Genomic DNA, 121896 nt, shown 5'->3' with positions numbered 1-121896 from the left:
AAATTTCTCACCTAGTGGAATTTTATTTTAGCCACAGCTTCAAAGTTTGAGCAGTGTCTCAAGCGGCAGTATTTTCACTAACTTATGATATTTATATATAGCATCTATTATATAAAGCTAGACACTTTACAAATATTATTTCCTAACCACCTAGAAGGTATATACTATTACTACCCCCATTTTATAGATGAGGAAAATAAGATTGACTCAACTCCAGTATTCTATCCAGTGTACCACCTTACCACAACAATATATAATTCATTTTTTTGCAAACTTAATATAAATGGTAGCTATTATTAATATGCATCATTCATTTAGCCTAGTAATTTGTCTTTGCTTTACTTACTTAGGTGATATATATCTGCTTGTTTTCTTAAGATTTGTTAATAAATAAGTTAAACAGAAACCAATAATCCTTTTGGTTTGTCATAAGGGGCCCACTCAATACTTAAGTAGTTCATTTTCTTTTAAGACTTGTTCGTAGTCAGTTTTATTAGTTAAGTTATGTCTTTTAATAGATACATCTCAGGTAAAGAAAGAAAAACCTCATACATATTAATAAAAATACATGTGTGTATATACATGCTACATACATAAACACATAAAATATCATTGCTCTTTTCAAACTAGAGTTTGGAAATATAAACCTAAAATCTAACACTAAATAAAGGAACTATATAATATGTAATGTATAAGAATGTATAAGAAAACCATGTGGTTCTTGCCTCTTTTACAAATGAAGCATTGAATTCCTTTCTTTACAAAAAATAAAAAGGGAATTTATCTGAACTAAATTATGTTATAAATATATATTATATAATCATATATATAAAATATAATTATGTAATAATTATATAAATATATTATATTATAAATAACACAAAAACATTATTTTTCCAAATATATTTATTTATTTTATTCTTCATGTGAGTATTTTTACATTCTTCATATTTCGAAGTTTAAAAAAGGCATCTTGTCTGTTTACAAAGTCAATTCTAGTACAGTAAATACTAAACAAATTATAGTACCAGTGAACAGACAAAAGGAAGATTCAGGGGAAAAAACAGGCACTCAAAAAAAAAAAAATCAGATGAAAAAAGATCAGAACTCCAATAATATGTAAAAATAACCAGTTCCGAAGTATACCATCAGTCTTCATTGGAAAATATCATGGGTAATGTGCAATGAGTGAAAGGCCCAGACAAGAAGAGCAAGATCCTCACTGGGGGACAACCAGCTTGTTCCTTGGCACAATGGCTCAATTTCAATTCCACACTGTACCTACTGCTAAATTATCAGCATTGGTGAATGGCAATGTTCCCATGTTACAAATTTATTTAAAACAAGACAGAATAACAATGAAAACACATCCCTACCACTTAAGATCGATGCACAACAGCTGCTTCTCTGAGCCTGAAGGGCAGCTCAAGTGGGAATGGAAAAACACTGAAACTGACCCTAAGTTCTACTAAAAGCACAAAAGCAAATATTCACTCAGTGAAAAAAGGAAAACCCAGAAATGAGAGGTGCTTCTGAAAAAAAGGAAGTGCAGGCTTCTCATTCTGGCTTCGGCAGCCGATTCTGAATCATGTGAATGAACCACAGTTTAACTTAGAAACTAGGAAAAGAACAAAGGTACAAACACCATGAAAAACAGGCTGCTTTTAAGGCCTTACAGTTCCCGGAATTAACTTTCTATTCCCACCAAAAATGCTGCTTCTCTGTCTGCTTCACAAAGTTGAGACAAGATAACTAATAAACATATACTGAAAATGATGCCCCAAGTTAACACCAGATACCAAGCATAATCCTGCTGCCTAATATTCCTGTGATAAGCATTTTGGTGATCTCAGATTCATCCAAAAACTTGCCAGTACCAACTGTATTCACAGCATTCAATCTGCCCCACAAATGTTTCAATAGCTCATAATTTATATCCTGGATACCACAACTTAGTGGCTATACTGCTAACTCTCCTATCATACTGTGGGAAGTATGAAATAACACAGAAAGATAATACTGCTTTGTCTCAAATATCCAAAAATATTAAAATTGTATCTGAATATCAATCATTTAAGAATATAGGAAGTATGTTACAGAAGAGGAAACTGGTTATGAAATATAATTTTGTCAACAGTGTAAACTGTTAGCAACAATACAACAGAGAAATCTGAGTTGCTTTAATTACCATGGCATTCAAATATGCACTTTAGTTTCCAAATACCCTAAAAACCATTAGATAACAAACAGTAAGTTCCTAGAGAGCAGGAACAGTTTTTTATTTGGTCTTTTTCTCTCATTAGGTCAACACAGTGCCCATCACAAAGTACTCAATAAATACTTTATTGATTGGTTAAAGTCTTATTTTGGGTCTTGAAGAGATTTCACTGATTGAGTAATAGAGAGCTTCCAGACTAGCAACTGTTTTCCAACTTAGATTTGCCTACCTACTATCTTCTTACTAATGCTAAGAATGTCTTTAAAGTAATTTCTGGAGAGAAAAGCATATGCTATCTAAACAATACTGCTGAAAATAATTACTAGAATAAATTCTGTTGCAAGGAAAATTATTTGATCCTGAAAAACCCACACCAATACAATTTATCGTTCTGAAATTTTCCAAGAATACCCATTTTTTCAACATAGAAGAAAAAGCATTAAAAAAAAATCTAACGAGGATTTTTATGTCTCAATGTCCATTTAACTTGCTTTCGTTATTTTCCAGAGGTCAATTTTAAATCTCCCATTAAACAAAATTATCAAGCATGGGCCTTAGTTATTGAATAAACATATGAAATTAAATGGATTTCTCAATGTTTTCTTAGTTTACTCATTTTCCTGCCAGAAAGTTCTCAGCAGCTATATCACTAGCAAATTCAAGTCATATATGACAGTAGAAAATTGGCTTCATATTTACTCTCAAGGAAAAGTTTAAATGATTTTGTGATTCTGATTGAAACCATACTGAAATAAAAGCTTTTGTTAACTAATGCCAACTACATAGGAACATAGGAAGAAAACCTTTTCAACTACAGGATTCTGTGAGTAATCTGAAAGGGCTTCAAATATTATTTTCAAATAAATATTACTTTAAAGTTAAAATGAAATGAAAGTGATTAAAAAAAAGGGACCCTGCAACTCAGCAACATCTATATAATCTAGTCTTTGCATCTCTATGAGATTAGAATTAGACCCCTATTCTCCTGACCTCTCAACTTGTTCATATGATCAAGACAACTATAGAGAGACCATCAACCAAGAGAGACATAAGATTCTGCTGATCCTTTGAGGTGCTCTCTAGAAGACAGAAATCAAAAGACTGAGCCAAAACTATTCCTCCCTGTAGTCTCATATCAATTCAAATTCTCATGTTAAGACCATTTAAAATCTCAAAATTAGAGGGAAGAAAAAGGTAAACTACTAAATAGAAATGCATATACTTTCAGCTGCTCAGCTAAAGCTCTGGGTCAATTAGTTAACAAAAGGAAAATTCTTGTCCAAGAATTCTTAATAAAAAGGGAAATAAATATTCCACTCTGTATGATGGGGTAAAATACCACCTTTAAAGCTCTAATTGAAGGTACTATAGAGATAAATACCAAATGCTTTTCCCCTTCAGTAATTACCTTACAAGCCTACAGGACACAGTCCTTTGAATATTTTCAAAGGTAGCAATAAAGGCAGGCAATCAAGTTGAGTAATGTGTTTTGGAGTAAAAATTAGACACAAAGTAATGAGACTGATTTCCCATGAGACTTGAAAAGTAGCTCCAAAGGCAATTTCCAAAAGAGGAATTCAAAATACCTTTAGAGCAATGACCATATCGCCTCTATAAGTACATTAGTTTGCTAAGGTCATGATGGCAAAAAATCATTCATCGTCCTCGGCTTTGTTGAAAATACAGTGTTAATCCTTGGGTTATGGAGGCAGTGCTACACGGTGAACTTGTTATCAAAAAGATCTGAGTTTTAAGCTACATGAACTTAGGAGATTCCTTTAGAAGTTTCCTTCAGTTTGGCTAAGAGAATTTCCAAATTCTTCACATGTCTATAATCTACAAACCTGAGTCAGGAGGAACTTGATGATTGAATTCTAATCTTTCACATTTCATCAAATAGTAAAATCTATACTTTCTCTCTAGTAGAGTATTAAAACATTATGGAAGAAACAAAATATACTTTACAGAATCAAAGAGAATAGAAACATTTCCTTGAAAACAGTCACAGTTTCAAATGTACGTAGAAGCACAATACTACTGAAAAAGAGTCATCACTGAATTATGCAGGAGCCAACTTCTAGGTTAATCTCCTACCTTATTACTGAGGAAAGTGACCAAATTTATTATACATTTACAGAATTTAGTCTACATCAAATTTTAAAATGATTCATTTTCCTTTGAGAACAATAGTTATATAGAGGATAATTCTAAATAAAGTCAAACCAACCTGAATTTTCAAAAATAGATGGTAAATTGCTCTCTGAAAAATTTAGGCCCTTACTATTGTGTAATGAGCTCCATAATAAATAACAATACTTGTTTGTTCCCCCAAAAAGAAACAGCTTAAGAGGATTATAAGAAAAACAACAACCCTCCATCATCCCTTGGCCTGATCAGGAATAGATGAACCTATGTAGGATTTCTAATAGAAAGGAATACTTCTATTTCACATAAATCTCATGGCCTACGTTAGAGAACACAGAAATAACATGAAATGATAACTTTAGTTCAGAATATTTTTTGACTCAGCTGAATGGATTCTTACATATATATTGGAATAAAAACAATACAAAAAAGTACAAGAATTATTTTTGTAAAAATCAATGACATTTGTCCTTTATATATATTATTCCATATTAACAGTTATTCCCTTTTTCAAAAACATTTTTAATCAATACACGTAACAGTGTGCATAGACATAAGTTGCAAGCAATAGATATTCAAAGCATTAATTCTTTAAATGTGTTTTGGCTATTTCATTAACTAAGAAAACATATACAATGTTTAATAAATGAGTACAGAAAGATAAATAATGGATGGATGTGCCTGCTCAGCTTTGGTAGGCTGGCTCAGCCAAAAATCTGTGTGTACCTTAGAGATTACTCTGAAAGAAAAAAACTTCCTCCTTAACAGGATTTCCAATGGACTTGACTCACTGTCTTGGCTTCAGAAGACTGGCACAGAACTGGCTTCCTGACCATAGAAACTGGTCACTATAAATGGATGGGGTCACTCATAGCAATTTGATTTTTCTTGACGCAGCATATCTTTCTTTAAAAAAAAAAAAAAGTAGCTACTTTTCCAAAATCAGGTGGCACACACATTCAATCAGGAGAGAAAATCGAAGTCCAAGTTTTTAAAACACATAATGACAAGTCCAGGAGCGTGGTCTTACATAGTCTAGAAACGTTGGCTGCAAAAAATAGAATGGGAAGGTTAGTGTGCAAGTGAGGCATCTTATAAAACACATTTTGAAAATTCCCCCCAAAATTTTTTGTGTTTTTTTAGGCCAAAAAAAAAAAAAGAATAATTGATTTAATTAAATTTTAAAAAAAATCAAATAAATTATATATAATTCAAATGATGCATAGTAGCCTCATTCAATACATAAGTTATACTTTGCTAGGCATTTTGTATTTTGAAGAATGGTCCATCTGAATATGTATGTTACTGGAGGAATGAAGAAATGAAAATAATACAAAGGGATAGATCCACTAAGCATACTAAGTACCCTCCTTTCTTACTGAACTCCAATCAAGACTGACACTAAAAAGATACATTCATTATAAAGCTAGTTTCTAACAGTTCAGCTCAACTTCTGGCAGGGTGAGATTCAATTTGAGGCTGGTCAAGAGAGAATGGAAGAGGAAGAAATTAAAGGCACTGCAAAGCATTAGATAAAGGTATGAGAAGGCCAAAGACACTTACAAGGCAGATAAATGTCTAAAATTTATTTTCTGAAATTTCAGATCTGATCTCGTCCTGAATCATTGTTTTAATCTTAAATAAGTTCACTCTTATAACTACCTTCTTAACACTGACCATCTATTCCATTTAATACTACAGAATGGTTATATGACCATTTATTTATTTAGGTTATTTATTTATTTCTTCATTTAAAAGAAAATTAAGTTTAATAATTGTCAATAGATAAATATAGAAAATAAGGGGCAAAGTTTTATGTAAAATTTAACTTTAACAAGGTGGAAGTAAACAAGTTTTTTTTTAAAGCCTTTTTGATTTTTGTATCTCCACCCAGAAAATTGGAAGTTCCACCATGTTTAGTTCTGATTCCTTCCTTGTAATTGATCTACCTGCAGTCACAGCTTCATGTTTTGGTTCTGCTGATTTCACTTCATAAGATTCTTATTGGAATAGGGAGAGGGAGGGACTGCATTTGTGATTTCCTTTGTAGAGGGTATTCCCAACTGAGGAAATTCTGGCTACCAATATTAAGTTAGCACTTTCTCTGAAGAGTTACCTGGAACCCCAAAAGATTTAAATAGTCTGTCCAGGGTTACATGGCTGGTTCCTATCAGAGGAAGAAAATGAACCCAGGTTCTCCTGTCCCCAAGACCATGTGCTACAGCTCATGTAACATCTCCTGTCCTAAATAAGGCAGAATGTAAAGGCTGCTGACTTAAAATTCTCAAGGATGAAAGACACAAAAATACTTGTAATGAAAACAGGGACCTCTTTAAAAAGGACTAAAGGAGATTATGCAGAAAACATCAACAACCAACTAAAATTTTTTAAAGATGTAAGAAAGATGTTATTGCAAAGGCAGCCAAAAAATGATAAGAGAAGAGTAGCAAAGTCCAAGAGTGTTTAGGAGAACAAAAATTCAGAATGAACTGAGACAGTGAAGATGAAAAAGAAAAACAAAAAAAGTTGAGGGTTTTAAAAGGCTCCAATGGGGTAAAAGACGATCAAAGAGATAACCACTGTTTGAAGTAGACAAGATAAATGGTAATGGATTACAGAGAATAACTTAACCCTTAATTTTCTGGTTTACTCTGTCAAGGAGTATGAGAACAGAACAAAAAGGTAGATAATATAAGTTAATGGCCGCCATATGTAGGGGAACAGTAAGAATGCTTAAGTGCCTTCAGCTCATCTACCAGAAGAAGTGTCCTAATAAACTTAAAGAGCTGGCAGAGATGAGTGCTGAGTCACTGAAAGGGAGAAAACAGGGCTTGCAGGCGGTGACTGTGACTTCGACCCATGGCAGTTTCATGGCTGCATTATTAAAGGAATGACACGTAGACACTTGCAAAGAGAAGCAGACTGCCAGAGATTCGCTGACAGCAGGGCCTGCTGTGGCAACCTTGTTTCTCTCTCTTTCAAAACTCAAGAACAGATTGGTGGGCTGGGGCAATGCTGTCGACACTGCGTACCAAGATTTTAGACAAGCCCTGGGAAAAAAAAGTCTCCTATGCAATTCTTATTAAAAAAAAAGAGAAGGAAAATGTGGTTGATTTGCAAAGAGGTGAATAGCTGGATCCACAAAGTAGTTATTAACAATCTGTTACCATCGTAGGGGAAGCTGTTATGGAATGCCTCTAGATCTGTGCTGGGCTTTAAGCTAACATACATTTTTTGGATAAAAGAACACTTAAAAATAATACACATAAAATAATAATAAGAATAGTTAAAATTACACAGTAGCTTAAAGTTTGCAGAGTGCTTTACAGATGTAATTTCATTTGATAAAATAGCATGTTTATGATACCTTGAAGATGATCCAAAATTTGGGAGGGATAGGGAGATATATCTAACTCAGTCAAAATGAAAATCTCAACAGGCTAAGACTTTGAACTGAATCTAATAAGGGCAAAATTAATAGCTGAATCTTGCATCTGGAATCATAAAAAAACAACTTCACAAGTATAAGATAAACTAGATACAGCTGGGCAGCCTCAAACTCAATGTGAATCAGGAAACCAAGGAAATGTCATGGAAAGAAAAATTTAGGTTTGGTGCAAAGGAAAAAAAATCTAACACCAGAACTCTCCAAAAATGAAATAATCTGCCTCGTGAGTTAAAGTTCTTCTCACCAAAAATCTTCAAAGCAAAGACTAATTGCCATTCAATCAGGATTCTTCTTGAGACAGGAGTTGAATTACATAGTTCAAGTTTCCTTCCAACTCTGAAATTCTAAAATTCTATTATAGGTGTTTTCATATTTCCTTATATACTGTATATTTGTTGTTTTCATGGCTTGCTATTACTTTAAATATACTGCAACTTGTCAAATCTTACTCATATAGATTACTCCAAATATTTCTGATATCAATTCTGATAGATTACTGAATACTTCTACACAAATGCGTCCTTTTTTATTTTGGGGGGGGGAGATAAATCAATTTATTTGAATAGCAACTAGTAGGCCCTTTTACCGAATTGAATTCCTACAGAAGAATGACAAGACTAGAAAGGTAGATGAGTCACTTTATATAGAGCTTAAATGGCAAGCTAAAGCTTTTGCTTGGAGACAACAGGTCTCTGAGCCTATTTCAGAGTAAGGATTAACTAAGATTTGTATTTATAAAATGCTATTTTGCAAGTTGATTGTAGGGGAGAAAGTGGAATCAGGGAGTTCAATGAAGATATTATTGCAGTAGTATAAGCAAAAACTTCTGAAGGCCTGAATTAGTTTAGAGGTCAGAGAAGGGCAAGAATGGGGGAGATATTTTGAAGGTAAAACTGACAAAATTAGGCAACTACTGGATATGAGAGGTGAGAAAAACGGATGAGTCAAAGATGACTCAGAGATTGTAAACCTGACTTGACAGGAAAAGTAGTAGTACCTTAACTTCAATAAAAACAGGCAAGTCTGCAGGAATCATGGGTTATATGGAAAATAAGTTCTGTTTTAAATATGCTGAGTTTGTTATATCTCAGGGTAAGAAATAAAGTAAGCAGAACTAAGAAAAACATATATAAAATTACTACAATGTAAATGAAGAGACTCATCCCCACCAAACAATGAAGTTGAATCTGTTAAAATTACAAGGAACAAGTTTGATGATGAAGATGTGAGATACAGGAAGGCATTCTTTTACTCTTACTCCTTTGAAAAGGTTGGGAGGATTGTACAAGTATGGAACAATATCAGTTTGTTTGTTTTTTTATTGTGATGATTTTATTGAATTTCCTTCTGGCTCTTTAAAAAATTTATTTTTAAATAATTTATTTTTTCTGGCTCTTAATGAAGGGGGAACGATAGATACATGAAGGAAATGCAAATCATAAAAACAAAAGATAACAAACATATTTTTTTAAAAATTAGCAAGTTTGAACATCTTTTCATGTGGTATAAAGAGTTTGTACATACTTAAATGTGATTACTTACAACAAATTTTTTTTCCCAAATTTTACTTCAATACTGCTTTCTCTTATATAAAACCTTTTCACTGTATAATCAAGGCCATTAATTTGGATCTCCTATACTTTCCTCTATTTGACTGATAAAAAATATCTTGCTCCATAATTCAGACAAATTTTCCATTTTTTTGATCTCTAGTATTTAGTGACCTAATAAACACATATAGTGGCAAATGTCATGGATTTGGATCCAAATCTGTTTTTTGTTATTCAATTCTATTTCTGGCTTCTCTACTCCATTTTGTTCTGTTTCTCTATTTCTCTGTCCATTTTCTAGTGATAGTTTTCACACATTTTAAGATCTGGTAGTTAAATGTCTTTTACTCAGATTACTTACGTTTTTCAAAGGACACTGCTGACGTGCATACCACTCATGAGAGTATAAGCACAGTAAGATTCCATGTCCCAAGAAGAGAGATGTCCACATCAAGACATTCCAAATAGGCCTTTTCCGACTGTCATTGGCAACGAAATTGAAAATCACTGGAAGTCAGAAGTAAGCAAGACAACAAAAATACAGTTACCAAGGTTATCTTTTCCAAGTCCTACAGAGTATCAACTGGGTACTTAGACTATACTTCTATCATTTTGGTCAAGAGTCCAAGGAATAAAAATGAAGCATTACAATGAATCCATTTATTTAGAAATAAAAACAGATCAGGAATGGTCTTAACAGTATCAACTATTAATAAAGGGATTACTAATAATATTTATGGTTCATAGAAGAGCAGAAGTCCTAAGACCACCTAGTAGTCACCTAATGAAACATCACGTTCTGGTTCTAGTATTGCCAATAATCTCTTTTAGCACACACTCGTAGCTCTAATTTTGTAGAAAAACTTACTTCCAAAGAACATGAAGAGTACGAAGAGGACTGGGTAGAAAAAGCTCAAGCACAAGGCCAGGGCATACTCATGCACTACAGCAGACACTGCAAAGACAGATACCATGGCGACTGTTTTGAACCTCCTGCTGAAAAACTTGGGGAAATAAACAAAGTTTAAAAAATTAAATCAGACATGGATCACAAATAGACTTAGAGATTCTTGGTCTTATCCATATAAAACTTATAGGGTCTTTCTGTTAAAAGACCCAGGCACATCTTTCTACCACAGTCAAAAGCTCCCTGCAGATAAAGGAATATTCTCTAAGAAACAAGTATGATCCCATATACAAGAGTCTGTGGAAAGAGAAAAAGGAAAAAGGGAAGAAAGAAGAGTGTCAGACAAACATGATTAAGGGTATACAGATTAAGATTCACAAATTAAACAAGCTACTCTCTTTGCCATTAACAGATATACATAATTGTGCCTTAATATGAAGGATATCTACTGGCAAAATAGGGCTGGCTAAACATACCAGGGGATGATTATTCAGTTGTTCAGGACTGTTCAGAAATAACACCCTAGGTCAATGCAAAGAGGCTAGAGACATAGAAACTTCTAGTTTTTTTTTTAAATAAGACCTGAGAAATAAGAAAACAAAGCATTATCTGAAACTATAATATTAGTCAAATGCAAAAAAGATTTCCATTTACAAAAATTTAATTGTAATTCATACTTTTCCAGAAGCATATGTGTTATAATTAAATTGAATATATTTCTAGAACTACTGATTAGGAAATACTTTTTTGTTTAAGCAATTATTCCATGATAGAACTAAGTTAGATAGGAACTAAGGAATCAACTAAGGAATACTAAAGTTTTAGAGATATTGCCAGGAGCCCATATCATTAGGGAGAGCACCCAAAGTCACACGGGCCCTTTGGACTGTTTCTATTAATCAGTTATATACTGAGTAATACAAACTTCATACATACCATATGCAGCCCTGTGCTAGGTACTGTGGGAGATAAAAGAAAGATTAAAGCCAGTTCCTGCCCTCAAGGAACATACATAATTCTAATACAAAATGTAGCGAGGGATCAGGGAGGCTAACTGATAAAGGGGGTAGGGGGAGCACAGGAGGGAAAGAGATACAGAGAGACAGGGAAAGACATAGAGAAAAACAGACCAGTCCCTTTCTTAATGAGGTAAGCTAACTACTTCTACTTTGCTGCCCTTATACCTTCTCTGAGAAGGTCCCAAATTCTCAAGAAGATAGCATGAAACTAAAGTTTATAACTCACCCAGAGGAAGTCTTTGTAAGCATAGTAATAGAGCCAGTCATGGACCACCACATTCCAGGTTCTATAATAGTTGGCATATGATGTTGAGTTCCACCAGTCCTTTAAAAAAAAAAAATATATATATATATATATATATTTTAAAAAAAAAAAAACCCAAAAAGGTGAGGACATACAGTTAAGGGCAAAAAAAAAAAAAAAAAAAAAAAATATGTCATGAACTAGACAGACTAGGATTCTTGTTGTTTTTATCCCAACATGATCATCAATTATTAGTTAATTCATATCATGCTAATTTCCCAAGAACTCAAAAGCATTAATTCACAAAAGGAAAATCATTCCTAGTACTGTTTATAATAAAAATCACTATTTTGTTGTATAGTCGGAAAAGTAAAAAGACCACAAGTGTACTTCCAACAAGTTCCAAAACTATAGAACTATTATTAAGTCCCTTGTTTTCTCAAATAAAGGACAAAGATGCCATTTTCCCAAGAATGTAGTAAAAATAATTCTAAGGACTTATGAAACTAATATTATAAAGCTATAAATAAGGATTTGGGACTGAAGGATAAGAAAATTGAGAATTAAGAAAACTGCCTTCTCCATACTTCTCTTTTTTAATTATTAAGGTCTACTGAGTACATGAAATACTCATTAACAAAGTCTCTTGATGCCATATGAAGCAAGTTTATTCTGTTTTAATTAGCAGTCCAGTTTCACAAGATGCACTAAAAAACAATGCAATAAAATAATTTAAATCAGGATTTATAGTAGAGCTTAAGTTATATCATAAGTTCAATTCATCTGCTGACAAGATTGTGTAAAGGAGATAATTCTCAATTTTTATATGACATAAAATAACAGATATTAACGAAATATGGAATTAGAAACGAGGCTATAAGTAAAACACAAATAAAAAATGGAAAACAAAAAATTATCTGCTTTTGTAAAGTCTCTTACCTTATAGAACATCCTGTCCCCAAAACGTAACATCTCCGCAAAGGCATTAAGCCAACAATGCAAAACGGCAAAAAAGGAAAGAAACAGCATCAGCACACCTGAAAAGATCAGATAAAGTATCAGATTCCTTCTTAAGAGTTAACACAATACAGTGAAATAAAATAATATCATTTGCTTAGCAGGAATTTTATGCTTCAAACAAACAAGCAAACAAAAAAACCTGACTCCCTCTGTAACCCGTTTGTCTTCAGGGTAATATTTGCTGAAAAGCCATTATATTTATTTTCTATAAACTAGCTTTTTGAGAAGCTGTAGAGCTACCCAAGTACTATGTTATTTGTGTAAACCTCTAGTTCTAACTACTCCCAAGTATAAACCAAATAGGTACCTAAGAACATATTAAGATATTATACAGAACACATAAGATCACTAGTATTTCCTTGTATGCAATCAAATGAAGTATATTTAGGCTTCCATTTTATTTAGAGTTTTCCATTTCTCATAATGAAATGTCTGACTTTGTCATCTGGTTGCTTGAAAATCATATTCTGATTTGTGATTCTTATGAAGAAGACAAGGAAGATACAATAAAGAAACTTAGAAGTTTACCCAGAGTGCTTGGGTTCAGATTGGAAATCAATATCCAAAAAGATGGAGGGAAGACCTAAACAAGGATAAGGCACAAAACTGTAATACAATTAGGAGAGGTAATAGGCTGAGATCAATCAAAAATGCTAACTAAGGACAACAAAAAGGATACTGAAAGTTATATATTCAGAGCAAGAAGAAAAGGATGACAGTGAGAAAAATATGGAAGATGACAGAAAGAAGGCAGAACAATTCAATTGGTATTTTGCTTTTCACCAGCTAGGAAAAGATCCTTATAACATGAAAGATTTCAAGATAGGTGAAGCATTTAAGAGAGAAAACCAAGACATCTGGAATGAAGTCAAGTTTCTTATCCCAGAAAAATGATATCCAAGATAATGAAGAACATTTAAAGACTTGGTTGCTAAACCACTGTTATTAGTCTTTGAGAATTTATGAAAAATGGGAAACATGCTAGAAAACAGAACAGATAAATGTTTCAATTTAAAAAAAAAAAAGGTAAATTCTAGAAATTATAGAGAGATGAGCTTCAAGTCAATTCTCTAAAGAGTGACAGGATCTTTAGATATCTCATTTTCCTTTTTGAAAGGGTAGATACATCATTGCCTAAGAGAAAGCATACATTGGATTCTGACAGTCACTTATCCTTGTGAACAAAATTTAGAGAAATGTGGGCTGGGTATCAGCTGCACACAAAAAATGGTTTGATGACAACATTGAAAGCAAATCTCTAGAAGTGAGTTGCAGGGTCTTGACCTTGAATAGTACAATTAAAAAAATCAGTTTTGATAAAATTATAGACTACTAAAAGGAAGAGTTTATATAATGAATTATGGACAAGACAGAGATTCAAAAAAGATCTTATATTTGTTACCCTCATTTACCTATGAATTTTTTCTGTTCAGTCGATTCAGTCATGTCTGACACTGTATGACCCTATTTTGGGTTGTCTTGGCCAAGAAATTTGAAAGTAGTTCCTATTAAATATTTCTTCTCCAGCTAATTTTATAGGTGAGGAGACCGTGGCAAACAGGGTTAAGTGACTTGCCCAGGAAGCGTCTGAGGCCAGATTTGAACTCAGGAAGATGAGTATTTCCAGCACACTATCCACTAAGCCATACACTAAATAGTCTTTTATGAACACAAGTTTATTCATTTTCAGAAAATTATCTGAAAGTCACCATTTAAGGCTACAATTACCTTGCAGTGGTATAATTGAGCATTCACTTACATCTTTGTCGGTTAACTAAAGACTATGCTACACCCAAAAGACACAGGCAGGGATTTCACAACACAGCATTTGTCACAAACAAGAACATGAAAAGTATCCCTCAGGTTTTCTTCTGGATATGTTACTCCAAACCAGCTAAAGGCCTTCCAAATGGGCTCATCTTACCTGGTAAAATGGAGTTAAAGATGCACAGGACCAAAACCCGAACACTGAAGGGTTCTTGTTTGATATTTCGAAATAAAGGAGCACAAAGTCTTTCAAAGATGTAATATGCATAAAACATGCAACCAAAAACCTAGAACAACAACAACAAAATCACTGGGCTTTTTTACTTCTTCCTTTATCCTCCCCACCCCCTGGAGGAATGGAGGCAACTGAATCTAGTCATTATGATACATGATTTCATAGGAAAGGAAAACTCCCCCTACCAAAGCAGTTCAGTGCCTTCTTTGAAAATTACAATTTGATACATTAAATGATGTTAAGCAATTGGCCCAGGGTCACAACAGCCAATACATGACCTAGACTGGACTTGAATCCAGATCTTCTGTGCTTTTTTCAGTCCACTATGCTACACATCCTCTGAAAAGTTGCAGTTGATGCCAGTGAAGTATGATGGTCTCTAATGTTCAATTAAAACACAAAGCGAGCAGATCTTTTTTTTTTAAATTTTAACCAAATGTAAACAACATCCTTTAATATTTACATTATTTTATCTCGTTTATCACTTGGCCATTTTTACCACAATTCTTTTTCAACTTTTCCCAACATCATTTTAAAAGATAAATAATATTAAATAATATTAACACCTCTTTTGTGCACTCAACAAAATATATGGATATAGAACAATATTCACCTTCATTCAACTAATGTTAATAAACACCAATTGTAAGCAAGAGACTGTGTTAGGAACTAGGAATATAAAGATGGTAATTTACAAACTGTGATGTATGTGTAAAACACAAAACATACACAAATAAGGAAGCTAACAAGGTAAAAAGAACAAAAGTATAAAAAGCACATTTAGAGACAGAGAAATCACTTTCAGGTACACTGGGGGAGAAAGAAATGAAAGGAAAATTATGGAAGTTAGCACCCACAGCGGATTTTGAAGACTCAAGAAGGCTCTCAACAATACAGAAATGAAGGAAGAATGTTCCAAGTCCCACCAGCGGCTTGTATAAGACATAGCAGTAGGAGAAGGCTGGACCACATCAGGGAAAGAGTTAGTCATCCAATGTGGCTGGAATGTAGAGTGTAGAAAGCAATAAAAGATAAAATAAATCTGAAAAGGTGGTTTAGAGCCAGAAACTCACAAGTCTTAAATGCAACTCTAATGAATATCGACTTAATCTTCTTAGTAATAGAGAAGTATTGAAGGTTTTTTGAACAGAAAAGCAACATAATCAGACTTTGCACTGGCAAGATGAATTCAGCAGGTACATAAATAGACTGGAGAACACAAGAAAATGGATTCAAAAAACCAGCCAAAAGGCACAACAGTTCACATAAGAGATGATGATGAAAGCTTGAAATATATGAATTCTTACCAATTATCTATCGTTCTGGATAGTTTTAGTTTTTCCAGAAACAAGTATTATATATTTGATTTTCTTATTTACTTCTACCCATCACCAATCCAACATCGTATTAGCTGATTGCCTCTTTACTCACCTGTGCAAATTGAGTTGCTACATAACTCCATCTGATAGTGGGATTCCTGAAGAGAGAGAAAAGTTAGTCTATTTTTATATCTTCAATTCTAAAAGTTGTTAGTTCTTCCAACCTAGTACTTCAATAATAAATAACATGTATCATATTTTTATACAATGTTTATAAAGCATCTCTCAAGACAGTAAGCTCTGGCTTTCCCACTTAATTTTGATGTCATTCAGTCATTTAAAAATGTTTATTTTTTTGATCCCATTTGGGTTGATTTTTGTTTTTTGTGGGGTTTTTTTTTTGGGGGGGGAGGGATGAAGAGGTAAAGATCCTGCAATGATTTTCCATTTCCTTCTCCAGTTTATTTAACATATGAGGAAACTGAAGCAAACAGATTCAGTAACTTGCCCTGTAAATGTGTATGGCCAAATTTAAACTTGGGCCTTCCCAACTCTAGGCCGGCACTCTACACATCACCTAGCTGTCCACATAATAGCATGTTGTAAATGCAGTTTTGGATCTTAGCTCCTGCTCTGCCTGGTGAATTGTGTCACATTATGCATTTTAACAAGCTCCCCAGGATCTTTGAGCAGAAAAGGAAAAAATGATGACAGGTCAAAAATTTAAAATCCCGAATATGTTCTAAGAGTAAAACCCCAACTAACTGGGATGAAGAAATAGTCAAATGAATTGGACTTTTGTCTTTTATACAACTTTATAGATATTTAGGATTTTCATCTTTTTTTGTTGTTGTTGCTGAGGCAATTGGGGTTGTGACTTGAAGTGTTACGTGTTTTAGTCCAGATTTAAACTCAGTTCCTCCTGAGTTCAGGGCTGGTGCTCTATCCATTGCACCACCTAGCTGCCCCAGGATTTCCATCTTTTAAAAAAGAAACTTGGATCACAGATTTAGAACTGGAAGAGATCTATCTAAAACCCTCACTTTGTAGATGAGAAACCCAAACCAAATTAAGAGACTTGCCAAGGTCGTCAATGTTACAGCCAGGATTTGAATCTAGGTCCTCTGCCTATGTAAAATCTTTCGAGAATAAGATACAAATAGGCATAAATAACCTGAGGTCTGAATTCCAATTCATGAAACCGTAACTTCTAAAAACTTTCAAGGGTGGTTAGTCAAGCAGAGGGAGTCCCCAGCAGAGAACATTAAAAGTCATTTAAGTAACACTTATTATGAGACAGACACTGAACCACATGTGACCCATACAAAGAGATCCAAAAGATTCTCATTGCTCTCAGTAAGCTCACAGCCTATGAAGCCCACTATTACAAATAAACTCTAGACAAGATAAACTGAGGGTCATCTCAGAGGGAAGGCACTGAGATCAAAGAGGACAAGGAAAGACTTCTGGAACCTAACAGAAGAGTGCCACGTGTAAAGTAGCTATGTGGAAGGTCTGTTTGTAATGTACTTACAATAATGTCACATTATTATGTCATATCCTCATCTTCTATATCATGCAAAAACAAAAGTCCAGAACACTGGAGTAATAAAGTATTCTAATTCAAAGGAAAATTCACTTATAAGTATTACAATTTAGAGAAAATAATCATATTATTATGATTTCACATTTCACAAAGATTTTCAAAAGAGATAAGACAAAAGGTTTTCTGGTAAAGTCATAATAGAGCATATGATCTCAGTTAACCAGGATATACTCAATCTCAGATACTTTGGTTAATTAATTAAAATAAAAGGTTTTTATTCAGCCAACTGCAAGAACTCAGAGCCTTCCTGAACAATATCCTGCTTCCAAAGCTCTTATCTTGGTACAAAGAACTGCTGATAAATAATCAATATTTGTTTCAGGATATGTAGGACCTTCATTCACACTTCATGCCACTGTTACCTGGGATAGCTGTCTCTATAGATGAGAGTAGGAGCAAACAAAAAGTACAAATACTGGTTGACTTGGGGTATCGGAACAGTTCCTGAAAAGGGAAAAAAAAAGTGTTTAATGTTGAAGCCTTTAGATTCTGTCTGTCAAAAACCAGTAGGAAAACAAACAATAGTATGAGAGGAGGGGAGGGAGGCTGGTTGGTGAGACTCTTTTCTCTGCCCAACCTTCCCTTCCTTCCACTCTCATTCCCTCTCTGCTTCTCTGAATTGCATAAAAATTGGATCTCTCCATGGAGTCTTTCTTCCTGAGCCCTGGAGCTGCTGCTGCTAACTTAGGACTTGTCACAGATGTGCCAGCTAGCCCCACAACTACTTTCTACCTCCTGCCCCACTTTACCATAATAAGTACGACACCCCTACATTGTGGTGACTGAAAACAATTCCAATAGACTCAGGACAGAAAATGATATCTGCAACCAGAGAGAGAACTACGGAGACTGAATGAGGATTAAAGCACAGAATTCTCACCTTTTTTTGGGGGGGGCGAGAGTAGGGTATCGCTTTTTTTCTTTATCATGTTTTTTTTGGTCTGAATTTTTTGTACAAAATGAAAAATATGAAAATTTGCTTAAAGAATAGCAAAAAGCAAGGAAATAGGGAAAAAGGAAGAAAAATCTAGAACACGAAGTTTTACAAAATTGAATGTTGAAAACTATCTTTACGTGGTTTGGGAAAATAAAATACTACTGAAAAGAAAAATTCTAAAAAAAAGAAATGTTTTTTAAAAGCTTTTTCTTCTCCTTTTTTTATTATAGTTTTTTATTTACAAGATATATGCATGGGTAAATTTTCAGCATTGACAGTTACAAAACCTTTTGTTCCAATTTTTCCCCTCCTTTCCCCCGCCCCCTCCCCCAGATGGCAGGTAGACCAATATATGTTAAATATGTTAAAGTATATGTTAAATAAAATATATGTATACATATCCATACAGTTATTTTGCTGCACAAGAAGAATAGGACTCTGAAACAAGGTAAAATTAACCTGAGAAAGGAAATCAAAAATGCAAACAGATTAAAAATAGAGGGATCAGAAATGCTATGTAATGGTTCACACTCATTTCCCAGAGTTCTTTTGCTGGCTATAGCTGATTCTATTCATTATTAAACAAATGGAACTGATTTGGTTCATCTGATTATTGAAGAGGGCCATCAGAATTGATCATCATACAGTATTCGTTGTTGAAGTATATAATGACCTCCTGGTCCTGCTCATTTCACTCAGCATCAGTTCACGTAAGTCTCTCCAAGCCTCTCTGAAATCATCCTGCTGGTTGTTTCTTAAAGAACAATAATATTCCATAACATTCATATACCACAATTTACCTAACCATTTTCCAATTGATGGGCATCCACTCAGTTTCAGTTTTGCACATGTGGGTCCCTGTCCCTTCCCCTTCTTTAAGATGTCTTTGGAATATAAGCCCAATAGTAACACTGCTGGATCAAAGAGTTTGTATAGTTTGATAACTTTTTGAGCATAGTTCAAAATCACTCTCCAGAATGGCTGGATGGATTCACAATTCCACCAAGAATGTATCAGTTTCCCTGTTTTCCCACATCCTCTCCAACATTCAAAAGCCTTTTATTTTCAAAACATATGCATATAGTTTTCAACATTCATCCCTTGCAAAATCTTGTGCTCCAAAAATAAATAAAAAGATAAATTATTTAAAAATAATAGCTATTGCAATTGCCCAGGTATCTATGGATAAGTACAAGAAGAAATATTATGATGGTAGAAATGACCAGATTTGATAACTGAGTGATATACATGAGATAAGAGTAAAGAGGATGCTGAGATTATGAACCTGGGAGAATGGTGACACTCTAAGGTACCAGAGAAGTTCAGAAGACAGGACATTTTTTGAGGGAAAACTATTAAGCTCTGCTATGGACAGGTTAAGTAGGAGACCCTCTTTGGGGTCATATTGAAATGTTTAGTAGGAAGCTAAAGAGATGATACTGGAGCATAAAAAGAGACTAAGGCTGGAAAGATATACAAATATGTTATCTTAAGTGTTTTAAGAGAACTGAACCCATGAAATTGATAAGATCACCCAGGAAAGCAGTGTAAGGGACTTCCACAATTGGGGGACATGAAAAGGCTGCAGCTCCTGCAAAGAAGATTGAGAGGCAATGTTTGCAAAGGTGAGAGAAGAAGCAAGAATACAGTGTCATTAAAACTAAGAGAGGAGAGGATAATATCCAGGAGGGAAAGGGAACAACCCTGCCAAATGCTATAACGATGTCAAGAAAGATGATAACTGACAAGACTGCAAGATTGGCTCATTAAGAGGTCACTGGGAACAGAAAGGCAGTTATAATTAAGCTAAGATCAGAAACCAGAGTTGAGTAAAGAGTGGGGAAAAAAGCAAATAAAAGCATCAAATATAGGGGCTTGTAAAGGAAATTAGCTATACAAGAAAGGAGAGATGCAAGATGACAGTTAGTGGGAACTGAATGATGAAGGGAGGGCTTTTCTGGGAAGGGAGAGTCGCAGCCAGAATTTCTGCCAACAGGCAAGGCACTGAGCATTTTATTAAGTGATTGCCATGGGCTAAGCAAACAGGGACAGACCAATGATTAGACAAACAGTAGAGACAGATGTCCAAGCAGTTGGCTGGAGAAGATAAGGAAGGATATGTCCATCAAGATTCTATCTACAGAGACTGGCCATAGTCAAGAGACCTCTTCGTAAACTGATAGGAAGGATAACACAGCAATGGGACAATGTCAAGAGAACTTGAGTTTGGATGGTTTCCATTTTTTCTATGGAGTATAAGGCCAGGTCTTCAAGGAAGAAGGTGGGGGGCAATCTAAAGAGAAGAGAGGCGCTGTTTGGAAGAATTGATCTGTTAGATCCGGAGTTGGTCAGAGAAGGTAGAACTGCCTTGTGTCAGGGAGGACGCAGCTGAACTTAGTTAACAAATTTATAGTGCACTCAATTAACATGTTTTCTACCATTCTTTAGCTCCCCTGAGCAGCAAAGGAATAAAGGAAGTGGGTGATAAGAGCAATAGAGGTTTGCAATCTGGCATGGGGTTGATAGGACTCATCAAAAGACTGAGACTGGAAGGGAAGAAGGCCTGAGAGGACAAAAATTAGGGATGAAGACGAAATGTGAAATAATCAATATGAGAAGTTAGGAACTAGAAGGAGAATCTTTGCAGCATATGGCAAGATCAAGACATAATTAGAACATAGATCGTATTCTACCCATTTTAGTTAAAAGAATTCATAAAGGCACCAAAATTAAGAAATCTGCAAAGGCAATCCTTTCAAGTCAAAATCTAAGAGTAAGAATAAACTGTTATTAAATTTATTATATTTACTAGTAGAGTAACAAAAGGTTCCATTTTCAAATCTGTTGGTAGAATGATTACTTACGTGATTTTTCTTTAGTAGCATCTAATACCCGAGGAACATTCTCCCGAATAAATGAATGAGCTTTCATAATGAAACGAACCTACAAAGGAAAAATGATTCAACTGTCTTCCATTTTCTCATAACTCCCAATATCATTATGACAATGTGACATACTAACATCAGTCAATATTGCCTCTGATTCATTCTATACATAACTGTCATAAATTCATTCTAAAGATAACCAAATATAATTTTTAAAATGCCATCTCTGAAGATGAGTACTAATAACCCAAGGCATTTTTCATTCAACCCATTAGGCATTAGTCATGGTCAATTTCAAATGAGAAAGACAATTCAGTTTTTAAACTCATATATTAGAAGTTTCCATTAACTAAGTCAACAAATAAATGAAAACAAAAGTAGCAAAAGATTTTTAACTTGAGATAACTTGAATATTCAGTTGTTATGTATCTTACTGTTCAACTAATCTTTATTTTATAATTTACATTATTTTATAATTAAAACTTTTAATTAGATAAAACAGGAATTAAAACTTATGTCTGAGGGTTTTGTTGCTTTAAAATTTATTCTTAACTTATTAAAAAGCACAATAAAGAAATAGCAATAAAACTGGTCAACTTTCAGGCTTGGTACTTTTGAGGAACTTGTGCCAATAGTCAGAAATGTTTCTATAAAAAGAAGGGTATCAGCATGCCACAGGTTTAATGTCTGAGAAGTCTTGACAGAATACCTTCCTAATTTTCAAACCAAAGAGAGCCTACTAATTCTTTATTTTGTTAGAAACTGCAAATGTAATCTATTTAGAAAATTCTAGGATACTTACCTGTTCAAGTATAACTATGAATCGGGAAGCTGGTGGCAACATATAGGTCAATACAATATAAGTTGATCCACATCCCAAACCTACAATCTGGAAAAGCATGAAAAGCATCCCATAGAACAAAGAATAGACAATTGGACGGGAACTCTTTGCATATCCTTTGGCCCAGCGTTCAAAAAGTAAATAAGGAATGATCAATGTACCAAGGAACATGATCCACCAAGTGCAAATTACAACAGGAAATTTGCCAAAAGCATAAGTAAAGAGGCTGAATTCTAGGACCAGTCTGGAAGAGAAGAAAAAAAAAAAAATAAAACACAGGACTTAAACATACTATATACAAATCTTTGATCATCATTAAAAACCTACTGTTCTACCCGAGGTCTGTTGATGATTTAAAGATTCCATAATAAGAAATTCTACCACAATTAATTTCAAAATGCTTCTGCTTAGACAAAGACCACCTCTGATTCAGAGTCTAACAGTCTCTGCAAAAAATAAAAAATATTCCTGGAATCACAAGGGGCAAATGATTATAGAAAAACTGTTTTCATATTTGCAATCTTATATTTATGTCTCTAACTCTATAAACACTAAAAATTTGATTTTTAGCTTGCACTGTTGAAGGGCTCTAAATAGAAACTTTGAAACCTGTGCTTCTGAAAATTCTATATTTAGCTAGCTCTATATTCTTTTTTATATATAGCTTTTTATTTACAAGATACATGCATGAGTAATTTTTCAGCAATGATCCTTGAAAAACCTTCTGTTCCAACTTTTTCCCTCCTTCCCTCCACTCCCCTCCTCCAGATGACAGGTAGACCAAAACATGTTAAAGTATATATTAAATATAATATATATATACATATCCATACAGTTATTTTGCTGCACAAGAAGAATCAAACTTTGAAATAAGATAAAATTAACCTGAGAAAGGAAATCAAAAATGCATAAAAACAGAAGGATCAGAAATGCTATGTAGTAGTTCACACTCATTTCCCAGAATTCTTTTGCTGGCTATAGCTGGTTCTATTCATTATTGAACAAATGGAACTGATTTGGTTCACTCATTGTTGAAGAGGGCCACATCCATCAGAATTGATCATCATATAGTATTGTTGTTGAAGTATATAATGATCTCCTGGTCCTGCTCATTTCACTCAGCATCAGTTCATGTAAGTCTCTCCAGGCCTTTCTGAAATCATCCTGCTGGTCATTTCTTACAGAACAATAATATTCCATAACATTCATATACCACAGTTTATTCAGCCATTCTCCAATTGATGGGTATCCACCATTCAATTTCCAGTTTCTAGCTACTACAAAGAGGGCTAGCCTTATATTCTTAAAATAATAAAAATTTTAAAACACTAGCATAAATTTCTTTTAAAAGTACTTCTACATCTAAGAAAAGATGTAATTTTCCACTTCAAAAATTAGCATTTAAAAAAATTTCACAGGTTACTTGTACCTTCTACTCTATAAGATATATAGTTGATCCTTATTTTGAGGTCACAGATAGTGATCACATGCATTTTTCTGCCTATAGGATACAGACATTCCATTGTCAAATGCTCTTATTACTCAAATTTAAATTAGAGAAATAAAAACTTAACACATCTTCCTTGTCAAAGTTAACAACTTTTTTCATATTATTTTACCTTCCTTCATCAATGTAGTCCACTACAAGTGTGCTGAGAATGAAGAGGATGAGAAGGGCAATAAACATATGATATATTGTTCGAATGTGGTTTACTTCCAATAGCTCACTGTAAATGAAATTGAAAATGAAATGTCATTAAAATATCAATTACTAAGGGCAGCTAGATAGGGCAATGGATAGAACACCAGCCCTGGAGTCAGTTCAAATCCAACCTCAGATACCCAACACTAACTGTGTGATCTTGGGCAACTCAACCCCAACTGCCACCCCCTCACACACAAAATCAATTACTACCACCTTGCATTAATAAAATGTCCTTTGTAAGAAATTCAATACATTTTGTTTATTTTAATTTTTCTATGATTAGAAGATTAGAAAACGAAGATATATAGAGTATTAAGTCAAATTTATCAGATTAAGAGCATATTAAACCAATTCTGAGGTACTATCTCTCCGTCTACGTCTCTCTCTCTCTCTCTCTCTCTCTCTCTCTCTCTCTCACACACACACACACACACACACACACACACACACACACACACATCCCCTTTAGCCAGATTGGCTAAGATGACAAAAAAAGCACAATGACAAATTCTGGAAAAGCAGTGGAAAAATAGGTATATTAATACACAGTTGGTGGAGCAATGAATTGGTCTAGCCATTCTGGAAGCTATACCCCCAAAGCAAACTATTATCCTTTGGGCATATCTTTTGACTCAGGTAAACCACTATTAATTTTATGCTCTAAAAAGAACAAGATAATGAAAAAGAACCCATATGTACAAAAATATTTACTCCTCTTGAGGTAGCAAAGAATTGAAATTAAGGAGATATGCCCATTAATTGACAAACGGTTGAACAAGTTTGCATATATGAATGTGACAGCATATTTACTATTCTTTTTTTTAAAAAATTATTTTTGGGTAATATGGCTAACATGGAAATTTGTTTTATATTACTATATATCTGAAATGGGTTTTTATTTTTCTTCTCTTCTTAAAGAAGAAGAGGAAAAAAGGAAACAAGAAAATTTGAAAAGGGAAAGAAAAAAATTGAAAAATAGAAAATTAGGAAACTTAGGTAAAGAGAGATTTAGTTACCTACAACCACAGTTAATTAATGTGATTCTACTCATTCTTCCATCTGCCCATCAACAAACAGGCCACCCCATCCCACTGAGGATAATTCTACCTTGAGGCCAGCTAGATCAGGGGTTGGCAAAACTTTTTCTACAAAGGGACAGACAGTAAGTATCTTAAGCTTTTCAGGTCAAGAGGCAAAATCAAACATATAGGTTTTGTACAATTTGAGACATATGTGTACCATTAGCATTATCTATTGTGACAGACAAATGCAAGATACACTCACTCCAACATAGATCTTCTTACAACAAAAAGCTTTCCTTGTTCTGGACGATTTCTCAAATCCCTGTCAAAGAATAAGAAATTTTAAGTGCTTGAAAGGCTATTAGAAATTTGGTTTCATACAAGGCAAATGTTTTAAAGTGAAGAAAAAGCAGCATTTTTACCTAGCTCTGTGGTTATTCTTTCCTCCATTGAGGATGGCAAAGGACTTTGCAGAACCAGAAATATCCAGTGAGGTTGATTTATCAATAAGATTAGTCACAAATTCATCAAACTGATTACCTACTTCCTTCATAAAAAATGGCTTCAACTGCTATAAAAATAAAAGAAAACATTAGTTGCTTCAAAGATGCTGAATTTTGTCAGTATAGATACACTTTCACCAATACAGATAAAAAAATTTTAATGCTTTTGTAGATGATCTAAAAGCATTATCACTTCGTGCCAAAAAAAAAATTACTTGTGACATTTCTTTGAACATTTATGTAAGGAAGAGATTCCATATCTGGCATACCAGGAGATTGAGTGTCCAAAGAAATAATTACTGCACCAAAAAAAAAAAAACAAACCAACCACTCAGTGACCCTCAAAGTAAAGCAGGCTTTCAAGGAAGCTGGGGGGAATCGGAAGCTCATTGTTCAAGTCACAGAATGGAGTGCATGAAGAGCCCCACCATGGTTTGATGTCAGGACAATCTCCCCAGAGCAAAACCATCTCAGGGGCTCTCTTATCACACCTTGACTCCCAAGAGCCCAGGCTGGTGTGGCTGAGGTTGGGGGGAGGGAGGAGAAGGTTAAGTGTCTCAGGTCTGTAAATGTCTTTAAAAACTAGGTAGGAGATAATTGACCAAGATAAAAGACCAAGGTCTTTCCAATTTAGGAGGACCTGCCAGGAGGGGAGCTTTGCTAACTTATTATTACATCTTCATGTCATGATGAAACACAGACTTTGAGAACCACAACGTGTTTCTGGTTCAATGACCACTCTTGAGGGTTCTTCAATTGAAGATAGACCAAGGTAGGATTAGACTTGCAAACAAAAGTCCAGCAGAATTCATGCAAATGGAAAGCCCCCACCTGGGGGTAATTGCTGCCCACTTCTCAGAAGAGGACCAAATGCAGAGTGAGGGCTTGACTTCTACATGAATTGGATTCAAGGAAAGCCTCCCTCTCTCCTCTGGAATCATCCAGAGCAAGTGGCAAGATAAAGGTCGAGAACACCATGATGGCCCAGGGTGACCATCATGGCCTGGGATGACCGCCTTTCTACATTTAAAGCTTTTCCCAGGTTTTGCTTTTTAACCTGAAAGCACTATAAAAATGTATCATCATTAACGGTTTGTAAAGCCTTCTACTGCTTGGGAATAGTGCTAATATCTGAAATAGCTTCCCTGGCCCTAGTCTCTCCCCATTTCTAAGCCATCATTCAGGATGCCAAAGAAATCTCAAAAACCCTCCAGAGATCCTTATCACCCCCTCCCCCAATAAAATAAAATCCTGAGCCAGCCCAGCTTTCCATCATATTGCTTTTTACAAACTTTATATTCTGGGCAAACTGGACTACTTCCCAGTTCACCAACCTCATTCTGCTCACTCATATCTATTTACATTCTTCAAGACTCTGTGCTCAGGAAACTCTGAAAATAATATTCTTAATATGAAACACAATTATTTGCATATATATTCCACACCTCCTCGTAGACTTCTAGATCCCCAAAGCTGGACAAAATCACTTATGTAGACTACTCTTTCCTCTCCCCCCACAAATTTTCATCTAGCTCTCAATTTGCACTGTTGGAAAAGTGGAACATCGAATGTAAATAAATGTAAATGTAAATAGATGTGTGGAACTTTTTTTGTGTCTATTTCAACTAAAAAAATCCCTACTTACCTCACAAACTTCTTATAAGAATCAAATAACAATCAAATTTTTAAAAATGTACATGAAAGCATAATGAAAATCTCAGATATGGGGCCAAGGAGAGAATATCATGACGGACTAACTTGTTTTTACCAAAGGACAAGATGAGGAAGCAAAGAAAGTGTATGTAGCCAATGCAGGAAGGTAAGAATAGAGAGAGGAAAGGGAAATAAGTTGGGCTCAACTAATCATGCAAAAAGGAAAGCCTGTTTATTGTAATACAAATGATCAAATGAAAAGAGTTCAGATTAAACTCCTTTAAAAATGGATTCTCCTCTGGCTATTCTATGCTTTTAAACATTGACCCAGGACCAAGGGGAGATTACACAAATACAAAGAACTCTAAGAATTAGAGCACAAGAGAGGTAAGAATGAAGAACTAACATATGGCCAGTGGGGCCTTCAGCAGAAAGAGAGGAGAGTATATTCCAGATGCAAGAACAGAAAGATCAATGGATGGTCAAATTCTGAACATGAGATAAACCTGACAAGTAGACTGGATCCAAAGTGAGAGGGCCCTGAATGCAGGTGAAGGAGCTTGCAGCTAATTCAGTAAGCAATAGGGAATTACTAGTAATGAGAGTAAAATTGATCTGAGTCAGCCCTGTAAAATTACCAAGAAAATGTCTCCTTTGATCCACAAACCCAAATGGTCTTGCATCCTTTGGAGCAAGGTAAGCCTTCTTCAAGAAGTCACGACTCCAGGTAAGACTCCTCTTAGACTCATGCATAAAATGGGTCTTCAGAAAATGACCCTTTGCAAGATCACTTCTCTCTTGAGAATGATATGCCCACCAAGAGAGTCCCTCTTGGTGTTTTCTTTAACAATAAAGCTTTTGGGAGAACAGCTGAATAAATTGTGGTATATAAATATTATGGAATATTATTGTACTATAAGAAATGGCCAACAGAGCCCTTTTTGTAGTGGCTAGAAACTGGAAACTGAATGGATGTCCATCAGTTGGAGAATGGCTGAATAAATTGTGGTATATGAATATTATGGAATATTACTGTTCTGTAAGAAATGACCAACAGGATGATTTCAGAAAGGCCTGGAGAGACTTACACAAACTGATGCTGAGTGAAACGAGCAGGGCCAAGAGATCATTATATACTTCAACAACAATACTAGATGATGACCAGTTCTGATGGATCAGGCCATCCTCAGCAACGAGATCAACCAAATCATTTCTAATGGAGCAGTAATGAACTGAACTAGCTATACCCAGAGAAAGAACTCTGGGAGATGACTAAAAACCATTACATTGAATTCCCAATCTATATTTTTGCCCACCTGCATTTTTGATTTCCTTCACAAGCTAATTGTACAATATTTCAGAGTCCGATTCTTTTTGTGAAGCAAAATAATGGTTTGGTCATGTATACTTATTGTGTATCTAATTTATACTTTAATGTATTTAACATGTATTGGTCATCCTGCCATCTAGGGGAGGGGGTGGGGGGGAAGGAGGGGAAAAATTGGAACAAAAGGTTTGGCAATTGTAAATGCTGTAAAATTACCCATGCATATAACTTCTAAATAAAAAGTTATAAAAAAATTTTAAAAAAGAATACATGGCAAATGCAAACTGAAAAACAAATAAACAAAAAAAGCTTTTTACCATAGCCTTTGGGTTTAGTGAAATTCCTTCCCTGCAAACTCACGCCTTGGACAGCTGACCCTCACCCATTCCTACCTAACCTCTTCTTCGGTACCCTCAGCCCTCATTAATACCAATGTGGCTATGAATAAAAAGCTGTCTCTACTGCAGGCAAGATACTGTAGAAGGTACTGGAGAGAATGGCCATTCCTTGGCCCCAAGGGGAAGAAGAAACATAGCATAAGATCCTGAAGTGTTAGAATGAACATTTCCCTTTAGTTCAGGTTCTCAGCATCCCACCGCTGGAATACCAACCACAATACTCTCCTAGGGTCTCTGGCCTCCAGTCTCTCCCTCACTACAATGTGTCCTCCACAAAGGCAGAGGAATGATTTTCACTGAAAGGTCTAATCATGTCACCCTTCCCTCTCCAATGCTGGCTAAATTCCACTGATTTGCTGTTACCTGGAGGATCAAACACAAACTGCTTTTCCAGTCTTATTATATATACACCCCTGCTCCTTTTTTTCATATTACAATCTGGCCTTGATCCACAACTTTTAAGTAAATTCTTTCCTGATGCCCTCCTTCACTTTTTTTGTATTCTAAAAATAAAAATATTTATAGACTTTGAGGAGAAATTATTTTCGTGCCCTCTCATCTAACACAGTGCTGCTTGATAGGCTGAAGGAACAGGAAGTTGATAGTGATAACACCTGAGATTTTGATTCTGTGTATCTAGAAGAATGTTGATTCCACAAACAGAAACAGGGAGGTTTAAGGTGAACTGAAGAGGAGGAACTATTCTACTTGCATCCCAGGGGGAGACCTCCATTTCCCAACTCTGGGAATTTTCACGGGCTGTCCCTATGCCTGGAATTTGTTCCTTATCTCCAGATTTCCTGACTTTAAGTCTTAACTAAAATTCTACCTTCTAGAGGGACCTTTCCTCATTTCTGTTAATGCTAGTGTCTTCCAATTTATCTTGCAAATAGCTAGTTTGCCTGTTTCCCCCCTTAGACTGTGAAGATCCATTAAGAGCAGGGGCTTTGTCTTTCTTTGTACCCCCAAGCCTTAGCAGAGGGGCAAATGGTAGGTGTTTAATAAATGCTAGCTGATAGACAATGGCAGCCCAGACATTGATTAACACTGTTGGTAACTCAAAGAGTTGCTAGCTCCTGCTCTAATATTTCTCTATAAAGATTAACTGATTAGCTAAAGAGGCTGAAGGTTTTTAAATCAGAAAATGAAATGGGACATTAAAAGCAGTGGTGCCAAACTCAAATAGGAATAGGAGACATTAAACTATACATAAGGAGAATCCCTACAGGCTGCACACAGACTTTAAAACCCACATATTAACATCATCTGTGTTTGTTGTGCTTTTATTGTTAAGTATTTTCCACTTTCATTTTAATCTGTTTCAGCAGCACTCAGAAGTGTTGAGGACCTTCTCTTTGATAACCTGTGATTAAGAGGATTAAAGTGTGTCTTGGAGCAGGCAGAGAACACAAAAGGGGAGGAGGCTATTTTGCAATCTTTCAGGTAAAAGTTAATTGAACTAGGACAAGAGGCAATGGGAACGGTGTAAAGTCTGGGTGGACAACTAAAAACAGGAATCTCCAGAAAGTTAAATGTTCATTTTAAGCCATAATAACACAATTTAATGCTTTGGGTTCAATATCTCAGATATTTTGAGTTTATCACCCTTCTATTTCTTTTTCTCTTTTTTTTGGCAAGGCAATTGGTGCCAAGTGACTTGCTCAGGAACACACAACTATTAAGTCTTAAGTGTGTGAAGCTGGATTTGAACTCAGGTTCTCCCAATTCCAAGACTGGTGCTCTATCCACTGCACCATCTAGCTGCCCTCCATACTTCTATTTCAATAGCATAATGCTAGAGGCCTGCAGGAAGCTCCCAGAAGACAGAAGGCTAGAATTCCGTCTCAGACATTCACTCTGTGACCCTGAACAGGTCACTTAGCTCAGATGCAGCCACAGTGAGCCCCCACTTCCCCACATTTTTCCAATGACATCTAGAAAACTCAGAACAAAAAGCGATGGGCAAAGGCAGACGCTGGGGACACGTCTGGCCAGGAGCATGCTGAACATGGAGAGAAAGGGCAAGAGGAGGTCCCAGGCACTTGCCCCCGGTGACCCTGGGGGAGCCAGGGAAGCACTTTCAGTTTTCTCATTGGTAAAATTGCTAATTCCCAGAATTTAGCAAGTAATAAGCACTTGACGAATCGCTGTTGATCTTACACTGAGTAACGTGGTGGTATGGACGGCCACAAACTTGTCACTGAGTCTATCTGGCTCCCTGTTCTTTATGCCACTTGTTAAACTTGCCCTCATCTGCCTCCGACCCGTGTCTGGCATTGAAAGCCCTTCAGTAGTTTTTCAGAAGCTCAGAGGATCGTGTGAAATATGGTTTGTTTAAGTATACTGGAGTGGTGGCGGACCACAACTTCAAGCAGAGCTCTAACAGCCGTGGCTGGGAGGTAGATGCTATTATTATCCACCTTTTATGCATGGACTGTAGGGACCCTGGTCATGGTTCCAGGACAGAGCACAGGCCAGGAGAGCAGTGACCAAACCCTCCTTCAATCACGTCACCCTGGAAGAACTGAGGGCTTGCAGACCCCCAGAACTAAGTTTCTTTTGTAGAAGGGTGGGTGAAGAAGCTAGTGATGTCTGTTGTGCTTCCCTGGAGACCACAGACAATTACAGCTTCTGGTCACATGTGGTCCCAACCTGGGGCACCTTAATTACATGAGGGTACTCTATCCTTAGGAACAAATTTTTTGTTACTTTTATAAGATATTCTGGGGTTTAGGGCTAGATTTTTCCCCCCAAATCTAGGACAATTTACTTTTTGTTCAGTAGTTTACATTCATGGTTTCTTGAACTATTGCTCTGAAAAACAGGTTTAAAGAAAAATAATGTTTTTAAAGAAGTCAAAAGATTCTTTGGACCCTTAAATGAATTTACTTTATTATTGAATAGCCAATAAATATTAGCTCTAACCTTAGCCCAAGCTTCGGTGGCTTGCAGTTAATAGATTTTAAGTATCAAGAGAATGTACAATGAGTATAAATAGTAGCTATTTTCTGTTCAGGCCAGAAAGTAGTAGAGTCTTCTCCTCACAGACTGATATTTTTGTGATGGTAAATTAGGCCATTTTTTATCTCAATTCCTAACTAATGCTTAACAGAATGGATGTAGCTTCAAACAAAGGCCTAGGAAAGACCTGAATAAAAAATACTGAGAATCGATTACAGGTCTATCTGAACCCTATGCCCCAAAGAAGAATGTAGGCATCTTGCATTAAGAAATCTTAAAAAGATTTTCTTTTACGAAAAACTACCCAAATCTCATAAAATCAGAAATCAATGTAGAAATAGAAATTATCCACCTACTGTCCACCTGAAACAAACTCCAGGAACACTAAGCCAAAATCCAAAGTTTTCAGGTCAAAGAAGAAACACTGCAAATATAAAGAATTTAAGTATCAAGGAGTCACAGTCAGGATCACACACAAATTAACAAACACCATTATAATGGAGAAGAGAGCTTGGAATATAATAGTCCAAAAGGCAAAGGATATGGGAGACAGCCAAAAATAAATTATCCAGCAGAGCTGAGCATAATCCTATAGGCGGAAACATAACCTTCCCTCCTTAAGAGTATTTTATTTTTTCAAATACAAGTAAAGATAGTTTTCATAATTCATTTTTATAACATTTGAGTTCCAGGGTTTTTTTTCACTCCTTTCCTTACCACTCCTTTCCCAAGACAAGCAATCTGATATAGACTATACATATCAAACATTTTAAACATATTTCCATATTAGTCATGTTGTGAAAGAAAAAGAAGAGCAAAAGTGAAAAAACAAAAAACACCCAAAAAAGGTGAAAATAGTATGCTTTGGTCAACATTCAGTCTCTACAGTTCTTTCTCTGGATGTGAATGCCATTTTCCATCCTAAGTCTCCAGTAGACAGTAATTTTCTTGAATTGCTGCGTTGCTGAGAAGGGCATACCAGTTGCATTATCATAGTTAGTCATCACATAATCTTGTGTTTGTGTACAATATTCTGGTTCTGTTCATTTCACTCAATATCACTTCATGTAAGTCTTTCCAGGCTTTTCTGAAATCATCATTTCTTATCATCTCATATTCCTTATAGAACAAATATATTCCATTACAAGTTTAATTTTTAAAAATAAATGAAAAAAGATTTTTAAAACTTTCCAAGTCTTCCCTAGACTTCTAACTAAAGAGTAGTGTCTGGTAATAGGAGCAGATTCTTTTTGTTGTTCCTATTGGTAGAGAATACATAACGGAGATACAAAAAAGTGACATGATTTCATGAAACTACACCTCTTCTCTCAAATTATTCCATTAATTTGTAAAAATCAGTATAGAATATTTAACACTTCACAAACTGAATATAATATTCCCAAGGAGGAGCCAGCTTGGCGAATGCCTGGAGACCAGTGTAGAGGCCACTCTGGTAATCTGCAGTGAGCAAGGGGGTGAGGCCGCTGGTGAGCCTCAAGAGGTCAGAGATGAAAGGTCAAGGATGACATGGCGAGGTCTGGCAACACACCTGAGAGACTTTGACTCAGATGTGAATTTGACTGAGTGAATTTGACTGCAGATATCATTTATTTGTAAAAAACAGTATAAAGGATTTTTGTCTGATTTTCAATTGAGATTGCCTAAATTTTTCCTCAAGGAAATTAATCTCATAAGTCAGTAAAGTAGTCCATTGGAAAGAAAAGCATGTTATCTTTTAATAGTTACTTGTGGCAAAGGACTTGTACTTTGCCAAATACAAATTGTACTTGCTTAATATTTGCACAAAATTAACATATTAAAATACTGTAATAATCTCTGTGGCAATATTCTCTTTATATAAATAAGTTACCATGATACTTCAATAAAAGCTGAATAATCATTCACTTAAGACTGGAATAAAACTGTATGTAAAATCAATTTGATTATCAACTTTTGGAGAATAAGGCCTGCATTCAATCAATACAGGAAAGGATTTTTCCATATTGGAACTATTTAAAGAAGGTCTGTTAAATTGAAGAACTTTAAAAAAAATAAATAAATAAATAAAATAAATTGAAGAACTTTTCAATTTGTTTGATTGAGAGGAACAAAAAACCTAAGTATAATATCATTATGTTCTCAGGAGCAGAATATAAAATATATCTAGAATCATTTTTTACTTATTTTAAGGCCCATGTACATACTCACTCCTACCCATAATTACTAAGTATTATGGGTACAATATGAACCAAGTTCTCCTGATTCCAAATCTAGCACTCTTCCAACTAAAAAAGGAACACGGTCAGTCTTACACATCAAAATACCACAAATTTGTCCCACAGCCAAGCCAAGTCAATAAACACTTACTACTGTGTTCAGTGCTTGGGTTATAAAGAAAAGCAAAATCAATCCCTGTCTGTGAGAAGCACAGTTAAATGTGGAAGACAACTAGAAACAGGAAAGTGACAGGATCAATTGGGGATGATTTCAGGGGATTAAGGAGGTCTGGGAAAGGCTCCTAGAAGGGCTTCTTGAGCTGAGAGAGTTGAAGGAAGCCAGAAGGCAGAGTGGATGGCCAGAGAAAATGCTCAGAGGGGGAGGCAGAGATGTCCTGCAAGAAAAAACAAAAAGATTATGTAGGAGAGTGGGGTAAGAATCAAGTTTTTCTATTTGACCCTGGAGCCACTGGAGTTTTTTCAATGGGGCTGTGACATGGTCAGATTCATGTTTTAAACAGATCAATGGGACAGCAGAGAGGAAGATGGATAGAGTATGGGGAAACTCCCATAGCCCCGAATGGAGGGTCTTTTATGCTTATATCCTGCCTGTTTCCAAAGACTAGTTCTTGGGCTTAGAAGTTTCTCAATTTCTTTACCTAGTTTCTCAAGCTTAGAAATTACTAGTTACAAGAACATCTTAATTTCATTAATGATAAAATAATAATAATCATCTGGTTCCTTTCTACTGAACAGTACTTTAGGTACTTTAAATGTCTTCATGTGTGTCAGTCTTTGAACAAGGTATTATTAAGCAGACTAATTAGATGCAAGCTACCTTCAACAGAAAAACGGGGAGAAAGCCAGTTAAGAATTAAAGTGGCTTTTCAAGCCAAGATTTTTGTCAATAAAATTTCCTTTGAAGTAGTACTGTAATAAAAATACTATCTGTGTTTCAAATCATATCAAAATCAACAAATATTTATTAGCACCTTTTCAAGAACTATAAGATAAAAGTACTAAGAGTGAAACAAAATCTATTTGCAATATATACATTCTAATGAGACAATCTAGGAATGAGGGAAAATCAGCACGTAAAAAATATAAGCAACATGGCTATAAAACTAAAACAAATACATTCAAAGTAATTACATACATGGCTGTCTGAGCAGGAGGACACTAACAGCTTAGGGGAGGGTTGTGGTTTCATGTACCTTAAATAAAGGGATGATGCTATTACGTAGAGGGAGGGCAGCTAGGTGGCACATTGGAAAATGCCAGGCCCGAGGTCAGGAAAACCTGAGTTCAAATCCAGCCTCAGACTAGTAAGCTGTGTGATACTGAGAAAGCCACTGAACCAGTTTGCCTCAGTTTTCCCATCTGTAAAACTACTCCAGTATCTTTACAAAACAAAACAAAAAAAACCTCCAAATGGGGTCAGAAAGAGTTGAACAAAACTTAGAAATGACTAAATAACAAAGGAGAGAAGGCATTCCAAGCCTGGGGAACAACCAATGCAAAGGCAAACAGATAGAAGATGAGGAGGTATGGGAGGAAAAAAGATAAAGTCAGATTTGACTGGGCTGTAGAAAGCAGATTGAGGAAGGCAGTAAAAACAGGTCAGGACCATATCATACAAGGTTTTAAACTAGAATAAGGAGTTTGTAAACTAGATAAAGGAGTTTCTACTTTATCCTTGGGGTGACAGGAAGCCACAGGGGCTTTTAAAGACAATCACTTGGCTTCTGCCAAGGCCCAAGGAGGAGCCAGTTTGGCGAATGCCTGGAGACCAGTGTAGAGGCCACTCTGGTAATCTGCAGTGAGCAAGGGGGTGAGGCCGCTGGTGAGCCTCAAGAGGTCAGAGATGAAAGGTCAAGGATGACATGGCGAGGTCTGGCAACACACCTGAGGTGCCAGACTCCAGCCTGGAAGGCCACAAAAATGAGGAGTCTGTGACAGAAATGGGGGTTTTGGCAAAGGGAGGATTTAAGGGGAACGACCAGCGTCCAGCTCTCTGAGTGTGAGACTTCTCTCAGACAGGGGCACCTTGGTCTCACAATCTGGCCTCAGACCCTACTGGGCTGGGGAACTCTGAGCAAGTCATTTAACTGAGATGGATGGAAGAAAGGAAGGAAGGGAAGGACAAAGGGGGGAAGAGAAGCAAAGGGAGGGAGGGAAGGAAGAAGGGAAAGATTTGTCTTAGACACCCAGTTTGAAAGGGAAAAAATGATGGCACCTAAAACCTAATACTGAGAAAAAAATTATTATGTGGGTTACAAAAATGATCTTTCCTACACAGTCTAAATGAACTCTGAACTGTGCTGATTGTTTTAAGGTATCCTGGCTTGTCAGCCAAACTTAACTAGATTACAACATTCTACGCTCACATTTTTTTAATCAATCTCAACAGTTAATAAAACCACCATCTTCGGGCTAGTTGGTATCATAGCTTCTCTGACCAAGTTAGTATTTTTTTTTATTATTTATCCTTCACCTAGCTTTTTTTCTTTTTTTGATTAAAGTTTTTTATTTACAAAACATATGCATGGGTAATTTTTCAACATTGACCCTTGCAAAACCTTCTGTTCCAAATTATCCTCTCCTTCCCCCACCCCCTCCCCTAGATGGCAGGTAGTCCAATACATAGTAAATATGTTAAAATGTATGTTAAATCCAATACATGCATATATATTTATACAGTTATCTTGCTGCACAAGAAAAATTGGTTCAAGAAGGGAAAAAAAACTGAGAAAGAAAACAAAATGCAAGCAAACAACAGAAAGTCTGAAAATGCTATGTTGTGAACCACACTCAGTTCCCAGAGGCCTCTCTCTGGGTGTAAATGACTCTCTTCATCCCTGAACATGTGGAACTGGTTTGAATCATCTCATTGTTGAAGAGAACCATCAGAACTGATCATTGTGTAGTCTTCTTGTCATGTATCTCCTGGTTCTGCTCATTTCACTCAGCATCACTTCATGTAAGTCTCTTCAAGCCTCTCTGTATTCATCCTGCCGGCCATTTCTTACAGAACAATAATATTCTATAACATTCATATACCACAATTTACCATTCTCCAACTGATGGGTATCCATTTAATTTCCAGTTTCTTGCCACTACCAAAAAGGCCTGCTACAAACACTTTTGCACATGCTTCACCTAGCTTTTTCAGTACTCCCATACGTTGCTAAAATGTTAAAAAATAATAATAATAATACACAAATCCTAAGATCCTATGTAATAACTCCAAAACTGATTGAAACCTTAAAGAAAGCTTGTATTTCTCCCCAAAAATCTTTCTTCAAATCCATTTAACAAGTGACATTTAATGTCATTTTTACCCTTTTATAACATGCCAGCGCAAAAATACAACATCTCTGTGAAAAGGATTATTATCCCCAACTTACACACACAAAGACACTCAAAACTGAAGAGGTTGTTGGCTACTTACTATGTAAAAGGAATAGGGAAAGAATATTAATGATTATAAGTCACTTTCCCAAGATCCTCCTGTTAGTTATAAAATAAGGGAAAAGGCAAAGCCACATTTTCATGGGACAAAGTAAAAGCTAAAGTAACATACAATTAACAAGAGTTTAGAGGAATATTATGAAAAAGTCAGTATTTCTGGATAGAAAATACCTGGTAATTAGACCTGCCTCTCTCAACTACATGAATTCTGTTAAGATCTAAATACCATCTGTTTTAATGAACAGGTTTGTTCTTTTATATTTATATATACTATTTTTACTCCAAATAAGTATCAAATTACATAAGCATACTTTTTCTAGACAATCTATTAGGGGAAAAAATCCCAAAAGACTCTTAGAATGTATTACTCAGAATGATGACACTAAAGAAGTTACTTTAACTTACAACTCCCCATGTCATCTGATTCTTTCTCATATAGCTGGGTCATTTCCTGAACTGTGTATCCTTTGCTACTCTTGATTTGAAATGCTGAGGGGAATAAGAGAGCCTTTGTTCCAATGAAACATTTTTAACGGAAGTCAGGAAACAAAAAATAGGGAATCAAAAGGTCATAATTATCACCTTACAAAAGGGAAAGGATGCCCAAAGTCACCTAAGTAAATGAGAGCTGTGGAGCTGGACCTATGGGCCAGCCTCTCAAGCCAGTACTCTTCCTGTACCAAATTGTCTCTCCTCCACTCCCAACCTGGGGGGATCAATTCACTGAACTAATGTAGAAAATCTTCGTATTCACAAAAGCAGATAGAGAATGTAAATATGTCCTAGACATAGGATTTGAGGGATCTGATTATCTCATACTGTTCTTTATTTCACATTTATTTATCTTATTTCAAAGAGTAAGCATTCTGAGAGCTGTTGCGTTTGCTGGTTTGCCTTTTAAATGTGCTTTTCAGCAAAGATTAAGAGGAATTCAGCTCCTGGGTGGTTTGCCACTATGCAACCTTTGCTCTCTCACGCTCTCTTATTTGAGTCTTTTCTTTAGGTTTTTGGGACACAAAGGTCTTCCTACTTAGGAGACCCCCACATCCACTCTGTTAATGTTGGGCATCCTCAGGCCTCTTCTTCCTTCAAAATTCTTTACTTGGTAATTTCACAGTTCCCATAGATTTAACCATTATTTCTATGCTCACGGTATTCAAACCCCTTTCCTAACTCCAGTCTCACAGCAGCAAATGTCTTTCAGAAATCTCAAACTGGATGTCCTGCAGACACCTTAAACACCACCAAAATAGAACTCACCTTTCTCTCCACCTTCTGCGCTTTCCCTGCTTCACTTCACCCCATCCAGCCCTCAGGTTCCTGGCCCAGGAGTCACCACGGAGTCCTGACTCTCTTACTCCAAAATATTGCCAAGAGCTGCAACATCTCCTATACCTTTGGTACAGGCCCATAGCCTCCCACCTAGACTGAAGACCTGCTTCAATACATTGCAGCACAGATATTCTTTCTATACATGATCCACTCTGGCTTCTTTCCCCATCTTTATTATCTTAATGACATTTCTACCTCTTTTGTAAGTCCAAATGTGATGGTTCCACTATCCTTGATGGAGAAAAGTTTGTTGAAATGATTTTTGCAAATCTTTTTTCATGTTTCTTCCATATGTAAGGGAAAGACTTACCCTGCTTCAATACATCCTCCATTCAGCCACATGAGCGATCTTCCTAAAGGGAAAGTCCAATCACGTCACCCTCCTACTCAGTAGATTCCCCTGGCACCTCATGACCCTTAGGATCTAACACAGGTTTAAAGCCTTTACAACAGTCTTCCTATACTTCGGAGCTGTGAGTCTGGCCCTCCAACCCACCAGTAAGACCTCCATCTCTCAATACCAGGCCAGCCTCATGCCTGTAATGATCTTCCATCTCCTTTCTGCCCACTGACTTCCCAGGACCCTCAGGTCCCAACTAAAGTCTTTTATTTTACAGGAATCCTTACTCAACCCATCTTCATTCTAGTGCCTTCCTTCTCTTCATTATTTCCTACCTTGTTTTGGATATGATTGATTGCATGGTGTGTCTCCCGTTAGATTGTAAGCTCTTTGAGAGCAGGACCTCTCTTTTGCCCTTTTTTGTATTCCTTAGCCAAGTGCCTGGCACATAATAAGTGCTTCATGTTTTATTGATCATTTTTTAAAATATGCCTACTAAGGTTTTTTTTTGAGCAAGATACACGGTTTTCTTTCTTTTTAAAAAAAATAATAACTTTTTATTTTCAAAATATACACAAAGATAATTTTCAGCATTCACCCTTGCAAAATCTTGTGTTCCAAATTTTTCTCCTTCCCTTCTTCCTAGCCCCTTCCCCTAGACAGCAAATAATCCAATATAGGTTAAACATAGGAAACTCATGTTTCACCAGGATCTATGACTTCATGGATTCAGCCTGGGGATGCCTGGATAAGGCCTATAGCTTTTGACAATCTTCCAACCCCTTGTGTATGCCTCATGTTATTTATTATTAGAGGGTTACCTTCTAACTCCCTGCCTTCAGGACCCCCACCTTCTACCCAGAGTGGGTGGGCATTCAGTAACTCCACACAGGCCCTCCACATAAGGAGGGCCCCCAAAGTAGGCCCCTCATCATTTCCCGCCACCTTGACTCTTCTGCCCTCTCCCCCCCCTACCCCCATCCCTGCTGCTGACCTTCACTGTATGTATGGACTTGTACCATTAGAGAGAAGGGCTTAGCACAAGGCCTGGCACACAGCAAGCACTTAATAAATATTTAGTGAGTGAACAGGGCTATTTCTGGTACAGGTGGAGGGCAGTCCTATAGGTCAGTAGTAACTGATTTTCCCCCCTCATCTGGCAGTTATCTTAGCTTCTAGCCCCTCAAAGCCTTCACAATCTCACTTTTTGCAGCACAGATATTCTTTCTATACATGATCCACTCTGGCTCCTTTCCCCATCTTTATTATCTTTAGTGACATTTCTACCTCCTTTGTAAGTCCAAATGTGATGGTTCTACTCTCCTTGATGGAGAAAAGTTTGTTAAAATGATTTTTGCAAATCTTTTTCCATGTTTCTTTCATATGTAATCTGCTTTTCAGTTTCACTTTTGAATGTCAATAGAGATGACTTTGGTTGGTTATTTATCTTCCCAAACTATGTCAAAACTAGTTTTACACTCCATAGCTTTTCTCTGCTTTCTGAGATGATACTGCTCATAAATTATATAGTTCCAAATTCTCAAGAAGATTTTTAGAAGGTTCAGAGGACTATCTTAAAAAGTGGATTATCTTTCTTATTAATTTTAAGTGTTGATGAGATCAGGACTTGATACAGTTTTAGTGAAAGACGGAAACAGAAAGCTCGTCCATCTGAAAAATCAGATGAAGACAGCTATCAACTTTTATAAAGCTGGTTTATACATCGGAAGAAAATTTGTTTAAAAACCACTTGGTAGGGAGAGGAGGTTAAGTCAAGCAAGGCAGAATGAATGAATTCTGATGAGGAAAGTCAAGAAAATGGGCAATTTTTTTTTTCATCCCAGAGCAGATTAGGAAGACAGAAAGGTCTGTGGATGCTGGCTAGGAACACAACATGGTGGTACTGACAGCAGCAAGACAGAAAGAGATCCCAGGGGACCCCTAAACTATCAATGAGGGGAGAAAATAGTGACATCTGTTAGCTCTGTCACCCATTACTTAGTTATAGGATATAGATCGAAAAGTGAGAGGCTTATTCACAGCACAGACCTTACCTAAGGAAAAAAGGCCAAAGTGATATAATAAAAACGACCATACTACTTAAATTAATTTACCTATTTGGTGCCATAGCAATCAAATTACCAAGAAATTACTTTATAGAGTTAGAAAAACCAATATCAAAATTCACCTGGAGGAATAAAAAGTCAAGAATATCAAAGGAATGAAGTGGGAAAGAAGGGGAAAACAATAGGACCACCCCTTTCTTCTCTAATCTATTAGTTGGATAGTCAACAATGGTATGTAACTTAGAGAAAAGAGTCTCAAATAGGAGAGAATGACATGGAAAATAACAGAATATGAGATTAAGACCGAAAGACTTGGTTTCAAATCTCACTCAGATATTAACTAGCTGTGTGATCTCAGGAAAGCCACTTTCTATATACATCAATTTCCTCCCATATAAGATGAGGGTGTTAGACTCCATGGCCTCTAAGGTTCCTTCTAGCTCTAAATCCACAATACTATCAAAGAATCTTCCAAACAACACAAAGAATAAAACAAAAAAAAGATTTTAAAAGCCCAACTGTGGATATCCATTATACTTTACTAAACATTTCCAAAAAGTATAAAGAGGTGACTTGGGTGGGAAGGAGAAGAAAAAAAAAAGAAATTTTGTCTTGTTTAAGTCATTGTAGAAGGCAAAAGTAACATTAGAAAAACAATTTAGCAAATTTCCTTTAAGCACATCTTTAGAAATTTCTAATCCAACTTCATACTTTGATCCTCAAATCCCATAACTTCAGATAGAGTCATTTTTGTACTGAAGTTGTTATATTATGGTTTGAGGGGAAGCCAGAGGTTACTTACTTCTGCCTCTGCTGTCAACAGAATCTTCCTTTTCAGGCATTGTTCACTGTCAAATTGACCTAAAAAGGAAAAATTCAAGACTTTATTAAAAAAAAAAAAAAAAAAAAAAAACTTACTTTTTTCTAATTAACATGTAAAACCAAATTTTAATATTCATTTTTATGTTTGTGTCCCAAATTCTCTCCCTCCCTTGTCTCAAGAATGCAAGCAACTTAATATAGGTTATACGTATGTACATTCATGCAAAATATATTTTATATTAGTCACCCTGTGAAAGAAAACAGATTTCTTCCCCTCAATAAAAACACCAAGAAAAATAAAATTTTAAAACAGCATGCTTCAATTTGTACTTTAAGGTCTAATAGTCTTAGATTCCTGTATTGCTAAGAATAGCTTTGTCATTCACAGTTGATCATCCTTACAATACTGCTGTTAACTATGTATTATGTTCTTTTGGTTCTGTTAACTTCTTTGTGTCAGTTTACATGTCTTCCCAGGTTTTTCTGAAAACATCCTGCTCATCATTTGTTTTAAGACTAATTTATTTTTATAGCTTTTAATTTTTCCAAATACATGCAAAGATAGTTTAACATTCACCTTTTCAAAACCTGGTGTTCTAAATTTTTTTTTTCTCCCTCATTCCCCCCACCTCCTTCCATAGACAGCAAGCAATCCAATATAAGTTAAATATGTGCAATTCTTCTAAACATTTCCAAATTCATCATGCTGCACAAGAAAAATCAGATCAAAAGGTGAAAGAAAAAAATGCTCATCACTTCTTATTGCACAATAGTATCTGTCACAATCATATACTACAACCTGTTCAACTATTTCCCATTTGAAAGGCATTCCCCCAAAATTTCCAATTCTTTGTCTCCACAAGAAGAGGTATTTTACAATTTTTTGTACATATAGGGTCCTTTCCCCTACTTTTCTGGAACCCTTTGAGATACAGACCATTAGTGATATTGCTGAGTTAAAGGGTACTTACAATTTTATAACTCTTTGAGCATAGTTCCAAATTGTTTTCCAGAATAGCCGATTAATACACCAATAGTGTATTAGTGTCTCAATTTTCCCATCCCTCCCAACATCGGCTAATATCTGATACTTCAGAGCTGTTTTAAAATCTAAGACTAGAATGATTTTTAATTATCTGTCATATCTAGAAGAATTAAAAATATTATCTATGAAAGTGCTTTGAAAAGGGGGGCTATAAAAACAAGATTATTACTGTTCCTTATTTGAATCTTAAAGTAGAAAACACAATTGCATAAAGATTTAAACATCACACTTTTTTTAAAAGAAGGACAGTAATTTTACAGCAAGTAGTATGAATTGCAGATTTTTAGACTAATGGAAATGGCCTTGGGACTTCAAGAAGTAGATTTAACTGTCAAGCTGATAACAGAACTTCCTGAAGCATTTCTTACCCCTCCTCCCCAAAAAACATGACAAACCAAATAAACTTGGTTCAGTGACTCCTGAGCAGCAAAGTCCTCTTGGTCTATTAGACTCCATTGTCAGTATTTCAATCTAACTTTTTAGTTGAACACTTTATTGCTTCTAATAATGATATATTATATTCCCTATTTCCAATGGATATAGAAATAGAAATTATCCAATAAATTGGTCTGGAAAGGGAAAGAAATAGAATGTTACTTGAGCAGTACATTTTCAAGCCATTCATAAATGCATAGATAGATGGGCAGAGGCTACTGTTTTTATAGAAAAAGTTGCATTTTACAAAATGTTGTTGTACTCCCCATGCAGTACCCCTCACCTGCTTTCCTTCTCTTCCAGGCCCTACTCCTCAATTCCCCTGTATATCAAAACCCAGATCCCCCATCTTTCCCATTTCTGCTCTTTCTGTATGGGGTTGTAGACCTTTTGTTCCCCTTGTATTTGTATTTCTAGCATTCAGCAGGATTCCAGCCACATGGCAGGTGAATAGTTAATACTTAAATAGTAAATAAGTCTCTAAATCCAATGTTTCACTCACTATGGTTGTCACAAATATGATTTAAAAAAGAAAGTGTGTTCCTTGAACTGATTCAGCTATTCAGATAAGTGCTTTAATATTTTGTTTAGACTTAAAAAAAATCCCCTCTCCCTCTCTCCCTCCCCCCCACCCTTCTCTCTCTCTCTCTCTCTCTCTCTCTCTCACACACACACACACGCACACGCACACGCACACAAAAGTGATGCCAGGCTGGTCACCCTCCATCTGGAAGCAAAAAGTTTTAGAAAAACAACAATTATACAACTTTACCCCAAGAGAATTTTAACCTAAAAATCAAAATGGCTATGTTCTGAATGTTGGTTAAAAAGATATTAAAGACACAAGTGTGAAATAAAAATATAACCAAAATAAAAAGCTTTTTTTTTTCACCTTGGAAAAAAAAAACTAATACGATTCAGGGGAAAAATGTTTTCTTTCCAGCTATATGAATTTCTTGTAAGCATATAAAATTAAACAGAAATGTCCAGAGATAACACCCAATATTTTTTTTTTTATTTTCAAAATATAGTATGGGTAATTTTTCAACACTGACCCTTACAATTGTGTTCCAAATTTTCCCCTCCTTCCCCCCACAATCCATCCCCTAGATGGCAAGTAATGCAATATATGTCAAACATGTTAAGATCCAATATATGTATACACATTTGAACAATAATCTTGCTGCATAAGAAAAATCAGATCAAAAAGGGAAAAAAAATGAGAAAGAAAAACAAAATGCAAGCAAACAACAACAAAGAGAGTGAAAATATTATGTTGTAGTCCACACTCTGGGTATAGATGACTTTTCATCACAAGATCATTGGAACTGGTCTGAATCATCTCATTGTCATCTAACACTTTAAAAAACTATGTACATGCTTAACTCATAAATCAGCCCAAGGCTTCAAAACATAGTCGACCATGAAAACAGTGATAAGCCAGTTGGAAGGTTGTATCATCTTTGATCTCAGTGCCTGAGAACATAAGCATTTAATTTGTTATTTTCTAACTAAAATATAATGCGCTACCATAATACATAATTTTTAAATAAGGACATTTAAGACCTTCAGTAAGCCTCTTCTTATTTATCTAATTTTTAAAAAATTTAGATTTTAAGCCCCCTATATTACCAATGGAATAGTTCTCTGCACTAAAAATGTGATACTGCTGGAGAAGGCAGTGTTCTGAATGTCAATTTTTTAGATAACTGAAGCTTTCTTTCCCTTGAACGATTTAAAAATTTTCTAATAGAAATATTTCCTGATACAAAATGTTATTTAATGTCATTTAAATTTATTAACTTTACATTATTATTAACTATTTGGCTAAACATGCACACATTTTCATATTCTCTCTCTGCAGAAATTTAAGCATTTTTTTTCCCCTTTAAAGCCTTTTATTTTCAGAACATATGTATGGATAATTTTTCAACATTAGTCCAATTTAAGCTCTTCTAAATGATCTTTCTTATTCTTTCTTATCTGCTCTCAAATGAGCTGGCTCCAACAGAATACACATCTTTTCTATCCAGCACTCCAAATCATCTATCATTCAGCAAGTCTGAAGTAACCAAAGTTAGAACTGAAAGTTACCAAGATAAAAACAAATAGTAAAGATTATTTAAATCATTAAATTTTAATTTTATAGAAATACTAAATTAACATGCTATGGGTTGTAAGTTCTACCCCCTTCCACCAGAATTAACAAGAATAAAATGGTGTTCCACATGGTCAAGGATGCCAGAAATCTGACCATTGGATAAAATGAGGTGTATTACCATAATACAAAATATTTCGTAATTTAAAAGAAGCTTATGAAATCATTTGGCCTAGCTTCATTTCTTTCCATTGGATAACATTACTATTTTCATTTTTAGGGTAAGAATTTTTAAAAATAAATTTATATACACATATTATATAATTTCACACTTAACACACATAAATAGAGGTATTTAAGGATTATATATATATGAAGTCATATTTCTTTACTACTTGGATTATAATATGCCCCAGGAACAATCAATTTCTCCAAAATATAACCACATGATATAAAAGAAAAACAAAAAACATTCTGCCCTCTTAACCTGTGCCATAACAAGAGATCAGTGTAACATATGAAATACAGTCACGGAATTTTACAGCCAGAAAAGACCTAACCAATAATCTAGTTTAATGTTCCTCATTTTACAGAGGAGTGGTCAAGAACATAAAAGTTCAGAGCCCAAGGCCACATACCCTATTAAGAAAGACAAGGCAAATAACTCATGCCAATTAAATGTAGTGCTTTGGAAAGGGAGGGGAGGGGAAGAGAGAAGAAAGGCAAGAGAAAAAATTTTGCCCATAGGTACTTAAAGGAGTTCCTCTTTCAATAATAAGAAAAGCTAGCATTTGCAATGCACTTTGAAGTGTGGGGAGAGATTTATAATTGTCTCATTTTATCCCAACAACCCAGGGAGGTAGGTGCAATTATTAATCCCATTTTACAGAAGAAGAAACTGACGCAGATGTGGCTAAATAAAGTGCCCAGGATGACACAGCTAGTAACTGGGGCCCGATCTTTATTCGTCTTAACTGGGTTCAACACACTATCACTGTGCCACCTAGCTGGGAAAATAAATCTAAACAGATTAAAGAACAACACACATTTTTCAAGTTAAGGCTTTGGAATCACAATCTTTACCTTTCAAATTCCTCTTCTACTTAACTTTATATCTTATAACCACACACCAACAAAAACACAAATTGTCCTATTTTAGATTCTTTGCATTTTAAGCCCTTCCACACTATTCCAAATCTAATCTCATCCATCACTACTCTATGTCTACCAACAATATGTAGATATCCATGTAGAATACTAAACTTCAACCCTTTTCAATGAAATGTAGACCCCACAAATATAGAAAAAGTCTACATTGAGGTTTTGCCATTCCCAAAACAGTTTTCAAGTTTCAGTAAACAAGTTTATCATGCCATAGCTATTAGCTTGCCAGCTATTAAACCCCACTAAAGTACAAAAAAAAAAAAAAAAAAAAAAAAGACCTTTCCACTGATGTTTTGCACCTGCCTGTCCCTCTTGATTGCATCAGAATCCTTCCAATTGTATTGTCCCTGACACCTGTGTAATCCAGGTTTCTCGTAGTTGTAGAATGCCTTCCCTCCTGAGAAAATCCCTATACCAATGGGGTTCCCTATGATGATTACAATTAGACCTGTGCTTGTCATTAAAGGTATTTCTTCCTGATCTAATCATATTCAAGAGTAGTTTCTCCATAATTTCAGAAAACTAGTTCTCATCTTCTGATCTTTCTCTATAAAGCACTGTTGATCTATCTCCCAATAAGCTGAAAGGATTGAATTTGTAATCCTGTTCTTAGTATCATCACAAAATGAGGTTTTGACATGTACATGATATTCTGACATGACCCCTGTGGAAAAATGTCTGATAGAGATATAAATCATGTGACCATGGTAGAAGAGCATCACCTCTACTAATCAACTTCTCCAAGAAGCAGTCATCCAAAATCTGTCTCCATACTTTTATGACACAGACATGGTACTGATATCTAAACCAGGTAGGTTGAAAACAGAGAAAGAAAATTATAGACCAATCTCCCTAATGAATATTGATGCTAAAATCTTAAATAAGATATTAGCAAAAAGACTACAGAAAATCATTCCCAGGATAATACACCATGATCAAGTAGGATTTCTACCAGGAATGCAGGGCTGGTTCAATATTAGGAAAACTATCAGTATAATTAGCCATATTAATAACTAAATTAACAAAAAACATATAATCATCTCAATAAATGCAGAAAAAGCATTTGATAAAATCCAACATCTATTCCTATAGTCCTCTCTTGTTTAAAAAAATTTAAATTAAATGAAATTTAAATTGAATTTTTAAAAATTTAAACTTTTAAATGTTTTTAAAAGATGTAGTATTTATACTTGCAAGAATTACTGAATTATTAAAGCTTAAATCCCCACTAAAGGACACATTATATATTAGTACAATATCTCATAAATATATAACATAATTTATAAAAATATAGCTATCCTGGGTATTTTCTCAAACTTTTTTTTTAAAGGATGGTTTGCACAACCAATCTGTTCTGGAGATTACTATTCTAGATGTCATTGAGCTAATTAACACTGACTACTCTCCTAAACACTATTCCAATTTTTTGAATGATTTTTCTAAAAATGCATGTATATATGTATGTGTATGTATATACACACACATACACCCAGAGTAAGTGTTTAATAAATGCTTATTCTCATCTCTACCCTCCCTTTTGAGAAATGAAATTATAACTATGGTAAAACAAGAAAATATTAGATGTTCTGTTGTCTGTGGGAGAAATGTGGAAGAGGTAAAATAATAGAAAAGAAAAATGAGTTCAGAGATTCTTTTTTTCCCAACTAGTCTGTAGAACAGTCTCATGACATCATTACCCAAATTTACTTCCATTGATGTTCACCCAAACTGATATTCTTTATCATGCCTTTTATCCCTCCCTAGATTTCCTTATATACCATTCTACTCTCTTCACCCACATCAGCCTCCTTTGATTAGGCTAATTTCTTTTGTACAAAGTATATCTTTCCAGATCTAAAATTCAATCATGTTTTCATCACATCAACTATCAGCAATATCCGTGAAATAAAATTTACATCTATCCTGAAGAGATTTACACTATCTACACAAAAGCAAATAAATGTTATTAGAATAAGTCAGCACATAAGGTTGTGGGTATTCATTTAGGCAAGAATCGATAGTTCTACTATTTAGATAGAAGGTTTTTGGACAAAATGTTTTATAATTCAAAAGTTTTTTAAAATATTTCTCCAATTACATGTAAAAATAATTTAACATTTAAAAAAATTTAAGTTCCTAATTCTCTCCTTTCTTCCTCAACCCCTCCTTGAGAAGGCAAGCAATTTGAAATAAGTTTTACATGTGCAGCCATGCAAAACATTTTCATTAGTCATGTTATAAAAGAAAACAACGCCCCCCCAAAAAAAGAAAAATAAGAAATAATAAGCTTTGATCTACATTCAGATTCCCCCTGTTCTTTCTCTGGAAGTGGACAGCATTTTTCATCACGAGTCCTTTGGAATTGTTTTGTATCACTGTATTGCTGTGAATATAGCTAAATCATTTACAATTGAGCATTGTACAATACTGATGTTATTGTATATAATGCCAATTCTGATGAATACTATGGTCTAACTTTATTCTGCCTCAGTTCATCTAAGTTGCAGGTTCTGAAAGCACACAGCATTCCCTCACTAGGTAAGATAGCTTCCTATACCCAACTGAGTTCATTATTACCTCTGAACCAATTCTGACGAGTGAAGTTTAAGCATTCTCTGCTAACCAAACCTCCATCTGCCCCACTGTAAAAGCTCTTTTTTTGGAATGAGATAATTTACCCCATTCTACCCAAAGGAACCCTCTTTCTCATCTTTCCCAATCCCTTTTTGTGGATGCCATCCTGCCATAGTCAACTTACACCTATGTCCTTTATCTGTACTCCTAACTTCCCTACTAATGACAAAGTTCTTAAGAGTTAGAGTTATCATCTTCCTAGGTAAGAGTGTAAACAGTTTCACCTTGTGGATTACAATTTCTCTTTTCTGGTTACCTTTTTAGGTTTCTTTTGAGTTTTTATTTTAAAGTCAAATGTTCTCTTCAGCTCTAGCCTTTTCTTCAAGAATGATTAAAAGCTTTCTGTTTCATTGAATGTCTATCCTTTTCCTCTGAAGGATTATACTCAATTTTGCTGGGTACCCTAGCTCCCTCCCCCCTCTTCCCACCCCAATATCACATTCCAAGCCCTTTAATCCTTTCATGAAGATACTAATTCTTGTGTTACCCTGACTGTGGTTTTTGATACGTGACTTGTTTTTCCCAGATACTTGCAATATTTCTCCTTGACTTGAGAGTGCTGAAACTTAGCTGTAACATTACTGGGAGTTTTCATTTTGGGATCTCTTTCAGGTGGTGATGAGTGGATTCTTTCAATTTTACTCCCAGTTCTAGGACATCAGAGCATTTTTTCTTGACAATTTCTTAAAAGGTGGTGTCTTGAGGTTTTTTTTCCCTCTTGATCATGGTTTTCATATAATCCAATAACTCCTAAATGATCTCTCCTCAATCTGTTTTCCAATTGTCCTATTTCATACTTTTTCCCCCCCTATTTTTCCATGTTTGGTTTCATTTTATTATTTCTTGATGTCTCACAGAGCTTCCACATGTACAATTTCAATTTTTAAATAATTATTTTATACCTTCTTTTCCATTTTGGCCAATTCTACTTTTTAAGGAGTTCTTTCCTTCACCAAATTTTTGTACCTCTTTTCCCATTTGGCCAATTTAACTTCTTTTTAGGAGTTTTCTTCAGTACTTTTTTTTGTTCCTTTTTATCATTTGGCCTATTCGATTGTTTTGTGTTTTCAGTTTTTTTAATTAAACAAAATGTAAAATAAACAAAACATTGTCATGAATCTAGCAGACATCAGGGAGGATTCAAAATATGTAACAATAAATTTCCATTCCAAGAAAACATATAATAATAGAAGAGATTATATTCATGAGTGTCTATTTTTTCTTTGCTTCCTTGTAGGTTATTTTTTTGTTCTCTGCTGTACACTTTCTACTTTATTCTTCTTTCCCCTGTCATCCCCCCCCACATTCCCCAAGCAGGCTACAGTTAAGCACAGATATATTTATATGTACACATTTTTGCATATGTATGTATATACATAAATACACATATGCATACATCTATACATACCCTACATAGGCAGATATACACATATACTGAGATGCATTTATGTATATACACATACACATAACGTTTACCCATATACAAACAAGCATCTAAAACATTCTTAATATGGTTGACACATAATGTACATTGAATCTTTACATTTGACTTGTCCAAGATCAATGATTACTAGTCCTACCTTTTTTCCCTAATAAATGCTACTCCTCATCCTTGTAATATTTATGTAATTCTGTTAACTCCTCTACTATAATTCTGCTCCTTAACTTGCCTTACTATTACTCATTCTTACCCCTGCTGCCCCGCCCCTGAGTCCCTCCCTTATCTTTCTTTCCCTACTCTCTTATATCATTCCCATTAATCCACACATCTTGTCCCACTATCATAACTCTACATGCTCTTTTATATCCTAGTTCATCCTTTATCACTTGACTATTAACTAATCCATACAGCTTGTCCCACTGCCATAACACATCCTTCTACATCCCACTTTATCCTATTCTTTTCGCTCTTATTTCTTGATTTGGAAGTTACACCCTTTATGATATGAATACCAGTGTTCCCCAAGGTAAGGAGGTTTTCAGAACTATCAGCCCTCCTCCCTGGCTAATACTGCTGTGTCAGTTCTTCCTCCACACCTCATTTGTATAACATAATTACTATTTTTACCGTTACCTATCACACAGTTTTGCTTTTTGGACTCTTATTTCTAAAATATAATGGTTCTTTGGGAGCAGGTTTCTTGGGGAGGTTCTCTGGAGGCAGCCTTCATTTCAGTTCCAATCAATAATCACTTCAAAAGCAGCCAAGGATTAAAGTACAGTCTTTTATTGTCTCTTCCAAAATAGCCTCGTTAGTTTTCTTAGAGGCCCATCTCCTTCCTTGGTTCCAGGAATTCTTGCAGCTTGTCTTTTAGCTCTTCCAGCTTCTGCCTATAGCTCAACTCCGACTCCTGGCTTCTCAATCTCCTCCACTGACTTCTCACTTCTCAATCTCTTCAAGTCTCTTGACTGAAGCTCTAATAGTTGCTTACACAAGATCTCTTAAAGGTGTGAACCCAAAGGTTGACTCCTCCTCTGAGAGAGTGGGACTGTGGATTTCTAACTTGTGAATCTCCCAAACTTGCGAACTCTAATGAGTGAGCTCTAATATGTGAACCAATTACATAAGCATTGTTTCTATCAACTCTAATAAGTTAATAACACTTTGTAAGGATTCTAACATCAACCCAATTTTTCTTTTGAGCTCTCCAATTATTGGTGCCAATCTTAAACATACAACATATATTTCTATGCATAAAATAAACAGTTTGTCCATGTAGTGTTCCTTGAAATTAATCTTTTATATGGGCTCTTATATGTTAAATGTTCTATTAAGTTCAGGCTTAGTTGAAACAAAGTCCTGAAAATCAGGAAGTTCGTTGAATGTCCCTTTTTTTCCATTTTATATTATGGATAATTTTGCTAGATATGATATATTTGGCTATAGATCTAATTCTTTGATTGCTGGTATATATTATTCTAGGACCCAGCTTACCTGAATAGGGATTGTTTCTTTTAATTATATTTTCTCTTTAATCTTTGAAATTTGGCAAAAATATTTTTAAGTGTTTTCCACAGAGAATCTGTTTGAAGTGGTGATTGGTGGAGCTTCTACTTTCTCCTTGTATTCTATCATTCCAGATCAAAAAAAAACTTTTTTTTATTATTTCTTGCATTATTATGTCAAGGTTTTTTTTTTGTCACATCTTTCATGTTGTTCAATTATTCTTATATTTTTTTCTTCTTGATCTGTTCTCTAGAGTTGTTGTCTTTTAATACAATGTTTCACATTCTGTTCTATTTTTTCATTCTTTACATTTTATTTCTTGGTTTCTTATAGTTTCACTAGCTCCCCCTTGCCCAATTCTAATTTTCAAAGAATTATTTTCTTCTTCAAGAATCTTTGAAAACTTCTTTAAAACTCTTTTAGACTACTTTAAGACCTTTGGTTGGTTAACATTTTTTCATTTTCTTGTTTTTTGTTTTTTAGTTTTTCTTCCATTTCTCTCACTTTTAAAATTCTTTTCTGAGTTCTATAAATTCTTTCTGGGAAGAGAGCCATATAATGTTACTCTTTGAGGTAAAAGAGGCTTTTTTTTTAACTTTACTGTGCTCTGAAGATGAACCTAGGTTTTCTTTATTCTTACAGTAAGCATCTATGGTTATATTTCTGTTTTTATTTTTTCAATAACTATTAGTATAAACACCTCTAATTTGGTTTGGGTTTGGGGGATGGTGCTTCATTTCAACTCTCTGTTCTGACCAGGAACCCCAAAACAAAATGCTCCACCCTCCTGGCAAGCAGCCAGCAGCATCCCTGGCCCATTACTTCTGTATTCACAGGGGCTGGTTTTTTCTCATCCAGGGCCACATCTTTGCAACTACCCTGGATCTTGGTGTTTCTAATTAGCAGAGGTTCCTTCAGACTTCCTGCACTCAGAGCCCTGATTCCTCATGCTGTTGGGAAGGTGAAAGTTTCTGTGGTTCCCAGAACCCATCTTGTCCAGGGTTCCTCCCTTACTGTTTCCCAGGGGCTAGCCTGGAGGTTTAAAACCAAACTTGGGGTCTTCAGCTTCGGGTAGTCCCCGCAGTCCCACTGTTCTATTGCAGGTCTTTTTTGTTTTTCACCAGTCTATATTCACCTTGAGGTGAAAACTTAATCTATTTGTGGGGGGATATCTGGAGAGCTTGAAATTTTCTGATCTACTCCATCATCTTCTCAAAATCCTCTTGCTATTCTATTTTAAGGTGTGGTTTTTTTTTCCCACTATTTTTTGTGCCTTCCTTTACCAAAATGTTGATTCTTTTTTCATGATTTTCTTTCATCATGGTCATTTATTTTTCCAATTTTTACTCTCTTACTTGATTTTTAAACTCTTTTTTTGAGTACTTCCAGAAATTCTTGTTGGGCTTGTGTGCCGTTCACATTTTTTCCTTGAGGCTTTGAATGTCATTATTTTGACTTGGTTGTCTACTGTTTTGATCCTTCCTGTTACCATAGGAATTTTCCATGGCCAGGTTCTTTTTTTGTTTGCTCATTTTCTTGCCTGTTTCTTCAATTGTAACTTTATGCTAAAATTTGATTCTGTTTCAGGAGTGGAAGAGCCTATCCCAGGTTTTTTGTGACATTGTTTTCAGAGCTAGTTCTAGGTAGGAGTCTTTCAGTTTTCAATTCTTCTAAGGCAGCTCATCTAAGAAGGGTACGTGTAGTCACTGCTCTCCTGGGCTGTGCTCTAGTCTATGAGGAACCTCAAGCATTTTCCCCTGGCACTGGAGCCAGGGGTCCCTCTTCCCCCTTCAATGTTAGCTCTGGTGCGTTAGTGCTCCCACTTGCTCTGAGACTGAGACTGATGAGGACTGCAACCTGGATCCATTTATGAGCAATGCAACTGTCCTGTTCCCAGTGCCAGCAAAGGATCGCATGGAATAGTCTTCTGACCAGTTACATGACTTTCTTGCCATGTCTGGGCTAAGAAATTGCTCCAGAAGTTGCTGCTGCTGATTCAGCCATCCCCAAGACCTGCCAGCTAGCTAGATGAGGAAACTGAAGCCTAAGGAGAGTCAATGACCGAGCTGAAGGTCACTCAGGCAGCAAAGACAAGAGAGATAGATGGACTATAAGCCCAGAAATTCAAGCCTATTTAGCCTCACACCACTGTCTCACCCCATCTGTAGGGGCTTCCTAATTTATACTCCAAATGCTATAACAAATGCCAAGGTGAGTCAGAACGAACAAAAGAAAAGCTTGTCAATGAGGACTAAAAAATTCTTTTAAGAAAAGATCATAAAGAGGGGATTAAACCATTTAAAAATCTCTAATCAAGTACGGCGAAATCTAAAGAAAACAATTCTACAATTGATTTAAACTTTGAAACCTTTCAGCATAAAGTATAATTAGCCTCTTCCAAAAGAAGCCATTTCAAGGAGATAACTCCTTAAGAGAATGTTTTTGACTACAGCAATAATCACTTCAGGGAGTGGTGGCAAACAAGTTTAAGACCAGCACAACACAAAAAAGTCCACAGAAAGGATCATACTTCCCATAGTTTTTCTAAGCAAATACAGTTTAAAAAGTTCTACTGAAATTTACTTTTATGAGTTATAAAGCCCACAAAGTAGGGCATAAACATTTAACTCTTGGCCAAACATTGAAAGAAAAATAGCTTTACTGGAGAGGAGGGAGGAGAGCAGGGAGGTAAAGCCAAGATGAAGTAAAAGAGAAATAGCTTGATACAAGAAAGGATACTTAAAAAGAAGGATCTTCAAGCCTGGCACCATTTAAAAAACCCAGTTATGAAGCTGCTTCTGAAGGCTTATGAACTACAATAATAACCAAAGATACTGAGCTGAATAGGAGTCTATTAAACAATTACCCCCTCAATTAGTGGCTTATAATTTCTTAGTATAAGAGGCAATGAGGTGATACAAGGGATAGGGTGCTGGGTTTGGAATCAAGAATTCCCAAGTTTAAAACCTATATTCAGATACTACATGTGAGCCTAAGAGCAAGTTATAACCCCTCAGGCTCAAGTTTTCCATCTATGAAATAGAAATAATAACAGTACCTACCTCACCTGCTATGAGAATCACATGAGATAATATATTTAAAGTGCTTGAAAAACTTTGTAACACTATATAAATGCTAATTTTTGTAGTGTATATTTCCTTAGAATTTTTTAATTTTCATCTTCCCTCTGGGGAATGAAAATGAAGTGCTATTACTTCTTATAGAATATACATCACATACACAACGATATGTAACCACATTAATAATTAAGGTGTTTTTTTTCCTCTAGCTAGATTATCTGTATTTTGGAAGATTATTTTCCTTTCCCCTGCGGATTCTAAGGGCAGTAGAATAGAATTCCAAGTAAAACAAAATCTTAACTTGAGAAAACCTCCATAAAATCTTAACTTAAGAAAACATCTCAAAGATGTCCTCCTGCCAAGTGGCTAATATCTGATAAACATCCATTGTTTTTTGCTTTCACTTCTAGAACCATTTAATTCTTACCTCCTTTTTCCCTAATGATAAATTAATAAATATTCATCTGGGCTCAAAGAGTCCCAAAGCACTTGGCAGCCAAGATGGGATGGTTTCACATCCTGCTAGTTAGTTAACTTTGAGTAGAAAAGTAAAACATTCCAATCTTATCTTTCATTCCCCTCAACCAATCACTATGCTCGAAGATCTCAAGGCACAGAGTTAGCAAAGAATAAATACCTCATGTCTCTTGGAAAGAATATGTCAATCGGCTGCCTCATTCATCAGTGACTCCCCAAAGCAAATTTCCTTCCATGGACACCATTCCCTCTATATTTTCTTTTAAATTCTGAACATAACCCAGAGAGAGGATTGTAGAGACTGAATGTGGATCACAACACAGTATTTTCACTTTTTTTTGTTGTTTGCTTGCATTTTGTTTTCTTTCTCATTTTTTCCCTTTTTGATCTGATTTTTCTTGTGTAGCATGACAACTGTGGAAATATTTATACAAGAACCACACACGTTTAATATATATTGAATTACTTGCCACCTAGGTGTAGGGGTAGGAGGAGGGAGGGAGAAAAATTAGAGTTTTGCAAGGGAGAATGTTGAAAACTATTTATGCATATGTTGTGAAAATAAAAAGCTTTAATAAAAAAATAACAACAACAAAAAACTCTGACCATAGAGACTATCTTTCTATTTGTGTCTGCAGCACTTAGCACAGGGCCTAGCATAACTAGTCAGCACTTAATGATTTCTCCATTCATTCAGTCAGTCTGAAAGGATAAGAGGTCTTTTCCTAGACCAAAAAGGAAAGCTAGGAAAGCCTTGTATAATGTGCTGCTACCACACTTAAAGACACAGGTCTTTACTAATACCTTGCTTATCTCCAGTTGGCTGATAAGGCTAGACATATGAGACTTGTGGGCTTCCTTCCCCCTCTTTAATGTAAGGTACCACATAATCACACTGAAAAGTTATTTACCACAACATTGGAATTGAAATGGGTAAAAGAAACCAGTTAAGGCTCCTTTTCATATTTTCCAGCTCAATGTCAGTGTCCTCATTCAAGTGTTATCCTGTTTAGCTAATCTTAAATATAAAAGGAAAGATTTTTATGGACCTAATTTACATAGTACAGATGTTTTTAATTTGATTTTTTAAAAAAATGTACTAAAAGCCTATAAATTACTCAATCTGGAGTTGGACCACTTAGTTCTTGTCTAAACTTTACCAAGTATCTGTTTGATTTTAAACAGATCACTTACTTTCTCTTGGTCTTGGTGTCCTCAAATGATAAATAAGGAAGTTGGACTAGTGGGCTTCTATTATTCTTTCTGAAGGCTTATAAATCTGGCCTGATGATACACTAAAAGGAAAACCAAACTTCCTTAACTTAGAACATGCATAATAATTACAAAGTGTATCATCCTACAAGGAATTAGAGACTCTCATGTGAAGGACTCTGCCAAGACTTACCTAGGGATGAACCGAGACACCAACAGAAACAAACTTCAAAATAACATACAAAAAACATCAGTTAAGAAAGAGCTAATTCTTAGAGTTCATTGAAAGGACAGTAAGCCAAAGTTGACCAAAGACAGAAATAAGTAATGTTGGAGAGTCTACAGAAAGATAATGCACTATTTGTGCAGGTATAAACAGGTCCAATCATTCTGGAAAGCAATTTGTCAATAAGTTCTGAAAAATTATTCAAGTATCCATACTCTTTAACCCAGAGAGTCTCCAACAGGCATTAAACCAAAGAGCTCAGACATGATAGTGTACCACTTTCTGGGGTATCAAAAGAACTGGAGACAAAGTAATCATTGACTAGGGGATTGGCTCAATAATTTGGGATGCATTAATGTAATGGAATATTAAGAAATAAAAATTAATTCAGAGAAATATTGGAAGCAAAGCTAGGGAAATAGCATGTCTACACCCTCACCTTGAATAACCAATCAGATGCCAAATAAATTCTGCTGTTTAGAACATGCATAATAATTACAAAGTGTGTCATCCTACAAGGAATTAGAGACTCTCATGTGAAGGACTCTGCCATGACTTACCCCTAGGGATGAATCAAGACACCAACAGAAACAAACTTCAAAATACCATACAAGAAACATCAGTCAAGAAAGAGCTAATTCTTAGAGTTCCTTGAAAGGACAGTAAGCCAAAGTTGACCAAAGACAGAAATAAGTAATGTTGGAGAGTCTACAGAAAGAAAATGCAGTATTTGTGCATCTATCCCTTCTCACCACCTTAGAACTAAGGGAATACTGGAACAGCCTCTTAATTGATCTCTCTGTCTCATGTCTAATCCAACTTCACTGCCAAAAGATAGATCTGACCAGACTGCTCCCATTCTCAAATTATATGCTTCCTTGTAGCCTCTAAAATAAGGGGACTTTTCAAGCTCTTTCCTACCCATGCTCAATTGATCTTTCCAAAATGATTATCTATTATTTCTATTCATATACTCCAGGCACACTGGGCCTCCTCTCTGAGAACCAAATAAATGGTAATTAATACAACACTTATCACACTGCCAGTGCTTAATTAATGCTTGTAAAGTGACAAATTACAACAGGGATTGCTTCACCTTTTGAATGTGTATCTCTTAGTACACAATGAATGAAATACTGAATGAAAGAATCAAATAGGTTGATATCCATTAAGATTTTCAGGGAAAATTATTTAATGTCTTCTACATTATGGCTTCTGAGAGAAGCCTCAAAATGAAAAGTCTCTTATAAATGAAAAGTTATACCTTTTAAATGACTATAATTAATCATCAAGCATTTATTTAAAATTAAGGGTTTATACTGTCACAATAACTATGATTAGCAATAAAGATACAAAAATAGACAAAACACAAATGGAAAAAACACATAAATAAATTTTGTTCCTTAGTTGTTTCAATCATGTCTGATTTTTTGTGACTCCATTTGAGGTTTTCTTGGCAAAGATACTGCAGTGGTTTGCCATATTCTTTTCCAGCTCATTTTACAGATGAGGAAACTGAGGCAAACAGAGTTAAGTGACTTGCCCAGAATCACACAATTAGGTAAGTGTCTGAGGCTGGATATGAACTTAGGAAGATGATCTCATGACTTAAAGCTCAACATTCTACCCACTGTACCACCTAGCAGCCCATAAGGTGCCTATAAAACAGATGCATAGTGGAGGAAAGGTAATCTTAGAAGGGAAGGCCAAGTAATTAGGGAGATCTGCAAGGCCTCCCGCAAAATACAGCACCTGGCCTGAATATCTGAAAGAATCAGGGGAATAAATATCTATTTGTCTAATGATAGTCATCTCAGGCCATAGGGCTTGGCAAGGGGGAAGGGAATATAATGGATCTACATGATACCTTTATTATATACTTGAAAGGAATAATAAGTTATACATAATAGATTTGCAGTTTCATATGCATTTTTACAAATTAAAGTGTTATGAAAACGCTTGTTTTATTGTATAAATTAGAAATAAATGTGAAAAAAAAAAAGAATCAAGGGATATGAAGGAGTGAAGACCAAAAAAGGAGTTTGTTTTAGGCATAGGGGATAGTGATACAAAGGCACAGAGAGGAAATGAAACGAGAAAGAGAAGTTGGTCAAATTGACTGATGTTTCCTGTTTCTTTGCAAGAATTGTTTTTTAACACTTGCCACTTTCAATTTGAGGAATTTTATAAGGAGAAATGCTGCCAGGACTCTGAAAGAAGGGGAAAAATTGTGACTTTGCAGCCTATCATGCACTACAGAAAATATAACTTTTCTCCCCACCCTGTTTGTCTTCCCTGTTCACAATTTCACAATCTATTATGAATCTAGATTCAAAGGTATGTGTGTGTGTAATGTAAATACATACATATATGTATATATATATAGAATTATATTGTTAATTAAGAGACCATTCTAGAATATTCTCAATACACAAGCTTCAAAAACAAAACCTAGGGACAGCTAGTTAGTGCATGGATAGAGCACCAGCCCTGAAGTCAAGAGGATCCGAGTTCAAATCTGGTCTCAGATACTTAATACTTACTAGCTGTGTGATCCTGGACAAGTTACTTAACCCCAATTGCCTCAGCAAAAAAAAAAAAAATCATTCACCAAAATTTTAAATTTAATTTGAGCAAGCTAAAATGAAAATTAATTTTACATAAAATATATACGTTCCTCAGTCCCCTTCTATATTACTCAGCCTTAATCTGATTTTGAAGGCCCATTTTTCTTTATTATTCTGACTCAATGTGACAAAACTGCACTTGGGTAACCCCAGATCTAATAAGACAAAGTAACATGACATTTAAGTGCAAATAAGTAGTGGTGACAACAATTATTCCTCACCAAAAGCAGTCTTTTCTCTGAGTGGTTTTTGGTGCTTGCCTTTTCCCCCCTTCATCTAGAACCTAAGACTCTCAGTAATACTCAGAGATGATAAAGGGTCACAAAGGTTAATATCATTGCAAAATAACAAAAGTCCCACTCACCATTTCCTGGTGTCTGTGAGGTCTCTTCTGGTGTCTGCTGAGTTTCTTCTTTATGTGAACTTGTCTTTTCTTCATCTTTTTCTTTGGATGTAAGCCAGCGATTTCTTACAGAAGATTTCTCTTCACCCACCATCATGTTGGGTAACTAGAATGCAAATGACAAGGAAGAGGTTAAATCTGGCATTTAGGTAGACTGTGTTTGGATGAAATTTCCCTACACATTATCATTTCCATCCACACATAATACTTTTACTTTTAATCAACTACCAGTTGATTGAGCACTCTTTTCAAATGAATATTGACCTGCTGAGAATTTAGTGGCTGGGGTAGGAAGACAAGGCATCAAATACATGAAGAGTTAAATGGCAAAAGAGTTAATAAATTATAAGAAAAAACAAAATAGCAAAATTATGGAACTGATCATATGGGAGGAACTAAGAAAAAAGAAGTATACCAACCCTCCATTTGTTGGTAGAGCTAGTTGTAAACTGGTCAAATAATTCTAGAAAACAATTTGCTAAAAATAACTGAATAAGTCCATATTCATCATTGATCAAGGCACGAAAGTCCCATATCCACTAAAATATTCATAGAAGAACTTTTGATGATAGCAATGAAATGAAAATAAAATAGGTTTTTATCATTTGAAGAACATGTAAACATTGTAACACATGGATGTAAAGAACATTACTTTGTCACAAGGAAATATTGTGAAGAGGTCAAAAGAAACAGGACAAGATTAATGTGAAATGAAGCAGAGAGAAACACACAATAACCACAGCTTACATGAAAAAGAAAATAAAACAAGCTTGCTCCTCGGAAACACAGTAAGGGACGAGGAGGGATAAGACAAAGAAATAAAGGAACCAAAGACATTAATTTTTAAAAAATTGTAAATCATAAGATAAAATGACAAGACAGTCAAGATGGTTAGTTATCAATGAGCAGTACAAATGACTGTTATGTTTCAAGAACAAAAGAAAATCCCCAAGATAAAAAGACCTCATAAATGCTAAAGAACTTGAGTTTGGCTTTGGACAATGATAGGATTTGGGGGACAAGAGATGAAGGCTTTCCAGCTGACAAAAATGTCAAGAAGAGACAGAGTAGAAAAGCACAAGACTTAAAAGGGGAGCTATTAAGAGGATTGTTCCACCTAAAGCTAAAGATTCACAGGGAAGTAGATTGAGAAGCTAAGAAAGTTAGGTTGGAATAGCAAGCATTTACATAATTCTGGAAGGTTTGCAAAACACTTTACAAATAATATCTCATCAGATCCCCACAAGAACCCTGGAAAGTAAGTACTATTATTACCTCTATTTTACAGATAAAGAAACTAAGGCAACAGAAGTTAAGTGAGTTGCCCAAGTGACACAAAGGGCAAGAGTCTGGAGATAGATCTGAATTTAGGTCTTCCAATCTCCAAGTTCAGTGTTCAATCTCCAAGTCCACAGTACTAGCTGGCTGCCATAACAACCTGCACCAAGGCTCAAGAGCCCATCTCCCCTGCACCCCATTATCATGACATCAGGTCACTTTTCAGACCTCTAAGAGAAGCCTCAAGATTTCACCCACAAGCTTCCCTTCCCTCTACCCTAATTACCGACACAACCAGAGTGTAAGGCACTCTACCACAGCAGTGCCTGGAGAACCAGGAAAAGCCAAGTTCAAGTTAGGCCATTGCCACATCCTGAGAGTCCAACCCTAAAGAAGTCATGTAACTTCTCAGCACCTCAGGCCCGTGATGACAGAGGTCGTTTCCAAACACAATTGTCTGGATTATGGGATGTTTCAACTGTAGGAAGGGAGACAGTCTGCTATTTATACTTTATCAGTTCTTTCGTACCAAAGTCCAGCACAATTTCCCTCTAACTCTTCTTATTTCTTTCCTCTTTTTTACTGATACTGATAAATCAGCTACCAAAAGTGACAAGGACATGGGAGGCAGGGGATGTTGGAGGTGTAAAACTGGGAACAAGTCTCCTTTTTCTCCTACTGGTTTCAAGTCCTCTGATTTCATTTAATAACTCACTGCTTATTGATCTCATTTTCTCATTTTTTTCTGGTCTCCCTTTATTTCCTTTTTTCCTTCTTGGGTTTGCTTTCCTAACCCTACCTGGCTAGTTCCAATGCTCTCTATTTTTCAAGTCTAGAATGCTCTCCTTTCTCTATTCTTCCCCAGTCTAGAATTTCCTTTCTCTCTTTATTCTCCAGGAACTCCTACTTTCTATAAAGATTTGGCTCAGGCATTCCTCTGTACCTCCTCATCACCCAGCTCCTAGTGTCTTCATCTCCAAGTTAAAGTAGATGGGGAGGGGATCTAAGACAAACTCAAGAACTATATGAACACAATTTCAGATCTAAACAATTGGGAAAATATCAATTGTTCATGGCTAAACTGAGCTAATATAATAAAAATGACAATTCTGCCTAAATTGGTCTACTTATTCAGGGCCATACCAATCAAACTGCCAAACATTTTATAGAACTAGAAAAAAATTTATAGTTATGTGAAAAAAATGTTCCAAATCACTACTGATTGGAGAAATGCAACTGAAGTACCATCTCGCACTTCTCAGATTGGTTAAGATGACAGGAAAAGATAATGATAAATATTGGAGGGGATATGGAAAAATTGGGATACTGATGCATGACAATCCAACCATCCTGGAGAGTAATTTGGAACTATGCTCAAAGAGCTATTAAACTGTGCATACCCTTTGATCCAGCAGTGTTTCTACTGGGCTTCTATTCCAAGGAAATCATAAAGGAGGGAAAATAACCCATATGCACAAAAAAGTAGCAGCAAAGAATTGGAAGATGAGTAGATGTCCATCAATTGGGGAAATGGCTAAAAAAGTTGTAGTATATGAAGGTAATGTAATATTATTTTTGTTCCAATTTTTCTCTCCCAATGATTCATAAAGCAATATGTATTAAAAATTAATAAACTTGGGGCAGGTAGGTGGCTCAGTGGATAGAGCACCAGCCCTGAAGTCAGGAAGACCGGAGTTCAAATCTGGCCTCAGACACTTAACACTTGCTGGTTGTGTGACTCTAGGCAAGCCATTTACCCAATTGCCTCAACAACAACAACAAAAAATAAATTAATAACCTTAATGCAATTTTTTAAAAAATGGGGAAGGGACCTGACAAGCAGCTTGCTGGTTCCCATTTTGTTTCCTCTCTCTAAGGACCACACAGTGAGATTTACTGCTTCAACTCCTAGAAGTCAAAGGGGAAAGAGTCAGTAAAAACTGTAATAAAAGGCAGGATGGTACAAAGTCCCGACTCCAAGTCAGAACCTGTGTTCAGCTTCAGACAGAGAGTGTTTGTGTGAACCTGGGCAAATCACTTCTCAGTGCCCCAAGCAAAAAAAAGAAGCCTAAGAACTCACCTATTCTTTAAAAAAGGAAAAACTAAAATCTCCCCTGACCCACTGCCTCCCCTAGAGCTCTCCTCCCTCCCACACAAGGCTGTGTCTACTTCCCTGACTGAAGGCTGAAGTCAGGTCAGAAAAGCAGAGAGGCAAAATGGGCAGTAAGAAGCTGCTCTGAGGTCACCAGTAATTTTAGCCGCATAAATCACAGGGTGCCGCTTAGTACCGCCTCCCGGGGGCATCTGACACTTGTGGTTCTCCTACCTGTCTGACAGCTCAGGGTCCTCTGCTAGAGCGGTCCCCAGCCGTGTCTCTCTGCTCCCGGCCCAACCACCTTCTCATCTCCCTAAATACTCTGCAATCTCTTTCAGTTCCATCAGCTCTGGGCCCACGTACCCGGCTGGGATGTTCCACTGCACCTCAAACTCACCGTGTCCAGAACAGAACGAATTGTGTCTCTGACCCAACACTAAACAGCTCTCTTCCTTTGCCAAGTGGACCAATATGCTTCTAACCAACGGGATCTTGCCAATGCTACTTTGGAAAAACCTCTTCTCCCACCCTTCACAAAGCTCCTAAACTGAGAGCCCTTCCTCCACCCCAAGAAAGTTCTGGCATCCTTCACTGTGTGGCAAAAATACATGTTGTTCTGGAGTTTAAAACCTTTCAAAATCTAGCTCCAACCAGTTTTTCTAGGCTTAATGGACCACATCAAGGTTTGCTCAAGTACCGATAAGAATCTTTTCCAATTTCCGCAAGTGATTAGAACCTCCTACAAAAAACACATATTAATAAGTATATAAGATATGCCAAATGAATATAAAGTTACACACACAAAAACCCCTCTTAAACTTTATATTCACTCGGCATATGCTTTGTGTACTTATCTATATGAAAGTAAGCCTGCAAAATTATAGATATCACCTTCCACATCTCTACATGATAACCAGATGAATCTATCTATCTGTTCTCTACACAGAAGTTATACCCAACAATTTTGTATCTCTGGACAGTCTTTCCCTGGAAAGTTCTCCCCTCACCTAACTTCATAACTACTCCAGATGCTTTCCTTTTGTCCAAATGCTCAAAGAGCTCAGCCACAAGTACCCTGTGGTAACCATCTTTTAATTTTAATCAGCATAGGAAAATTATTCTGTGACCAATTTATTACTGTATGGGCAGCCAGGTAGCACAAAGGTTATAGTGACAGGCCTAGAGTTGGGAGAGGCCCAAGTTCAACTCTAGCTTCAGACACTAACTGTGAGCAAGTCATTTTACCTCTGTTTGCACCTCAGTTTCCTGAGGTAAATGGGGATAAATAGCACCTACTCCCAGAATTGGGAGGTACCATAAAGTGTTTAGCATAGTGTAAGCACTATATAAATGCTGGCTGTGATAATGATGATGATGATGATGATGACAGTTTCACAAATGACATGTGTGGAAAAGAGTTTTCTATTCTATTTCCTTATATATGGAATTGAAAAGAAATGTAGAAGTCGACCTAAAGCTTTCTGCCACTATTCCTAACCTATTAAAATTAAGTCACATTTTGCAGATGACTCAGTTTTAGCCCACATAGAAAGCAAAAGTTATTCATTACACAGAAATACAATATGCTCTAATCTTGGTGAAACACACAGCTAGAGGTTCAGTAAGAGTAGAAGAAACTTATTCTCTGATTGAAATGAAGGAACAAAAAAACATAGGCAATGAAGCACAGAAATCTTCAATGAAATAATTCATCTATTAAAAACCTTTGAAAGAGGAAGAGAAATATCTTTAGGGGGTTGAAGCTGGGAAAGAGTTTTGAACAGTTGCTGTGGAAAATATCTAGAATTAGTTAAGAGAAGGAACAGGAAAGGGTCCATTTGAGGTTATACCACTGGATGATATCATTTCATTAATCAACTGTCCACAATAATCAACAACCCAGAAATAGAAATCAGATGGTTGGGGGAAGGTTACTGATTAGCAAATCAGGAGTAACTCAAGAAAAGGGGTCCAGGAGTTTTAGCGCAACAGAGAGTGAATCATTGGCACTTATACTGGGGAAGGGTGAAGCCAAAGTGGGAATGAGGTCAAAGGATCACAGATCTGCATAAAGCTAAAGAGCAGATTTAGGGAAGGATAGAATGGGAAATATGCAGGGACAAGAGTTTGGGGTTCAGAATTTAGGAAGCAAAACAACTCTGGGAGACTCTGAAACCCACCCAAATTGGGACCAGCTTGGTGACTGTCTGAAGCTTGTTGGGGCAGTCTCATGGTAGGAATGTGCTAACAGTGAGAGCTCATGTACTACACCCACTAGCCCCATCATGATCTTTGTAAAGGGAAGAAAAGAGCTCACTGGAAGAATCTGTTACAAAGGTCTTAAGGACAGATACTGGCTGTAGAGGAGGAGGGGAGTGCAGATGCTGGGGTGGTCTGGACACTGCCTCCACACTTTGTTCTGCTTCCAACTATCCCCAAATCCAAACCCTGCCTCAGATATTTACTAAGAACTGTGAGACCCTACACAAAATCACCCCACCATTCAGTGTCTCACTTTACTCTTCAGTAAACAAGGGAATTGGACTTGATCACTCTACACTGACAATCCTGATTGATAAAAAACCCACAGGTCCCCAAAGAGGAACCCCAGCTATACAACAGCCTAAATGGAATGCCTAAATCTTAGGGTAAGCAAACAACAAAGATAATAGAACATCATCTGCCTAGCATAAAGACAGATATGATGTATCATATCAAAGGAAAGGGGGTGTAACTAAGAATAATTTAATCTGTAGAGTATAATTCAACAAGGAAAAAAATTAGAGAAATAATGACTACTGAACATTTACCTGGAGAACAATAGGTTGGGCAGCTTTCAAAAGGCAAAACACATCAAAGAAAGGAAAATAAGTGGAAAGGGAGCAAATTATGACCAAGTATTTATATCTCCCCAAAGAGAATGGAGGAAAGGAGGGAGGAAAAGATGTAAGTGAGCGGGGTGGGTAGGGGGGGAATTTACTTTTTATTGTAACAAGGATTCTCTAAGTGATTATTCAAATAACCTCTCTCATGAGGGGAGGTTTTAAAAATCAAATAAATAAAAGGACTAAAAATAGAAATAAAGTGAAATAAGTGATTAAGTTGGAATAGAGGGGAAAGAAGTGATAGGAAAGGGAGCATAGAGTCAAGGAAGGGGCATTCTGCTTGCTATTCAGTCCTTTCCAACTCTTTGTGACCCCATGGACCACAGGAGACCAAGCCCTTCCATCCACGGTCAGATTCCCTGTTTCCATGACACTGTATCTCATCTTCAGCTGTACCTTTTCCTTTTGCCTTCAATCATTCTCAGAATCAGGATCTTTTTCAATGGGTCCTGTCTTCTCACTATGTGGCCAAAGTAGTTAGGCTTCAGCTTGACTAGTAGCTTAAAATGATATGTGACCTTCCAGTGAATAGCCTGAATTTATTACTTTAAGTATTAATTGATTTGATTTCCTTACTGTCCTAGGGAATCTCCAAAGTCTTCTCTGGCACCATAGTTTTGACAGCTTTCCTCTTAGTCCAACTCTCAGAAATCTCTTACTGTCTCATGCATCCAATCCCTACATGAAAAAGAATCCACTATAAAGTATGATCTAACAAATTTGAAAAGACCTCCAGTAAGAGGAAAAATCATGGTCTCATGGCAATACATTCTACTCCTGGATAAGTGGTCTTCCTATTTTCCAAAGCTAAGCTCTTGCACCTTTTATTTTTCTATTTTTATTCTATTTATACTATTTATATAAATGTATTTTACATATTTATATTTATTGTATATTATTTTTTTATTATTGTAACCTCTGTTCTCCAAAATCTCTTATTACCAATTTTATATTCCCCTTTCCTCTTCAATCTCTCCTCTTTACTTTTAGTTTCCTCTATGCCTACAAATGGGTTTAGATCTCTCACAGCTAAGAAATTAAATAAAACAAAATCAAAAAAACCCTAACTTTGTTCTCCTCACAAATGGCTTCACCACTATTCCCTTACTCCAGTCGCTTTCAATCTGGCTAATATCTTCATCATTCCACCAAATTCATTCTAAAGTCACCAGTGACACTGGCCTTTTCTCAATGCTCAAGCTCCTAAGCCTCCTTATACATTTAATAGCTATCCTCTCCCTTGATACTCTCCCCTAGATAACTACAATCCTCTGGTGGTTAGCTTAGTTATTTCTTTCTCCCATCCATCTTCTGCACAGCTGTCAAAATAATCTTTTGAAAACACTGTCATTTCCCAACACAAAATCTTCAGTGGTTCCCTGCTGTCTCTAGAACAAAATACAAATTCATCAGCTTAGCTAGTAAGCTTTCATCTCAATATGCCATCTCCACATCATGCTGTCTGTATGTACTCTAACCATCATCCTCAACCCCCTCCCACCAGAACCTAGAACTCTGCACCCAGGCTGCAAAGGCCATTGCCTCTTTTCCAGAACCAGAAATCTAAATCACTTCCCACCATCTCCAACATCACACTTAACTTTCAATATCTTCCCTTCCTAATCTGCCCAAAGCATCTGCTGCCATTAAACGATAAATATCTGTGGATAGGGGCTGTCAGGTTTACAAGTACTTAACACCTCACCATCTAACAGGAACTGCTTAATACTTTATCACTCTTTTAGCAATTCAGATCTCCCACAATCTGATTCTAACCTAAATTTCCAGCCTCAATCCCTTTTACAAACAATATATTCTAGCCAAACGGTACTATTCATTAACATATCTCCCACTTCTGTGAATATTCAAAATACACTCCCCTCCCTCAGAGATAAGTATTCTTTCAAAGTTCAACTCAGTTATTACCTTCTCTAAGAAACCATCTTTGAAATCCTTAGTTATTAAGCCTCTTTCCTCAGATTAACAGGATTTACTCAGAGTACACATGGTAGCCTCTAGTAAAAAGAAAGTTCTTGAAGACAGGAACTGTGTAGGTTTTTTGTGTCTATCTCCAGAACCTCCTACAAAGCTCTTGCATAGAGCACAAATACTTGCTAAATGCAGAGCTACCCACCACCTGTCGTAGAGGTGATGTACACTAGGAACGAGACAATTTTTAGGTATTGGCCAGTATCCTTATTTAAGTTTTGTTTTTTTTTTCCCCTACTAGGGGAGAAGTGGAAGGGGGGAAGAGAGGTGCTTGGGGTTAGGAGGGGGAATGGGAACTAACAACTATGTTGCTAAAGGGAAGAGGAGAAAAAAGAGGATCATTTAATCAGTAAAAGAAAATGCACAGAATCAAAAAAGTTCAGAAAGAAGACAACCAGGAATACATCTTTGAAAGTAACATGTGTAATTTACATTTTTAATTCATAGCTTCATATACAATCTTTTTTCTGCTATTCTTTGTATTCATATACAATGTTTTCTGTTATTCAGTTATGGAAATGTTCGTTTTTGTTGTTAAAATGCAAAATAAAGAAACAATTTTCAAAAAATAAAGAGTGGTAAAAAATGCAGCTGAAAGTCTCCTAACCATAGTGGCTAGACACAGGGGTCCTCAAACTATGGCCCGCGGGCCAGATGGGGCACCTGAGGACTTTTATCCCCCTCACCCAGGGCTATGAAGTTTCTTTATTTAAAGGCCCTCAAAACAAAGTTTTTGTTTTTACTATAGTCCGGCCTTCCAACAGTCTGAGGGACAGTGAACTGGCCCCCTATTTAAAAAGTTTGAGGACCCCTGGTAGAGGAATTACAAATTTCTGTTATCTAACCTCAACTGGGCACTCACTGCATGTATCAAGGTTTGTTTTATTACTTAGTTCTTTTTGGCTTCTCAAAGAAGCTACCCCAAAATCTCCTTCCTTCCTCAAGCCTTCCAAAGCTCTTCCCGTTTCAACTGAAGACCTTGCCTCTTAATTTAATAGGAAAATTGAAGTTTTTTAATGGGAGTGCCTGCTCTCCTTTTTTATATCCCCCTTCCCCACCAGGTGGCTAAAGCCAACTCCTTTCTATATGTGCACTTGATCTTAGAGTCTTCCATATTGTCCAGCAGATTGCATCCTCAATCATTCTTCAACTCTTCAGCCTCTAGCAACTGGATCTGTCCCAAGTGACTTTAAATATGCTCTCCCTTCTCTAAAAAAACAAAAAAAAAAAAAAACATACAAACAAAAACCCTTCGCTATCTACAAACTCCAAACTAATTTGTGATCTTTCCCCTCTTTTTCAAACTCTGAAAAAATTGCCCACATTCTGCCTTCACTTCCCCTTCTCCTACTTCTCAAACTTTTGCAGTCTGCCTCCCTCCTTTACCGCTCATAGAAACAGCTCTCTCCAAAGCCACCAACTATCTATTAATTATCCGAATCAATTACTTATCAATTAATTTTATATGGGGGGGGGGTGTTTTTCTGAGTTCTAATCCTCTGCTTTGTGACTCAACTCACCACCCTCACCTTCTGGATGAACACTCTCCAGGGGGGTGGGATTCATGCCCCTAACTCCACTTTTCCCCCTCACTGAAGATTACTCTCCTCATGAAGCTATCTGGACAGACTGGTCTTTTTGGTGACCCTCACATACCACTCTCCATCTGCTCTAGTCTTTGCACTTGCATATCCAGAGTCTAACATAAGTGTAACAAGTTATGAATGTCCTACACTCGCTGAAGGATAGGTTTTTCAAGTTTAGTTTAAAATAACGGCCAGTTTGATGCCCTCTTTATGAGTATGTATATATATATATTACATACATTACATATATATGGATATGTATATATCATATATATAAATATATATAATAGTATATAAAATATATACATAAATATTTTATATACTATAATATATACATTTCATATATATGAATGAATATGAAATACATATATTTTAGCATTTATGAAATACTGAAAGCGTTAGCGAGCATAATCGAAGTACTGACACTTACTAGGTATTCCCATATAGTCAGGGCAAACACTCCTTCCACAGCAAACAAAGGCCTCGCCTTTGACATACATCCAAGTCACGCAGCCGTGGATATTTCCTCTTTTTAGAATCAATATATACTTATTGTTTTTATAAGCCCGGAAGCTGAGACAGGAGTACCCAAAACTGCCCTTATCCTTGAAAAGTCCTTTAATCTTCGCTTATTTGCGTTATCACCCTCAATCAATAATGCTGATCCCAAGGTGAATCATAAATCATTATGCCCAACTCATTCAAAGGCACCTCCTAACTTTGCTTAAAGTTCAGCAACCTTGTTAATGACCTCAAAGAACCTGAATGGGAGGGAAAAGGAAAACCGGGGGATAGTAATCCATACACATCATCATCAAATATCTAAGCCTGCCCATCTGTGCTTAGCCCGGGTTTATTTAATATGAACGTCCCCAGCCTTTCCCCGACCATTATGTTTTTAGTGACGTAGCCCTCCCGACCTCCCCGAACGCTTTCAAATCTGGGCTAAAATCTCGGCTAAAATGTTTGTTTGTTTACCAGTTTTCCCCTTAACGCCAGTCGCCTTCCCTCTATTACCTCCGATTTATGCCGCACGTATTAACTAGGTTGGCGATGCTCTTTCCCAATTTAGACTAAGCTCCTTGACAAAATCTTTTTTTCCCTTTTTCCCTCGGCCTTCCTTTGTATCCTTCAAACTTGCTTTGCCCAGCAGTCCGCGCCGAGGCCGGGCGTAGCTTTTAGCACCCTCTCTAAGTGCCGCAGGGCGGCCGCCGGCGCGATTAGGGGACCCCAGGGGGTTCTGGGAAAGGGGCGGTGGGGGTCTCCCGCAAAAGCCTCCAGGGCAGCCGCACAGGCCGCCTCCCGCCCGCCCTTCACCCCCTCCCCGGCGGCGCGCGGGCTACGCCTCGGACTTCCCGCTTGGGGGACGACACGTCCAGCTCGGGAACGACTTTCGGTCTCGGGATGCGCGAGGGTCCCGGCACGTGGCCGGGATTAAATCCCAGCCCACTTTTCCAGCTGCGGGGCTGAGAGAACTTTGGAGCCGGCTCAAGCCGGGGGTCGCTGCGGCTGCCGGAGGCTGGCGGGGGAGATGGGGACCGTGGCTCCCACCCCGCGGAGCAGCGCAACGGCCGCCCAGGAAAGAAGGGAGACCGGGGAGGGAGGGAGGCCCTTACCAGCGTGGCCGAAGCTCTCCCGGAGACAGCGAGGGAGCGAGCGTGGCTTCGCACCAGCCGGCGGCAGCCCCGCACGCGCGCCCAAGCGCCAGTCCGCTCTGCCGCCGCCGGCCCGGGTCCAAAGAGATAAAGCTCCCAGGGCTACTCCCGGTCCTTCCCGCCCCCCGCCCCTCCAAGCCGGCTGCCGTCCCTCTCCTGACGTCACTCCCCTGACGCCTCCGGCCCGACCCGCCCATTGGTGGACCCCCGAGGCCACCGGGCCCCGCCCTCCCCGCGATGGCCAATCGTAGTTCTCGGTTTCTCCGGAGGCCGGGGTTCTCCCCGGCTTGTGGTTGCACCGGGTTACCAGGCGCCGAGAACACGTGACCCCGGGGCTGCAGGCGCCTCGGGGCAAGGCTGCCCCGCCGCCTTGGCCTTAGGAGAAAATTCTACCCCGCGGGGGCTGTGGCCGCGTTCTCCGTTCCCTAATGGTCCCCTACATCTTTCCCCAGTGATGGACGATCCGGCTGAGACCTCCGCGGATGTGCGCGAGCTGCCGTTTGCACTGACCACCCGAAGAGCGACTAGCTCGGGCCATCGGGCCCCATGTCGGGAAGCATCAATCGGAGGCCTTCATGTGACCTGTACAAAAACCGTGCATCCTCCCCTTCGTGACTGCGCGCGAGAGCTGCCCAGTGTTCTCGTGAATAAAAACGTGATCCTCTCCGGCAGCGTCCCCCCATCTTTCCGTGTGCACGCCGGACCCTGCCTGTGCCTCCTCATCCCCGTGTACTTCCCAGCTCCTCCACAAGGGGCCCCTCCGCCCCCGGGGGCCTTCTCATCCCCGTGGACTTCGCAGCTCCTCCACAAGGGGCCACCCGCCCCAGGGGCCTTCTCATCCCGTGGACTTCCCAGCTCCTCCACAAGGGGCCCACCCGCTCCCGGGGCCTTCTCATCCCCGTGGACTTCCCAGCTCCTCCACAAGGGGCCCTCCCCGCCCCCGGGGGCCTTCTCATCCCCGTGGACTTCCCAGCTCCTCCACAAGGGGCCCTCCCCGCTCCCGGGGGCCTTCTCATCCCCGTGGACTTCCCAGCTCCTCCACAAGGGGCCCTCCCGCTCCCGGGGCCTTCTCATCCCGTGGACTTCCCAGCTCCTCCACAAGGGGCCCTCCGCCCCAGGGCCTTCTCATCCCGTATACTTCCCAGCTCCTCCACAAGGGCCCACCCGCCCCGTGCCTTCCCAGCCTTCCCACAGCTTGTCCTTCATTCTCCAGGAGGACCAGCGCTTCGGGGAGGCGATGTCGTCAGGCGCCAGCGAAGTGAGGCAGGGCTATAGAGGTCATCGGCCTCTTTCCCCTCCAGAGCCATCTGGGTCAGGCGGCAAGATAGAGCTCGGGACCGTGGCAAAGGGCCCTGGATGCAGTGGGAGCCCTGCCTGGCCTTTTCTAAAAAGCCGAGGACTTTCACAAGTCTCCGTGTGCCCGAGGCAACACCCTTCCGTGATTTAGACCTGATGAGAAAAGAGGCAGAGAACGGCCTCTTTTACCTAGTCAACCTGTAGTTACCAACGGAAGCCGTGCTATGCAAAGCAACAATCCATCCCTTCCTCTACTGCCAGCTGCTTTCCCGCGCGTGCATCACTCTGGTGGTCTGTCTATACCAGCTACCCTTTCAGCAAGTTTACATACAAAACGCTCCGTTTGGCATTCAAAGCCCTTTGTAACCCAGCCCCTTTCTGATTTTCTGATCTTATACTTTACACCCCACCATTTAACTCAGCTCCAATGACACTGGCCAGGCTGTTGCTTGAACAAGACACTCCATCTTTAGAAACTTGATTTCAAATTCACCCTCTCCCATTTGGCTCTATGACTTTGAGAAACTTTGAGAAACACACCCAATCTCTCTAGACCTCAGTTTCCTCATTAGCAAAATGAAGTATTTGAAATTAGACATATCCTTTAAATTCCCTTCAGCTCTAAATCTAGGATCTTAGGATGCTAGCTTTGTGCTTTCGTATCCTGTGAAGAACTAACTATAATAATAAGTTTTTACTTATATAAAGAATATCCCAAAAGCTTTAGAAAATAATGGACTTATTAACTTTCAGAGAGCTTTCTTTCCAATAAAGTTTCAAGCTAGGTAGTGCTACAAAGTTGTTATCCCCATTTTACGATGAAGAGACAGAAGCCTTCAGTAATTAAGTGATTTGACCAAGATCTTAAAACTAAAGTGTTTTAGGTCTAGTGGAAGAATAGCCCATACCTTCTTGATGAACTATTTAAATAAAAGCTAGCATTTAAAGAAAATACTTTAAGGTTTACAAAATGCTTTACAAATATTTCATTTGATCCTCACAATAATGCTGGGAACTGCTATTATTATCTCCACTTTACAGAATTCAAGGAGTTAGAGATTAAATGACTTGCTGAGGTTTGAGAAGGGCTTTTATTTCAGATCTTCCTGATACCCTCTTTTCACTACATCACTTAATGTATTTTCATTCCTTTGATTATTCCCTCTATTGACACCAATTGAAACTTCTCCAAATTTCATGTCTAGTATTCAAAAGGTATTGTGGTTTTAAAAATCTATCACCCTACATATTGACAGGTGGAAGAAGGTAATTCAAGTATCATTCTCCACATTTTACCAGGTGAGGAAAGCAAGCTTCGAATGGAGGAGTTATTTATTTCCTAAGACCACACAAACAGAATGTATAGACAGGTAAAGATTTAAGTTCAGTACTTTTCCTACCACAGGAATCAGATTTGTTTAGATAGCATGAAGTCTTGTACAAGCCACTTTTGGAGCTGAATTACACCAAAATATAATCCACAAAACCTCAAAAAAAAGATTAGTAAGCAACTAGCAGGGATTATGAGCTCTTCAAGGACAGGAGCCATGAATTACTCATTTTTTAATATTTCATTGTCGACCTTGTACACTGTAAATTTTCCATTAAGTGTTTGCCGAATGAATAAAATGAATGGTCAAATCCATTTATAGGGTGCAAGTGCCAAAGAAAGTGTGGGTGGAATTCAGAGAGCACAGAAAATGAGCTTAATTTTTTTTTCTACCAGTCTCAGTGACTCAGTCACCTAGCAAGCTTTGCCATAACTTGTTTCTCCACAGGGTAACACTCTGCTCTAAATATGAGGGAGGGAGCAATGTGTAACATTTATTCTAGTTTAAGCAGCGTGTTCAACTGGAGGCTTATGTCAGGTTGCCATTATTGTCCCCTATTTAGCCATTAGCACATATGTGCAGTAAGATGTGATGGGTACATCACAGACATAAGTATACTCCCAAGGACTTATGCGTAAGGAGACATCTCTAAATCCAATTTAATTATTCCAATTGAGTAAACTTTAGAGGCTAACTATCCTACATAGGAACTACCATATTGAGTCAACAATTATAGCATGATTTTTCCTGCAAAAGCACTGAACATTTTCTGGAAGAATCTGGTTGCTCTTTATAATAACAACCTCAAAAAGTTATGGAGGTAGTTCTTATCGTTCAGTTACATCTGACTCTTTGTGACCCCATTTGGGGTTTTCTTGGCAAAGATACCAGAATGGTTTGCAATTTCCTTCACCAGTTCATTTTATAGGTGAAAAAAACTGAGGCAAACAGGGTCACACAGGTAGTAAGTGTCTGAGGTCAGATTTGAACTCAGTGTTTCTTGATTCCAGCACCTGTGCTTTAACCACTGCTATATTCCACTACCCAGGGAAGTATATTTTTTCCCTTAGTAGCACAGTATAGATTTACTGTTCATAGTAGGCACCTAATAAATACATATTGATTATCTGAACATTTTTAATCTATTGATATTTTTAGTTCATATAGCATTTTAAAACAATGAGTTCCATAAGTTTACTACCTGATTAATAGTCATATTTCCTTTTATATGATCTAAAGTTACTTCTGTCATGTTTCTAGGACTGTCTCTCCCCTCCCTTCATGTTCTTATGGTCTACATTTAATAAACAATTTTGCATTTATTTATACCCCCTTTGGGATTTTATGGACTTCATTCATATTCCTTTTTAGCTTTCTTTCCAAATTGAAGAGGTTGTATCATTTTAAATGTTGTTTAGCTTACATCAGTTTTTTCATTCAGCTGGCCCACCAACATACCCATTTCCTTTAACTGATTTGACTATATTAATACCACTATGTAGACTTTCTACAGTACCTTATGCCAATTTATTTTTATACAGCAACCAAATAAATTTCCATTTAATTTTTTTCAGATATCATTCATTCCTGATAATGCCCAGGACTTTTGTAGCACTTCAGGATAAATATCTTGAGAAGGTAGTCTTGATAACTCCATGATCCTTTTCATAAATGAAAAATGTTGACTAAAAGCCCCATAAGTATAGCTTTCCTTCAAATGCATTACCTTGCCCTTGACACAGAAGCACCTCTGTCCCTTTTCTACCTATTGACACAAACTCAAGATTTTCCAGTAGTTTCTTTCCCACAAGCTTGGTGGTAAAATGGATAAATCACTGGACCTGGAATCAAGAAGACTGGAGTTCAGATTTTACCCTAGATATGTAGGTATGTAATAATAGGTATGTAAACCAGGGCAAGTCACTTGGAATTTGTGAAGTACTGTATGCTACTATATAAATATTGCCATCAAGTTGGAATTCTACCACTAAGATCGATCACTTGAGACCATACTGTGCACATTTCTCCATCAGAAGAGTATAAGCATTTTCTGTTCCTCTTTATAAAGTCTATTCCACTGATAATTTTTGATAAACTCAGTCTGGAAATACAGAACAAACAATTTTTAAATTTTCATCTACTTTGTTAAAAAATCTACTTCATTCATAAAATGAATGAAAGGTTTTTATATATTATTTTATTCCTTTTTTCCCTGGATATTTATTTAGTTATTTGTTTTTCTTGGTGATCCAAAACAGGATTTATTGTTTGCCTTTAAAGCATTTCAGAACTAGTCCCCTCCAATCCTGTCCTTTATTTTCCTCCACCTACTCTAGAATCCAGTGACAAAGACCTGCTATACCTTGACTCCACATTTTCATTGGCTGTTCCTCCATGCCTGGAATTCTCTCTTTCCTTCCTTCCACTTCCTAGATTCTTTCAGGTCTCAGCTAAAATCCCACCTTCTACAGGAAGCCTCGGATGATGAATAGAGAAGGGCCCAAGGACTTTTCATGCCTTTTCCGTGAAATTATCTCCAATTTATCCTGTATATATTTTGTTTGCTCACAGTTGTTTGCATACTTATCCTACAATCAGATGTTGAATTCACTGAAGTCAGAAATTATTTTTGCCGTTGAATCCTTAGCACAATACTTGGCATACAGAAAACACTTAATAAATGCTAGTTGACTTGCTTGTTAATTATCATTCCTCCCAAACTCAATTCTCTTCTGAACTTTCTTATTGTCCAAGGAACACTATCTTTATGATTTCCTGAATCTGCAGCCTCAATTTCTCAGTCTCCCTCACCTTATATAGCCAATTTAATCCTAACTTAATTAATGTACTATTTAACAACTTGGTCTTACACATACCCACATACGCCCACCCACACCCACAGGCACAATTTTTAGACACACCTTTAATTTTAATCTACATTATTTATATTTTCTCCATCACTTCTTTAGTTCAAACAATTAACAAATCAATAAATCAAGTTCTAATTTGTAGCATTTGGGATTTCCAAGGTATAAGTACTCAAACTTCAAATTTAACAATCATCTCTGTGAACTATTTGGTCCATGCATACTTATGTATGTTAAATATTGTCTTCTCCAAATAGACTATAAGCTCCTTGAAGGCATAGATTTAAGATGATTCTCACACATTCTGAAGTCAATAAAGCAACAAGTATTTATTAAGTGCTTTCTTAGTCAAAATGTAAAATTCTAGAAATCTTAAAAAAAACAAAAACAAAACAAAAACAAAAACAAAAACCTAACATAGCCCCTGCCTTCAAGAAGCTTACATTTTAGTAAAAGAGAAAACATGTAGTTAAGTAGGCATATCCATACTGAGTAAAAAGAACACTGGCAGCCTTTACAGGCAGAAAGCACTAGCATTTGGGAAGACCAGAAAAGGCCTCCTGTAGGTGACATTTTAGGCCAAACATGAAGGAAACCAGAAATTCTAATTTCATATATTTGGAACAATAAGCAGTTACAATGGCTGGATTGTAGAGATTTTGAAGGGGATTAATGTGACACTATGGATAGAACCACCAGCTCTAGAGTCAGGAAGACCAAAGTTCAAGTGTAACCTCAGAATGGATAACTCTGGGCAAGTTACTTCACCTTGTCTGCCCCATTTTCCTCATCTGTAAATGAGCCAGAGAAAGAGCCAGAGAAGGATAGTCTTTTTTATCAAGAAAATCCCAAATGGAATTACAAAGAGTCAGACAGAACTGGATGACAACAGTATGGAAAATCAGAGGGAAATCAGTTTATGAAAAATTTAAAGATTTATTGATTCCACTTTCACAATTCCTCTCCCCTCAGGTCCTTTCTTTCAACTGCTACAGCCACTAACCTAGTTCAGACTCCCATTACCTTTACCCAGATTACTGCAATAGCCTCCATTTGTCCTGACTCTGATAACTAATTTAACACCCCAACCCTAGCTCCCTTTTCTGTTCCCTCCTGCTCTCTTGCCTTCCCTCATTAGAAAAGCTCTATCAGAATAGGTTTCTTGAGGTCAGGAACTGGCTCTCTCTTTTTTGTCTGTCTTTCACACAATTGTTTTTCAGTAGTTCAACTGTGTCTGACTCTTTAGTTACTCGTGCCAGTACTGTCCATGGGGTTTCTTTGGCAAAGACACTGGAGGGGTTCACCATTTCCTTCTCCAGTGGATCAAGGGAAACAAAAAGTTAAATAATTTGACCAGGAGCATACAACTAGTAAATGTGTAAGTCCAAATTCTACCTTGGGTCTTCCTAAATTCAGATCCAGCATTCTACCCACTGAGCCATCTAGTTTAGCACCTTGTCCTACACACAAAAAATGCTCTATCCAATTGAATTTAATCTCCTATTCACATCCCTGCACCAAATCTTCCTGCTTTCTAATTCATCCTCCATACAGCTGCCAGACTAATATTCTTAAAGGACAAGTTTCAAGACTATTGACTGTACCTTCAGAATCTGATTTAAGTCCTCCAGGTTATTACACATTATTCCCTTTGACCTACTCTAAAATCAAACTGAGGTGACTCTATCCTTAACATAGAACACTCTTGTTATCTCTATGTCTCTGTCCCAAATACCTGCAATGCATTCCCTACCTGAGACAAGTGCCATTTCCTTCCTTCAGGTTCTTAGAATTTTCAGCTTCCTTCAAATGAAGCTCCATTCAAATGATACCTCATACAAGAAGCCTCTCCTGATCCCTTAGTTCCAAGTGTCACCCCACCCATAATTAGCTTGTCTTTACTCTCTCTTCCTCTTCCCCTTCTTTTCTGTCTTTATGTCTCTTTTCCCTCTTTCTTTCTCTCCTCCCTCCTGTCTTTTTGTCTCTGTCTCTGTCTCTCTCCATGGTTCTGTGTGTCTGTCTCTCTGTTTTTGTTTCTCCTTTCTAATACACATTTTACACATACAACTACATATATGTATACATAAAATATTTATGGTTTGTGTGTATGAATATATATATAGTATGCATGCATGCATGTTTACCTATACAGTCTTCTCCAAAAAGTATGTAGGCTCCTTGAAGAGACAGATCAATTACTTTGTTTTTATATCCTCAGGGCTTAGTACCATGCCTGATGGATAGTAGATGTTTAATAAATGACCATTGATTGACAAATGGATTATGAAACTTAATTACTAGGGTAGTGGCTTTTTGAGTGAAGAAAAAAGTATATGTATATGAAAAGTGTTGTAAGGGTAGAAATGGCAAGATTTGGTAGCAGGGAATAGAAATGTTCAACTTAGAATAAATGTAAACAACACAATAGCATTTACATGATGCATTAAGGTCTTCAAAGCCTTTTTACAAACATTATCTCATTTGAGCCATACAATAACCTAATGGGGTTACTGCTATTTTCCCTATTTTACAAATAGGGAGGTAAAAGAGAATAACTTGCCTAGAGTCACACAGTAAGTATCTGGGGATAGATTTGAACTTATATATTCCTGACTTCAGGTCTAGCACTTGATCTAGTGCTCTATTCACTATATCCCTTAGCAGCTTAGATAACAGAAAAGAGAAGACTGGGGAAGAATAGGATAGAATAGCTATCTTCACTTATTTAAAGGGCTGTCATGTGAAAGTGTGATTTGATCAACCATTCTAGAAAGCAATTTGGAACTTTGCCTCCCAAAGTAACTAAACTGTACATATCCTTTAACTCAAATATATCAAAGAAAGAAAGATGAAAAGGATCCATGTCTACAAAAACATTTATAACAACTTGTAATATTCTCTCTAAAATGTAATATTCTCTGTTGAGGTTTCCTTGGGATCTCTGGAGGCAGCCTTCATTTCAGTTCAGTAATCACAAGTGCAGCCAGGAGTCCAATAAAGTCCAAATCCTTTATTGTCTCCTTCATTTGGGGCTTGGCTAGTTTTTCTGGAGGCATTCCAGATCTTGGTTTCAGTGGAGAAGCAAAGGAGGGCAGCCTGCCACCACTTCTCTAGTCTTCCCTTGTTCTCATTATGGCTGAGCTTGTCTGAGCTTATACAGTCTCTTATCAAAGGTGTGAATCTTATAGAACCATAGGTGAGTACTAAGTACATGTACTAAACTAGAGAAATGTTAAGCACCATGATAAATTAGATAACTATTGTCTCTATCAATTCCACTGACTTAGCACCTTGTTTCTAGTTCTGGCCCATAACAACAATTCTTTTTGTAGTGACAAAGAACTGGTTGTCAAGGGGGTACCAATCAGCTGGGGAATAGTTTAACAAATTATGGCATATAAATTAATGGAATATTATTATGCTTTTTTTTTAATTTAGGAAGTAGAGGGCAAGGGTAGAAGTGATAGAGGACCCCAGAAGAAATCACAGACAAGCAAGATAGTGTTTTTTTTATGGATTTTTATTTTTCCAAATATATGCAGAGATAGTTTTTATCATTTACCTTTGCAAAACCTTATGGTCCAAATTTTTCTCCCTCCTTCACCTAGATAGCAAGAAATCCAATAAAGGTTAAATATGTGAAATTCTAAATATACTTCCATACTTATATGTTGCAAGAAAAATCAGATCAAAAAGAAAAAAAAGAAAACAAAAAGCAAGCAATGCCAAAAAAGGTGAAAATACTATGTTGTGCTGAGTCTATCAGAATCAATCATCATATAATCTTGTTGGCATGTACAATGTTCTCTTGGTTATATTCACTTCACTTAGTATCAATTCATGTAAGTCTTTTCCAGCTTTTCTGAAATCATCTTGCTGATCATTTCTTATAGAACAATAATATTCCATTACATTCATATACCACAATTTATTCAGCCATTTTCCAATTGATGCATCCATTCAGTTTCTAGTTCTTGGTGACTACAAAAAGGGCTGCCACAAATATTTTTATACGGTGGGTTCTTTTCCCTTTTTTATGAACTCTTTGGAATCAGACACAGTAGGGACACTGCTTGTTCAAAGCCTATGCATGGATTGATAGCCCTTTGGACATAGTTCCAAATAAGCAAGATAAATTCAACATGTATATCTAAAAGCTATCATATACTTACCAAAAAAGGTTGGTTCTGAATAACAATCAGTTTCATGTATAATCCTTTCTTTCTCTTCTATAATATGTATAGAGATATTAATTGGTGTTGTTAGAATTTTTTAAAAACAAAAATGAAAAAAAATTGAGAGACATAGAGAGACTGAGTTTACTTAGGCCCAGAGGGGAGAACTAGAAATATTATGCTATAGATGCAAAGAAAGAAATGGATTTCAACTAAAAATAATGGAAAATTTCTGAATAATTAGCATTTCTTCAAAGTAAAATTGGTTGTACTAGAGATAGTGGGTTCCCCCTTCACTGAATGATCAGCCAAACATTAGGAACTAAAGTGAAATTACTTACCATATTGTGGGTGCCCAATATCAAAAATTGTATCAAAAAACAATATTAAGCAACAATTCACTCTCCAGCCAGCTGTCAGCTGGAAACAATTCATTCATCCTTTGCTTAATTTTAAACTGATGCAATATCACATGAAACAAGAAAGTAGGTTTTCTGACATCCAGGTCAAAAGACAGACTTGCGCAAAGAGCTGGTGGACAAATCTTTGGTTTGTATGAATGGATTGTAGTAGGTTGGATATCTTTGAATCAATTTGAATGATTTCCCTAGTGTAACAGCAGATATAGAATAGAAGGATCAAAATTCAAACAAAGGTACTCTTAATCCAAAGACAAAAGTAGACTATGCTTGTTCTGAATTATTATTTTAATTTAATTTAATTTTAATTTAATTATTGTTAATTTTGGTGAGTCTTTTAGTGTAAAATTTCAACATAACATTGCCTAATTAGGATACTATCCTCAGTCAAGCCATGAAGGAATTAAAAAAAAAAAAAAAAAGAAGAAGCTGAAGATACTCCTTGACCTTGAAGAGTTTATAATGTAGGTGGTCAGAACTGACATACTACAAACTGCAGAATAGTAAGTCAGTGTTTAACAACATGTATATGAAATAGAAGGCTGTTTTAGGCAACACTATAGGAGAGAGTGAAAAATTAAAATAGCAAAAAATTCCAAACCAAACCAAGGAGAAGAGCAGTATCCTGAAGAAGTGATTGAATCTAGGAAAGTCCTAGGGAAGAGTCCGAGAATGAATTCAAAATTAGGTGATGCTAAATCTCTGCAGTATACAATGCCATATAATAGTATCACTTAATGTTCCATGACCCACAAGCTCTTCCTCCTTGGGCACCCCATGGCAGTAGAAAGGAATACAAAATCTTTGTTCACAGGCGGTCTCCTTACCTGTGTCTGATTACTTTCAACTCTACTTTGATGCCAGAAATTAAACCTCCTCCAAACAATGTTACCCCTTACAATGCAGGCCTCCCTGGTGAGAAGTTATCAAATGATTTCTGGGTATTTTTTTGGCAGCAATGTGAAGAGGCTAATCCTTTGATTTTCCAGCAAGTAGTGCCAGAATATGCCAGTGTCCGGTGTTCTGTCACTAGGCTGTATATTGTTATCTTTAGCCACTGGAGCCTGACGCTCCATCTGCCAGGCTCAGTGGCTGCCCCCTGCCCTCGATAGGACTGTATTGCTATTGCAGAGGCTGGCCTCTCCTTCTATCATTGCAGATCTACTTCTGCCCCTTTCTTCCTCTACCTCCCCCTCTGCCCCATTCCCCTCTAGCTATGTAGAAGGTTGTGGAGGGGTTATATGGCCACAGGCCTTCTGTGCGTGACAGGAGTGCTAAGGGTACTACTACTGTTAGAGCTTAATTCTGCCTTCCTGTGATGGAGCACCTGTAAGCCAATATATGTGCTCCATTTGTTATATGCTCTGTACTCTTCAGGGACTACTTACCAGAAGTTCCAGAGAGATATAGAGAGAAAGAGACAGACAGACAGACACACACACACACATACATACATACAGATAAGGAGAGACAGACAAAAGAGTTATGGTTTATAGTTTGTGAATAAGAATAGAAACTTTTCAAACAGATACAGCACCTCTGCTTGTCCTTAGATAATTAAACAGGGGATTAATTGGCACAATTATCCACATTCCCAGTTCTAGAAATATCTCTGGGATTCTGGAGAAAATTTAGCATTGTTCTATTCAAGTGCCTTCCCCAAAGGTTTGCATCAAAGAATCACAACAAAATCCATGTAGCAAAGTTCTAATTGGTTTCTCAAATATTAAATTAAAAAACAAACAAATAAACAAAAGAGTTTCTTCAAGATGGTTATTAGATGATTCAAAAATCCCAGAGAACTGCCTTGGTTTACATTCTCTCAAAGTTGAGGTCCCTAATAAACCTATCAATGTCTGACTGTATCTATATACAATTATAAGACTTGAAGATTAGGTTCAGCTGCATTTTCCTTAACAAAAAGGTATCAAACTATAAAGCTCTTTCTTCATTCACATGCAAATAAAAAGAAAGAAGGAAGGAAGAAGGAAGGAAAGAAAGGAGGAAGGGCAGGGGAGGAAGGAAAGAAGGGAGGAAAGGAGGAAAGAAAGAAAGAGGAAGAGGGAGGAAAGAAGGGAGGAAGGAAGAAAAGAAAATGTTTTTGAAGTATTATTGTGCTAAGCCTAAAAATACAAAAACAAAAAAAGCAGACCTTGATCTCAAGTAGCTTTTATTTTAATAGGGAAAGACAAGACTTAAAGGGGCTGAAAAGGTGAGTGTGAGGGGATGAGCAGGGGATAAGGATGAGTAGGTAGTATATAAGGGGCTGGGTCCAGTGAAATAAGGTGAAAGTTCATTCACTTTTTAGTTTCAGGGTCCCTTGGTAGAAGCTTCCAGTGGGAGGAAAAGAAAGACAGATTTCAGACTTGGAGACAAGAGCCCAGGAAGTACAGAATGGGATGGAGACCAAACAGTAAGGAAAAAGGCCCAAGACCCTGTCTAGGGACTGGAGTCCAAGTTCTAATGGGAGGAGGAAAAGCCAAAACAGTGTAGGTGGCGTGTTTAGCAATGGCCAGCCAGTCTTCAACTCACACATATGTGAAAAATCCCATCCTTAACATTCTGAATTTTTGAAGACTCCAGTGAGGAGGAATCTACTCCCTCCTACAATAAGCCATTCCACTTCTGCTATCTACAGCTAATTGTTAGGATTTTTCCCCCGGTTACCTTTGGCCTGATTTTCGCCTCTTTGTCAATTTTACTTTCTGCTCCTGTTTCTGACTAAATTAAGTTCCAGACAAATATACAACCATAGCAAAGTTACCAAACCTCTTCCCTATTTGGCATCATTTTGGCACTTGACTCTCTTAGACCAGCACTTTCATGCTAATGCTGTCATCTAAGGATCCGTCATTTATCTTTTTATTTCATCCTTTCTCCTCTTTTCATTGGCATTTACCTATACATTTTGATTACATAACATTTAAAAGTTTCTGTACTTTCATTAGAGTTAAAATTCATTATTCATTACAATTAAAATCAAGAGAGCAACTAAAATAAAAAACTTTGCAAAGAACTTTTCTGATAAAAATCTAATAGTCAAGATATATAGGAAAGTGATTCAAATATATGTGTGTGTGTGTGTGTGTGTGTATGTATGTATATATGAGTAAAGGTCTGACTGTATCACCCACTACTCCTTCCTCCCCACTTCCACTCCACATACAGTCATAGCTCAATAAACTCCAATGGCTCCCTATTGTCTGGAGAAAGAAATAATGACATTACCTGTTTGACATTCAAATCCCTTTATAACCTAGCTCTCTCCTATTTCTTTCATCTTCTTAAATCTTGCTCCCCAACATATACTCTTGAATACAGTGATATTGAATATAGATATTCCATGAAGAAGATGTTCCATCCCTTGATTCCTGACTGTTCTCCACACTGGGAATGCTCTCCCTCCTCCACTTGACTGCTGATCTCCCTGGTTTCCTTTAAGTACCAATTAAAATCTGACCTTCTTCAGGAAGCCTTCCCCATTCCCTCTTAATTCCAGTACTTTCCCTCTTTGCTTCATATATATTTATTTGCATGTTGTCTCATCCATTAGATTGTCAGTTCCTTGAAGGCAGACTATCTTCTGCCTTTTTTTGTTTTGTTTTGTTTTTATATTCCCAGTATTTAGCATAGTGCCTGGCACTTAATATTGATTGATTTGAAACTACTCAAATGATAAAAAGTTGAAAGATATAAATAGCTTTAAAAAAAAAAAAACTAGGGTAGGGGGGCAGAGTCAAGATGGTGGAGAAGGCACACACGACTTTCTAAGCTCTTCTCTTACCCTCTTTATCAATATTATATCGAGCCTCAAAAATAGTCTTGACTGCTATCATAAAGATAAGTATAACAACTCACCAGCCGAAGAAAATCTGCAGTCTCGCCAAAAAAGGTTTGTTCTGGGGCCAGGGGGGAGATCAGCGCAGACTGGGAGAAAAATTAGCTTCCGAGGAAAGCCTCAAATGGGAAGTGAGAGCACAGATCGCATCACAAGCTCGCAGCCCCAACCCACAGTACCGGGCTTTTCCTTGGGGCAGTTGCAAACCTAATCGGCAGGAGGGCACAGCCCAGGTTAGCCTCTAATCTGCTCAGTGGGGGGCTCGGCTTAAGGCCACAGAGCTTTCGCAGGGCCAATTTGCATCGACTTCCAGGCAGACTTCCGGTAGAGCTGGGCTATTTGTGGTCAGCTGCTAATACCCACAGCCCCACAAGGGGCTCTGGCCTGGGGCAGTGACACTTTCACCCCTTAGTCTCTAGCTTAGGGCAATCGCTAACCCACACAGCCCAACTGGGCACTTCGATAGCTTGGCCAGTGCTGAATCCACCTCCTGTTGGGGGAAGGGAAAACTCTCACTCAGAACACTCCCATACCTCGAAGCCGGAAACCCATTTACATCTCTCCTGTTCTGCAGAGGAAGCTGGTAACCCCTTTGCCTAGGAGACATACCCTAAAGGCTTTAAAACATGAATAAAAAGATGAAAAGAACCATCGACAGCTTCTATGCAGAAAAAGAGCAGGTCAGCAAACCTGAAGAGACTAACAGCAAACAGGCACCAGACAATACACCAAAGGGGAATGTCACCTGTTCCCTTTTACATGATGCTCTCATAGAAGAGACCATTAAAAATCTCAAAAGAGAATTAGAAGATAAATGGGGAAAGAAAAGAGAAGCCTTACAAGAGAGCAACAACTTCCTGAAATACGAATTGGAAAAGATAAAAAGTTCCTAGGAAGTGCAGGGAAACAAAATTTGTGAATTGGACAAAGTAAAAAAATCTCAGGAAAGTAAGAATTGTGAATTGGAAAAAATAAAGAATTCACTAGAAAGTAGGATTTGTGAATTGGAAAAGACAAAGAACTCGCAAAAAAGTAGGATCTGTGAATTGGAAAAAGAAAATAATTCACTAAAAAAAAATAGTGTAATGGAAAAAAATTCCACAGAGCAAAATAATACATTTAAAAACTCAATTGGACATATACAGAAAGTAAAAAAAAAAAAAAAAAGCTAATGAAGAAAATAATTCTTTAAAAATTAGAACTGAACAAATAGAAACTAATGATTCATTGAGACAGCAAGAATCAGTCAAGCAAAACCAAAAAAAGACAAACTGGAAAAAACCATGAATTATCTACTTGCAAAAACGACAAACTTGGAAAATAGATCTAGGAGAGACAATCTGAAAATTATTGGACTTTCCGAAAATTATGATGAAAAAAAGAGCCTAGATACTATTTTACAAGAAATCATAAAAGAGAACTGCCCAGATGTAATAGAATCAGAAGGTAAAATAGACATTGAAAGAATTCATTGAACACCTTCTGAAAGAGACCCTAAAATAAAAAGCCCAAGGAATATTGTGGCCAAATTTCAGAACTATCAGATTAAGGAAAAAATTTTACAAGCAGCCAAAAGAAAACAATTTAAATACCAAGGTGCCACAATAAGGGTCTGGCTGCCTCCACATTAAAAGATCGAAGGGCCTGGAATCTGATATTCTGAAAGGCACAAGAACTTGGGATGCAGCCAAGAATAAACTACCCAACTAAGCTGAGCATTTTCTTCCAGGGAAGAAGATGGACATTTAATGAAACAAATGAATTCCATTTGTTTCTAAGGAAAAAACCAGAACTAAACAAAAACTTTGATCTCCAAACCATAGGACTCAAGAGATGCAGAAAAGGTAAAAAGAACTCTTGAGAATTATATTTCTGTTGTGGATATACAAAAAGAATACATGTATAATTTGATTTTACTGATATAACATAAAAAGGGAAGTAGATATGGAAAAGAGATGATGTCAGAATAAGGTGGGAAGGAGGGATAAAAAGAGGGAAACCACATCCCACGAAGAGGCAAAGGAAACTTATCATATCTGAGGGAATTTAGAGAGGGAGAGGAACATTGTGTGAATCTTACTCTCAGAGTTGGCTCAAAGAAAAAATAATTGACATTTGTTTAAGAGAAAATTCTCTCTCCCTCATTAAAAAAGGAGGAAAAGGGAAAAAAAGAGTAATAAGGAAAGGAAGGGAAAAGATTCAAAGGGGGAGGGAGAGATTCTAAAGAGGGTAAACATTGTGATACAAGTGGGGTACATAAGTTCAAAAGGGGAAAGAGGGTTGGGGAGGCAAGAAAAAGTAAAGCATAATCTGGGGTTTTTAGGGTGGCAGGAAATACAGATTTAGTAATTCTAACCGTAAATGTGAATGGGATGAACTCCCCCAGAAAGAGGGGGCAGATAGCAGACTGGATCAAAAGTCAGAACCCTACAATATGTTGTTTACAAGAAACACATTTAAAGCAGGGAGATACATATAGGTAAAGGTAAAAGGCTGAGCAAAATCTATTATGCTTCAGGTGAGAGTCAAAAAGTAGGTAGCATCCTTATCTCAGATCAAGCAAAAGCAAAAATTGATCTAATTAAGAGATAAGGAAGGAAATACATCCTGCTAAAGGGTACATAAACAACGAAGCAATATCAAATATTAAACATATGACACCAAGTGGTATGGCATCCAACTTCCTAAAGGAGAAGTTAAGAGAGTTGCAAGAAGAAATAGACAACAAACTGTAATAGTGGGAGATCTTAACCTTGCACCTCAGAATTAGACAAATCAAACCACAAACAAATAAGAAAGAAATTAAAGAAGCAAATAGAATATTAGAAAATTAGGTATGTTAGATCTTTGGAGAAAATTGAATGGGGACAGAAAGGAATATACTTTCTCTCAGCAGTTCATGGAACCTATTCAAAAATGACCTATATTAGAGACATAAAAGATCTCAGAAATTAAAATGCAAGAAAGCAGAAATAGAAATGCTTTCTTTTCAGATCATGATGCAATAAAAAACTACATTCAACAAAAAGTTAGGGTTAAATAGATCAAAAGTAATTGGAAACTAAACAATCTCATCTTAAAGAATGATTGGGTGAAGCATGAAATATAGACATAATTAATAATTTCACTCAAGATAATGACAACGATGAGACGTCATACTAAAATTTGTGGGATGCAGCCAAAGCAGTAATAAGAGGGAATTTATATCTTTAAAAGGCTTACTTGAATAAAACAGAGAAAGAAAGATTAATGAATTGGGCTTGCAACTAAAAAAACTAAAAAGACCAAATTAAAACCCCCAATCAAATACTTAAATTTGAAATTCTAAAATTAAAAGGAGAAATTAAAAATATTGAAAGTAAAAAACTATTGAACTAATTAATAAAACTAAGAGTTGGTTCTATGAAAAAGCCAATAAAATAGATAAGCCTTTGGTAAATCTGATTCGAAAAAGGAGGGAGGAAAATGAAATTAATAGTCTTAAAAATGAAAAGGGAGAACTTTCCACCAATGAAGAGGAAATTAGAGAAATAATAAGGAGTTATTTTGCTCAACTTTATGCCAATAAATTTGATAACCTAAGTGAAATGGATGACTACCTCCAAAAATATAGACTTCCCAGACTAACAGAGGAGGAAGTAAATTGCTTGAATAGTCCCATTTCAGAAAAAGAAATAGAACAGGAAATTAAACAACTCCCTAAGAAAAAATCCCCAGGACCAGATGGACTTACATGTGAATTCTACCAAGCATTTAAAGAACAATTGGCCCCAATGCTATATAAATTATTTGATAAAATAGGGAATGAAGGAGTCCTACCAAATTCCTTCTATGACACAGACATGGTACTGATATCTAAACCAGGTAGGTTGAAAACAGAGAAAGAAAATTATAGACCAATCTCCCTAATGAATATTGATGCTAAAATCTTAAATAAGATATTAGCAAGAAGACTGAAAATCATCCCAGGATAATACACTATGATCAAGTAGGATTTATACCAGGAATGCAGGGCTGGTTCAATATTAGGAAAACTATCAATATAATTGGCCATATTAATAACCAAATTAACAAAACCATATGATCATCTCAATAGATGCAGAAAAAGCATTTGACAAAATCCAACATCCATTCCTATTAAAAAACACTTGAGAGTATAGGAATTGTGGAATTCCTATCCACATTTAGGAATAAATGGACTTTTCCTTAAAAATAATCAAAGCATCTATTTAAAACCATCAGTAACCATCATATGTAATGGAGACAAACTGCAACCATTCCCTAATAAGATCTGAGTGAAACAAGGTTGCCCACTATCACCGTTACTATTTAATATTGTATTAGAAACGCTAGCTTTGGCAATAAGAGCTGAGAAAAAGATTAAAGGAATAAGAATAGGCAATGAGGAAACCAAATTATCACTCTTTGCTGACGATATGATGGTATACTTAGAAAACCCCAGAGATTCTACCAAAAAATTATTAGAAATAATCCACAACTTTAGCAAAGTTGCTGGTTATAAAATAAACCCACATAAGTCATCAGCATTCTTATATATCACTAACAAAATCCAACAGAGTTACAAAGAGAAATTCCATTTAAAGTAACTACTGATAATATAAAATATTTAGGAATCTATCTGCCAAGGGAAAATCAGAAACTTTATGAGCAAAATTACAGACCACTTTTCGCACAAATTAAGTCTGATCTAACAAATTGGAAAAATATTAAATGCTTTTGGATACGAAGCAAATATAAATGACAATATTACCTAAACTAATCTATTTATTTAGCGCTATACCAATCAGACTCCCAAAAACTATTTTAATGACCTAGAAAAATAACAACAAAATTCATATGGAAAAGCAAAAGGTCAAGAATTTCAAGGAATTAATGAAAAAAAATAAATCAAATGAAAGGTGGCTTAGCTGTACCAGATCTAAAATTATATTATAGAGCAGCAGTTACCAAAACCATTTGGTATTTGCTAAGGAACTAGATTAGTTGATCAGTGGAATAGTTAGGTTCAGGGGACAAAACAGTCAACAACTATAGCAACCTAAGTCTTTGACAAACCCAAAGACCCCAGCTTTTGGGATAAGAACTTACTGTTTGACAAAAATTGCTGGGAAAATTGGAAACTAATATGGCAGAAACTAGGCATTGATCCACACTTAACACCATACACCAAGATAAGGTCAAAATGGGTTCATGACCTAGGCGTAAAGAATGAAATTATTAATAAATTAGAGGAACACAGAATAGTTTACCTCTCAGACCTATGGAAGGGGAAAGAATTTATGACCAAAGCAGAACTAGAGATCATACTGATCACAAAATACAAAATTTCGATTATGCCAAACTGAAAAGTTTTTGTACAAACAAAAACTAATGCAGACAAGATTAGAAGAGAAGCAATAAATTGGGAAAATATTTTTACAGTCAAAGGTTCTGATAAAGGCCCCATTTCCAAAATATATGAAATTAACTCTAATTTATAAAAAATCGTAAGCCATTCTCCAATTGAAAAATGGTCAAAGGATATGAACAGACAATTCTCAGATGAAGAAATTGAAACTATTTCTAGTCATATGAAAAGATGCTCCAAGTCATTATTAATCAGAGAAATGCAAATTAAGACAACTCTAAGATACACTACACACCTGTCAGATTGGCTAAGTGACAGGAAAAATCATGATGATTTGGGAGGGGATGCAGGAAAACTGGAGACATTGATGCATTATTGGTGGAGTTGTGAACGTATCCAACCATTTTGGAGAGTAGTTTGGAACTATGCTCAAAAAGTTATCAAACTGTGCATACCACTTTGATCCAGCAGTGTTACTACTGGGATTATATCCCAAATAGATTATAAAGAAGGAAAGGGACCTGTATGTGCACGAAATGTTTGTGGCAGCCCTTTTTGTAGTGGCTAAAACTGGAAACTGAATGGATATCCATCAGTTGGAGAATGGCTGAATAAATTGTAGATATGAATATTATGGCATATTACTGTTCTGTAAGAAATGACCAACAGGATGATTTCAGAAAGGCCTGAGAGACTTACACAAACTGATGCTGAGTGAAATGAGCAGGACCAGGAGATCATTATATACTTCAACAACAATACTATATGATGACCAGTTCTGATGGACCAGGCCATCCTCAGCAACGAGATCAACCAAATCATTTCTAATGGAGCAATGACCTGAACTAGCTATCCCAGAGAAAGAACTCTGAGATGACTAAAACCATTACATTGAATTCCCAATCCCTAGTTTATGCACACCTGCATTTTTGATTTCCTTCACAAGCTAATTGTACAATATTTCAGAGTCTGATTCTTTTGTACAGCAAAAATAACGTTTTGGTCATGTATACTTATTGTGTATCTAAGTTATATTTTAATATATTTAACATCTACTGTTCATCCTGCCATCTAGGGAGGGGTGGGGGTAAGAGGTGAAAATTGGAACAAGAGGTTTGGCAATTGTTAATGCTGTAAAGTTACCCATGTATATATCCTGTAAATAAAAGGCTATTAAATAAAAAAATAAAAAAAAAAATAAAGTGACAGATGAAGGTAAAAAAAAAAAAAAGAAATGACCAACAGGATGATTTCAGAAAGGCCTGGAGAGACTTAATGAACTGATGCTAAGTGAAATGAGCAGGACCAGGAGATCTTATATACTTCAACAACAATATGATGATGACTAGTCCTGATGGATCAGCCATCCCTCAGCAACAAGACAACCAAATCATTTCTAATGGAGCAGTAATGAACTGAACTAACTATACCCAGAAAAAGAACTCGGAGATGACTAAAACCATTCATTGAATTCCAGTCCCTATATTTATGCACACCCATCTTTGATTTCCTTCACAAGCTAATTGTACAATAATTCAGAGTCTGATTCTTTTGTACAGCAAAATAATGTTTTGGTCATGTATACTTATTGTGTATCTAAGTTATATTTAATATATTTAACATCTACTGGTCATCCTGCCATTTAGGGAGGTAAGGTGAAAAATTGGAACAAGAGGTTTGGCAATTGTTAATGCTGTAAAGTTACCCATGTATATATCCTGTAAATTAAAGGCTATTAAAAAAAAAAATAAATAAACCAGGTAGGTTGAAAACAGAGAAAGAAAATTATAGACCAATCTCCCTAATGAATATTGATGCTAAAATCTTAAATAAGATATTAGCAAGAAGACTACAGAAAATCATCCCCAGGATAATACACTATGATCAAGTAGGATTTATACCAGGAATGCAGGGCTGGTTCAATATTAGGAAAACTATCAATATAATTGGCCATATTAATAACCAAATTAACAAAAACCATATGATCATCTCAATAGATGCAGAAAAAAGCATTTGACAAAATCCAACATCCATTCCTATTAAAAAACACTTGAGAGTATAGGAATTGTGGAATTCCTATCCACATTTAGGAATAAATGGACTTTTCCTTAAAATAATCAGCAGCATCTATTTAAAACCATCAGTAACCATCATATGTAATGGAGACAAACTGCAACCATTCCCAATAAGATCTGGAGTGAAACAAGGTTGCCCACTATCACCGTTACTATTTAATATTGTATTAGAAACGCTAGCTTTGGCAATAAGAGCTGAGAAAAAGATTAAAGGAATAAGAATAGGCAATGAGGAAACCAAATTATCACTCTTTGCTGACGATATGATGGTATACTTAGAAAACCCCAGAGATTCTACCAAAAAATTATTAGAAATAATCCACAACTTTAGCAAAGTTGCTGGTTATAAAATAAACCCACATAAGTCATCAGCATTCTTATATATCACTAACAAAATCCAACAGAGTTACAAAGAGAAATTCCATTTAAAGTAACTACTGATAATATAAAATATTTAGGAATCTATCTGCCAAGGGAAAATCAGAAACTTTATGAGCAAAATTACAGACCACTTTTCGCACAAATTAAGTCTGATCTAACAAATTGGAAAAATATTAAATGCTTTTGGATAGGGCGAGCAAATATAAGATGACAATATTACCTAAACTAATCTATTTATTTAGCGCTATACCAATCAGACTCCCAAAAAACTATTTTAATGACCTAGAAAAAATAACAACAAAATTCATATGGAAAAGCAAAAGGTCAAGAATTTCAAGGGAATTAATGAAAAAAATAAATCAAATGAAGGTGGCTTAGCTGTACCAGATCTAAAATTATATTATAGAGCAGCAGTTACCAAAACCATTTGGTATTTGCTAAGGAATAGATTAGTTGATCAGTGGAATAGGTTAGGTTCAGGGGACAAAACAGTCAACAACTATAGCAACCTAGTCTTTGACAAACCCAAAGACCCCAGCTTTTGGGATAAGAACTTACTGTTTGACAAAAATTGCTGGGAAAATTGGAAACTAATATGGCAGAAACTAGGCATTGATCCACACTTAACACCATACACCAAGATAAGGTCAAAATGGGTTCATGACCTAGGCGTAAAGAATGAAATTATTAATAAATTAGAGGAACACAGAATAGTTTACCTCTCAGACCTATGGAAGGGGAAGGAATTTATGACCAAAGCAGAACTAGAGATCATTACTGATCACAAAATACAAAATTTCGATTATGCCAAACTGAAAAGTTTTTGTACAAACAAAACTAATGCAGACAAGATTAGAAGAGAAGCAATAAATTGGGAAAATATTTTTACAGTCAAAGGTTCTGATAAAGGCCCCATTTCCAAAATATATAGAGAATTAACTCTAATTTATAAAAAATCAAGCCATTCTCCAATTGAAAAATGGTCAAAGGATATGAACAGACAATTCTCAGATGAAGAAATTGAAACTATTTCTAGTCATATGAAAAGATGCTCCAAGTCATTATTAATCAGAGAAATGCAAATTAAGACAACTCTAAGATACCACTACACACCTGTCAGATTGGCTAAGCTGACAGGAAAAAATAATGATGATTGTTGGAGGGGATGCGGGAAAACTGGGACATTGATGCATTATTGGTGGAGTTGTGAACGTATCCAACCATTTTGGAGAGTAGTTTGGAACTATGCTCAAAAAGTTATCAAACTGTGCATACCCTTTGATCCAGCAGTGTTACTACTGGGATTATATCCCAAATAGATTATAAAGAAGGGAAAGGGACCTGTATGTGCACGAATGTTTGTGGCAGCCCTTTTGTAGTGGCTAAAAACTGGAAACTGAATGGATATCCATCAGTTGGAGAATGGCTGAATAAATTGTGGTATATGAATATTATGGCATATTACTGTTCTGTAAGAAATGACCAACAGGATGATTTCAGAAAGGCCTGGAGAGACTTACACAAACTGATGCTGAGTGAAATGAGCAGGACCAGGAGATCATTATATACTTCAACAACAATACTATATGATGACCAGTTCTGATGGACCAGGCCATCCTCAGCAACGAGATCAACCAAATCATTTCTAATGGAGCAGTAATGACCTGAACTAGCTATGCCCAGAGAAAGAACTCTGGGAGATGACTAAAAACCATTACATTGAATTCCCAATCCCTAGATTTATGCACACCTGCATTTTTGATTTCCTTCACAAGCTAATTGTACAATATTTCAGAGTCTGATTCTTTTTGTACAGCAAAATAACGTTTTGGTCATGTATACTTATTGTGTATCTAAGTTATATTTTAATATATTTAACATCTACTGTTCATCCTGCCATCTAGGGAGGGGTGGGGGGTAAGAGGTGAAAAATTGGAACAAGAGGTTTGGCAATTGTTAATGCTGTAAAGTTACCCATGTATATATCCTGTAAATAAAAGGCTATTAAATAAAAAAAAAAAAAAAATAAAGTGACAGATGAAGGTAAAAAAAAAAAAAAAAAAAAAAAAAGAAATGACCAACAGGATGATTTCAGAAAGGCCTGGAGAGACTTACACGAACTGATGCTGAATGAAATGAACAGGACCAGGAAGGAGATCATTATATACTTCAACAACAATAATATACGATGACCAGTTCTGATGGACCTGGCCATCCTCAGCAAGCAAGATCAACCAAATCATTTCTAATGGAGCGTAATGAACTGAACCACTAACCCAGAAAAGAACTCTGGGAGATGACTAAAACCATTACATTGAATTCCCATCCCTATATTTATGGCACACCTGCATTTTGATTTCCTTCACAAGCTAATTGTACAATATTTCAGAGTCTGTTCTTTTTGTACAGCAAAATAATGGTTTTGTCATGTATACTTATGTGTATCTAATTATATTTTAATATATTTAACATCTACTGGTCATCCTGCCATCTAAGGAGGGTAGGGGTAAGAGGTGAAAAAAATTGGAACAAGAGGTTTGGCAATTGTTAATGCTGTAAAGTTACCCATGCATATATCCTGTAAATTAAAGGCTATTAAAACAAAAATAAATAAAAATATATCATATTTAATATCCAAAGTTAGGTTCAGATTTCCCCTCACCTCCCAGACAAAGATAAATTTAATCATGACAATTTCTCCTATATGATTTCCTTATTATATGCTGCAAAATAAATAAGATCAAATAGGAAAAGAGAGAAAAATAATGCAAGCATAATACACATAGAGTCAAAGTACTAGTTTATCACTTCAGTCAATCTCAGGGCATGGTTTCCATATTAGACAGAAATGGCTGAATCAATATAATTCCTCATTAAATGACAATTTTCAAATTAACTTTTAAAAATCCAAATCACTAATAGATAAGGAATAAGTAAGTTAGACAATCTAAATCCACACTCATTCACTGGATGGTGAAAAACAATTGAAGATATCAGGAATTTAGAACTGTCTTGTGAATCTAGGAATAATTAATTGCTAATCCTTCAAAATCAGATCGTAGCAGGAGTCTCATAAAACCTTGTTTACCTCATAGCTCATCGAGACAAATGTCAACCATTCTCTTATCAGATTTGATAAGTGTACAATGGTTGTCATTATAGCTAAGATACTATTTAATATGATTAGAAAGCTTGTGAGCATATAGAGCTGAAGAAAAATGAAATTAGTAGGAATAAGAATGTAAAATTGATGGAAATCCAAATATCACTTTTGAGTAAGTAGAGATGTATGTAGATAGCATTTTCTAGAAAAATCCCTGGTATTTCTACCTTCAAAAATTATAGAAATAGATGGGGCAAGAAAAAAACTAATGAAAGTCTTGCTGCCGTCTATAAAAGGAACCCACTGATAAAGGTATCATGTATTTGCCTTGAGTGGCTTCTTTGAACTAAATCCATATCAGGAGTTATGGTTTAAAGAGACAATTCACATTTAGAAGTAATGCTACGTAGAATACAAATATTTAAGGATCTATCTGCAAGAAAATGGGCTAGTAAACTGGTTCAATGGCAAGAAATGCGTGACAGAAAACCTCTTTATGGCCTGCTACACAATTAAGTCTGTCTACCAAAATGGATAATAATAGGGTTGCAGAAGCAAATGGATAATCTTTTGTATACTTAGCACACAATACTAAGATGACAATAAGTACTATATAAATGTTAGCTATTATGATTTAGTCTAGATGGAAAACCATGATGCAGTTGACATCGGAATAGATCTATTTTTCTAATGACCTAGGATAGAAACTAGACAAGTAAGAATTCATATGCAAAAGCCCAGTAGGTTTGTGTCTGAAGAATTTCAAGAATTAATGGAGCGTAAAATTGTTCAATTCTTAAAGTCTGCCATCAGAGGCTGGCTAGTCTTGTAAAGCATGTCTAAAATGTATATTATAGAGCAAGTTACCAAACCATTTGGATTTGCTAAGGAAAGATTAGTTGATCAGTGGAATAGGTTAGGTTAGGGGACAAAACAGTCAACAACTATAGCAACCCTGCTTTTGAAAACCCAAAGACCCCAGCTTTTGGGATAAGAATTACTGTTTGACAAAAATTGCTGGGAAAATTGGAAACTAATATGGTGAAACTAGGCATTGATCCACACTTAACACCATACACCAAGATAAGGTAAAATGGGTTATGACCTAAAAGAATGAAATTATTAATAAATTAAGGAACAAGAATAGTTTTACCCTAGACCATGGAAGGGAAGGAATTTAGACCAAACGAACTAGGTCATTACTGATCACAAAATACAAAATTTCATTATGCCAAATGAAAGTTTTGTACAAAACAAAACTAATGCAGACAAGATTAGAAGAGAAGCAAAAATTGGGAAAATATTTTACATAAAGGTTTGATAAAGCCCCATTTCCAAAAATATGAAATTAACTCTAATTTATAAAAAATCGCCATTTCCAATTGAAAAATGGTCAAAGGAAGAACAGAAATTCTTGATGAAGAAATTAAACTATTTCATATATGAAAAGATGCTCCAAGTCTTTTTCAAAAATGCAAATTAAGACAACTCTAAGATACCATACACACCTGTCAGATTGGCTTGACAGGAAAAATAATGAGATTTTGAGGGGATAAAACTGGGACTTGTGTTATTGGTGGAGTTGTGAACGTTCCAACCATTTTGGGAGTAGTTTGGAACTATGCTCAAAAGTTATCAAATTGGATACCCTTTGATCCAGAGTGTTACTTACGGATTATATCCCAAAAGATTATAAAGAAGGGAAAGGGACCTGTATCACGAATTTTGTGGCAGCCCTTTTGTAGTGGTAAAACAAACTGAATGGATATCCACAGTTGGAGAATGGCTGAATAAATTTGGTTATGAATATTATGGCATATTATGTTTGAAAAATGACCAACAGGATGATTTGAAAGGCCTGGAGGACTTACAAAACGTTTGAAATGAGAGGACCAGGGACATTTATCTTCAACAACAATACTATATGATGACCAGTTCTGATGGACCAGGCCATCCTCAGCAACGAGATCAACCAAACATTTCTAATGGAGCGAATGACCTGAACAGCTTGGGCCAGAGAAAGAACCTGGGAATATAAAACCATTACATTGAATTTAATCCTAGATTTATGCCCACCTGCATTTTGATTTCCTTCACAAAATTGTACAATATTTCAGAGTCTGATTCTTTTGTACAGCAAAAATAACGTTTTTAAATGTTACTTATTTGTATCTAAGTTATATTTTAATATATTTAACATCTACTTTCATCCTGCCATCTAGGGAGGGGTGGGGGTAAGAGGGAAAAAGAACAAGAGGTTTGAATTTTAATGCTGTAAAGTTACCATGTATATATCCAAAAAAAGGCTATTAAAAAAAAAAAAAAAAAATAAAGGACAGATGAAAAAAAAAAAAAAAAAAAAGAAATGACCAACAGGATGATTTCAGAAAGGCCTGGAGAGACTTACACGAACTGATGCTGAATGAAATGAACAGGACCAGGAAGGAGATCATTATATACTTCAACAACAATAATATACGATGACCAGTTCTGATGGACCTGGCCATCCTCACAAGGAATCAAACAAACCATTTCAATGGACGAATGAACTGAAAACCCTACACCCAGTAAAAACCTGGGAGATCATAAAACCATTACATTGAATTAATCCCTATATTTTTGGCCACCCATTTTGATTTCCTTCACAAGCTAATTGTACAATATTTCAGAGTCTGGTTCTTTTGTAAAAAAAATGGTTTGGTCATGTATACTTATTGTGTATCTAATTTTTATTTTAATATATTTAACATCTTTGGTCATCCTGATCTGGGGAAGGGGTGGGGGGTAAGAGGTGAAAAATTGGAACAAGAGGTTTGGCAATTGTTAATGCTGTAAAGTTACCCATACATATAACCTAAATAAAAGGCTATTAAATAAATAAATAAATAAAAAACTATATGCATAGTTTTCAACATTCGTCCTTACAAAAGTTTGTGTTCCAGATTTTTTCTCCCTCCCTTCCCTCACTCCCTCCCCTAGACAGCAAGTAATCCAATATTTGTTAATCGTACAATTTTTCTATACATATTTCCATTATTATCATGCTGCACAAGAAAAATCAGATCAAAAAGGGAAAAAGAGAAAGAAAACAAAATGCAAGCAAATAACAACAAAAAGAGTGCAAATACTGTTGTGATCCACATTCAGTTCCCACAGTCCTCTCTCTGGGTGCAGATGGCTCTCTTCATCACTAGACCATTGGAAATGGCCTGAATCACCTCACTTAAATAGACAATTTTCAAAACATTAACATTTTTTAAAAAATTCAAATCACTAATAATAAGGAATATGTAAGTTAAAACAATTCTAATATTCTACCCCTCACTCACTGGATTGGTGAATATAACAAAAATGATAATATCATCAGGATTTAGAACTGTTTGTAGAATCAGAGTAATTAATTGCTAATGCTTCATTATCAGTGTGGCAGGAGGTCTCCCAAAAAGCACCTTGTTTATCTATGCTTTCCTCAGAGATAATTTAACATTTTTATCAGTGATTTAGATAAAGGTACAGATGGCATGTTCATTATAGCTAAGACACTTGATTGACAGTCAGAATCCAAAAGGGTCTGGAGATCACTGAGCTGAATCTAATAAGATGAAATTCAGTAGGAATAAATGTAAAATCTTGCACTTGGGCACATCCAAAAAAATCAATGTTGAGAGTAAAGGTAGAAGAGGTATAGTTAGATAGCAGTTGTTCTGAAAGAGATCTGGTATTTTCAGTATCCTTCCAAGGTCAATATAAGACATCAGTATGATGGGGCAATGAAAAAACTAATGAAATCTTGGTTGCCTCAAAAGGAACCCCACTTCTAGGATAAAGAAGGTTGGTCCCACTGTACTCTGCCCTTGACAGGCTTCCTTTGAACTCCTGTGTTCCATTCAGGTGTTATGGTTTAAGAACACCAATAATTTAGAAGATAGGTTGGCCAGGGCTCTGAATACATAATATATAAGGATCTGTTGAAGAAAATGGGTAGTAGGATGGTTCAATGGATAGAACATGGGACGTAGAGTCAGGAAAACCTGCATTCAGTATGGTCTCTGCTTAAGCTACATATTTCTGAATGTGCCTTGGTTTCCTCACCTGTAAAATGGAGATAATAATAGCAGGGTGGTTGCAAGAAGCAAATGGGATAATCTTTGTAAAGTACTTAGCACACAATGCCAAGCTCATAATAAGCACTATATAAATGTTAGCTATTATGATTAGTCTAGGGATGGGGAAAAAGCATGATGGGGTTGTCATATGGAATAGGGATCATATTTGTTCTGCCTGACCCCAGAGGATAGAACTAGGAGCAAGTAGAAATTGCAAAAAGCCCAGTTTAGGTTTGCTGTCTGTAAAAATTCCCCATTAATTGGAGCTGTGTAAAATTGGGTTCGTATTCCTTAAAGGTCTGCCATCAGAGGCTGGCAGAGTCCTTGTAAAGCATGTTAAAATATGTATTTCTTTTGCAAATGAGTTGGACTAAATGGCTTCAGAAGCTCCTTCCTATTCTCCAGTTCTGTGATTCTATGATATAATTTGTGGCTTTCTCAAGTAATACTCAGCATCCTGGAGGGGAAGGATCATCAAAACCAAATGAGGTGGGACTAGGAGTGAGGAGGTATATTCATGGTTATTTCATTAAACGTTGACATTTAATTATAACAGGATGCTGGCCAATATGACTCTAGTCCTTATAACATGTCTAAGATTATCAATATTAACAATTAATATTAAGAATTTATTTAACAATTTTTATTAATATTAACAATTAAAATTAACAATCAATATTAACCATTAATAGCAATATTAGCTTATGGAGGCTTGATAGATCTATTTTTAGAAATGCATTATGTGATTCATGGGCCTTTCTGAATTCAGAATATGTGACAGTATCTTCTATTTTACATTCTTCCCACCATATTCTCTTCTAGATTTAGTAATGGCTGATGGAAGTATCATGCTTTTGTTTGCATATCATAGTGCCTTGTTTGCCTGATCAATTCATTGCTGGGCTGGGTCAAGCTAGTCTTTCCTCAGAACTGGCCCGTCAGCACCTTTTGTGCTTATAGCAAGATTCCATCATGACCTCCTGTTGGTAGCTTTTCTAACAAAGTTTACAATGTCATAATCTGCTCTGCTCAGTTTCTGATACTTATTCATCTAAGATCAGGAAAAAGAAAGCCAACAAATACTGAAGAAAAAGAGACAGCCATGAGTTTATATCCATATGGCAGACAAGGGTTGGACAAACTTAAAACATTTCTTCCTCCTCATTCAAAAGCTACCAGGGAAGAGAGAGCTCTTTTGTACCCCACTCAATTACTCACTCAGCAGCCAATTAAAAGGATTTTCATATAGTAGTAGTAAGGCAACAGGAAAGAGCCATAGGAAACCTATCCATGCTCCAAATTGGGGGAGAGCCCTCAATCATCTCATTCATTTCTAGAAAAGGCTCACCAAGTCTCTATGCAGGTTCATATCAGACAGTCTATATTGTTCATGATCTAAGTTTTGGACTCTTATTGACCAATTCTAGACAATGCCCCATGTAATAATGAAATGCCATGGTAAATATGTTTAACATATATTGGATTACTTGCCATCTAGGAGATGGGGTGGGAGGAAGGAGAGGAAATTGGAAGACAAGGTTTTGCAAGGGTCAATGGTGAAAATTTATCCTTTATGTTTTGAAAATAAAAAGCTTCAATAAAAAAAGAGAGAAAAAAAGAAATCTCATGGTAAAGAAAGTTAAAACGTACTCTCACAAATATATGCAACAGAGGGAAAAAATGGATTTATATACAGTGGGTACTTGAAATGGAATACACACAAGAAACATATTGGGCCAAGTATGGGTTATAAAATCACATGGGAACAACTGATGTCTCTAATGCTTCAAAATCTAGTGATAGCATAACGCTGCGCTCACCAGGTCTGGTCGACTGCATTTCTTGCCCCTGGCACAGTTCTGGCAGATGTTGCACAACCAGATTTAGAGCTGGCATTGTATGATATTCTGCCCACCACTTCCAGTTGTGTCTTAGCTGTAATCTTTGACTATTTCTTACTTAACAGTTTATTTCTTCCTCTTTCAGTTAAAAACTAAAGCAGAATGTTCTCATGAGAACATTTTTTGGAAAAGCAGAAACTCTCACTTTGGGGGGGTGCAGGGTTCTGCTGTCTTGTTTCCTTTAGAATCTTGACTAGAAACCTCTCCTTTCCAGAAACAGTGAATCAGTTTTATGTACCAATATTGCAGGGTTCTCCAAGTTAGCCAAAGCCCCCAAATGTAATATTTTCTATGAATTCTTCCTTCTTCAGGGGGCTGGCCTTCTGTCAGAGATTTCTTCAGACACTTTGCATTTTCACTTTCTGAAGGCTAGATCAGGGATTGGTGAAACCATGTTACTTTTTTTTTTTTTTTTAGCTCTATGAGCTAAATCTTAAATAAAATTTTATTATTTATAAAAATGTAAAAACCCTTGTCTAAGGATCTAAAAGCCTTATTTCTAATTTTTCTCTAAATTTTTGGAGCGTCATTCCAACTTTTGGATTCTCAACAAGTGTTGGTTTTCCTTTACCTGTTATACCTTTGGTATAGATTATACAATCTAGAAAACTTCCTACTTATCAAAACTCTTCTAGCTGCTAAACTTTCCTTTATCTTGTAATCAGAATATAATTCAGTTCTTTAAATAAACATACTGTTTATGTCAATCCAGAATGGTAGGGATGTGAAATTGTGTGCCTGAGTAAGGGCAGGAATTGAGTTTAGAGACATTTTTTTCCTTTGAGAAAGTCACATATAGTACTATATGCTCTTTGGGACTAAACTCCAGACAAATGAAGAGAGAGAAAAAGACTTTGGAATCTCTAAACTTGTAGAAAAAGCCATCTCCTCAATATACTCCTGATTTCAAACTTCTAGACACAGATATCTGGAGGAATTTCCCCGTGGGTGAAGTCTTAGACTTCCTATTCATTGACCTTTGAGCTCTCAATTTGCTCATTTAAAGAATTTCTTCACTCTTAGATATTTTCTGTTATGCTCTCATCTGGAGAACTACTTTCTATTTCTGTTTTGCTAGATTAAATAGGTTTGTTCACCATTCACTCTCTGTGATGGTCTTTATGACTATCATTTGATGGGAAGGAGTCAAGTAAGATGATGGAAGCTAAGGACTAAAGACCAGGGAATTGTCTTTTTGTTTCAATCTAAAAAAATGTGTCCTAGATAAAAAATATTTAAGGAAATAGACAGATATAATTCTTGTCTAGATATAATTCTTAATCCTATCAGATGCCAAAGGAAAGGATGAAGGCTAACCTCATGGCCCTTCTCTTTTTCCCTTTAAGGCAAAAATCTGTCTCCCAATGGAGGGAAGTGGGCAATATTCCAGAGATATCTATCGGTACCTCTCATGAGCCATATTTAGATTACTTATGGGGACATACAGATCTTATATTGGCACATACTTACTTTACAATAAGATCAAAGGTTTTGAGAACAGTGATGGAGGGATGTCCTTAGAGTTCATCTAGTTTAATTCACTCCTCAGATATGGAAATTAAGGCTTGGGAAAATGGAATGATTTTCAAGAAGTTGTATAGTGATGAAATGGAAGAATATGGATTCAAAACCATACCTTCTGACTTATAAACCATGTCTGTTTCCACTTTACCCAAATAATTCCTTAAGCACTATGGGAAAAGGATTCTTTTTATTGTATTTCTTCTACTCCAAAAATCCTATTCTAAATTAAAATAAAGTTTTCAGATGTGGAAATGGCATCCTTTCTGACAGAAATCTGAAAATGATTTTTTTCCTATTTGAGTGCAAATTTTCATAGCCTTTTATGAGAAATAGAGAAAACACGGGGATCTGTAATCTCCCCCCAAAATCTTCTATACTCCACCACCTGCAGCATATTAGTTCTCTCCCTTAATTAATTAGAAATTTCAATTATAAGAGAGGCATTTAGGTTAAAAAAAAGCTTCTTTCACTTACATGAACTGATGCTGAATGAAGTGAGCAGAACTAAGAGAACACTGTACACAGTAATAACCAGATTATGTGATGATCAGCTATGATGAACTTGGCTCTTCTCAACAACGTGATGATTCAAGACAGTTCCTGTAGACTTGGGATGGAAAATGCCATCCTCATCTAGATATAGAACTATGGAGATTGTATGTGGTTTGAAGTATACTATTTTCATCTTTTTTTGTTTGTATTTTTTCCCTTTCTTGTTTTTTTTTTCCCCTTTGGACTGATTTTTCTTGTACAACATAACAAATATGGAAATATGTTTAAGAGAATTACACATATTATTACCCTACATCAGATCTCTTGCCATCTTGGTGAGGGGGATGTAAGGGAGAGAGGGTTAGAAAAATATGGAACATAAAGTTTTACAAAAATGATTGTTGAAAATTATCTTTACATGTATTAGGAAAAATAAAACACTATTTTTTAAAAAAAAGCTTCTTTCATTCATAACTCAGTTGAACCCTCCTAATTTGCAGGTGAGATTTTAATACTGAAGGAAAGGGAATTGTAATTAACAAGTGGAGGTTTGCATAAAGTGATATGAGAAGGAAAGATAGAGGTCATTTTGAAGCATAAGAATTGCACAGGTGAAATAGACTTCAATGAAAGCTTGAGACAATCAGAAAGCAGCAAGGGAACATCAGATAGACAGGGGTAAAGATTACAGAAGAATGAATAAAGAAGGGGTGGGAAACAAACTTTACTCACTTTAAAATACATCCTAAATATTAGTATGGAGGACCTTCCGTCCCTACTAGAACTAGGAAGTCTGATTTCTGACCATTTATCTGGAAAAACAATGAGGCATATCTCCTTGCTTTTTCTCAACTTTCTCATGAAATTGCATAAAACTATGTTATTTTATAACAATCAGCTGAGACTATGTGGGACATACGTGCTTTAATAAAAATAAAATTTCTAAATGAGAAATTAACACTTTAATAAATATTCTACAAAATGTTGCAATTAAATTTGCAATAAAAGATTAAAAACAAAAATTTAGTTGTGGAGCGTTTGTATTATTCCCTAGCTAATTTCAATGTTGTTTTCAGTGAATCTAATGCTAGCTCATTAACTAATCTTCAAATTTAGAACTTAGGACAATAGGAGACATGGGAAGAGTGCTAGATTTAAAGTCAAAGGATGTTTGCTCAAATCCCCGCTCTATAATCTTTATCATTCTCTGTTTTCTTCTGCTTTACCTTGCTGGGCCTCAATTTTCCTTGTTTCTAAATCTGTTAAGATAAGTCAGAGCCTCAGAGAATTGACCTGAAACCCTGGTGTAGAGAGCAATAGGGCCTCCTCAGATGATTCCAGAATAATTTCTTTGTAAATTCTGTTTCCCATCGTTTTTCTCTAACCCTCTCATAAATTCTCCATCTCCTACCCTTACCTTCGGCATTGTAAATAATTCTTTACATTTTTTGAAGAGATAGCCAAGGCAGATGAGAAATAAAAAGACCAGTCAAAATATGAAAGAAATTTCTCAAGTCCATTCATTTTAGGAATGATCCAACTCAACACAACAGTACAGCTTTTGAATAATAACAACCTAAAACTACCTTGTGAGACACTTCTTGTATATAGCTTCTTTCATATTTGCATCTTTACTGTCTAGTACAATGCCTAGTAATAACTTAATAAGTTCACAAATTAAGAGTAAGAAGGAGTCTTTGGGACCTTTTGGTATAATCCTCTTATTTTAAAGATGAAAAAAATGAACAAATCCAGAGTAGTATTAATAGCTGCTGCTGCTGCTGCAGCAGCAGTAGTAGTAAAAATAGTAGTTTAAATCTGGCATCAGACACTTATTAGTTTTGTGAACTTGGGAAAATGACTTTACCTCAATTCACCATGTGTAAAATGAGCTAGAGCAGGAAATGGCAAACCACTGCAGCATCTTTACCAAGAAAAGACCAAATGAGGTCACAAACATGACTGAAATGACTCAACAACAACAATAATTAAATACCAAAATAGAAATTCTGAAAACCAAAGGAGAGAAAATAAGATTAAAAGTAAAACAAACAGAAAATTCTTCTAAACTAATAAATAAAGTCAAGTGTAATGGGCTGAAGTTCAAGTTGATGCACTGAGGTCCCAAGCATGTGAGGCTAAATAGTAATTGGACCATAGTAATATTATGCTTGGAGAAAGAATGGCCCCCCCCCCACTCTTTGTGCAAGTTCTGATGTATTGCATAGGAAATGATGTAGGGATGACTTTGGAGGGGCGGGGAGAGAGGCAGAGAGACTGCTGGCCGGGTTCATGTCACAACTGCTCATATCCCTATCACTATCCCCCTTCACCTCCACAAAGAATAAAGATCGAAGATTTTCCCTGCTCTAGCTGATTTTAAAATACGCGGTCATCACATTTGGTGCCCAAATGTGGGAACCAAGGACCCTACTTTCACTGACAGCAGCTGTAACAGCTGACTGACCTATGCTCACGATCTACATAAATGGCTTACCATTGGAAGGATTGGTAGACACAGGTGCAGATTGTACAGTCATTAGAGGGGCCAATTGGCCCAGTCACTGGCCAAAGATTAAAGCAGACACCTACATGTCTGGAATTGGTGAATCAATAGCAACTAAAGTTGGTGCTGCCCCTATGAGATGGACTTTTGAAGACAAAACAGGAGTTTTTACTCCTTTTATAGTTGAAAAAATCCCCATCAATCTGTGGGGAAGAGACGTTTTACAGCAATTAGGGATAAAAATGAGTACTTCCGTTTTTTTAAGCAGGGCTGCTGTTGAAGTCCTGCCAACACTTTCACCTATTCCTATCCAGTGGAAAATTGATACATCAGTGTGGATAGAACATTGGCCCTTAAGTAGAGATAAAATTCAGGCCTCATTAGATATAATACAGGAGCAACTTGACCAAGGACACTTACAACCTTTTCTAAGTCCTTGGAATTCCCCAGTATTTGTTGTAAAAAAAGAAATCTGGAAAATGGAGGATGTTGACTGATTTAAGAAGGGTGAATGAACAGATGGAAACTATGGGACTCTTCAGCCTGGACTTCCATCTCCTACTCAGTTGCCTAAAGAATGGCCTCTTTGGGTTATAGACATTAAGAATTGTTTCTATTCTATCCTTCTAGATAAGGAGGATATGAAAAGATTTGCCTTTTCAGTGCCCAGCGTTAACTTAGCTGAGCCTCATAAAATATATGAATGGATAGTTTTGCCACAGGGAATGAAAAAACAGCCCTACTATGTGTCAAATATATGTTGCTGCTGCTCTTACTCCAGTAAGGAAAGCATTTCCAAAAGTTATGCTATTACATTATAGGGATGATATATTGGGATGTGCACCTGAGGAACAAATGTTAGAAGCATGTCTACAAAAGACCATAGGAACACTAAGGAATTACAAATTGCACATAGCTCCAGAAAAAAATTCAAAGACATGCTCCTTCTCAATATTTAGGATATGAAGTATACCCTAAGGTGCTTACAGTACAAAAACTGTCCTTAAGAACAGAGAAGCTAAACACCTTAAATGATTTTCAGAAATTAATAGGAAATATCCAATGGATGCAACCAGTGTCAGGCTTGACTACCTATCAATTGAAACTTATATGATATTTTAAGGGGAGACAGTGCTTTAAATTCACCATGCCAGCTTACAAAAGAAGTTCAAGAGGCTTTGAGAGAAGTTGAACTGGCTTTATCCAATGTGGTTGAAAGAGTCACTCAAAAACCCTTGGAAATATCAGTTTTTGCTACACAAGAGGCACTCACAGCAGTCTTTCATCAAGAAGACACTGTGATAGAGTGGGTGAACCTCCCAGCACAACCAGAACAAAGCCTTACTCCTTATCCAGTGCTTGTGGCTAGAATTTTATTAAAGGCCACTAAGCGAGCAGTACAATTATCTGGGACAAGACCTGACAAGATATACACCTTTTATATTAATGCACAAATTAATGTGTGCTGTGAGACCATCCCAGAGTGGCCATGGCTCCAAATTTTATTAGCCATGGCTCCAAATTTTACACATGGTCTCCATTAAAGATAACCAGACTCTTACATTATTGGCGATGGATTCTTGAAGAGAAAGTTTCTAAAGTTCCTCTTAAAGGACCAACTATCTTTACAGATTCATCCAAACATAATGTTTTACCTGTATACTCTCATGACTTAACTGTAAAGAGAGTAGTCAGAACTCCTTTTCAGTCCACTCAGCAGAATGAATCGTATGCAATCATTCTAGCTCTTACTTATCCAGGATACATAAATATAATATCTGATTCGGCCTATTCAGTAGGTGTGGTACAAAGAATTGCCACAGCCCAGATAAAATTTGTAGGCTCATATATATATCAGCTCTTTAAGAAACTTCAAGAGCAAGTGAGAAAGCATCCAGGTAAGATTTACATTTTGCATGTCCACTCTCAGTGGACTTCCGGGTCCCATTTTTGATGGTAATTCAAAGGCAGATAGCCTTCTAACTCTGTTGGTCAATACTCCTTTATTCCGAGCTATTGAAGCATCTAGTTAGCCTGGAGCGAATTTTAGTTCGACTTCCTTGTCCTTTCTGTCTCTTTGGAGGTGGAGTGGGGGGGAAGGGCAGCCACATGGAATCCTCTCCTCCCCCCTCCCTCTAAACTGTTCCAGACGTTTTTTTCCAAGTTGTAGCTACCTGGTTCTTGGCTAAAAGCAACAAACTGATTTGTATAAATATAAGGTTATGATTTTGGTCAAATTATAGCTATATTGACCTGCTTCTGGGACCTGAATCAGCCCATTGGATGCTTTGTTTTCAGCATGCCACGCTCAACCCCTCCTTGGACTAGAGTCAACTCTCTGCCCATTATCAACAGGAAGCAGCTTTGATTGAGACCATAGCCCCTGCTCCTAATGTTCTTTGGACTTTGATATGGGGGAACTGCAAAGTGGTTGATGAATGACTGTTAAATCCTGGGTCACTTATTACTGTGTGTTTTAAGATTTGGGATGGAAATTGCTAAAATTTTATATTATGTTTATAATATGTATCTGCATTATCTACTTGGTTAGTATGTTCCCTTCAGAACATGTAACTGAGGGATCTTTAGAAAACCCCTATTGTACTAGTCTGTTACGTACAGGAACTTCAATTCATTATTAGGACTTATATATGGGATGGTTTCTTGAAAATTTATTTACTCCTCCTTGGATGATTCCTGCAATTAAAAAAAATAATAATAAGGGGGGTGGAGGATGAGAATTGGGGAAGCTGGTGGATTTTTCCCAAAAGTACTTGAAAGTAATCCCTAATTTCCTGTTCACTTTGCCTCAGGCACGTCTGCCCACTCCACCCTCCACCCCCAACCCCCATCCTACCAGTTCAGATTGAATTGAAAGCCCTCTAGCAGTCCTTTTTGTTTTTACTCCTTGTTTGGTTTACTATTTAAACCCTCACTGGGCTGTGATAGCTTATTATGCTTTAGCTTTGAAACCCCTTATTCTGTTGGAATTGCCCTGGCAGACTTGGTTTGGGGACTATTTTCTGATTTTCTGTTGTTTAGAAACGACCAGAAATCAGGCACCTTGGGACTTGGAAGTCTCCAGTCCTGTAACCCCAGTTCCTTAATTAGTATCTCAATATTCTCAAAGGATGTTGCAGTTTGGTATCAGGCCTCTAAAAGTTTGGGGTTTGCCTGCCTTGATTGTCTGTGCATACTCTGATAACTCTGCTCAAATCTGGATCCTTTCTGTATCCTAGTAGCAGCTCTGGCTGAGATGTTCTAGAAATGCAGTATGCTAGCAACAGGGAGCCTTTGTACTGTTGTCAACTCTGGAGTTATCAGGGAGAGACCTGTCCTTGCCATAAATCCTTGCATTTTTCTAATTTTATTTTGACTTATCTACTTCAGTTAGGGTTGGTCAAAATTATGTTGCCAAGACCTCCTAGGTATCTGGCGGAAGGTGATTCAATGATTTGAATATTCAGCAGAATGTGTGGAATGTCCTACCTTAGTTTCCTCAAATTGTCCTGCCTCAGTTTCCCTTGCTTGCAACCCCCTTTCCTGTTCCATTAGGACTGTGGAAATGTGAGCTATAGAGATCTGCCCACAAAGGACATCTGGAGTTTTATCTTCTGGAATGCCAATCTCAGATACCTAATTGGCATCTTCTATCTCTAAATTCCAGACTGTCTCTACTGACTACCACCTTCACTCCCAGTTTATCAGAATTTATGATCCTCCCCCCCCCCCCCCCCCCGTTAGAACTGGATTGATGGTCCGTTTCTGGAAATTCCCATGCTCTATGTTCAGACTCCACCCCTTGCCTTTGTCTCCCCCGATCACTCAGAGCCATATATAAATCATTGGAATCTCACATTCGATACTGATGCTGAATGCTCTGAGACCTCAGCCTTGGGACGAAAATGGATCCTTTGGTCACAGAAAATCTCTTCCTCTCAGAAATCTAAATAAAATATTAAAAAGTAAAAAAAAAATACTCCTTTATTCCAAGAAGCCCAGGAATCTCATTCTAAATATCATCAGGCTGCTCGAGCTCTACATTTACAATTTGGAATAACAAGAGAAGAAGCTAGGAGCATAGTAAAAGCCTGTACAGTTTGCCTTCCTTTCCAAGCTCCTACACTGCCTCCAGGGAAGAACCCTCCTGGTTTGAGACCCAATGAAATTTGGCAAATGGATGTGACCCATTATAAATCTTTTGGTCGTCTGTCTTTTATCCACGTTGTGGTAGACACCTTTTCAGGATTCACTTTTGCAATACCAGCAGCAAAAGAGACAGACCGAGTGGTCACTGAATTCCTCACACAAGCATTTGCCATTATGGGTATGCCACAAGCAATAAAAACAGACAATGGTCCTGCATATACTTCCAAACATTTTGCACACTTTTGTGCACAGTATAAGATTTTACACACCATTGGCATACCTTTTAATCCTCAAGGACAGGCAATAGTAGAGAGGAGAAACAGAGACATTAAAACGCTCCTCCAAAAAACAAAAGAAAGGGGGAGCCACAGGTAACCCTAGAGAACTTCTAAATCTAACCCTTTTTACTATTAACTTCTTGGTTTTTTACAAAGATGCACTGGCTCTGGCAGACATGTTTTATAACCCACCAGAAGGGCAGTGTCCAGTGCGAGCAGCTCCACTATCTTTAAATAATCACCAGGTGATGTAGAGAGACCCAGAAAGTGGCGAATGGAAGGGACCAGATAGGTTAACTGCTTGGGGGAGAGGGTTTGCTTGTACCTCTGTAAGTGGAGAAGGAATCAGATGGGTGCCAATGAGCCGTATTTGCCTTGTCCATTGCAGAGAGACTGAGCAGACCCTTGAAACGAAAGAGAAGATCCAAGAAATATCGGGTGATCCTGTTGCTGATTGTGCCCACCACTGAAAAGTGTGGCAGTTATGGCGTTTGACTCATGGACATCAAAAATTATTGGACTTCAAAACCCTCAGGAATCATTGGATTCTCTGAGACATAAGACTGTTGTAGGACTTGAAAGCCCTCAGGAATCATTGGATTTTCTGAGAAATGATAAGACTGTTGCAGGACTTTAAAATCTGCTGAAATCATTGGATTCCCTAACACATAAAAGGACTGTTTCAGGATTTCAAAAACTTGGGGGGAATCACTGGATTCCCTGACATGTGAAGCAATGGACAATAGATTGGACTATCTCTTGGCTGCTGAAGAAGGCGTATGTGTGACTGTTGTTTACATACCCTCCTTTTAGGACTTCTGTCGATCTTTTACAACACCATGTTGATTTATATTGTTTGTTATACCACTACTTGCGTGTACAATTCATGTTTGTTGCACCACATCGAGCCTGCACTGACTGTGGGGAGAGTCACCACTAATACCCTCTGCATTATTACTATGTTCTTGTGTAATACCTCCCATGCTGATGGGTTTGTGCATAACTGTTTCTAATAAGACCCGTCAGCCCAGAAACCCACTAGCAACCCCCACTTCCCTTTGGTGCTTTTCCTCTCCCTTCCTGAGATGTCAGGGAGGGTGTGATCATCTCCTTTTTAGTGCTTTCACCTCCCTTCCTGAGAAGTCAGGGAGGTGGGACAAGATCACTTCATTTTCGAAGCTTTCACCTCCATTCCTGAGAAGTCAGGGAGGGTGTGATCACCTCCCCTTGGGGCTCTGACCTCCCTGAGAAGTCATGGATGGCATGACCATCTGTGTTCTAAAACAAAAGAAAGCGGGAGATGTAATGGGCTGAAGCTTGAGTTGATGCACTGAGGTCCCGAGCACATGAGGCTAAATAGTAATTGAACCATACTCTATTAATATATGCTTGGAGAAAGAATGGCCCCCCGCCTACACTTTGTGCAAGTTCTGATGTATTGTAAAGGAAATGACTTAGGGACGACTTTGGAGGCTTGGGGAGAGAGGCAGGGAGACTGCTGGCTAGGTTTGTGTCACAGCTGCTCATATTCCTATCGCTATCTCCCTTCACCTCCACAAAGAATAAAGATTGAAGATTTTTCCTTAACCTGAATTCCTGACTCCAGGTGATTTTAAAATACACAGTCATCACAGTCAAGAGCTGGTTTTTATGGGGGAGCAGGGCAGAGAGAAGAGGAACAGCTAATAAAATAGATAAACAACTGATTAATTTATTTAAAAATAAAGAAAACCAAATTACCAGTATCAAAAATGAAAAGGGGAAAGCACCACCAATTACAATGAAATTAAAGAAATTAAATGGAATTATTATGCCCAATTATTTGCCAATAAAGTTGAGAATCTAGATGAAATATATTATTATTTACAAAAATATAAAATATCCCAGATTAACAGAAGAGGAAAAGAATACTTTAAAGATTTTGTTTTAGAAAAAGAAATTGAAGAAGCCATTAATGAGCTGCCTAAGAAGACAATCCCCAGAACCTGATATATTTATAATAATTTCTACCAAATATTTTAGGAACAATTAATCCCAATATTATATAAACTATTTGGAAAAAATAGGGATAGAAGTCCTACCAAATTCCTTTTATGACATAAATATGGTTGTGATACTTAAACCAAGGAAGGCAAAAACAGAGAAAGAAGACTATACATCAATTTCCTTAATGAATTTTGATGTAAAAATTTAAAATAAAATACTAGCAAAGAGATAACAGCAATATATCACAAAGATTATATGGTATGATCAGATAGGATTTATACCACTAGAAAACAGATGAATCAATGGACCTTTTTTTAATAATAAAAGGAGTTGTTAAAGTTCAGGTCAATTCTCCTAGAGCCTCCACAGCTGTGGATCATAACATCTGAAGGAGTTGTAGGGCAGCCTTTGCTGACACAGGTGTTGTGTACTAGGAATGAGATGAATTGGAGGCTGAGGGAAGAGAAGAGAGGTCATACAATGCAATGGTCTCTCAGAGAGGTCAGAGAACAGCAACTGCCTCTCAGTCTCCTTGTACCATCCTCTCACAAGAAGAGGTTCATTCTGGGTTGGATCTCCAGCAGCCACTGACAGGTGGCTCCCGTGTATTCCAAGAAGGAGTATCTTTTTAATATAAAGAGCAAGTATTGTCTGTAATGGGGATACATGTATATATTATGACCAGGTGGGATTTATACCAGGAATTCAATGCCAGTTTGACATTAAGAAATCTATCATCATAATTGGCCACATTAATCACAATAAAAATCATATAATCATCTCAATAGATGCAAAAAAAAAGGCTTTGACAAAATACAATACCATTCTTATTATGGGAACTGATCCAATGATTCTGGAGAGCAATTTGGAACTTTGCTCACAGGTGTATAAAACTCTGCTTACCCTTTTGACCCAGAAATACTATTACTAGGTCTGTATCTCAAAGAGATCTAAGAAAAAAAGAAAGGACCCATATGTACAAAAATAGTTATGTAGCTCTTTCTGTGGTGGCAAAATTGAGGGGATGTTCATCAACTGGGGAATAGTTGATTGTGATAGAATACAATTGTGCCATTAGAAATGATGAGCAAGATGGTTTTAGAAAAACCTGGGAAAACGTATATGAACTCATCCAGAGTGAAATGAGTAGAACCAGGAGCATTCTGTACTTAGCAACAGTAATTCTATTACTCTTGTATAGTTTATAATATAGTAATAGTATATAATGTTATCATAATAACAGTAATATTGTAAGAATGATCAACCATAAACGACTGATCAAGATAGCAATTCAAGACATGTACAAAGGATCCATGAAAAATGTTGTTTACTTCCACAGAGAGAATTGATAAAATCTGAATGCAGATTGAAATATATTTTTTCTTACATTCTTTTTATTTTGTTTTATTTTTTATTAATTTATTTAATTTTGGTTTTCCTTTGCAATAAGCTGATATGGATGTATGTGTTGCCTGACTTTGCTTGTATAATTTATAGCAATTTCTTGCCTTCTCAAGGACAGGAGAGAGGTAACAGGAAGAAAAAAAAAACACTTGGAACTCGTTTTTTTTTTTTTTAATGATCGTTAAAATTTTTTTTACATGTAATTGGGGAATACTTAATGAAATAAGAGAGGTTTTTTAAAAAGTTATGTTAGTAGAGAAATAGGAAGAAAAGTGAGGAAAAGTATAAAATAAAACAGAAGAGAAAAAAATCAAATGCCAGAGGCACATCTTAATTATTCCATGAAATACTTTTCATAGTATTTCTGTCACCCAATAAATTTCCCAGAGAATTTTATGGCCAGTTTACATAAAGACTATCTTCAAATATATAAATAAAAATTAGTCACATTAAGACTAAAATACCTCCAGGTTGAAGTGGCCAGTTTAAATTGCATAAAAAAATGAAGAAAATGACCATAAGGCTGAGAACCGAAAGAGCCTTTGGGTGTTATTTAGATTAAGAGGTCTCAAACATTTGGCCAGTGGAAATAGGAAGCCCACAATACCTCGTTACTCCAGATTAAAATATAATTGGGAAATAGTTAACATATCAAAAAAGAATATAATAAAGCATAGATAATATTAATAATGTTTTTCTAAATCAACATGCATTGATAGCCATCCTTATGATTAAGTGGCCCCCTGTTTCTATTTGAACATCTTCTGACATCGTCTTGTTTTATAAGAAGAAACTGGAGCACATCAACACTGACTTGTCTGATGTCACATAGGTAGGATGTAGAACCTTACAATCATGGCTTTAGAGATTAAAGGAACTTTAGCACTCACTCTAATCTCCATCCCCATTTTACAGATGAAGAGAAGTTATTGTTTGAGGATACAAAAGTAGCAAGGAGACCTAGAATTCAAACCATGATCTTCTCAGTTCAAAGCCAATGATTCTACAAGACCATGCTACAGTAATCAATGATACGTAGTCAAAATCTTTGGTTTGTATGTTGCTTACATTTTCCCTTCTACTTTTCCTTTGCTCCTCCTAGTAAGCTCTCTTTCATAATATTTTTAAACAAAAGAAAAAAGAAAAAAAATCCAGCAATGAAAAACAAACAAACAAACAAACAAACCCAACCTGACATTAAGTTCAATGTTTCACACCCATGAAGTTTGATCTCTGTGAAGGAGGGAGGGAATGAATTTCCTTATATCTATATGTAGGAAACAAATATGACCTATACAACTCATGTCTGTAGGGCTAAAAGTATTGGATGGGTTGTGTAATCAACATTTTTTTAAATGGAGTGTAGTCTGTGAGACTACAAATACATTGAATTATTGGAACATGTTGACATTCAAACCCTTCCAAAACTTAGCTCCACTTTCTCTAGGCAACTCTATCTTATTGTCAAATCCAATTAAATATGGAGGGCTTTGAACACAAAAGAAAGGATTTTGTATTTAGTCCTAGGTGCATTAGAGAGCCACTGAAGTTAATGAGTAGGGGAGAGACATGATTAAACCTGTGTTTTAGGAAAATTACTTTGGTAACTAAATGAAGGATTTACATAGAGAAGATAATTGAATCCATGGGACCTGATAAGATCAGCAAGTGAGTTAGTGTAGAGCAGAAAAAAAGGTTGAAAAAAGAGTTTGGGGGATACCCACAAGTCTTGGGTTCTATTACTAATTGTCCGCTTGAAAGCCTAAGGTCACCTCCAAATCTGATCATATCTATCTCAAGGATGATTTTAGATTATCTATTGAGAAAAATAATTCCAACAATGACTACCCAGCCCAAGATCGTACTTGTTTTATAGGACATGCATTTCAACTGCCATGTGCTTGCTGCTACAACTATTAGGAGGGAGATCAAAATAGTTACTACTAGAAAAGAAGAGCGTGAAGAAGTGGGTAAGCTGCCTTTTGTAGTTCCCTTTCACATATCCATTGAATTATCAGCTCTTTCAGTTCCATATTCCACAGCCAATGACAGTACTTTTCATCATTCATTGTGCACATTCTTAGGGATGAGTTACACTTGGCTGGAAGCAGAATTAGATGCTTACCCCCTTCCAAATTTCTACATGCTTGCCTAGAACAGGAATGGTGAATCTAATGCCTCTCTTTTTAAAAGCTTCACTTTTTGTTTAGAGGGTTATTGCATAGGGTTATTTTTGTTGCTATATTTTTAAAGGCATCTTGAATGATTTTGACAAAAGTGTAAGAAACATTATTGAAAAAAAAGCATTTCAGGCAGAATTTTGCTCTACTGAATCAAGTGCCTTTTCTTTTTTTCTTCCTGCAGCAATTGGGTGCTAAGTGATTTGTCCAGGGCAACACAGTTAGGAAGTGTTAATGTCTAAGATCAGATTTGAACTCAGGTCCTTCTGACTTTCAGGGGTGATATCGGTAAGAAATGACTAACAGGATGATTTCAGAAAGGCCTGGAGAGACTTACCCGAACTGATGCTGAGTGAAACGAGCAGGGCCAGGAGATCATTATACACTTCAACAACAATACTACTATATGATGACCAATTCTGATGGAACTGGCCATCCTCAGCAATGAGATGAACCAAATCAGTTCCAATGGAGCAGTAATGAACTCAACCAGCTACGCCCAGTGAAAGAAATCTGGGAGATCACTAAGAACCATTACATTGAATTCCCAATCTCTCTATTTTTGCCCACCTGCATTTTTGATTTCCTTCACAGGCTAATTGGACAATATTTCAGAGTCCGATTCTTTTTGTACAGCAAAATAATAGTTTGGTCATGTATACTTATTGTGTATCCAATTTATACTTTTAATATAATTAACATCTACTGGTCATCCTGCCATCTGGGGGAGAGGGTGGAGGGAAGGAGGGGAAAAATTGGAACAAGAGATTTGGCAATTGTCAATGCTGTAAAGTTACCCATACATATAACCTGTAAATAAAAGGCTATTAAAATTTTTAAAAAATGTGATATGCAAACTTTTTTTTCTTTCTGGAGAATTACCCATTAAACATTTAACAGCATACCCTTAGATGGAATACATAGGAAAATGAACATGAAGTGACCAATGGTGGGTAGAATTTCTCAAGGTCTAGTGGTCAATATGTAAGGAGGTGACTGTGTGAGCATAGGTTTCTACTTCCTAGAATTCAGGCCTGTTCTCCTATGTGCTAGTCTGTTCTCTGAATTAGGAAAAGTAAAAGGAAATACAAGGAAGTTCATTTTACAGGACAAAGAGAACATCTCCTCTAACAAGAGAGTCTTTTCAAGTCCCAGAAAACCAGTCACTGGAAGTTTCCTTTGACCTTGTAATAAAACTCTTGTAAATTTGCTCCCATTACATGAAAAGACACCTTTTGGAGGCCTCACCACAAAGATCCCTACGTTATAATCTCATTAGACTGACTGGGGAATTTATGAAATAATGAGACTTTTACAATTATTTCCTTACTTTTGGTCAATATCAATTCTACCTTAAAATATAATTTGTATACATATTAGATATATCCTAGCTGATAGAGCAAGTCTACCTACACATCTAAATAAAATTGAATGAGATAGAAAAGTATAATGACTTACATATTCTTGTTAAATGACAGGAAACTTTCAAAAATAGTATTCTAATTCTTCAGAGAAGTTTAATCTTATTACTTTTTTTGTAATGAAAAGCAATTTGATAGAGTGAAAAAACAACTGGAGCAGGAGTCAGAAACAAACTGTTTCCCAGTACTTGTATGGTCACAGGCAAGTTATTTAATTTCTCTGAATCTTGGGTAACTCTTTAAGGCTATAAATTAGAGATTGTAGTTGTAGAGGGTGAGGGAATTGTCACATTGGAGGAATTGTGATTTCTTGAGATTTCAGTGAATTTCTTCCCAGGCAGAATGGTGCAATGAAAATATCACTGGGCTTGAAATCAGAAAATTGGCACACAGCTCCAGCTGTGCATTTACTATTAACTATATGATTTTGGGCATGTCCCAACTACTTGGTGCTTCAATTTCTTCACTTATGAAATAATAATAGCTGCCCTGTATTTCCTCACAAAGTTGTTGTGAGGATAAATAAAGTAATTACCTGAAAGCCCTTTGAAACCTATAAAACAAATGCAAATATGAAATATTATTATTGTTCATCCAGGACACCTCTCCCCTAGTTTAAATGTCTTAATAACTGCAGAATGTTAAAGTTGGAAAGGCCTTTAAGAATCATCTAGCCTGATGCCCTCCTTTTAGACAGGAGCAAATTGAGGCCAGAAAGATTAAAACATTTCCCAAGGTCATATAGGGAGTCAGTTGCAGGTCTGGAACAAGATTTCAAACCTTTAGTTTTCTATACAAAGTCAGAGACTTGATTTATAAAAGCTCAGCCCTCTCATTTTAAGGGAGGAGTTGAGACCCAGATAATGAAGTACTTTGTCCAAGATCACACTGTTAGTACATAGAAAAGTTTGGAGCTTCTGCTACTATGGAAATAGAAGAATTTCTGTTCAGAGCACAGATTATTTTTATCTTTATTTTTATTTTGCCTCTAATATATCTTCTATTTATGTAGTTATTTCCATGTTTGTCCTTCAATTGAAGGAGAACCTCAAAAGGAGGTATATATATTTAACAGAGTGCCAGGCACATAGTAATGCTTGTTGACTGATTAATTAGTTTTATTCTAATGACTCGTAGTACCATGGAGTAATTAATCCTGGGTTTTCAAAGAGTATGCCAGAGGAACCCACATCCTTTTAGATTCTAGTAAGCTGACTCACTGGAGGCTGGGGGCTAACTGCAGACTGCTCAATTTCTTTAATCACAGAAACTCAGTAAGACTGTTCACTGTGTTATAGAGAGGATGTAATCTGTATTGGTTAGGGGAGAGGTCCATAATGACAAAGTAATGGTACTCAAAGTACTAAAATATGTCATTCTTACAATGAAAAAACCCCACCACTTTCTCTATTATATTGAATATAGAATATATTCAATTCTGTATAAATATTGAGCACACACTTAAAAAGATAGGCTTTTAGTTGACCAATAAACCAGAGGATTATTCTGTCAAGTATACAGATGGTAAATTAATAAAAATATTGTCATTACATTACTAATCTATCAAGAGTTAGAAGTGGTGAGTGATTACGGAACCACTGATTCTGTACAAGAAGTTAGCAAAGCCTTATCATTTATGTGGACCAGACTTAGAGCAAGTTACTAAAGTCTCAGAATTCCCCTGGAGCCCAACACATGTTTTATACTTAGTGGATGCTTATGAATAATGATAGCATAAAACTCAATACTCAAACGCTCAAATGAATCTCGAATCTCATAAATTTCTCTGTTGCTTCCAATAACAGAGATGTCATCTTATCCAAACCTGTTCTCCCTAGGTATATCTCCTTATCTTTCTTCCCAGGTACCCATAAGAGATCCACCCATATTCCTGAAGTTGTTCCTTCTTTATTCCTGACATCAGGAAGATATCAATGGAACACTCCAACTGTCCAGCTGTCATTTCTTATTCTTACCCCATGACCAGACCGTCTGGCTCTTCCTATTATACATTTTCCCTGATGATATCTTTTACTCCTGTTCTTTAGAGATACTCAAGTATTACATGTTGTAGATTGCTCACACCTACAATGTCTCTCTCCATTGTTTTATGTGTAAAAGTATACAGAAACTTTTGAGAGTTCTAACCAGCTTTTGAGAGATACTTATTAAATTTTCAGTGTAAATATTTATACTTGAAAAATCGTATTACAAATCAGAAATTTTATAGATTGTCTAGATATAAGAAAGTGTTAATAATGCAGATTAAATTTAAAAGTACGTGTGCATATAGTTTTCAGAGAGCTTATTTACTAACACATCCTCCCTACATGTGATACTCGTGTTTAGTTCTTTGTAGATTGCTGTATTGATAACAAAAATCATGCCTAACAAATGTTCTGTGGAATGGATAAATGAATTGAATAAGTAACATCTATACTTAAATGTTCAGAGACACAGGTTTAAAAAAAAACAAAAACCTGTGGGGTTTTTGCCCGATTTTATTTTGCTTTTGTTTTTATTAAAGAACTCTGATACTTCTAGGAATAACTGATAAATAATACCATAATCAAATTAGTAGAGCAAGAAATAGCCAGATCTATGGAGAAGGGAAGAATTTATGATCAAGCAGAAAATAGAGAACACAATGAAAAGTAAGATGAAAAATTTTGATTACATTAAAGTAAAAAAGATTTTTCACAAAAAGTCAATACAACTAAGATTAAAAGGGAAGCAGAAAACTGGGAAACAATTTTACAGCCAGTATTTCTGATAAAAGACTCATTTGTAAAATATATATAGAGAACTAAGTCATATTTATAAGAATACAAATCATTCCCTAATTGATAAATGGTCAAAGTATAAGAATAGGCAGTTTTCAAATGAAGAAATTAAAGTCTTCTATAGCCATATGAAAAAATGCTCTAAATCACTATTGATTAGAGAAATGCTCATTGAAACAACTAATAGAAACAACATCTATCAGATTGGCTAATATGACAGAAAAGTGATAAATGTTGGAGAGGATGTGGGAAAATTGTAACATTAATGCATTGTTGGTTGAGTTGTGAACTGATCCAGCCACTCTGGAGAGCAATTTGGAACTATCCCCAGATTGGTATAAAACTGCATACTTTATTGAGTTTACCCTTATTATGTGTGTATCCCAAAAAAGTCATAAAAATGGAAAAGAATTCACATGTATAAAAATGTTAATAGCAGCTCTCTTTATGGTGGCAAAGAATTGCATATTCAGGGATATCCACCAACTGGGGAATGACTGAATAAATTGTAGTATATAAA

At 36.5% G+C, this 121896-nt stretch overlaps 1 protein-coding gene across 1 annotated transcript; it reads right to left on the bottom strand.

The window, feature by feature from the left end:
• Window positions 1–2389: 2389 nt before the first annotated feature.
• On the bottom strand, window positions 2390–71836 carry SOAT1 (sterol O-acyltransferase 1). Its single transcript, XM_031936959.1, has 16 exons — window positions 71755–71836; window positions 60267–60411; window positions 41938–41996; window positions 25291–25439; window positions 25131–25190; window positions 23761–23868; window positions 22103–22385; window positions 21280–21358; window positions 17841–17922; window positions 15985–16030; window positions 14476–14605; window positions 12471–12568; window positions 11514–11612; window positions 10230–10365; window positions 9723–9868; window positions 2390–5411 (listed from the first exon to the last, which is right to left on the bottom strand). Exons 2-16 carry the CDS (start codon window positions 60400–60402, stop codon window positions 5355–5357), a joined length of 1668 nt encoding a protein of 555 aa, XP_031792819.1. The 5' UTR covers window positions 60403–60411; window positions 71755–71836; the 3' UTR covers window positions 2390–5354.
• Between the last annotated feature and the right edge of the window lie 50060 nt (window positions 71837–121896).

This window comes from Sarcophilus harrisii, chromosome 4, assembly GCF_902635505.1.
Source record: "Sarcophilus harrisii chromosome 4, mSarHar1.11, whole genome shotgun sequence".
In the NCBI taxonomy this organism is placed as follows: domain Eukaryota; kingdom Metazoa; phylum Chordata; class Mammalia; order Dasyuromorphia; family Dasyuridae; genus Sarcophilus; species Sarcophilus harrisii.
This window is presented reverse-complemented; position numbering and strand designations above follow the sequence as displayed.

What these genes read in the sequence shown, in the direction of transcription:
- SOAT1 (XM_031936959.1), bottom strand. Translation starts at nt 60,402, where the DNA reads ATGATGGTGGGTGAAGAGAAATCTTCTGTAAGAAATCGCTGGCTTACA. An exon ending in TGCTACTAAAGAAAAATCAC is followed by an intron (nt 17,923 to 21,279) that starts GTAAGTAATCAT and finishes TTCCCTTTTCAG; the next exon opens with GAACTGTTCCGATACCCCAA. An exon ending in TATAGAGACAGCTATCCCAG is followed by an intron (nt 16,031 to 17,840) that starts GTAACAGTGGCA and finishes CTCTCTCTTCAG; the next exon opens with GAATCCCACTATCAGATGGA.